General features: G+C 39.4%; 1 protein-coding gene, 1 non-coding gene and 2 pseudogenes across 9 annotated transcripts; 2 read left to right on the top strand and 2 right to left on the bottom strand.

Annotated features, from left to right (window-relative positions):
- Positions 1–146, bottom strand: part of LOC128583899 (39S ribosomal protein L1, mitochondrial-like) — a 1,386-nt pseudogene extending 1,240 nt beyond the window's left edge.
- A 9,299-nt stretch (positions 147–9,445) lies between these two features.
- On the top strand, positions 9,446–9,574 carry LOC128585264 (small Cajal body-specific RNA 20). Its single transcript, XR_008379984.1, has one exon. It is a non-coding gene; the product is annotated as a small Cajal body-specific RNA 20 (non-coding RNA).
- A 4,016-nt stretch (positions 9,575–13,590) lies between these two features.
- Positions 13,591–109,660, top strand: FOXN2 (forkhead box N2). 8 transcript variants are annotated; one of them, XM_053588543.1, is made up of 7 exons: positions 13,591–13,775; positions 59,256–59,556; positions 71,595–72,147; positions 88,982–89,106; positions 92,482–92,546; positions 103,314–103,382; positions 105,138–109,660. In XM_053588543.1, exons 3-7 carry the CDS (start codon positions 71,611–71,613, stop codon positions 105,671–105,673), a joined length of 1,332 nt encoding a protein of 443 aa, XP_053444518.1. In that variant the 5' UTR covers positions 13,591–13,775; positions 59,256–59,556; positions 71,595–71,610; the 3' UTR covers positions 105,674–109,660. The 8 variants fall into 8 exon arrangements, with proteins under 8 accessions (XP_053444518.1, XP_053444516.1, XP_053444521.1 ...); XM_053588545.1 differs by lacking the exon at positions 13,591–13,775 and adding an exon at positions 29,657–29,814; XM_053588544.1 differs by lacking the exon at positions 13,591–13,775 and adding an exon at positions 29,942–30,109.
- A 6,759-nt stretch (positions 109,661–116,419) lies between these two features.
- Positions 116,420–120,160, bottom strand: LOC128584298 (TM2 domain-containing protein 1-like; annotated as a pseudogene).
- Positions 120,161–121,896: the final 1,736 nt, after the last annotated feature.

The following is a 121,896-nucleotide window of genomic DNA, read 5'->3' on the forward strand; positions in this document are numbered from 1 at the left end:
GATGTCTGACAAACCATCTTGGAAAAACAATGCCTTTGATAATGTATCAAAACCCTACTAAAGCACTTTATGTCAGCTGCCATCTTGACCACTCCCGAGGTTGGTTGATTGTTGATGGGCTGAACGCAGATTCCTTTCTCTCCCACATAGAGGTAAGGTCATTCTTGGAGCAACTTTGTAGGAATAGCTACCCTCGCCCACACTGGTAACACCTCTATACAGTTAGGTGTAGATCTGCACACCCTTTGTTCCAACAATTTCATTGCTCCGTGATATGATGGTTATCTGGAAAGTATCAAGCCATGTAATATGCAAAACAGCATTAACACTGGCTGGACACTTTGCAGACAGCCCTGGTATATCCTAAAGAAACTCCCTCACATGTACTCCTGCTTTTCTCTCATGCTGTCCTCTTAGTAAGTTCTCAAGGACAGCTATGTGCACGTAAGCTAATCTTGAAGCCACAGTGATAATAGTCTTTGAAACCACAGCCACCTAGGTCACCAAATACAGGCTCATGGTTCATCTTTGTTCAACTTAGAAGGAATCTATCCCTGACAGCCTTCACTCTGTTCAGTTACTCAAGTACGTTACCTTCTTAGTCCAGGGTCTCTGAAATGTCTGGATTCTCCTGTTTTCTATTTCTAGCTATCTTCTAAGTCTTCTCCAATATCCTGAGCAATATATCCTTTTTGGCATGTCGACTCCCAAACCTTATTGTGTTTTCCTCAACAGGACATCAAATATTCACATTTATTCTCTTCCCAGATTTCAATGAACTGACTTTCATTTTGACAGCAGCATGGTGTAGTGAAAAGAAAACAGGCCTCTGTCTGGGTGAGGTGGCTCACACCTGTAATCCTAACACTTGGTGGATTGCTTGAGCTCAGGAATTTGAGACCAGCCTACGCGAGAGCAAGATATTCCCCTACCATCTCTGTTAAAAATAGAAAAAAACTGGTCAGGTATTGTGACTTGTGCCTATAGTCCCAGATATTTGGGAGGCTGAGCCAAGAGGATTGCTCAAACCCAGGAGTTTGAGGTTACTGTGAGCTATGACACCATGGCACTCTACCTGGGGTGACAGGCTGAGTGAGATTCTGTATTGAAAAAAAAAAAAAAAGGGCGGTGCCTGTGGCTCAAGGAGTAGGCCGCCGGTCCCATATATGGGGGGGTGGCGGGTTCAAACTCGGCCCTGACCAACAAAACTACAAAAAAAAAAAAAAAGAAAAAGAAAAGAAAGCAGGCTTCGGAGTAGATAGAAGTGGGTTTAATTCTATATTTCTCACTCTTAGATAAGTTACTAAACCTTTGTTTGTCAGGTAGGGAAATCAGTGCTTCTGTCTTATGTTTGCTGAGAGATTTCAGTGACAGGGATAACGTAGGTTAAGTGTGTTTCTCATAGTGTCCTGTACTGCGTAGATGCTTGGTGATGGTTAGTGTCATTTCCTTCATTCTACCTCCTCCTCCTGACTTACCATCAGGTATTTATTTCTTAAGTAGAGATGGAGTAGGAAGTCACCTAAGTAACTGGAAAGCACTCTTTCACAGCCCACCCCAAATAATCTCAACTCCTGTTTGCATTCTAGAAATTCTACCACCGATTAATTATCCAGGGGTTTTAGCTGACAGGAACTTAAGTCCTTTCCCCACAACAGGTAAGTTTATGAGGCACTTTGTCCCAGGACAGAGAAATGCAGTGTGAATCTGTGGCCAAATTGTAAAATGGGGTGCTGGAAGGGATGTTTCATCCTTTGACCAAGATCATCTTAACCAGTTGAGCTAAGGGATCTGTTGAGTATCTGGTGTCTCTTTTTTTTTTTTTTTTTTGTAAAGACAGAGTCTCACCTTATCGCTCTCGGTAGAGTGTCGTGGCGTCACACAGCTCACAGCAACCTCTAACCTTTGGACTTAGGGCAATTCTCTTGCCTCAGCCTCCCGAGCAGCTGGGACTACAGGCGCCCGCCACAACGCCCGGCTATTTTTTGGTTGCAGTTTGGCCGGGGCTGGGTTTGAACCCGCCACCCTCGGCATATGGGGGCCGGCGCCCTACTCACTGAGCCACAGGCGCCGCCCTCGAGTATCTGGTGTCTCTTAAAGAAGGAAATGTTTCTCTTGGATAGTTATAGATATATCTTCATATGGTACACGTATAGAAGCCAATGGTATCCTTCCGTCAGAGATATCTGCCTCTATATTAAGTGAATGTGTTTTTTTACTACAGGCCTTCTAAAATATTTTTGGAGTATTTTAGAACAACATTATATAAGATATTTGTTTGTATGTTGATAATAAAAGTTTCAGTTATCTAGCCGGGCGTTATGGCGGGCGCCTGTAGTCCCAGCTGCTCGGGAGGCTGAGGCAAGAGAATCGCTTAAGCCCAGGAGTTGGAGGTTGCTGTGAGCCGTGTGATGCCACGGCACTCTACCGAGGGCGATAAGGTGAGACTCTGTCTCTACAAAAAAAAAAAAAAAAAGTTTCAGTTATCAATAAGATTTCAATCAATAAATACAGTACTAATTTCCTTCCTGTGTATATCCACATCACAGCTAGAAAGGAGCTGATTGATTTTGAACTACTTGCCTGGAAAAGCCATTAGAAGGCCTCAACCACACAGGCCTTATCTAAGTAGAGCTAACGTAGATTACCGTGGGACTTAGGTAACTTGAGACTAAGAAAAAAGGCATCATTCATTAGGAAGTGTGAGAAAAGTCTTAGGGTTGATTTTGCTTAAATGCCAATGTGAATTGATCATTAGCATTTTCAAGAGCTGTGCAAATAACACCACCTAAGGGGCTAAAGCAACATGGAATTGTTTCAGAGCAATTAATTCACTTCCAAGCTTTTTGTATTAACACCATCTTATTTCCCCAGTGTAGCTAGATGCTTTGTCTTTAGAAAAAAAAAACAAACTAAACTAAAACTGATATTCTGCCAACAAGATTACCAGGGTGAAAGAACAGCCCGCTAGTCGAATGCAAATTGTAGTCATATTAGCATGTTAATGAGCTAAGTGATAAACTGTGGGTCAAATTTCCCCTTCTTCAGCTTAAATAGCACTTGAAAAAGGCTTATTTCTTATTTCTAAATGTTTGGAAAGCCTAGGAATGGCAGCAGTTAAGGTTTATTTCGTGAACATTATCTGTTCAGCAATATGAAAAATAGATGGGACTAAACTGAAATGAGACATAATTCTTCCTAATGACTTACAAGTTAAAGAGCTTAGAGGAAATATTTAATTATTCTAAATTCAGAGTGAAGTCTTTTTGAAACTTCAAATACTGCAATGCTTAAATTTTAGGTCTGTTTTATCCAGCTGAAGGAAATTTAAGGAGGAGCCAAGTGGTAGAAAAAAGATTGATAGGAGATGGGTTTCCATGAGAAGGAAGCGAATGGCATCTTTAGAGATGTCACTTTCTCTTTCTTGACCACTTGTCAAAGAAAGGCTTTCCTGACTGAACTTACTCCTACCACCCGATTTCACCCCCACAGCTTTGTGATTTTACAGAATTTTTCATATTCACTAGCTTTTATGTGCTCGTGTTCATTTTATGTAAGTTTCTTAATATTCTGAAGCATGTCTGATTGTGTTTTGCAGCACCAACTCAGCTTCTTGCCTGCAGGTCAGGTGTGGTAGAGAGAGCCCCCAAATGGGGTCCCAAAGGCCCCCCCTGTCTGTGTGCCCATGTCCACCTCTACTCTTGCTGCTACTTCCACAGGCTTCACTATCATGGGCAAATTACTGATCTCCCTGGGCTTCAACTTTGACATTTGTAAGATGAGGGTGACAAAGCTTTAAGTCCGAGGCTATGGTCTCCAATGTAGTTGCACAGGAGAAGGACCTGAGCAACTTTAAGAAATCCTGGTGACTGGGTCTCATCCCAGAGCTTCTGAATTCATTAATGTAGTTATTGCCAGGGCAGAATTTTAAAGCTCTTCAGGTGATTATATCCCATAGCTGAGGCTGGGAACTGGTGTTCTAACGGGTGTTATGAGAATAAAACAAACAAAAAGAGCAGCTGGTAAGGAGGTCAAAACCATTTGTTTCCTTCTCTCTGCGTTTAGTTTTCCTATTTGTATAGGTACATGTGTTTGATCCTAGTTGGAAGCTATGGAACAGAGGGAGAATTTTGTTTCCATATTTTAAAACTTTCTGTTTTGAAATAATTTTAGACACGGGGTCACGCTCAGCGGCTCATGCCTGTAATCCTAGCACTCTGGGAGCCTGAGACAGGTGGATTGCTTGAGCTCAGAAGTTCAGGACCAGATTGAGCAAGAGTTCAGGACCAGCATGAGCAAGACCCCATCTCTACTAAAAAGAGAAAAATTAGCCAAGGATAGTGGCAGGCGCCTGTAGCTTCAGCTACTTGGGAGGCTGAGGCAAGAGGATCACTTGAGCCCAGGAGTTTCAGGGTGCCGTGAGCTGTGATGGTATCACAGCACTTAACCCAGGGTGACAAAGTGAGCCCAAAATAAAGAAAGAAAGAATTTTAGACGTAATAGAGTTGCCAAAACAGTACAAAGAATTCCCCTATACACTTCATCTACATTCACCAATTTTAACGATTTACACATTTACTTTATCACTCCTCCACTCTCTCTATATACATATGATTTTTTTTTCCAGAACTAGTTGAGATGTAGTTACTGAAAACATGCCCCTTTCCCCCTAAATAACATATGTTTACTAAAAACAAGGCATAACTGTAAAACAATTACTAAGAGAATTTTGTATCAATGCAATATTCTTATCTATTTTTTTGTAGAGATGGAGTCTTGCCACAAATATTTTGTCCAGTCTGGTCTCAAACTCTTAGCCTCAAGCAATCTTCCCACCCTGACCTCCCAAAGTACTAGAATGATAGGGATGAGCCACCATGCCTAGCCCTGTCCTCTAATCTACAGTCCATATGTACTTGTTACCAATTTTCCTAATAACGTCCTTATGGCATCCCTCCCACCCTGTTCATAATCCAATCCAGGATCCATGCATAGTAGGGTTGTCATGCTTCTTTAGTTTAATCTGGAATAATTCTTCTCCCTTTCATATCATTTTTTTGAAAAGTATAAGCCAGTTGCTCTATATTCCATTGTCATCTTTTCTGGTATGTGTACAAATTCATTCCTTTCAGTAAATTATTAGAGGTTTGCAACCTCCAGCACAATCCAGTTTTAGAACACATCTATGTGTTCTCCAATGTTCTCTTTTCCCCCAATTCTACCCTCAGCTCTAAACAACTCATCTGCTTTCTGTCTGTATAGTTTTGCCTTTTTTAAAGGAATGTTATAAACAAATGGAATTATACAATATACAGTCTTTTATGTCTGGCTTCTTTTATGTAGCCTAATGTTTTGGGGGTTCATCCATTTGTGGCATTTCTTTGTAGTTTGTTCCTTTTCATTGCTGATTAATATTCCATTGTATGTATATACCTCATTGGGGGGCAACTTCCAATGTAGCTGTTACTGATCCCCACTTCCTGTGTAGTTCTTGCCCTTGTGTAATTCCTTCACATTGAGTGTAGGCTGGACCTAGTGCCCTGTTTCCAATGAACAGAATGTGGCAGAAAAAATAGGATGTCATTTCTGAGATTAGGTTATAAAACCATAGATTAGATTATTTTTAGTAGGGACGGAGTCTTGTTTTTGCTCAGGCTTGTCTTGAACTCTTGAGCTCAATGATCCTCACATCTCAGCCTCCCAAAGTGCTAGGATTATAGTCGTGAGCCACCACACTTGGCTCACACCCTGATCTTTGTGGAAGAGATCCCTGGAATTATGTAGTGCTAGGCTGCCCGTAGGTCTTGTCTATTAATGCTCTCCATTTTACCTTACAGAGGTACATATAAATTAAGTATCTTGCCCAGACTTCCTAGATCAGGAAGATCACCATCATTTGGGAAGTTCTATCATGCCCTAACCCTATTCCAGATGGGCTGAATCAGAAACTCTGGGGTGGAGCCGGGTGTGGTGGTTCATGCCTGTAATCCCAGCACTTTGGGAGGCTGAAGTGGGCGGATTGCCTGAGCTCATGAGTTACAGTTCAAGACCAGCCTGAGCTACGGCGAGACCACATCTCTAAAAATAGCTGGGCATTATGATGGGTGCCTCTAGTCCCAGCTACTCAGGAGGCTGAGGCAAGAGAATCACTTGAGCCCAAGAGTTAGAGGTTGCCGTGAGCTATGACGCTAGAGCACTCTACTGAGGGGGCGACAAAGTGAGACTCTGTCTCAAAAAAAAAAAAAAGAAGAAGAAGAAGAAAGAAACTCTGGAGTGCAACCCAACAATCTTTGTTAATAAGTCCTCCTGCTGATTCTGATGCATGCTAAACTTTAAGAACTAATGTTAGTGGGTGGCGCCTGTGGCTCAAAGGGGTAGGGCACCAGCCCAACAAGCCGGAGGTGGTGGGTTCAAACCCAGCCCTGGCCAAAAACCACAAAAAAAAAAAAAAAGAAAGAAAGGAAGAAAAGCATATTTCAAAGATTCAATTATTTTAATGGTTATTTTATTCTTATATTTCTTCATTTCTACATTTTCTTCCCTGCTTATTAATTTTATTCTTCGTTTCTTCATTCTACATTTTCTTCCCTGCGTATTAATTTTAAATCATATGATAAAGTGAATTTAATAACATAGTAAGTCTTATGGGTATGAGAAAAATTGTTTCCCTTTTGCTAAACCCATCAAATGTAATTGAAGATTAATACTATGTGCTGTAAAAATTGGCTTATTTTCAGTATAATGGAAGATATATCATCACTTCTGATGTTATAGTCTGTTACCATGAAAGGAAAAAGAAGTAGAATGCTTACAAAAGGACTGGCTACATAATTTGGAGGGCCTACTGAAACATGAAGATGTGGGTGCCTTTTTCAGAAAGCGTGGGGGAAAGTGCTGTTAAAGCTACTAACATCCAAAAGGTTTTTGTTTCTTCTTTCTCTCAAGACTTCATTGTGTTTTTATTTGCCATTTATTTATTTATTTAGAAGTCTCACTTTGTGCCCCCTGGGTAGAGTTCTATGGCGTCACAGCTCACAGCAACCTCAAACTCTTGGGCTCAAGTGATCCTCTTGCCTCAGCCTCACAAGGAGCTGGGACTATAGGCAACCACCACAATGCCTGGCTATTTTTAGAGATGGGGGCTATTTTTAGAGATGGGGGTTTTGCTCTTACTCAGGCTGATCTTGAACCTGTGAGCTCAGGCAATCCGTCTGCCTTGGCCTCCCAGAGTGCTAGGATTACAGGCATGAGCCACTGCACCCAGGCTTTATTTGCTATTTAATGTCATGCTCCAGCGTACTGGGATATTTGCAGGGTGACTGCAGATGCTCAAGGCCTCCTTCCAGGACTTGCTCTGTACCCACTGTCCACCCCACTGTTACGTTCACCTACTTTCCAGCCACCTGAAGGACTGACACTCTGCCTTTCAAGGAGCAGGAAGTCAACCTCTTGTGGACATGGCCTGCTACCACAACCCATGGCAGACAGGCATCTCCCTCCACTCCCCAGGATTGCAACCTAGGCTCTGGTAGACACTTAGTAACCAGTGTAGAAGGGAAAGAAGCCATACTCTGTAAAATAATTTAAAGAGGTTTATTCTGAGCTAAACTTGAACATTGTGATATGAAGCCATGCCCAAGAAACCTTGAGCAAGTGGATTTGTTGTGGTAGGGGTTATAGTTTGGTTTTATACATTTCAGGGAGACAGGAATTACAGGTAAAGTCATAAATCAATACATACAAAGTATACATCAGTTTGGCCCAAAAGGTTTAGGTGAGTTTAAAGATTCTTTAGGTGACAACTGGCTGAGAAATTAGGCTCTAATAGATCAGGAGTCAGTGAAAAGGAATGCTGAGTTAAGATAAGGGTCTGTGAATCAGAGACAAACTATAGGGCACATGCTCAGACTCCAGTGGTTTGTTGTGTGTATTGACGACCTGCAGGTATGTTTTGCATGGCTTTAGGTCTGCTGGGGTTTTTTTGTTGTTGTTATTGTTGTTGTTGTTTGTTTGTTTGAGACAGAGTTTCACTTTGTTGCCCTTGGTAGAGTGTCAGTGGCCTCATAGCTCATAGCAACCTCAAACTCTTGGGCTTAAGTGATTCTCTTGCCTCAGCCTCCCAAGTAGCTGGGACTGCAGGCGCCCGCCACAACACCCAGCTATTTTTAGGGGGGGAAGGGGATCTCACTCTTGCTCAGGCTGGTCTCGAACCTGTGACTTCTGCCAATCCACCTGCCCTTGGTTTCCCAGAGTGCTAGGATTATAGGTGTGAGCCAACGCGCCAACCCCTTAGGCCTCTTAATGAGTTGAAAAGGACATCTCTAAGAAGGCCAGGGGACATGTATGGCATGTCAGATTGCCTTTCTCATGGCTAACAACTCAGTTTAGGGGATCCCATTGGCTAAGAAGAGGTCCAGTGAGTCATCCCCTGGGGGGAGCCAAAAGATTTTATTTTAGTTCACACCAGATCACAGGTGGGAGAGAGGTTCACCCTGCAAAGACTCACCAAATGCACCGTGGCACTACCTGCCCCAAGATGCAGCAAGGTGCATGTGTGTGACCTGGACCTTCCCCATACCATACCCACATCCTTGCTAAAAAGCAAAGAGTGCTGGCAGAATGTAACCTCATCCCCACCCACATTACCCAGTCACTACCCTGGGAAAAAGTGGTCAAAAGGGGAAGGTCAGGCAATAGTTGAGGTGCAGGGCATGGAGCTAGCAGCTGAGAACCCACCTGGGAGGCAGAGAGATGGCAAGAGAAGAAACCACATGTAAGCCAAAGTTCCAAGTCTCCATCATATGCTCCTTTGTTCCATCAAACTTCTCTTACAAAACACAAATTCAAAGACAAAATCATTAAGATTTCCTTTTTTTTTTCTTTTGACACAGACTCTCATTTTGTCGCCCTGGGTAGAGGCTGTGGCGTCATACCTTATAGCAACCTCAAACTCCCTGGGCTCAAGGGATCCTCTTGACTTAGCCTAACGAATAGCTACAGGTGCCCATTACCACATCTGGCTACTTTTTCCATTTTTAGGAAAGACAGGGTCTTGCTCTTGCTCAGAATAGTCTCAAACTCCTGCCTCAGCCTCCCAAAGTGCTGGGAGGTTACAGGGGTGAGCCACCATGCCCAATTTAATCATTAAGATTTCTAAGAGAAGCCTGCAGACATTAAACCCTAGAGGCAGGGAGGGCCCTTCTCAGCACCAGGCCCTGTGTGACTGTATGGGTCACACCCAGAGCAAGACTTTCATGGGTATGTGTTTTTAACTTTGTTGCAATGTCTTTTTAGATGAAAATACTATCATTGGCAGGATTCGACTCAAGTTATGATGCTAAGCAGTGAAAGTAATAAAGATAATTTTTCCATAAACTTTATACAGCTTTGAGAAAGAAGCAGATGGGAAAACATTAAGTGCAAAATACTTAAAACATTTTAGAAGGGCCTCTCTCTTGGGGCTGTGGAGGGTCCAGTTTCTCCTCAGCCAAGGATGGAGGCCAACATCAGCCGCTGGGCACCGTTGTCAGGACTGCCATGAGTGGCCAGCGTAGTTTTCCTGCCTCAGACATTTGAATAAAAAAATTTTTTCAGAGATTTTTAGCTACTATGCGAAACACAGACATTATACTGTCTGTCTAATTTTTAGAGCCTTTTATTATTTATTTAATTTTTATTTATTTAGTTTTTTGAAACAGAGTCTCAATTTGTTGCCCTCAGTAGAGTGCTGTAGTCTCACAGCTCACAGCAACCTCCAACTCCTGGGCTTAAGCAATTCTCTTGCCTCAGCCTCCCAAGTAGCTGGGACTACGGGCACCCACCACAATGCCCGGCCATTTTTGGCTGCAGGTGTCATTGTTGTTTGGCAGGCCAGAGCTGGATTCGAATCTGCCAGCTCCTGTGTATTTGGCTGGTGCCTTAGCCGTTTGAGCTACAGGCGCTGAGCCATGCCCAGCTATTTTTAAAGACATGGTCTCACTCTGGCTCAGGCTGGTCTTAAACCTGTGACCTCAGGGCAATCCACCCACCTGGACCTCCCAGAGTGCTAGGATTATAGACAAGAGCCACCGCGACCGGCCTTTTAGAGCCTTTTAGATTTATGAGGATTCATAAATTTCTTCCATTACCTGGAACATCATTTCTTCTTCTCTTCCACTCTCCATTAGTGACCCTTGCCAGTCTTTGTCATCCAATCATATTCCGCCTTTCCCTAAGGCCTTCCTCCACTATCCCAATTGCATCACATTTTTACCTAAAGTCACTTCTGTGGTTTGCTTGTCTCTTTCTCTTTGTCTCTCTCTCACACTTATTTATTTTTTTATTTTGATTTTGTTTTGAGACAGAGTCTCACTCAGTCACCCTGCGTAGAGTGCTATGGCATCATAATCACAGCAACCTCAAATTCTTGGGCTCAAGAGATCCTCTTGCCTCAACTTCCCGAGTAGCTGGGACTACAGGTGCCTGCCACAAGGCCGGCTAGTTTTTCTATTTTTAGTAGAGACAGGGTCTTGCTCTTGCTCAGGCTGGTCTCAAACTCTTGAGCTAAAGCAATTCACCTGCCTGCCTCAGCTTCCCAGTGTGCTAGGATCTTTTATTTTTTTTAAAGAACACTATTTATGTCTTGGTGCCAGTAGCACAGTGGTTACAGGGCCGGCCACATGTGCTGAGGCCAGCTAACAACGACAACTGCAACACACACAAAAAATAGCTGGGTGTTGTGGTGGGTGCCTATGGTCCCAGTTTCTTGGGAGGCTGAGGCAAGAGAATCGCTTAAGCCCAAGAGTTGGAGGTTGCTGTGAGCTGTGACGCCATGGCACTTTTCTGAGGGCGACGTAGTGAGACTCTGTCTCAAAGAAACAAGCAAAAAAACCCCACTATTTATTGTTCATTATCTTCAAAAAATATGTTTTATCTTTCTAAACCAGAAAGTTCCTTAAGCAGAAAGCTGAGATCCTCTAGTATTTTCTATGCTCCTTATGTCTTTCTTTCCCTACTCATAGGTTAATATTCTGTTTTATATTGTGTATACCTAATCAGAAAATTGGGGCTCCAAATTGTGTTTGTTAAGGACTTGCTTAAATGAGAGCTAAGTCTTCATTGGAAATAAGAAGTTAGCATTGGGCAGTGCCTGTGGCTCAGTCGGTAAGGCGCCGGCCCCATATACCGAGGGTGGTGGGTTCAAACCCGGCCCCGGCCAAACTGCAACCAAAAAATAGCCGGGCGTTGTGGCAGGTGCCTGTAGTCCCAGCTACTCGGGAGGCTGAGGCAAGAGAATTGCTTAAGCCCAGGAGTTGCAGGTTGCTGTGAGCTGTGTGAGGCCACGGCACTCTACCCAGGGCCATAAAGTGAGACTCTGTCTCTACAAAAAAAAAAAAAAAAGGAAGTTAGCATTGATGAAGATATCTGTGAATATAAAACCTTAGGCTAAAAGTGACTTCAGGTAAAAATTGGATGCAATTGAATAGAACCTGATCTAACCACACAAAGGATTAGCTTCAACTGTATCTTCTCCCCATTGCCTGGAGCACATCACACCACATGCTCTGGTGACAATACCTCTTTAACTCAGTAGGCAGTGTGCTTTGCTTCCAAGCTTCTCTTCTCTCCTCTCCTCTCTCCTCTTTTCTTTGCTTTCTCTGTCACCCTGGTTTGAGTGTTATGGCATCACAGCTCACAGCAACCTCAAACTCTTGGGTTCAAGTGATTTCCTTGCCTCAGCTCCCAAGTAGCTGGGACTTACAGGCACCTGCCACAATGCCGGCCTATTATTATTTTTTTTTTTTTCGAGCGCAAACAGGGTCTCTCTCCTGCTCAGGCTGGTCCCAAACTCCTGAGCTCAAGCAATCCACCTACCTCGGCCTCCCAGAATGGCCATAGCACCTGGCCACTTCCAAGCATTTCTGAAACTCCTCTTCCATCCTAAATATGAATTCTTTCCTTTTGCCTTTTTTTCCCAAAGCTTTGCTTACTCTTCATTAACCTCAAGTGAGTTAATGAAAGATGAAATGGACCCTACCAATTTCTCCCTTCTTAGGTGATATTTATACATTTTAAGAAGACGTTTTTGGGAGTCGGAGTCCTAATCCAAAAAAAGGACTCTATGTAAATTTTTGTCACTTCTGTGGTCCCTTTCCCACACTTCTCTGGGTTACTTGAATAGATCCTGTTGTTTTGCTAACTCTACCCCTCCCATGGGAAGCCTCGATTTTTACCCCATGATAACCTTGAAGTAAGAATCAAAATATGTTTGAATTCCTTCAAAAGAAAATCTACCCTTCAACTACTTACAAGCAATGTAGGTTTTACCGAAGATTTTATAGAGGACGCAAGGGAGGGTTTTATAAACTCTACCCTACAGCATACAATTTTATATTAATACCCTTCAAGTTTTCTTCTTTCTCCTGTCCCACCAGTGGGGCGGCATAGGTAGAAAGTTTTGCTGTTTTCCCATAGAGGTGCCAACTCTAGACCTTCCCCAATGTACCCCACTGCTCCTCTTCTTTCATTTCTTTACTGCAATAGTCCCAACCTAGACTACTGGCCTGAGGATGAGTGTCTCTCAGCCAATATACCAGACCAGGCGGTCCTAAAAATAATGGATATTCAGACATGAAAGTTCTGCCTGTGCACAGATTGGGGACTAGAAAGGGAGTCGAAATGATGTAAATATTATTAAACAACATGAGAATCATGGACTTTTAGTGAGTAACGGTGCACGTCAGCTTAGAGTTGTATTTAGAACATACAGAAGTTTTTGTAGGAGCATGAAGAAGACATTGAAAACCGAGAGGAGTAGAAAGACAATGAAAACCCCCCAGCTCTTGGAATTATTTGCTTTCTCAAGTGATTGTCAATTAGATTTAGTCTTTGTCCAAATAAGACACTGTAACAGTAACACACACAAAACTAGTAACCACAAAACTAATTAGTTGATTCCAAAAATATTTGTTGAGTAGGTATCATACACCAGTCAGTGTTGTAGATGCTTAGAATACACCCGGGAACAAAACACAGACTGCAGCCCCTGTGAAGCTTATGTTTCAGTAGGGGAGACAGATTTAAACACATACAATAAATAAGCGATGTAGTGTGTGGGAAGATGGTTGCTAAGGGAAAAATAAGGGCACAGGCAGTCCTTGCGTGATGAATGAAATAGGTACTGTAATATGTTCTTAAGTTGAATTTTATGTAAGTTGGAACAGGTACATTTACCTATACATGTAATAGTCGCTGTTCATAAGTATGAGTCGTACACCAGTCCAAGGTCTGTAGCTTGGGGACTTATGTAATAGCCTCCATTCGTAAGTGGGGGTTGTGGGTAAGTTGGATGTTTGTAACTCGGGGACTGCCTGAACAACGAAGAAAGGGAATTGGTATTCCTGGTTGGGGACAATTTACCATATTAAGGAAGAAGGGCAAGGCAGCCCTCGCCGAGAAAGTAAAATTTGAGCACAGACATGAAAGGAAGAGGGTTAGCTAAGCAGGTGTTTGGGGGAAGAGCACTCCTGCCAGAGAGCAAAGGTCACTGGGCAGGGTGTGCCTGGCATTGTCAAGAAATAGCAGGGAGGCCCATGGTGGGGGGAAGGGTAGTTAGCTCACTGAAGAGTTTGTGGGCTGTTGTCAGGATTTTGGCATTATTCTGAGGAAAATGGGGCGCCGCTGAGGAGTAACGTGAACTGACAAATTTTAAGAGGATCCTTCTTGCTGCTGTGTTGAGAAAATACTGGATGGGAACAAGAGAAGCAGGGAGTTAGAAGACTGTGCAAATCGTTCAGGTGAGAGACGACTGTGGCTTTGACAAGGGTGGTGACAGTGGAGGTGGGAAGAAGTGGCTAGATTCTAGATTTATTTTGAAAGAGTGAGAAGAACAAAGGAGCCAAGGCTAATACCAAAGTATGGAGATTACACAACCAAAAAGAGTTAAGCATTTGACCACTACCCTCAACACAAAGCTTCTGTGGAGCAAAAAGTCCCATACTGGGCGGCACCTGTGGCTCAAGGAGTAGGGCGCTGGTCCCATATGCTGGAGGTGGCGGGTTCAAACCCAGCCCCGGCCAAAAACCACAAAAAAAAAAAAAAAAAAGTCCCATACTATAATTTAATTTGAAATCTCTTTAATACTCACTGCCTTCCCTAAATGTTTACCTTATTTATTGAATGCTGTTTTCACAACTGCAATATTTAATTTTTTTTATTATTGTTGGGGAATCATTGAGGGTACAAAGAACCAGGTTATACTAATTGCATTCATTAGGTAAAGTCCCTCTTATAATTGTGTCCTGTCCCCAAGAGGTGTGTCACACACTGTTATTCCCCACCCCCCGCCCTCTTTCTCTCTCTCCACCCCCCCCATTCTCCTACTTCCCACCACATACTACCCTCCATTGTCCTCATATCAGAATTGAGTACATTGGATTCTTCCTTCTCCATCTTTGTGATGCTTTGCTAAGAAGAATGTGTTTCAACTCCATCCAGGTTAATACAAGAGATGTAAAGTCTCCATCTTTTTAAATGGCTGAATAGTATTCCATGGTATACATACACGATAGCTTTTTAATCCATTCCTGGATCAGTGGGCATTTAGGTTGTTTCCACAATTTGGCAATTATAAATTGAGCTGCAGTAAACAGTCTAGTGCAAATGTCCTCATGATAAAATGATTTTTTTGTCTTCTGGGCAGATGCCCAGTAACAGGATTGCAGGATCAAATGGTAGGTCTAATTTGAGTTCTTTGTGGATTCTCCATACTTCCATCCAAAAAGGCTGTATTTGTTTACAGTCCCGCCAGCAATGTCAAAGTGTTCCCTTCTCTCCACATCCATCTGCCAGCATCTGTAGCTTTGAGACTTTGTGATGTGGTGCAGTATTTAATTTTGAATAAACTCTATTTTCTACAGAGCCTATGGCTGTAGATATTATGTTTGACCTTTTTAGTAATGAGAAGCAGCAGTCTTATTTAGCTGCACACATGCAATTCCTTTAAGTGACTGCTAAAATTGAAGTCAGTTCTCTTTTTAGTGGTTGCTCATTTAATAGCAGCTAACATCTACTGAGCCCTTATTCACCAGGCTATCTGCTAAATGTTTCACATGCATTTGAATCATAGCACCCCTCTGAGCCTAAAATTATTATCTCCATTTTGGACATGGAGAGGTTTAGATAAAGTTTAAATATTGTGCCTGGGCTAATAAGTAGCAGAGCCAAAATTCAAAACCAAGTCTCTCTAGGTCAAGGGTTTTTAAAAAATGTGCACGTTCTCTCTCCCCCTTGACTGTTAAGTAAGGAGAGACCAGGGGATATGGAATATTAGCATTTTTAATTTTAATTTGTGTGTGTGTGTGTAGTTTTTGGCCAGGGCTGGGTTTGAATCTGCCACCTCTGGCATATGGGACCGGCACCCTACCCCTTTGAGCCACAGGCACCGCCCTGGAATATTAGCATTTTTTTGTTGTTGTTGCTAAGTGTTGAAGTATTAAGTTTGCCTCTGTTGTTAGTAATCAGTAGGGTTTTTTCTTTCTTTCTTTTTTTGGAGACAGAGTCTTACTTTGTCACTCTTAGTAGAGTGCCATGGTGGCATAGCTCACAGCAACCTCAGACTCCAGGGCTCAAGTGATTCTTTCGCCTCAGCCTCCAGAGTAGCTGGGACTATAGGCACTTGCCACAATGCCCGGCTATTTTTAGAGACAGTGTCTCGCTCTGGCTCAAGCCTGTCTCAAACCTGTGAGCTCAGGCAATCCACACACTCAGCCTCCCAGAGTGCTGGGAATATAGGCATGAGCCACCTCACCCGGCAATAATCAGTAGTTTTAACTGTAGCTGTGTTTCAGCGAAGTTTCATTGGGCACCTTTTGAGCTCTTGTTGCCCTAGTTTTAAGTTAAGAGTTGCCCTAGATCACAGATACCCAAGTTTTTATATAATAACTTCTATTCTTTTGAAGCAGGACATACCCCCATCACTAACAGGGGATTCATTATAGTAGAAATTCTCAATTCTCAATGAGTTGGAGATGAAAGAGGGAGGGGAAATTTGAAAGAGCGTGGGCCAAAAAATTCTGATATTACCTCTGTTCGTTCTGTTAGATCAGTGGTTTTCAAACTGCATTCCGGGGGGGAGTGCTGAATGGACATGCCTGAGCTTTTTCAGCTCTTCCTTGCCTTTCAGCATCTTCCCATTTTCAAGTACTCTAATCTGTTTATAGAGTTGGGCTCTGTGAAAGACTTCATTCAAACAAAATGAAACAAAGCAATAACTGTTTCATTTTAATATTTTTATTAAATATTATTATTATTTATTTTTAACTGTTCCATTTTAAACTGTCTGAAGGCTACTGTTCTAATTCAGTGCTTCACTTTTATGTGTATATGAACTGACAAACATTTTTGGCTTGACCAAACCTTTTCCCAGTTCATTTGTGTACTTCTTTGTAAAATCTATTTTATTTTTGTTTGTTTTTTGAGATGGAGTCTCTGTCACCCTGGGTAAAGTGCTGTGGCATCATAGCTCACAGCAACCTCAAACTCTTAGGCTCAAGTGATTCTCTTGCCTCAGCCTCTCGAGTAGCCAGGACTATTTGTGCCTATTACCACGCCTGGCTAGTTTTTTCTATTTTCGGTACAAACTGGCATCTCACTCTTGCTCAGGCTAGTCCCGAACTCCTGAGCTCAAGCAATCCTCCTGCCATGGCCTCCCAGAATGTTAGGATTACAGGCTTGAGCCACTGCTCCCGGCCATAAAACCCATTTTCAGAAAAGAACTCTGCTAAGTCAGTTTAGCAAGAAGTCCCTCCACTCTCCCTACCTTCAATATCTGATTGGGTTCCCTAGCCTCCACCATCCTGAAAGCACATGTAGTGAGAATAAGATGGAGTCATTCAGGATAGGGCCAACATGACACAGCTGGTCTGGTGGGTTTAGGTCCTAAGTGTCCCCCATTCTCCCATTTACCTCTTGTTTCCCATTCTTATTGTTTTGTAAATTTAGCTCCCACCCTAAAGTTGCCTATCTCTAGTAGTTTAGGTGGATAGATTTAGGAGATTAACTTTTTTTTTTTTTTTTGAAACAGAGTCTCACTATGTTGCCCTCGTTAGAGTACTATGGCGTCACAACTCACAGCAACTTTAAACTCTTGAGCTTAAGCAGTTCTCTTGCTTCAGCCTCCCAAGTAGTGGGACTACAGGCACCTGCCACAATGCCTGGCTATTTTTTTCATTGTTGCAGTTATCATTGTTGTTTAACTGGCCTGGGCTGGGTTCAAACCTGCCAGCCGGAGTGTATGTGGCCAGCACCATAACTACTGTGCTACAGGCGCCAAGCCAGGAGATCAATTTTTGAATTGGAAATGTAATAAGTCACTGAGTTAATGTTCATTATTATTTGGAATAGGGGTTGATGTGGTCTTTGCTTTGAATTTTTATGTATAAAATTGCAATTTTGAAAATGGAGGAACACAACAGTCTTGGAGAGGCTACTCACACTGTTCTCCAGAATTCTGGCCTTCTGACAAAGTCTGGTAGAACTAGCCCTGTCTTGGGCGGTGCCTGTGGCTCAGTGGGTAGGGTGCCGGCCCCATATTCCAAGGGTGGAGGGTTCAAACCCGGCCCTGGCCAAACTGCAACCAAAAAATAGCTGGGCAGTGTGGTGGGCACCTGTGGTCCCAGCTACTTGGGAGGCTGAGGCAAGAGAATTGCCTAAGCCCAGGAGTTGGAGGTTGCTGTGAGCAGTGTGATGCCATGGCACTTTACTGAGTGTGATAAAGTGAGACTCTGTCTCTACAAAAAAAAAAACTATCCCTATCTCTGCATATTTGCTGACAGTGACTGGTGGCTGGACCCCTTTCAACCGATAACAATCCCCCCAGTGATGTTTGATCACTCTGGCCTATCTGCACCAAGAATATGGTTAGGTCAGTGTAGTCAGACTCTCCCTTCCCCCTGAAGTTTCATCTTAGTAATTTTTCATGCACTGACCCCTACCAGCTCCTTCCCTGTGAAGTACCACATGCTGCATTTCAAGTTGGACCCTACCTCCCTCTCCTACTGCAGAATCCCACTGCAGAGGACCATGATGGTCCTGAAAACAGTCTGCCTTATCATGCTTTAACAAGTGCCATTGAATAATATTTCTTTAACAGAATCATCTAACTGATTTTTATTTTTATATTTTGAGACAGAGTCTCATGTGGTCACCCTTGGTAGAGTGCCATGACATCTTAGCTCACAGCAACCTCAAACTCTTGGGTTCAAGTGATCCTCTTGCCTCAGCCTCCCAAGTAGCTGGGAGTACAGATGCTCACCACAACTCCTGGCTATTTTTTAGAGATGGGATCTTGCTCTGGCTCAGGCTGGTCTCGAACCTGTGAGCTCAGGCAATCCACCCCACTTGGCCTCCCAAGTGCTGGGATTACAGGCGTGAGCCACTGCACCTGGACCCCATCTAAGGAATTTTTAGCAATGCAGATTTGTGTTCAGTGGGTCTGGGGTAGGGCCTGACATTGTACATTTCTAATAACCTCTCTGGTGATGCCAATGATGCTGTGTGTGTTCAGACTATACTTTCAGTAGCAAGGATCTGAACCTTAGGGTTTTTTTTTTTGCAGTTTTTTGGCTGGGGCTGGGTTTGAACCCACCACCTCCGGCATATGGGGCCAGTGCCCTACTCCTTTGAGCTACAGACGCTGCCCATGAACCTTAGGGTTTTTAAAGTATTTTTTCCTACTCACACCAAAAGACTTTGTTTTGGAAAGACTTTCCCCAATAAGGAGCTTACATTTATCAAAGTGGTAAATTCTAGATTTCATTGACCCCTGTCTACCAAGTCTTAGTCTATTTGGCTCTGTTTTTCCATCTGTCTCACTCTCTCGATGCCTTCTCTCCCTCCCTCTTCTCTGAAAGATAAATAATATTTAACCTCTAGACATGCATTTAAAAATCTTTGTACATTCCATGTTCACTGTGCCTCAGTCACTTTATCTCAGCAAGAGCTAACTAAGGAGGGTCTGGGAAATTTGCCACAAGTGAGTTATTTAAGGGTAGTTAAGTGACATGCTCTCCAAATTTAGCATCTTAATAAACTCTGGATTAAAGAATTACTGTCTTTTACTTTTTTTACCCTTTGTGTAAAAAATGTAGCATATACTTGAGACTGATGATTTTCTTACCTGTGTAAGAGCTTTCAAACGTTTCCTTTTTCAAAATATTTCCTCAGTTGTCTTTTCTCTACATTATTATTATTATTATTTTATTTATTTATTTATTTATTTGCAGAGATGGGGAGGAGTTATCCTTTCCTAGAGCTTCAATTACCAAAGCTGACTCCCTCTAAATCTTTGTACAGCCTCACACCTCCATATCGGATCGTCTTATGCAGGGTCATCAAACTTTTCCTGTAGAGGTCTAGATAGTAAATATTTCTAGTTTTGTTTGATCCATAGGTTCTTGGTCATGATTACTCAACTCATCTTTGTAATGCCAAAGCAACTACAGACAGTCTGTAAATGAATGTGTGTGGCTGTGTTCCATCAAAACTTGATTTACAAAAGTGGAAGGCAGGCTGTATGTGTCCCCCCCCCCAGGCCATAGTTTGCTGACCCCCTGATCTATGAGCACATAGAAACTGCATCAGTCTTATATTACAGCTCCTGGGAATTTGGAATTAAGACCTGAAAACTGAGTCATGTAACAACTGTGTGTTGCTAAACAGGAAAGTGGGGCAAAGTGGATGAATGGCAGAGATGGAGAGTCAAGACAGTGGAGAGAAGCCAGTCTGCAGAGAGTGAAACAGACACACAAAGAAAAGCCACAACTAGAGACTACGAGACAGAGAGAGAGAGAGAGAGGGAGAGAGAGAACTGGGAAACAAGAGTTCTTGTAATGTTGGCCACTCGTCCCACATTTGTGTCTCACATAATCCCTGCCTATTTATGTTCATTTCTCCTTTACTTTGGCCAGCTGGAATGAATTTGTTTCTTGCAACCAGAGAACCCCTAATTTCAGCAACTCAGCATATTGCAGACGGTCCAAATGGTTGGTAGTTCTCTCCTTTGACCAGTCATGCTCTCTCACTGCCAGGCTGGTTCCACACCTCGCCACCCTCCCCCACCCAATTTCCCATTTCTCCATATTCTTTTCTTTCTTCAACCTTTGCTCAGATATCATCTCCCATGGCTGTGTTAGGACTTGGTTCCCCTTGTTTCTTATGGAAAGTTCTATCATTGCACTGATAATACCACACATATTTTCTGACTTACTGGTCTGTAGTTTTAACTAAGGCCTTCACCTCTGTACTAAGTACAGGGCCTGAAACACAGTGGGAACTTACGTTTATTTAATGAATGAGGTAAAGGTACACAATGGTAATATGTAAAATAGGGATCAATTCTAACCAGCCTGAAAGTTCAGAATCTGCTGATGTCTTTTCTAGCTTTGTGAGCTAAAACAGAAATAATATGAACTTATGAACATTTTCACATGTGAAGGACTATAGAAATGTACTCTGTATGTTCTTACGCTCAACTTTGCTGACAGTATTGTTCAAACCTAAATATATATATGTATATGTAATTATAATACTCAACATATAGTAGTAGCTGGGATTACAGGTGTGTGCCTGCCACTGAGCATGGAGAACCTAGAATCTTACTGAATTTTTGTCTGCCTGTTTTATTAGTAAATGAATGTTAACATCTCCCCCTAAAATTATCAAGTATTTATTTATTTATTTATTTTTATTTATTTTGAGACAGAGTCTCATTTTGTCACTCTTGGTAGAGTGCCGTGGCATTTTAGCTCACAGCAACCTCAAACCCTTGGGCTTACGTGATTCTCTTGCCTCAGCCTCCCAAGTAGCTGGGACTACAGGCGTCTGCCACAACGCCCGGCTATTTGTTTTAGAGACGAGGTCTCACTCTGGCTCAGGCTGGTCTCAAACCTGTAAGCTCAGGCAATCCACCTGCCTTGGCCCCCTAAGTGCTGAGATTACAGGCGTGAGCCAGCATGCCTAGTCTATCAAGTTTTTTTTTTTTGTAGAGACAGAGTCTCACTTTATGGCCCTTGGTAGAGTGCCATGGCCTCACCCAGCTCACAGCAACCTCCAACTCCTGGGCCCAAGCGATTCTCTTGCCTCAGCCTCCAAGTAGCTGGGACTACAGGCATCTGCCACAACGCCCAGCTGTTTTTTGGTTGCAGTTTTGGCCGGGGCCGGGTTTGAACGCGCCACCCTCGGTATATGGGGCCGGCGCCCTACGGACGGAACCACAGGCGCCACCCTATTCCTCACAGTTTTATAACTTTAGCTTTACGTAGTTCAAGGTTATGTTATTAGGAGAAATACAAATTTAGAATTTTTTTATCTTTCTGGCAAATTAAATCATATAATTATGAAGAAACTCCTTTTATCTCTAGTGGCACTTTTTGTTTAGACTCTAAGACAAAATTAACTCTAAGACTCAGAGTTTATTCAATCTGATATTAGTACAGCTATTCCAGCTTCCTTTTGGTATTATTGCATGGTTTAGTTTTTTTCTATCTTTTTACTTTCAACTGTTCTATATTTTTTTATTTAGAACTAAAATAAAGCTCTAGATATGTCCCTTATAAATAGCATCTGGTTGGTGGTTGGATTTTGATTTTTTTGCCCAGTCTGACAATCTATGGTAGTTGGTTACACCCTTCTATAGTTCTCTTGATTCTGAGCCTGTAATTTGCTTTATCTCATAGAATGTGGCAGAAACAATAGTGTGCTGGTTCCAAGCCTATTCCTCTTGGAAGCCCTGAACTGTGTGTAAGAAGTTTGACTATCCTTCTGGAGATACTCTGTGGAGAAGCCACGTGGAGAGGAAGGAGTCCTAGAGTTATTTGTAGAAAAACCAAATAAGCAATCAATAGTGAGAACCAAGGCCTCACACACAAATGATCTCAGCCAAGCTGTTTCAGCTAATCCCTAGCCATTAGAGACATTCTAGCTAAGGTGCCAGACATATGAGTAAAAGAGCTATCTTGATCATTTTAGCCTCAGCAGACATCATCCAGAGAAGAGATGAGCCATCTCCATTGCGTCCTTTTCAAATTCTTCACTCCCTAAATCACAAAAAATAGTAAAATGGTTTTAGTTTTAAACTACTAAACTTTGGGATGGCTTGTTTCATAGCAATAGGTGACCAGAACAACCTTTGTCATTAAACTAAGATCTGTTTCCACTTAGTATTATTAGTGATACATTTGAGTTTAAATTTATCATCTTATAAATACTTCCTATTTGTCCTGGCTGTCATACATCTTCACTTTTCTTCTGTTTTGCACTTAGATTGATTATTTTTTATTACCCCATTTCCTCCCCCCTTCTTTTAGACTGGAAATTTCATAGTATGATGTTAATTATTATTTTTTTTTTTTAAGAAACAAAATCTTACTTTGTTATCCTCGGTAGAGTGCTGTGGCATCACAGCTCACAGCAACCTCCAACTCCTGGGCTTAGGCAGTTCTCTTGCCTCAGCCTCCTGAGTAGCTGGGACTACATGTGCAGGCCACACCGCCCAGCTATTTTTTTTGTTACAATGTGGCCGGGGTCAGCTTCGAACCCTCTACCCTCAGTATATGGGGCTGGGGCCCTACTCACTGAGCTACAGTGAGTGAGCCGCCCCATGATGTTAATTTTATTAATCAACTTGCTTGTGCTATGGTGCCTAGATATGTGAACAAATGCTATTTTAGATGTTTCTGTGAAAGTGTTTTTTGGAGAGTAACATTTACATCAGCAAGTTTTATTTTAATTATTTTTTCCTTTATTTTTTCATGTAGCTCAGAACTGTATAAATCGGTAGATTTTAATAAAGCAGATCACCCTCCATAAGGTGGGTGGATTTCATCCAGTCAGTTGAATGCCTTCATAAAACAAAGATTGACCTCTCATAAACAAGAAGGAACCTTCCAATAGACTGCTTTAACTCAAACTATTATCAGTCTTCAGTCTCTAGCTTGCTGGAGAATGTACCCTACAGATTTTGGACTTAACCAGGCCTCCATTTCTATTTCCCTGAATGCACTAATACACAGTCTTTTATTGTTTTTCTCAGTGATCGTTCAGAGATCATAAGATGCAGTCTTTTTTTTTTTTAATCTGCAGTCTATGAAGGTAGAATAAGATGTATTCTTGACTTATCAGAGTCTACTATTCATTATAGATTTTTCCATTCTCCTAGAAAATGCACTGGTTTTAGAGCACTTGATTTCATGTACCTTCTCCTGACACATACTGTTACTGTGTTTTTAAATACAGAAGACATTACTATTATAGTCTTATTAGTCAAAATCAATATTCATTTAGATTTACACACATATTTATCATTTTTATTGATATTCTTTTTTTTTTTTTTTTTTAGAGAGCCTCAAGCTGTCACCATGGGTAGAGTGCTGTGGCATCACAGTTCACAGCAACCTCCAACTCCTGGGCTCAAGCGATTCTCCTGCCTCAGCCTCCCACATAGCTGGGACTATAGGCACCTGCCACAACGCCTGGCTATTTTTTGGTTGCAGCCATCATTGTTATTTGGTGGGCCAGGCTGGATTCAAACCCTCCAGCTCAGGTGTATGTGGCTGGCGCCTTAGCTGCTTGAACCACAGGCGCCGAGCCTATTGATCTTTATTTCTTTTTTTTTTTTTTTTGTAGAGACAGAGTCTCACTGTACCGCCCTCAGATAGAGTGCCATGGCGTCACACGGCTCACAGCAACCTCTAACTCTTGGGTTTACGCGATTCTCTTGCCTCAGCCTCCAGAGCAGCTGGGACTACAGGCACCCGCCACAACGCCGGCTATTTTTTTGTTGCAGTTTGGCCGGGGCTGGGTTTGAACCCGCCACCCTTGGCATATGGGGCCGGCGCACTACCGACTGAGCCACAGGCGCCGCCCTGATCTTTATTTCTTTTTATTTTTATTTTTTATTAAATCATAGCTGTGTACGTTGATATGATCATGGGGCATCACTGATCTCTATTTCTTAATGTATCTTTGACCTCGTTAAGTGGGATCATTTTCCTTTTGCATATAGAATGCCATTGTGAATACTCTGTTTTGCTCTTTTGAAAATGTCTTAGAATCATAAAATTTTACTTGCGTTCTTAAAATATATTTTCTTTCAGTTCTTTAAAGTTAAAATCCCATCACTTTCTGGCTTCAGCTACTTTTGTTAAAAAGCCAGTTGTAAGTCTAAATTTTTAAAGATATGCCTTATTTTCTTTGGCTGCTAAGATTTTTCTCTTTGTCTTTGGATTTTAGCAATTATATATACATATATTTTGAGACAGAGTCCCACTGTGTTACCCTCAGTAGAGAGTCATGGTGTCACAGCTCACAGCAACCTCCAACTCTTGGGCTTAAGCTATTCTCTTGCCTCAGCTTCCCAAGTAGCTGGGACTACAGGTGCCCATCACAACGCCCGGCTATTTTTTGTTGCAGTTGTCATTGTTGTTTTTTAGCTGGCCTGGGCTGGGTTTGAACCGGCCAACTTCGGTGTATGTAGCTGGCACCATAACCACTGCGCCAGGCAGTATTTACTGAGCCAAGCAGTATTTTTTATGATGTGTCTGTAACATGATTCACACCTGTGTTGTGTGAATTTAAATATATATATACTGATGAAGATTCATTGGTTCAACTGTTATTTCTGCCAAATACTCTTTTCTTTCCTTCTGGATTTCCATTTATGTACATGTAAAGCTCACTATATTTTCCATGTGTTTTTCCTGTGTTCTACATATTCCATCTTTTTTCCTTTTTGTGCTTCATTCTGAATATTTTCTTTGAACTTATTTTCTAGTTCACTGATTCTCTATTCATCTGTGTCTAATATACTGTTCTACTCATCATTGGCTCTTTATTTTTAGTTAGTAAATTTTATGGTTCTAAAATTTTCATCTGGTTCTTTTTTCTTTCTTTCTTTTTTTTTGCAGTTTTTGGCCAGGGCTGGGTTTGAACCTGCCACCTCTGGCATATGGGGATGGTGCCCTACCCCTTTGAGCCAAGGCGCCGCCCATCTGGTTCTTTTTTCAAGTCTCTATTTGTATTCTTAAATGTGTAATCTTGTGGTTATTTACTTGAACATACTAGCTTTGTTATTTTTAAATTTCTGTCTGATAATTTCACTATCTGAATCCCTTTAGAGTCAATTTTTGTTTATCATTGTTTCTCTTATATTTTTCTTGTTTCCTTGTGTGACTAATTTTTTTTTTTTTGAGACAGAGTCTCATTTTGTTGCCCTCAGTAGAGTGCCATGGCATCATAACTCACAGAAACCTCAAACTCTTGGGCTCAAGTGATTTTCTTGTTTCAGCCTCCTGAGTAGCTGGGACTATAGGCACCCACCACAACACCCGGCTATTTGTAGAGACAAGGTCTCACTCTAGCTCAGACAGGTCTCAAACCTGTGAGTTCAGGCGATCCACCCACCTCAGCCTCCTGGAATGCTAGGATTACAGGCCTGAGCCACTGCACCCAGCCCATGTGTTACTAATTTTTAAAAAATTGTGTATTAGGCATTACATTTGCAATATAGTCTGTAGAAATTATTTGAGGATTTCAATGATACTATTTTACTTAAGGAAGGATTTTAGTTTGCTTCTGCCAAGTGTTTGCAAACATTAGTTCAAAGAAATTACTTGAATCCAGTTTTAGGGTTGAGGTGATTTGAAACTGAGCTGCAGCCCCCTTACTTCTAGGATATAGCCATTTGAATTCCTAGGGTAAAGCAAGCGGGCTTCAGCAGAGTTCACTTCCTTCTCTCTTAGCATACCCTGGACTCTACTTTCTGTCCCCTATCCTCTCAGCAGTTCACTATGGAATGGACAAACGGACATTCCCAGGCCTTTTCATAGTTCCCCCAGATCATGGCCTGGTCACTCCTCATTATCTTGTTAGCTCTCTTATGCCTTCAGACTGATAACTTTTATATTTTGTTGAGCTTTTCTGGTGTCCTCAGCAGGAGGACTGGTTCAAATTACTGTCAATGCCAGGGTTTATAGAAATACAGATATTATTAAATACAGGTAGTTGCTTTTAAGGAGTGCATTGAAAAAATTCCTTCAGGGAAAAAAATTAGACTTTTAGTCATAATTCAGTTATGACTTAAAGTCATAAATTTTAACCTAAGCGACAGAACAGTAATTAGGAAAGTTATATTCTAGTCCTGGTATCATATAATTTGAAGAAAGTTACTTATTTTATTGACAATATTATTGAACGTTACCTCTGTATCAGAGCTGTTCTTTCTTTCTTTCTTTTTTTTTTTTTCTTTTTTAATTTGAGACAGTCTCACTCTGTTGGCCTGAGTAGAGTGCTGTGGCATCAGCGTACCTCATGGCAACCTTAAACTCTTGGGCTTGAGCAATACCATTGCCTCAGTCTCCAGAGTAGCTGGGACTATAGGTGTGCACCACCACACTTGGCTAGTTTCTCTATTTTTAGTAGAGACAGGGTCTTGCTTTGGGTCAGGCTGGTCTCAAACTCCTTAGCACTGGAGATACACTCACCTTGGCCTCTCAGAGAGCTAGGGTTACAAGTTTGAGCCACCTCGGCAGGCCCAGAGCTGTTCTAAGAAATTAGATTATAAAGATGAAAAAAATATGATCTTTAACTTTAAGGGGCTTGAAGTCTAGATTTCTTATTGACAAAATGATTATTTTTACAATCATCAATTCATGATCACAAAGTCTTTTGTTAAATATATGTAACGTTATATAAAGATACATTGAAAACATAAATATGAACATTCAGTTCCCATCATTTTTAGCCTAAACATGAGGGCATTTTATTTATGTAATTATTTTTTCTCATTTTACCTGGCTTCGAAGAACAAAGAGAACATTTTAAACAATTTATTTGCTAATACATTTGTCTTTCCAGTAAAGTTTATCATTTAATATGGTCCTTTGAAATATTTTGGAGAAAGAATCTAGGCTTTACAAGAGATCTTAAATACTAGTATCTTCTTTTTCCTAAAGAGTTAAGTTTCCTACTTGTTTTACTCTTGTAAACTCCTGGGAAAAGCTACTTACTCTGAATCACAATTATCTTTAATCAGAACTTTTCCTGGGTAGATGTTCAAAGTCCTCTAAAATAGCTTCTAGGCATACAAGTATCCCTGGACTCTAAGACTGTAACAGATCTGCGGAGAGATGCAAGCCTTACCCACAGAGATTATTTAAGTGCTCTCAGCTTCTCTGGGTTGGATCAGTCCATAGAGTATCAGCAGAGAGAATTTAGTGGATGAGGGTGCAGTAGGTTCAGTATTTGACTTTGGACGAGTTATATAAGGTTTCTGGATTTGTTTTCCCATGGTAGATTGAGTTCCTGGATGGTATATCTTTAGTGTATCTTCCAGCTTTCAAATTCTGTGATTCTTTCAGAGTTGAGGAGGACTGTTTAATCACTTGGCTTTTAAGTAGATGGACTAAGAGTAATGAGGGAAAAATAAAGATTGATATACCAAATAAGATATTAATACAATAATCTGTGAAGAGATGAAGACTTATATTACATTAGTGGCCACCATGACAATGGCCCACAGAGATAAAACAAACTCAGTTTTGAGTAGGCTGGGTTCCTTAGAAACTATTTCTCCGCTAGCCCTGCCAGGGCATGATGGCTCACCCCTATAATCATAGCACTCTGGGAGGACAAGGCAAGGGGATTGCTTGGGCTTAGGAGTTCCAAATCAGCCTAAGCAAGAGTGAAACCCCCATCTCTTCAAAAAAAAAAAAAGAAAGAAAAATTAGCTGGGCATGGTGGTACATGCCTATAGTCCCAGCTACTTGGGAGGCTGAAGCAAGGAAATTGATTGCTTGAGACCAGGAGTTTGAGGTTTCTGCGAGCTATGACACTAGGACACTCTAGTCTGGGGCAACAGAGTGAGCCAGTGCAGGTTTGGGGCTGGGCAGGGGCAAAAAACAAAACAAACAAAAAAACAAAGAAAAAAAGGAAAGAAAGAAAACTACTTTCTTCCAATCTTTTCATCTTTATTTCCTCTGTTCTCTTTTTACTATACTCTTCTTCCAGGACCTTCTTTCAATTTATCCACATGAAGGGGCAATAGGGATTGCTCTGAAGGGAGAAAACTGAAGCAACTCTTGTTCCCAATTTAAGTGTCTTGTATGTTTGCCTAGTGGCTTCTGAATGCAGCTGTGAGGCCCTCCAGGACAGTGTAAGGAAATACAAATGGAACTAGCAGTTGTCTTTGGACAAATCATATAAATGCAGGGGAGAAAATGCTTCCATTTTTGTTTTTATCTGTTCTGATGCCCATAATTCTTCTGGATCTGTCATCCTCACAGCTTGACTTGTTTTATTGTCAGCAGGCAGCCTGTTTTATACTCAACTCACTTTATATGCAGAGCCTGGCACATAGTGAATATCTAGTTAACATTCATTGTTCAGGAAGGAAGTGAACTTCTATTGAGCATGTACTCAGTGTCTGGGGTTCATATAACTTTTCTTTTAGTCCACTCAACACCTTTGTGAGAAGATGTCACTACTCTAGTTTTTGAAGATGTTGATATAGAAATCCAGCGATTTAATTATCAGGATCAGAATGATAGCAAACTGGAGCCTTAGTTCTGCCAATTACATATATTTGATGTGTTATTTTTCTTAGCTTCAGATTCTTTATCTGTAAACTGAGAATTCATAGGAGTTAGGATAGGGGTGGCAGATTTAGCAAAAACACAACAACCGGGAAGTATATCTCAAATGAACTATTCGTATATTAAAAAATTATGCATGTCAGGAGGCTCCTGTGGCTCAAAGGAGTAGGGCGCCGCCCCATATGCTGGAGGTGGCGGGTTCAAACCCAACCCCGGCCAAAAACTGCAAAAAAAAAAAGATTCATGTCATCTGGTAAGGTTATGTTAATATTGTTGATAGAACAATGCATGTTAAGTCCTCAGCACTGTCTTTAGCACTTGGTGAGCGCTCAGCAAATGCTGTTCATTAAACTTTGGATCTCCCTCCAAAGTCCTTTCCCCTCCCCTACCACAAACACGATGAGCTCAGTTTCCATAGAAAATCTCGGGCAAGCTAGGGTAAATCTACCTTAAGCTATAGTAACGATGTATTATTCCCAAAGTGCTTTCAGAGGCTGGGCAGCGGTGGAAAGCTCTTGGGGAAACCCACAGAACTTAGAGCTGGTGAAGGAGGTCCCTGCAGTTACAGCACAGGCACCGCCGGGCACCGCCGAAGTGCCCGGCCGCCACCCTCGCCCCGCCCCACGCCACCCCGGCCACTCAGCGACCGCGCGGCGCCTCCGACGCTCTCCTATAGGTCCTCCCAGGGACAAGCGAGGTCTTTCCATTTTCCCGCCTTCCCTTGCCCCTACCCCTGCCCAGCCCCAAACCCGCACTGGCCCACAACGTCTCCGCCCTGCCTTCCGTGCGAGCCCCGCCCTTCCGGACCCTGCATTTCACCTCGCCCCACCCGCCGTTCTGGTCAGCTCGCCGATCCAGGCCCAGTCCCTTCGGTAGGAGGTGCGAGAGGGAGGGGCGGGCCGAGCCCCTCCCGAGGGGTCGCAGGAGGTGGGACCGCGAGCGGGGGGCGGGGCTAATCTCCTAGGCGCCGCGTTGCCATGGCAGTGGGGCCGGGGACGGAGGGGGAGGAAGTGAGAGGGAGGGGGATGTGGTGCTGCCGCGGCCGCCACCGCAGCTGCCGCTGCCTGCTTCTTGCCGCGTCCTCCCGGAGGCGGCTGCTGGAAGCCGCAGGGAGCAGCTGCGGTGCTCTGCCATATTGTGTCTTCCCTGGCCCGTCCCTCGCCTCCCTGCTGCCGCGGCCGAGCTGACGGTGAGTCCCGGGCGGAGCGGCGCCCTCCGGGGCAGGCGCCGCCCGGCGTCCGCGCTCCCCGCCCCGGCCCGCGGCGCCGCTCCCAGGCGAACAGGCAGCGCGTGCGGCGGGCGCCGGGCGTGGGGCGCGGAGGCGGCTGTCCCGTGAGGCACCCGGACATTTTTGTCCTGTGAAGAATTAGCGCTGACGTGGGGGGGTGTCCCCGAGCACTCGGCTTGGGTCCTGTGTGAGCTCCTGGGGGTGTCGAACGGAGGGAAGTGTGGCCCCGTGAGGAGTTAGGAGTTTTTCCTGAGAGGTAATGACCGCCCGGGAGCGGCTGTCGCGCGGCGGAAACCGCGGGGAGGAGTGTCGGCTCTCCTGCAGGCTGGGAGGTGACCCCGAGGACGATTAGGGCTCGATCCGGGGATATCTGCTGTTAGGGGTAGTGCCTAAGTCCCTCGGGAGTCTTTGCAACGCCCTTTCCCTGGCTGGAAGTGGAGCGAGACTTGCCGGGCGTGGAGTCCATGTCCGGCCCCGGGTGGGGTCCGGGCCTTGGGGTGGACTGGGATGGGTCCCGGATGTGGGGGCAGCCCCGCCACCTCCTTGCCTCTCGGCGGGCCGGCGTCTTGGAGGACCTCCGAGGATGGCCGTGTCGGTGGGTTGGGAGCTAGTGTTTCAGCGCTGCAATATGGACACTTCCTTGTTCGCTGCCTCCTTTGAGGCCGTGGTTACCTCTCCCCTCAAGACCCTTGTTTTCTGGCAAAGTTGGGTCTGCGATGGGAGCGGCCCTTCAGCCTTTTGAGTTGGCCCCAGGGCGGGAGCAGCGGGTCTGGAACCCGACGGTGGGAGTTACGGGAAGGCAGCCCATGTGCTCAGTACTCCATCCTCCACTCTTTCTTCACTCCACCCCCTTTCACCCCTTTGCAAAAATGCCTCGGTTCCCACTGCGGCTCTTGGGAGTTGGGGTATGTAATGCATTGGGGAGTCACACTCGGGCTATTCTTGTAATAGACTTCTGCTTCGAAGTCTGTTTAAACCAGTGCTTGTACTTCCTTTTTTCCTTACGGGGAAAAGTCTTAGCGTACAAAGAAATGACACAGACTTTATTTTAGATTAACTCTGTGCTGAAGGGAGGAGGGCAGCTATTTATTTCCAGGTTAGTTGAAGCGGTTTCTCCCGTCTTTCTTCTGATGGTGACAGCCACGTGGCCAGCTGAGTGCAATAGAGTGCGCTAGCGACCCCAGGGGCTGAGGTTTCTCTGGTAGCCAGGGGCTTTGTAATCGTGCGTAGTTTCGCTTGCTCATTTATCTTGTTGCTTTCTGAGGGGGAAAGTGGAAAAAGCTCAACCATACTGTAAGCAACAGAATCTTAAAACTTATTTCTGTTCACCTTGCACTTTTTCCAAGGTGTATATTAACATTTGCCATCCTCTGCTGTTTTGATGATGATTCTTTACAATCTCAGCAGTATTAGGTATTCCTCATTGAAGAGTGATGGGGAATCATAGAATAGCAAAAAAATTTTTGAATTTCAATTCCATTAACGAGAGATCCTGATGTAATAATAATCGCACTCTGAAAGATTTCTTTTAGGTAGTTAAAAAAAAAAATCTCAGTTTTTTCTTTTTGCCTAAAAATTTTAGTTGAAAATACATAAGTGATCAGTGAAAATAGTTTAAGGATGAAATAAATGCTATTTTGATTTGTGTATGTTCCCCTTTAAACGCTTTTTTGGGTGGGAAAGATTAAGTTAATATGAATGTTACGTGAAAAGATTTTAAGAAAATGAAATTTACATTTTAGAATTTGTAAAAGTTAAAGATAAAGAAATACACTTTTGGAGAGTTTGGAGAATTTTAGAATTTAAGTACAATCTTTGGTTATTAATGCATTGTGTTTCATTTTGTGAAGGCTTTGGTAGATTTGACGTATTTTTGTAACATGTTTTTATTTGAATTAGTTTACTTGAAGAATGTTAAACCTCAGGAAACATTTAAAATCTGCAGAAAAGTTGTGTAGAGAAGTTACACCAGCACCATTTATTGGAATTCTAATTACTCCATAACAAGGTGTTTAATCAGGGAAATTAATAGATAAAGATATTTATATAAAGCAGGAAGTACTGAAAACATGCTAAAAGATAACTTACATTCTTAGTTATGGGATCTGTTAAAAATGAAACTTTAAAAAGTTGCCCGAACAGAACTTAATCTTGATCTATGGCAGCTTATTACTTAGCTACTCCTTATATATGTATGTTTTTTTTAATGTTTCTTTTGTTGCTTTTAGATTATGATTTTAGTAACAGGAGTTTACATAAATAAAGTTTTGAGAACCTAATGGTTTACTCATTTCTTAGGGAAGGAAAAAGTGTCAAAAATTTTATCCCTGATTTTAGGTTGAAGAGATTAACACAAATGGGAAAAAAAAAGTTTATAGATTCATTGAGAAGCTATAATTAGGAGTTAAATTGTATGTTGCCTGTAGGTGCTGTAAGAGTTGAGAGGGAGACAAGAGGATTTGAGTAGAGAGGGGAGGCTTCTTGGAGAAACTAAGGCCTTTGCTTTCTGAAGTCTAACTCCCACTAATCTTCCTGAAATTATTAATGTATCACCCTAATGATGAGCACCTCTTGTATCAAAAATGAATACCAAATTTCTTCTCAATACCTTTCACATTTTGGTTCTCGTTTCCTATCTGTCTCTCACTAACAAATAGAAAACTGTTTATTATTCACTGCTTCCATGTGGTATAGCAATTTTACTTCTTTATAGTGTCATTGAGTCTATGTCACCCTTGGTAGAGTGCTGTGGAGTCACAGCTCACAGCAACCTCAAATGCTTGGGCTTAAGCTATTCTTTTGCCTCAGCCTCTCAAGTAACTGGGACCACAGGTGCCTTCCACAACACCCAGCTATTTTTTTGTTGCAGTTGTCATTGTTGTTTAGCTGGCCCAGGCTGGGTTCAAACCTGCCAGCCTGGGTGTATGTGGCTGGTGCCGTAACCACTGAGCTATGGGCACCGCGTGGTGATATAACTTTTGTTGTAGCTGGAAATGCACCTGTACTCATCTTCTTACTACTGAAGATTTACTCAAGCTTGAGACCTGCCTGAAATCTTGATTGCCCTGAGAGCCACAGAATCATAGAATTTGAGACCCACTTTCTCCTCTACAAGTGAAAATTCTTTTCCTTGTCTAATAGCATATAATTCTTTTGGGCTATAGCATTTGATAGTGTCTTGTTTTCATTTAGGAAATATTTTTTGAGCCCTTATCATGTGCCAGGCACTGTTAGAGTAACTGAGGATACAGCTTTGAACAGGACAAATTCCTATAGTCTTTGTTATCTTTTAAGATTTTATCACCCAACTACTTATAAGGTGTTTGTCCACTTAGAGGCGTGGGAAACACCAGAATAGGCTCTAAATGACTAGAAATAAAGGTATACAGTAATGTAGAGGTGACAGCTAGTGCTACAAATTTGTATTATGAAGTTAATAGTGGAAGTGTTTAGAAAATGATGCTTTGGGAAACTAAATTTTAAGGAGCATTTGCATATGTGACTTTAGAATTAATATTACAGACTTGACAATGCCTGTGGTATTGTTTTATTAGTAACTTTATTTTATTTACTTCTTTAAGACAGAGTCTCACTTTGTCACCCTTGGTAGAGTGTCATAGCTCACAGCAACCTCAAACTTTTTGGGCTCAAGCGATTCTCATGCCTCAACCCCCTAAGTAGCTGTGACTACAGGTGCCCTCCACAATGCCTAGCTATTTTTAGAGACAAGGTCTTGTTCTGGCCAGGCTGGTCTTGAACCTGTGAGCTCAGGCAATCCACCCGCCTTAGCCTCGCAGAGTGCTAGGATTACAGGTGTGAGCCACTGTGCCTGGCTGTGATAGTAGTAACTTTATTTACACTATATGAGAATATTATCTCTATGTCTTGCCACTAAATAGAAAAGGACAAAAGAGTGTTTTATCATCATTTGCTTCCAAAGGATTTTTATTCACATATCCCCCATTTCCTTTATCTTAACTTTTTATGTAAATAAACTTTTATTTTAGAAAAGTGTTATGATTACTGAAAAATTGCAAGTTAGTACACAGAGTATACCTCACCTAGTTTCCCTTAACTTCTTGTTAACTTCTTACATTACTGTGGTACATTTGTCACCACTAAGGAAACAAAATTACTGCATTACTATTAAACACGTGCTTTATTTAGATTTTACTAGTTTTCCCCTAATGTCCTTTATTGTGCTCTAAAATTCCAGTTTCTCAAAGTTTGGTTTTGATGACAGCGATAATTTTAACAAACGTGTCAGAAATTTTATAGAATATCCTTCATTTGAGATTTTTCTGATGATTAGATTGGGATTATGTGTTTAAGGGAGGAAGGCAAGAGAAGTGAAGTGCTATTCTCATTACATATCAAGGGCACAGGCTAACAGCATGATAAAACTGATAATGTTGGGGTTTTTTTGGGTTTTTTTTTGTAGAGACAGAATCTCACTTTGTCACCCTTGGTAGAGTGCTGTGGTGTCACACAGCTCACAGCAACCTCCAACTCCTGGGTTAGGCAGTTCTCTTGCCTCAGGTACCCACCACAATGCCCAGCTATTTTTTTGTTGCAGTTTGGCTGGGGCTGGGTTTGAACCCGCCACCCTGGGTATATGGAGTTCGCGCCCTACCCACTGAGCCACAAGCGCCACCCTTGTTTTTCTTTTTTGAGACAAGAGTTTCACTATGTCACCCTTGGTAGAGTGCTGTGGCATCACAGCTCACAGCGACCTCAAACTCTAGGGCTTAAGCGATTCTCTTGTCCCCACCTCCCAAGTAGCTGGGACTACAGGCGCCCTCTACAACGTCTGGCTACTTTTTTTTTTTTTAGTGGGCCTGGGCTGTGTTCAGACCCACCTGCCCCCGTGTGTGTGGCTGGCATCCTGAACACTAAGCTGGGGGTGCCGAGCCTGATACTGTTAATTTAATCTTGATCATGTAATTGAGGTCTTGCTTGCTGGGTTTTACCCACTTTCCTCTTATTTCTTTTTTTTTTTTTTTTTGGTAGAGACAGAGTCTCACTGTACCGCCCTCGGGTAGAGTGCCGTGGCGTCACACGGCTCACAGCAACCTCTTAACTCTTGGGCTTACGCGATTCTCTTGCCTCAGCCTCCCGAGCAGCTGGGACTGCAGGCGCCCGCCACAACGCCCGGCTATTTTTTGGTTGCAGTTTGGCTGGGGCTGGGTTTGAACCCGCCACCCTCGGCATATGGGACTGGCGCCCTACTCACTGAGGCACAGGCGCCGCCCCTTTCCTCTTATTTCTTACTCTTGAGAAGCAAGTCACCAAAGCACAGCCCAGGCTCAAGGCCTTAACCTAGTTTTGATTCACGTATTTTTACTTTCCTTTCTATAACAAACATTTAAACTTGGGTAGATATTTAATGGGCATCTTCTGTATTTACATGGGAAGGATTCAGTGGTGAGCAAGAGAGACATCATTTCTATTCTTCTGGAGTCCATCTAATTTAAATATAAAATAGGATTTGTCCCCTTGCAATAGGATTTGTACCCTCACTATAGGTCTTGATTTCACTGAGATTTATAAACATAAAATTATTGAAGCCCTAAAAGGCTAAATGAAGCTCTTATGTAGCCATTTGGAAGATACACTGTTGTCATACAGGTAACATATATGAACCATAAAAATAGCCATCTTTTTGCTACCAATACAGATAATGGAAAATTACTTTGATTCTTTCCAAGCAGGTATAGTACTATTATTCAATTACCAGGATAATTTAATTACCAATAATTGTCTTTGTATCTTAAAAAGTTTTCAGGCATTGTAAGAAAATTCTTGCCGCTCGATAATATTTTCATAGGTATTTCTTGCTTCTACCATTCAAAAGCCTTTTTTTTTTCTGAGAATGGTGCATTGGGTAAAACATTGGGAATAGAACAGGGACCCTAGCCTCTCTTCTTCCTTTTTTTTTTTTGAGACAGAGTCTCACTATGTCGCTCTTGGTAGTGTGCTGTGGCGTCACAGCTCACAGCAATCTCAGACTCTTGGGCTTAAGTGATTCTCTTGCCTCAGCCTCCCAAGTAGCTGGGACTATAGGCACCTATCACAACGCCTGGCTATTTTTTTGGTTGTAGCTGTCATTGGTGTTTAGCAGGCCTGGGTCAGGCTCGAAACCGCCACCCTCAGCGTATGTGGCCGGCACCCTACTCACTGAGCCATGGGTGCCGAGTCAGCCTTTCTTCTTTTTTATAACTTTTTTTTTTGTAGAGACAGAGTGTCACTCTACCACCCTCGGGTAGAGTGCTGTGGCGTCACACGGCTCACAGCAAGCTCTAACTCTTGGGCTTACGCGATTCTCTTGCCTCAGCCTCCCGAGCAGCTGGGACTACAGGCGCCCACTACAACACCTGGCTATTTCAGCCTTTCTTCTTTATAAGAAGTTATGATGGGGCGGTGCCTGTGGCTCAGTCGGTAAGGCACCAGCCCCATATGCCGAGGGTGGCGGGTTCAAACCCGGCCCCAGCCAAACTGTAACCAAAAAATAGCCGGGCGTTGTGGCGGGCGCCTGTAGTCCCAGCTACTTGGGAGGCTGAGGCAAGAGGATTGCTTAAGCCCAGGAGTCGGAGGTTGCTGTAAGCTGTGTGAGGCCACGGCGCTCTACTGAGGGCCATAAAGTGAGACTTTGTCTCTACAAAAAAAAAAAAAAAAAAAAGTTATGATTATTGTGGAAAAGAAAATGAGGTTGAGGAAATAAAGAACATTAATTGAGTTTTGACAGTGAATATAAAACCTTTATTGGAGAGAATTTACTATATACTTAATAGAAGAGTGCTATCATTCTAACATTGAGAATGTTATTAAAACTATACCAATTTTATTGGAAAATGAAATTTGATTAAACACTTGTTGAATAAAGGTTCCAGTTAACCTTTTTCTAGTAAATTGTGTTAACCATAAAGCACCCTTACTTTAAACTCTTACTGAAATTATTTCTAAAATGTAATGCATTTTATATTATATAGCCAAATGGTTAGTATTTAGTATTTAAATTTAAATTTTGCAGTGATAAGGGTTAGTGAAGTTATTTTCAGTTTTACATATAACCTTGGAGATTGAGAATTGAGGAAACTAGTACATTTATGTTCTTTTTTTTTCTGAGACAGCATCACTATGTCACCCTCGGTAGAGAACCATGGCATCAGAGCTCACAGCAACCTCATACTCTTGGGCTTAAGTGATTCTCTTGCTTTAGCCTCCCAAGTAGCTGGGACTACAGGTGCTTGCCACAGTGCTGGCTATTTTTTTTGTTATAGTTGTCGTTGTTTAGCAGGCCCAGGCCCAGGCCAAGTTTGAATCTGCCAGCCCTAGTATACATGGCCAGCAGCACCCTAACCACTGAGCTATGGGCGCCAAGCCAAACTTCTGGACTCTTGCCTCAGCCTCCCAAGTAGGTGGGACTTTAGGCATGTACCACCACACCTGGCTAGATTTTGAGTAGAGACAGAATCTCCCTCGTGGTCCTCTGCCTTCGCTTCCTGGAGTGCAAGGCTAACATTTCTTAAAAAGCAGACGATTTAGGCAGGAGTGATTTAGGTAGCAACACCAACATTCATTATTCAATTCTGAAGACAGCTAGGGGTCAGCTATTGTAACATAAGTATCAGACCGCTTGCAGTAAGCCAGTTTGCAAACTCTACAGCTGCAGTTTGTTTGATTTGTGATGTTTTTTTCCCCTCAAGTTTTGTACAAGAATCTCTAGTTCTGTTGTCTCTTGGAAAAATTTGACACTGTGGCAATATTGGTTTTGTGGAATCATTGGCTAAAGCTTACTATAAGTAGCTGCCCTCTTTTTAGACTGCCCTACATTGTTTTACAACACCATAACTTCACTCATTTCTTTTCTATTTGGGCCCTTGTAGGCATTTGAATTACCTGGTTTGTACTGTACTTTGTGTAAGGTATCTTTAAAGTGGGGTTTTGGTCTTTATTATTATTTTTTAAAATTGAGACAGAATCTCAAGCTGTCTCCCTGGGTAAGTCCAGAGGCGTCACAGCTCACAGTTCTGAACTACAGGTGCTCGCTACATCGCCCGGCTATTTTTTTTGTGTTGTAGTAGTCATTGTTTGGCAGACCTGGGCTTGATTTGAACTTGCCAGCTCTAGTGTATGTAGCTGACGTCTTAGCTGCTAAGGAACAGGTGCCGAGCCTGGGGGTGGGGGACAGGAGGTCGAAGCGGGGGGGGGGGGGGGGGTTGGTCTTGGAAGGATAATTCTACCAGTATTGGGGAGAATGCACTGGAGGAATGAGTAGAGCCTGATTAAAATATTAATCCAATAGAATTGGTGACATGACCTTTTCTTCTGAATGCATAGTACTTTCTACCCTTCTCAAAGCAGTTACTGTACAGGGTGGTGATTGCAGTTGCACACGAACTTTATGTCTGCCTTGTATACAGCTTTCTATTATAGTTAAGTGTGTTATTTATTTCTTAAACTAAATTGTAAATATTTCATGCATAATGTATGCTGGATAAGTGTTGAATTTATATAAATTTTGAGACTACCATGTTTGTAACAAAAATGGATTTTCTTATCTCTTAATTGAAAAAATCTTTTACACATTTTAAATATTATTTACGATTCTAAGAATGGGTACTGTCAAATGTTTTTTAAGCATATATTACATGTAAGAAACAGAACAGGTAGGTACTATGTAATGAAATAGTAGACTTTTAATTTATTATCTCATTTGCTGAACATCAGGATGAAACGTAGGAAAATGGTCTCATGTTTTTCAGTGTGATTTTATTAAACTATTAAACTATTTTAAAGATTATTTCAAAAGGTATTTCTTATTGTTTTCTGCTGATACCTGGAAGTAGTTTTAGTTAATATCAGTAGCAGGATTTTTTTATTTTTTTTTTGAGACAGCTTCTCACTTTGTCCTCCTTGGTTAGAGTGCTATAGCGTCATAGCTCATAGCAACCTCAAACTCTTGGGCTTAAGATCCTCTTGCTTCTACCTCCCAAGGAGCTAAGACTGCAGGTGACCATCACATGCCCTGCTATTTTTAAGACAGGGTCTCCCTCTGGCTCAGGCTGGTCTCGAACTTGTGAGCTCAGGTAATCCACCTGCCTTGGCTTCCCCAAGTGTTAGGATTACAGGAGTGAGCCACTGCACCTGGCTTAGCAATTTTTTATTTTCCTAAGTTTTTAAAATCCTTTTTATTGTAAAACGAAGTATAGATGCAGAAAACCACACAAAACAAATGTATAGCTTAGTGCATTATTGTAAGGCCAGCATCCATGTGACCATCTTCCAGGTTAAAGAAGAGAATTTGCCAGCCACCTTGGAAGTGCTTTTTTCAAATAATAATCCCCTTCCTTCAAAAGTAACCACCCTGACTTTTTTGAAAATCAGTTAAATTTTTGGTTTTATTACTCAAGTATGTATCCCTAGGCACTATAGATAAGCCTGTTTTCTTGCTATGTTCACGCTCATAGTCTTGAGTTTTTATATTCCACCCTACCTTTTTTCTTTTTAATTATTAAATTTTCTTCTTTTTCTTTCTTTTTTTTTTTTTTTTTGTAGAGACAGAGTCTCACTTTATGGCCCTCGGTAGAGTGCCATGGCATCACACAGTTCACAGCAACCTCCAACTCCTGGGCTTAAGCAATTCTCTTGCCTCAGCCTCCCGAGTAGCTGGGACTACAGGCGCCCGTCACAACGCCCAGCTATTTTTTGGTTGCAGTTCAGCCGGGGCCGGGTTTGAACCTGCCACCCTCACTATATGGGGCCGGCGCCTTACCAACTGAGCCACAGGCGCCACCCAATTTTCTTCTTTTTCATCTTCTGTTTCTTGTAAGGCTTTATCTGATATGCTTATTTTTTCTTGTGATCCTTTAACATAAGTCTTCATTTCTAATTTTTTTTTTTAAACAGTTTCACTATGTCACCCTTGGTAGAGTGCTATTGCGTCACAGCTCACAGCAACCTTAAACTCTTGGGCTTAAGTGATTCTCTTGCCTCAGCCTCCCAAGTAGCTGGTATTACAGGCGCCTGCCACAATGCCCGGCTATTTTGTCACAGTTGTCATTGTTGTTTAGCTGGCCCGGGGCTGGGATCGAGCCTACCACCTTTGGTGTATGTGGCTGGTGCTGTAACCACTGTGTGCTACGGGTGCCGAGCCTTCATTTCTAATTTAAAAAAAAATAATTTTTTTAAAAGATGAGCTTTCTCTCTGTTTCATAGGGTAGAGTGCTGTGGTATCATCGTAGCTCACTGCAGCCTCAAACTCCTGGGCTCAAGCTATCCTCTTGTTTCAGCCTCCTGAGTAGCTGGGACTACATAAAGGTCTGCCACCACACCTGGCTAATTTTTTTTAGTTCTTTTGTAGAGACAGGATCTTACTATGGCCTACCCTGGTCTCAAACTCTTGGCCTTAAGTGGTCCTGCTGCCTTGGTCTTCCAAGCCTTGGGATTATAGCTATGAGCCGCAGTGCCCAGCCTTGAAATGTTTTCTTTCCCCTTTTATTTCACATTCTTTCTTGAGCTTTGTCACCTCATTTCTGAACTTTTCTAATTCTAATATATATTTTTCTTTCATGTCTTGTGTATTTTCTTTAAAGTTCATTTTCAAATGGGAATTCATTTTTATCTCTTCTATGAACATTTCTTTCAGTCATGCTTTCATTGTTTGTAGGGATGTCATTCTGTTCTTTATTTTTTTCTTTTTTAAAATTGTAACATTGTATGGGATTCAACTTCAATACTTTCACTCACTTTTTATATGGAATTGGTTTTCCTGAACTTCTAGGAAGAGGCTTGTTTCAGATAGCTCTTCTGTCTTCAGGGATTTCTTTTCTATTGTTTTTGTGCATCATGAAAAATTACGGGCGATAGCTTTCAGAGATTTCCTGGCTCTGGTCTACCTTGGCATGTCTATCTGGACCTTTTGTTGCTTTCATCTTGTCTGTATCCTGTTCCATTTTGTTTTCATTCCCACCCCTTTATCCTAAGTGTAAGTGTGGGGCTTTGTCTTGGGAAGGATTTCAGGATTTCAAGTCTAGACCTTGCTGGGAACCTCTTGTACTTATCCATTACTGGAGTAGTTTCAGCTTCAGCAAATTGTCTCTCAGTGCAATGCAGTGAATACCAGCTGGCTGTTCTGTGCCTCTGTTCTCAAGTCCTTAGGACACTCTACTGCTTTCCTCTGATTTTTCTCACTTGAGCATGTTGGGAGAAAACAAGCCTGCTGCTATTGGTGATTTGTTTCAGTCCTTTGTAGTTTGGATTTTGTGGAGAGATTTGTCAAATAGTTTTGTTGTAAATGCTACCTGTGAGTATTGAGGTTCGTTCTCTGGTTGCTCTGTTTTTATGAAAGGATTCACAAAGAATCAAAATTTGCTGCTGCAACAGCTGCTGTCTTCCCATATTCTACTCTAGGATAATTTTAATTTGGGGAGTATCTTTTTTCCCTAAAATCTTGGCAAACCCTTAACTTTTTCATTTTGTCTGAAATCATTACCTCTTAATGTTGTCTGCTGATTTTGCATGTCAGAAAGCTCTGAACTTAACATTTTCACCTATAATTTTTTCTTAGTTGCCATAGCATTTAAAAATGTATTAAGATCCTTTGGGAGGGCAGCGCCTGTGGCTCAAAGGGGTAGGGCGCTGGCCCCATATGCTGGAGGTGGTAGGTTCAAACCCAGCCCCCACCAAAAACTGGAAAAAAAAAAAAAAGATCCTTTGGGAAACATTTGAAAGGGTCATGGGATCATCTTTCTGTGTTAGTGCTATGACATCTAATGCTCTAGTTTATTCCAATATTTAAAAGCTAACATTCACTCTGTACACCTTGGGCTGTTTTTCAATTATGAAGTTCTGGGTTTAATAGCTTAATATTGATTGGTTAGAATTTTGGCAACTTCTTTGTTGATTTTCCCTTATTTTAAGATAATTTGAGAAGTATGATTTAAGTAAGCAAAATGCTTAATGTGTAATTCTCTTGATGTCTAGAACAAAAAGATGTAAATGATTTGTCTGGGATTGGTGGCTCACACCTGTAATCCTAGCGCTCTGGGAGACTGAAGCAGGTGGGTAGCTTGAGCTAGGAGTTTGAGACCAGCCTGAGCCAGAGCAAGACCCTGTCCCTACTAAAAATAGAAAAAAACTAGCAGGCAATGTGGCAAATGCCCGTAGTCTACCCTGGAGGCTGAGGCAGGAGGATTGGTTGAACCCAGGAATTTGAGGTTGCTGTGAGCTAGACAGATGAATGCCATGGCACCCCAGCCTGGGGCAAGAGAATGAGATTGTGTCTCAAAAAATAAAAAAAAAAGTGATTTGTACAAGGTAAAAATATTCATTTTACCTCAAAATATTCATTGGTCTCAAACTCCTAGCTCATTCATATCAAATGCTTGTTATATGTTAGGAATCAGATGCACATAAGTAGGTAATTGCAGTGTGAGACATAACCTTGTAGACATAGATTCAAGGGTATTGTAGGAACACAGAGGGACTAGGAACTAACTTTTCCCAATAGGTGGGGATCGAGTGAGGTAGATTTATAGTCATAATGGAGGTTTATTAATGGTGTATCAATACCTTTAATAAATTCATTCTATTTGTTCCTTTTTATTGATATAGTTGTGCATATTTTAGGGGTACATAAGATATTTTGATACATGTGTATATACAATGTGTAGTGATCAAATCATGGTAATTGGGATATCTGTCACCTCAAATCTTGGTGTTGGAACATTTAAAATAGCTAACTCTTGTAGCTATTTTAAAAGACAATTGATTATTGTTAACTATATTTTCCTTATTGTACTATTGAATACTAGATCTTATTCTGTCTCTGTAACTGTATTTTTATTTTATTTATTTATTTTGAGACAGAGTTTCACTATGCCACCCTAGGTAGAGTGCTGTGGCATCATAACTTACAGCAACTTCAAATTCTTGGGCTCAAGCAATTTTCTTGCTTCAGCCTCCCAAATAGCTGGTACTACAGGCACCCACCACAACGCCTGGCTATTTTTTTTTTTTTTTTTGCAGTTTTTGGCCAGGGCTGGGTTTGAACCCACCACCTCTGGCATATGGGACTGGCACCCTACCCCTTTGAGCCACAGGTACTGCCCAAATAATAATTCATTCTTTTTTTTTTTTTTTTTTGTAGAGGCCAGGTTTGAACCCTACCACTTCTGGTATATGGGGCTGGCGTCCTACTCCTTGAGCCACAGGCACCGCCCTGATGCCTGGCTATTTTTTTGTTGCAGTTGTCATTGGTTGGCTGGCCCGGGCCGGGTTTGAACCCTTCCACTGTGGTATATGTGGTTGGTGCCGTAACCACTGTGTTACAGGCGCCGAGTCTGTAACTGTATTTTTGTTTCAGTTGTCATTGTTTGGCTGGCCCAGGCCAGGTTTGAACCCACCAACTTTGGTATATGTGGCTGGCACCATAACCACTGCGCTACAGGCACTGAGTCTGTAACTGTATTTTTGTTGCAGTTGTCATTGTTTGGCCGGCCCGGGCCCGGTTTGAACCTACCAACTTTGATATATTTGGCTGGCGCCGTAACCACGGTGCTTCAGGCGCTGAGTCTGTAACTGTATTTTTTATACCCCTTAACCAACTTGTCTTCATCCCTCCTCTACCCACTTTCCTTCCCAGCTTCTGGTGACCACTGTTTTACTCTCTACCCCCATGAGAGCCACTTTATTTGAGCTTCCACATATGAGTGAGAACATGTGATAATTTGTCTTTTTTTGTTAGCATAATGACCTCCAGTTTCATTCACATTGCTGCAGATGACAAGATTTCATTCTTTTTTATGGCTGAATAATATTCCATTTTTTGTGTGCACGTATATATGTGCCACATTTTCTTTATTCATTTATCTGTTGATGGATACTTACATTGATTCTATATTTTGGCTATTGTGAGTAGTGGTACAGTGAAGATGGGTGTGCAGGTATCTCTTCAGTATACTGATATCCTTTATTTTGGATATATATCATCATATATGGTAGTTCTATTTTTAGTTTTCTGAGGAAGCTGCATACTGTTTCTCATAATTGCTAGCCTACATTTTCACCAACAGAGTACAAATGTTCCTATTTCTCTGCATTCTTGCTGGGGTTTGTTGTTTTTGATAAAAATTATTCTAACTGGGATGAGATGATATCTCATTTTGGTGTTGATTTGCATGTCCCTGATGATTAATAATGTTAAGCATTTTTTTCACACACCTATTGGCAATTTATATGTCCTTTCTTGAGAAATATCTATTCAGGGCTTTTGCCTATTTTAAAATAAGATTTTTAGAAGTTTTTTTTTTTATTTTTTGTTAATTGGGTTGAGTTAACATATGTATTCTGGTTATTAATCCTATGTTAGATGGATAGTTTACAGATATTTTCTCCCACTATAGGTTGTCTCTTAATTGTTTTCTTTGCTGTGCAAAAGCTTTATGCTTGATATAATCTCATTTGTTTATTTTTGCTTTTGTTTGCCTGTGTTTTTGAGGTCTTATCCAAAGAATCTTTGCCCAGACCAATGTTCTGTAACATTTTTCCAATGCTTGCTTTTAGTGGTTTCATAGTTTCAGGGCTTACACTTAAGTTTTTAGTTCATTTTGTGTTATTTTGATGTATGATGAGAAGGGTCTAGTTTCATTTTTCTGAATATGGATAGCCAATTTTCCTCGAACTGTTTATGAAAGAGACTGTTCTATCCCTGGTGTATGTTCTGAGCACCTTTAGCAGAAATCATTTAGCTGTAAACATGAAGACTTATGCTGGGTTCTCTGTTCTGTTCCATTTGTCTATGTGCTTGATTTTATGCCAGTATCACGCTATTTTGGTTACTATAGCTTTGTTGTTTAATTTGAAATGAAGTAGGGTGACCCTTCCACGTTGTTCTTTTTTGCTCAGAATTTGCTTTAACTTTGTGGAGACTTTTGTGGTTCCATATAAAATTTAAGATTGTTTTCTGTGAAGAATGTCATTGGTGTTTTGGTAATGATTGCATTGAATCTTTGGGATAGTGTAGACATTTAAAGAATATTCTTCCAGTCTATGAGCATGGGATGTCTTTCTGCTTTTTTTGTGTCCTCATCAATTTCTTCAATGATTTACAGTTTTCCTTATAGAGATCTTTCACTTCTTTGGTTAAATTTATTCCTAGGTATCTTACATTTTTTGTAGGTATTGTAAATGGGATTACTTTCTTGATTTCTTTTTCAGATCAAGCAAGTTAGCATATAGAAACACTAACCATTTTTGTATGTTGATTTTTGTGTCAGCTTTGCTAAATTCATTTGTTAAGTTCTAAGTTTTTTTGTGGAGTCTTTAGATTTTTATAAACAGAAGATGATTTTTTCTGTAAACAATGGTAATTTTACTCATTCCTTTCCAATTTGGATGCCCTTTATTTCTTTCTCTTGCCTAAATACATTGACTAGGACTTACTCCATTTATTTTTATAAACTTTTTCAATAATAGTACTTCTTACAAATGGGTTTACTGTAGGCTTCTTTCAGTTTCTACTTTAAAATGGCTTATGCATATAGGATTAAATCTCGTTTTCTTTTGCAATCATAGTATTTTCCAAATATCTCTTTAGTAGAGAACTGAAATTTAGGAAGTGAAAAGATCACAAACTAGAGTGGAAATCATATTATCAAGTATAATATTATGTACTTGAATGGTAAATTGCTCAATATGGTTTTTTTTTTTTTGTGTGTGTGTGTGTCTGTGTGACAGAGTCTCACTATGTCACCCTTGATAGAGTGCAGTGGCATCACAACTCACAGCAACTTCAAACTCCTGGGCTCAAGTGATGCTCTTGCCTCAGCTTCCCAAGTAGCTGGGATTACAGGCGCCCACCACAATGCCTGGCTATTTTTTGTTGCAGTTGTCATTGTTGTTTAGCTGGCCCGGGCTGGGTTTGAACCCGGCAGCCTCGGTGTGTATGGCTGGCACCGTAACCACTATGCTATGGGCCCTGAGCCTCAATATGTATTTTAATGAGAATCGTATTTTATCCTTCAACTTTTTGTTTCACATGGTCTTATTAAAATGTCTTCTTTGTTTAGTTGGAACCAAAGTTAATAATGGTTTGGGCATAATTTTCCCTTTGTACTTTTTTTTTTTTAAGAGACAGAGTCTTACTTTATCGCCCCTGGTAGAGTGCTGTGGCATCACAGCTCACAGCAACCTCCCTAACCTCCTGGGCTTAGGCAATTCTCTTGCCTCAGCCTCCCGAGTAGCTAGGACTACAGGTGCCTGCTTTAACGCCTGGCCATTTTTTTTGTTGCAGTTTGGCCGGGGTCAGGTTCGAACCTGCCACCCTTGGTATATGGGGCCAGCACCCTACCCACTGAGCCACAGGTGCTGCCCTCCCTTTGTACTTCTTTTTTTTTTTTTTGGCCGGGGCTGGGTTTGAACCTGCCACCTCCGGCATATGGGACCGGTGCCCTACTCCTTAAGCCACAGGCGCCACCCCCCTTTGTACTTCTAATCTTTTGGGCAGCAAGTTAAAGCCAAATTGTACTCTTTTTGTACAATAATGAGTCCATTATTTTCTTTTTCTTTTCTTCATTTTTTTTTTTTTTTTATTGTTGGGGATTCATTGAGGGTACAATAAGCCAGGTTACACTGATTATTCTTCATTTTTTTTTTGAGACAGAGTCTCACTTTGCCCTTGATAGAGTGTTGTGGCCTCATAGCTCATAGCAACCTCAAACTCCTGGGTTCAAGTGATCATCTTGCCTCAGCCTCCCAAGTAGCTGGGACAGGTGCCTGGCCACAACGCCTGGCTATTTTTAGAGATGGGGGTCTCACTCTTGCTCAGACTGGTCTCAAACTCCTGAGCTTAAGCAATCAATCCATCCGACTTGGCCTCCCAAAGTGCTAGGATTATAGGTGTGAGCCCCGTGCTGGGCCTGAGTCCATTGTTTTCTGTTCTCTTTCTCTAGTTAACACTACTTTTGACTTGGTCTTGATTAAGTACCTTTTAAGGTTTAGAACTTTAGTGTTTATGAAGTGATCTCATGTCTGTTGTTTCTTCTGAGCTTTTAACACAAATAGTTACAGTCAAAAGAGGATATACAAATGCAACCAGAGCATAGTGGGAGAGATTAAAAAAGCCTAGTAGAAGTAGTTGTATTGGAAATTACAAGGAGGAATTGTCATTAAATTCGGTCTTAAATATTAGGATTTTGACTGAATGATGGTAGGGAAGGTAGACAGTTGATAGAGTAGCAGAAACAAGCATGTTGAGAAAGTATTTGAAAGATTAGTATAGTTGGGACTAACTTTAAGTAGAGGAGCATGAAGGATGTAGATGCTGAGTCATACTTCTAGTTTGGGGCTTGCCATTTAATCCCACTGTACCTGTTTCCACATATAAAATGGACACTAAATGATAGGAACTACGTGACAGGGTCGTTAGGAAGATTAAAAGAGTTAATACATGTAAGACAATTTAAAACAATGTTTATTGGTATCAAAAAACATCTGTGAGTTTTTTTCAAAATATAAAAAACTACTAGCTCTTTAATTCTCAGTGTATGTCTGAAATATATACACACGCGTGAGAGTGTCATGTAGTGTATACACATGTAGGAATTGTACATAGAGATAATATGGATATATAAAAGAAAGCTAGCAAGATTTGAATTTCAGTTTCATTTATTTAGATTACTGCAGTAAAGTTCAATCATCTCAATTTACAGATGGCAAAGTTATATAGTAGCAGAGCTAGAACCAAGATTTGACAGACAACAGATACATAGTATTTGAATAGTATACAAAACTGACAACCAGCTCTGCCACTTATGGAGCTTTCAGTCAGGAAAGATACCTATTAAACCATCTCAGGTGTTGTAAATGTTATCAAAAGTATAGGGTACCATGGAAGATTAGAACTGGGGCTCCTGTATAGTCTCACGATTTTTTTTTTCCTTTTTTGAGACAGAGCCTCAAGCTGTCACCCTGGTAGAGTGCCGTGGCATCCTAGCTCACAGCAACCTCCAACTCCTGGGCTCAAGCGATTCTCCTGCCTTGGCCTCCCAAGTAGCTGGGACTATAGGTGTCCACCACAACACTCAGCTGTTTTTTTTTTTTTTTGATTGCAGCTGTCATTGTTGTTTGGCGGGCCTGGGCTGGATTCGAACCCGCCAGCTCAGGTGTATGTGGCTGGCGCCGTAGCCACTTGAGCCACAGGCGCCGAGCCTAGCCTTAAGATTTTAAAGCTGAGGGTGGTGCCTGTGGCTCAAGGAGTAGGGCACCGGTCCCATATGCCGGAGGTGGCAGGTTCAAACCCAGCCCCGGCCAAAAAGCACAAAAAAAAAAAAAAAGATTTTAAAGCTGAGATGTGAATATTAAGTAGCGGTTAGCCAGGGTTAAAGGAACTGAAGCATGTTCCAGATAGAGGGAGTAGTAACATTTGTAAAGGCTGTGGGGGAGGAGAAAGCATGACCTGTTCATGCATCTGAAGTGGAGAGAACAAGGGAAAGGGTGTCCAAAGATGTGATCAGAGAGGTTAGACAGTGGCCAAAAATATGCAGGGTCTTGTACATCATTTTAAGAATTTTGACCTAAGGGTCCCCTTGATCGATTAAACAGGAAAGGGACATTGACAGATTTATACTGTATCTTACTGTAATGTAAGGTCACATTAGCTATGTTACAGAGGACAGATTAAGAGGTCAGGCAAACATGTAGGGAGACTTAGTTTTAGGAGATAATGTAGTAACTTCTGTGTATGGTTGTATAGAATATAACATAGGGGTTTCCATTCATATATACGGGTTGAGCATCCCTAATGTGAAAATCCCAAATCTAAAATGCTCCAAAATCTGAGGCTTTTTGAGCACTGACGTGATGCCCCAAATGGAAAATTTCATACTTGACCTCCTGTGACAGGTTGCAGTTAAAGTGTAGGTGCCCCATATGCAGTTTATTCAGCCTCCCCAAGGAGGAGAAATTACCTTCAGGTTATGATGTGTATAAATTATATGCAAAACAAATGATTTCATTTTTAGACTTTAGGTCCCATCCCCAAGGTATCTCATTATGTATAAACAGACATTCCAAAATTCAAGGCTTTTGGATAAGGGATACCTTTGTAGTTCACCTGGACTATAGATATGATAGTGAAAATGGAGAGAAGTGGGCAGATTTCAGAGATACTTCAGATTTAACTACTCTACTCCCTGAACTTTTGATAATGTGTATCTCAAATGTCTGTTCTACTTGGATGTATCACAAGCATCTCAAACTCAAAAAAGCAGAAAAGTCCCACAAAAAAATACTGCAATCATTGATATATGTAAAAAAAAAAAATCATTTTCTCTTCCAGTTTTCTTTGTATTATGAAGTAAAACTCACATCCACTCAGTTGCTGACCATGGCTACTAGCAGTGACCACTATACTACTTAGCTGTATATAGCTACAGTTGATGTAGCTGCTTAGAATTTAGGCTATGTTCTATGTACGTTTATTTAAAAACTTAAATGCTTATTGGGTGCTATTTCCTGAAATGGCTTTGGAAATAGTCTTTTTTTTTTTTTTTTTTTTTAAAGACAGAGTCTCACTATGTGGCCCTTGGTAGAGTGCTGTGGCATCACAGCTCACAGCAACCTAGAGCTCTTGGGCTTAAGCGGTTCTCTTGCCTCAGCCTCCCAAGTAGCTGGGACTATAGGCGCCTGCCACAACACCCTGCTATTTTTTGTTGTTGTAGTGGTCATTGTTGTTTAGTATGCCCATGTCTGGTTTGAACCTTCCAGCCCCCATGTATGTGGCCAGCACCCTAACCACTGAGTTACGGGCACTAAGCCAGAGATAGTCTATTTAAAAATGTAAATATATTCAGTAATTTTTTTAGCATAAATACATTTTTCTTAAGTGTATATATAAAGTAGCTCTATTTAAAATCAGCTTAATTCTGTATTAAATTTTTTTTTGCTTTTTTTTTAACATATCCTAAGTTTTTTTTCTTCCTTTCAGTGTTACTTTTCTTTCTTTTTTCTTTTCTCTTTTTTTTTTTTTTTTTTTTTGAGACAGAGTCTCACTTTCTTGCCCTTGGTAAAGTGCTGTAATGTCACAGCTCACAGCAACCTTCAGCTCTTGGGCTTAGGCGATCCTCTTGCCTCAGCCTCCCAAGTAGCCTCCAAGTAGTATTACAGGCGCCTGCCATAACGCCTGGCTATTTTTTTTTTTGTTGTTGTTGTTGCAGTTTGGCCGGGGCCAGGCTCAAACCCACCACCCTTGGTATATGGGGCCAGTGCCCTACTCACTTGCCACAGGCACTGCCCTTGGTGTTACTTTTCAAAGGCAGTGCAGTTGTGCCTCAGTGTCCATGGGGAATTGATTGTAGGACTACCTGCAGATACCAAAATCCACAGATGCTCGAGTCCTTTATATATGAAAATATATTTTTTTCTTTTTTTGAGAAAAGAGTTTCACTCTATTGCCCTGGGTAGAGTGCCCTGTTGTCATTATCTTACAGCATCCTCAAACTCTTGGGTTCAAGTGATCCTCTTGCATCAGCCTCCCGAGTAGCTAGGACTACAGGCGTCCAGCTCAACACCCAGCTTTCCTTTCTTCCCTTCCCTTCCCTTCCCTTCCCTTCCCTTCCCTTCCCTTCCCTTCCTTCCTTCCCCTCTCTTCCCCTCCCCTCCCTTCCCCTCCTTCTTTTCCTCCCCTCTCCTCCCATCCCTTCCCTCCCTTCCCCAGTCACCCTCAGTAGGGTGCTATGGCATCACAGCTCACAGCAACCTCCAACTCCTGGGCTTAAGCGATTCTCTTGTCTCAGCCTCCCAAGTAGCTGGGACTACAGGCGCCTGCCACAATGCCCTGCTATTTTTTTGTTGCAGTTGCTATTGTTGTTTAGCTGGCCTGGGCTGGGTTTGAATCTGCCAGCCTGGGTGTATGTGGCCGGCACTGTAACCACTGTGCTACAGGCACCAAGCCAGTTTTTCTAATTGAGGTAGAGACAAAGTCTTGCTCTTGCTCAGGCTTGTCTTGAACTCCTGAGCTCAGGCAATCTACCCACCTTGGCCTCCAGAGTGCTAGGATTATTGGTGTGAGCGGCTGCACCCTGTTGAGAACACGGATTTTCTAAGTTAGATTTACTCTGAGAGCTAGTAGTGCCTCTTATCTATTGTATTTAATAATATTTGGGGTAAGTTAATGCTGTGTTTTAGATAATAGAAGTTTACAGATTATTTAGACATAAACTTTTTAGTGGTACTGCTTTTGAAATCGGTGTTCGTGTGACAGGCAGGATTACATGCTAGGGATTCATTGTGAAGAATAGTATTTGGGCTTTATGCAGAAAATATTATGTTTAATGGTTACTGCTTAGAAAGAAGCAAATGTGTTTCAGTTTTTAATTTGTAAAGATATGGCTTCATTTTAATTTCCCCAAGAAACTGATGAACTGTAACATTTTTTTGGAGACAAATACTGCAGTAATGTGTAGATGAACTCTATATGCAGTATACAAACTACATAAAATTACTTAGATAGAACTGTCATCTAAACACAGTTTACAGAGTGTGTCTGGGCAAGCTGGGCAAGTTAGTGTAGGAGAAAAGTAGATTCAGTGGAAGGTTACCACACAGAATTTTTTTGTTTTTTGTTTTCCTGTTTTAGTGGTTTCTGCTTTTAGCATGAGTTGAAGAAAGGGTTCTTCCCCCTCGCAATTTTATTTCCTTTTTTATCCCCATTTGAGCAGTTTCTGTATGAGACAAATCTTTGACCCTTTTTGTATTCTGTCCTATATTCCCTCTTGCCTTGACTAGAAAATGCAGCTGCACACATTTTTTTTGTTTATTAGACAATAGATCACATGCTGTGTCACCTAAATCTATGACCAAGAGGCAGTTTTATCCCTAAGAGACCATAATGCTTCAGTTGTCCTGGATACATGACATCATGTAGCATTATAATCAAATGTATGTCTTTTTGCAGTGCATTTGGGATTTTAATCTGCCCTCTAATCTCAGTATTGGATTTTATGGGATGGAAGGATTTGTAATGGAGAATCTTAAAGAATATATTGTTAAATAAATAGGACAGATAGTGAGTTCCTTTTATGTATCTTTTTTTCTTACTTGAGGGTTAACAAGGTTTCTACATATTCTGAGATGATAGAACATCTGTAAAGCTCTAGTAGTTGCTAGATTTGTTACACTTGCAAATAGTGTGTGCTCAGCAAATGTTAGATTTTATTCTTGCAATTTGCAGGATGCAAATTGTTTTCCTTTTTAAAAATGAAGGAATCTTTACATTTAGAAAATAATTACATACACTATCATCTTGAGGACTCATCCCCCTGCCCTGTGGGAGTCTGGTTCCCCCAGACTTTGCCACTGCTCCTCTGGACTCTCCCCAAGGCAGACAGCTGCTGCTTTGGTTCACCTTTCTTGGGCAAGCCTTCCCAGGGCCTGGCCTGCTTGATTCCCCTGTGGATCCTTGAGTGACAGGGCCTCAGGAGGAGCAAGGCCCTCAGGAGGGAGGGCAGCTGTGGATAGCTGATGGCACATGCAAGTGCGGTCCTTGTCTAGTCTGCCCTGGCTCCTGGGCAGGGGGACTTGGGGTCTATGTCTTCTGCCTGGCCTATCAGGGGCTTGGGCTGGATCTTGGGCTTGTGTGTGTGGGCTGCACCTCCACTAAGCCTTGGCTTACACCCATGAGTTCTCTAAATTCAGTAAGGTTCAAGATTACAATTCATTTGGAGTTTTCAGTTGCCATAGGATGTTGGTTACTTCCACACTTTAAAGACATTTTGAGTAAATAAATTTGCTTGTTTCACACACACACAAAAAAGAAAACAATTACATATAAATTGCTAAAATATTTTCTGTCAAGCTTATTATAATAAGCTTATACTGTTGAATGGTACCTTATTAAAATTAATTCATAAATATGAGTCATTCCTAAGGAGATTGGAGGTAAGGAAAGGGAAATTAAATGAAAATTTATTACTTTATTTTATTTAATTTTATTTATTTTTTATTTATATTTATTTTTGGAAACAGAGTCTTACTATGTCACTCGGCAGAGTGCCAGGCGCCACAGCTCACAGCAACCTCAAACTCTTGGGCTTAAGTGATTCTCTTGCCTCAGCCTCCCATGTACCTGGGATTATAGGCGCTCACCACAATGCCCGGCTATTTTTTTGTTGCAGTTGTCATTGTTGTTTAGCTGACCCGGGCCAGGTTTGAACCTACCAGCCTCGGAGCCCTACTCACTGACCTACAGGTGCCGAGCCAATTATTATTGTATTTTAAGTCTTAGTGGTAAGGCTTAAAAATTACAGTGAAGAAATTGATATAATTGCCAGGCTATTCTAATAAAATTCACAAACATTGGTATTTCTTGATTTGCCCTAGCTCTATAGTAGGTATTTTTCTCTATGAAAATCATTGTTTAGTAATCTGAATTAAGTTAAGGACTGCTTATTTCCCTTTGCTAGGGTTATCTTAGCCTAAGTAAAAAGAATTTTTTTAACCTTAATATTGGTTACTTTAACATGATTGGATGGTAAAGGTCTGACATGGTACCTTACTCTTCAGTTGCTCTTTTGACATTTGTGAAATTGCTTGATTTGCTGATGACATTAAGTTCTTGGTGGTGGAAAACAGCAATCAATAAAAATGAAGTTTTCAAACTTCTTAAGAGCACCTAAAAAAGAATTGGTAATTGTAAACATTTAAATTGTAATAAAAAATTTCATTTATTACATGCTTCAGATATTCAGATATTTGAGTATTTAATGACACTGATTTTAAGTAGCAGGCTAAAAACAGCAGAGTCAGAATGGTGAGAAAACTTTGTAGGTCACATGCTGCCATATAGTTTGAGGTTAATCATCCCTGGCTTTAAGCATAGTACCGAATGCAGTCTTTCTCAGGCCTCTTGGTTGTTCCAATGTTGGTTTCAACTTCTTCCCGGTTCTAGTAGAACATAATATCCTTCTTTTTCAGTCTAGTATAGTAAGAGCTTAGTAGAAACAGCAAAATTGATTTCCCTCATTACGCTTTTTGGATAATGAGGGAAGAAATATTGAGTGAGCAGTTTGAGGTTATCAGGGAAAAAATAAATTGAAATAAGTTTGTTTGGGGGTTTCAAGAATCGACTGTCATATTTTATTTTGATCTGAGTCTTTTCAATACTATACTTTATTTCCTAACAAGAATACTTAGACATTATATGTTTGAAATGTAAATTTTTTTTTTTTGTAGAGACAGAGTCTCACTTTATCGCCCTCAGTAGAGTGCTGTGGCGTCACACAGCTCACAGCAACCTCCAACTCCTGGGCTTAGGTGATTCTCTGGCCTCAGTCTCCCGAGTAGATGGGACTATAGGCGCTACAACACCTGGCTTCTGTTGTTGTTGTTGTTGCAGTTTGGCTGGGGCCAGGTTTGAACCCGCTACCCTTAGTATATGGGGCCAGTGCCCTACCCACTGAGCCACAGATGCCGCCCCTTAAATGTAAATTTTTAACGATTACAAATTATTTAGGGCTGGGCACAGCTGTTCACGCCTATAATCCTAGCACTTTGGGAGGCCAAGGTGGGTGGATTGCCTGAGCTCACTGGTTCAAGACCAGACTGAGCCAAGACCCCATCCCTAAAAAAATAGCTGGGCATTGTGGCAGGTGCCTGTAGTCCCAGCTGCTTGGGAGACTGAGGCAAGAGAATCACTTAAGCCCAAGAGTTTGAGATTGCTGTGAACTATGACGCCATGATACTCTACAGAGGGTGACAAAGTGAGACTCTGTCTGAAAAAAAAAAAAATTATTCAGAAGTGAATAGTTTTAGAGCTCTAAGAACTATAACATAAGTATAATAGAAAATTAAAATAAAAAATGTGGCATGAAGATATTCAGTAGTATAATTTTATTTATTTATTTATTTATTTATTTTTTGGTTTTTGGCCAGGGCTAGGTTTGAACCCTCCACCTCTGGCATATGGGACCCGCGCCCTACTCCTTCAGCCACAGGCGCTGCCCTCAATAGTATAATTTTAAAAGCACTTTTAAAAAGTATTGAACACATTAATTAAACTGAGTTAACTGCAATTATTCCTTATTTGGTATGGATTTATGTAACTTAATTATACACTAAAAAACCTTAATGATCATGAGAAATGTAGGACTGAGCCTGTTTTTCTTGGCCATTAAATTTTATATTTATGAATCCATATTTTGAATGTGCTATAGATACTATGCAATTCAATAAGTAATGTCTTGAAAGTAGAGAGAGAATTCTTGTTTTGAGTATTTTAACATGGTAAGAATTCTGAAACAGGATATTAGATTCTAAATGAGTTGGATACAAATGAATATAATTATTATATATATGTAGATATTTATATTCCTGTCCTATTTTGATGATACCATTATATTTTGTTAAAGTGTCTTTGTTGCTGAGAATGGCAATAATAGTGAAAACTCAACAATTTTTTATTTCAGAGGTAGTATGGGGATTTTTTTTTTTTTTTTTTGAGACAGCGTCTCACTTTGTCGCTTTCTGTAGAGTATGCAGTCACAGCTCACAGCAACCTGAAACTCTTGGGCTTAAGTGATTTTTCTTGCCTCAGTCTCCAAAGTAGCTGGGACTACAGGGGCCTGCCATAACACCTGTCTATTTTTAGAGGCAAGGTCTTGCTCTGGCTAAGGCTGGTCTTGAACTCATGAGCTGAGGCTAACCACCCTTCTTGGCCTCCCAAGTGCTAGGATTCCAGGTGTGAGCCACTGCACCTTGCCAGTTAGGGGATTTTTTAAAAAATAAATTCTTGTATGTATATGTGGGAATGTTGGCATCAGGTAGAGCTAATAAAGGAATTGAGACCTTTTGGGGGACATTAATAAAAAGCACTGAAAGTTTTCATGTTTTAAGTTCTTTTAGATTATTTGACTACAAAGATTTGAAGAAGAGTTCTTTCATATAGCGTGATTGGCAAAATATCAACAAAGGGCACAGAAACGGAATAAGGAAGTGAAAGTCTCATCATAAAGAAAATGATGAAATAGCTATTGCTGCACTCTTCTGAGAATCCTAATTTCAGTGGTTGCCTCGCCAGTGAGTGTCACTGGGTGTGAGGGAGATCCATCCTTAGTGCTAGAAATTTTAAAAAAATTTAAAACCCAAAACATAAAGGATTGTTACTGATTTTTGCACCCTTATTTTTGTATTTGAAGGCCATCACACTTAGTCATCTACTACTTTAGGAAGAAAGCTAGTAACTTTAAAAATTAGTAACAGTAGTAACCATCATTAGCATCTCTGCAGCTAGTATGCATTTTGTACTTTCTCTTTATGTCTTATTAATTAATTTATTTATTTTTGTGACAGAGTCTTACTCTGTCACTCTCGGTATAGTGCCGTGTTATCACAGCTCACAGCAACCTCCAACTCTTGTGCTTAAATGATTCTCTTGCCCCAACCTCCCGAGTAGCTGGGAGTACAGGCACCCACCCACAATGACTGGCTATTTTTGTTGCAGTTTGGTCAGGGGCCAGGTTCGAACCTGCTATCCTTGGTAGATGGGGCAGGTGCCCGACTCACTGAGTTAAAAAAAATTTAAAAAATTTTTTTGAAACAGACTCTTCATTATGTTGCCCTCGGTAGAGTGCTGTGGCATCATAGCTCACAGCAACGTCAAACTCTTGAGCTTACACGATTCTCTTGCCTCAGCCTCCCAAGTAGCTAGGACTACAGGCGGCCGTCACAACACCCAGCTATTTTTGTTGTTGTTGTTGCTGTCATTGTTGTTTTGCAGGCCCTGGCCGGGTTCAAACCCACCCGCCCCAGTGCATGTGGCCTGTGCCCTAACCACTGAGCTACGGGCATCAAACCTATATGTCTCTTCTAAGTGCTTTATTTTTATTTTCATTTAGTTTGTACTAAGAATCCTATGAAAGTGGGTACCATTATAATTTTAAGTTGGTAGGTCTCAACAGCCTAGTGAGTGACAAAACTGGGGTGTGAACCCAAGCAATATCTCTTCACAGCTCATGCTCATAACCACCTGCTTCATTATCTCCAGAAGTGATTATTATGATTAATGATTTAGATTTTACTTATATGAATTTGTAAAATATCTAAATTGCTCATCCTTCACATTTTTTACTTCAAATTACTTTTTCAAGTTTTTGCTCAATATATCTTATGTGTCTTAATTCCTTTCCTTTCCTAAGGAAGAAGCCTTTTTTATAGTTGTATGCTATTTACCATAAAATGTAACAACTATGACAACAACCACGAGTGTAGTAGAAGCAAGAGATTTCTTCTTGAAGATTTTTTCTTTTTTTTTTTTTTTTTCTGTTGTATAGGCTAGAGTGTCATGGTGTCAGCCTAGCTCACAGCAACCTCAAACTCCTCAAACTCTTGGGTTAAAACAATCCTCCTGCCTCAGCCTCCCAAGTAGCTGAGACTACCAGTGCCTGCCACCACACTTGGCTGATTTTTCTATGATTATTATTATTATTTTTTTTTTTTTTTAGTAGAGACAGGGTCTTGTTCTTGTTCAGGCTGATTTCAAGCTCCTGAGCTCAAGCGATCCTCCTGCCTTGGCCTCCCATAGTGCTGAGATTACAGGCATGAGCCACCATGCCCAGCCTTGAAACTTTTTTTTTTAAGAGACAGAGTCTCACTATGACGCCCTAGGTAGAGTGTTGTGGCATCACAGCTCCTGGGCTTAGGCAATTCTCTTGCCTCAGCCTCCAGAGTAGCTGGGACTACAGATACCTGCCACAATGGCCAGCTATTTTTTTGTTGCAGTTTGGCTGGGGCTGGGTTTGAACCTGCCACCCTCGGTATATGGGGCTGGTGCCCTACTCACTGAGCCACAGGTGCTGCTCACCGTGAAGATTCTTACAAAAGAACCAGGGAAGGTTCTGAATAGTGTGTCTCTTATATTTATCTTTCTCTACCTTTTACCCACATTGCTAAATGTAGAGATACTATGATCATAGTCCCATATAGTGTCATTAATAATTTAGCTTTAGAATGTTTACAATTTCTATTACATTTTGGTACTTCTGTCATTTCAGTAATTTGTAATTTTTTTAAATCAGATTACTCAGTCTATGTCCTCAACTATTAAACTGCAGATAAAAAGAAACTCCTAAGTTTTGGGGCAAAACAATCACAAAGTTTATGCATTGAATTCCTGTTCCTTAAGGTGAATTCTTTATGCTTATTCAGCTCTTACTCAGATATGTGATGTTACATGAAATTCTAATGACATTTATATGGCTTTTCATTCTATAGCAGATACTCTATAATTCCATTTCCACCATTTACAAATTCAAAATACTCTAGAAACCAAGTTTTCTCAACCCCTTTCATGGCCAAACATTATCTAAGCTGATGTCAGGCTATTGATGGTTCTATATTTATCTGTCCCGCTTAGTATGAATATACATTTTGCCACAGAAATATTAACTTTTTTATTGTGGGGTGTTGCTTCAGACTTCACTGAGATATGACATGTACATTTTATTACCTTTCTAAAATTCAAAATACTCTGAATTTTTAAATATATCTGACCCTAAGGATTTTAGATAAAGAGATCACAGACATGTATAATTAAATATATTGACTACAGTCTAAATGAGGACTAAAGATATAGAATTAAGGGATTAATCCAGTAAGTCAAACATAGCAGTGAGAGTCCTTTTAGTGTAGAGGAATATTTTGCAAATAATGTATGGATCTCCTTTAAAGAAAAAAATTACAGATCTCTTTTGAGAATTGCCAACTTTAGTTCTTAAAGTAGGGTTGTTTTTTTTTTTTAAGCATGTCTTTCACTTTTTTTGGAAAATGGTAAAATATACATTTTTTATAGTTACGGAAATGAAAATTTGGGCCAGGCCTTGTGACTCACACCTCTAATCCTAACACATAGGAGTCAGAGGAGTCTGAGCTCAGGAATTCAAGACCAGCCTGTTCAAGAGTAAGACCCACCCAGTCTCTACTAAAAAAAAAAAAAAAAGAAAAAACTAGCTGGGTGTAGTGACACACACGTGTAGTCCCAGCTTCTTGGGAGGCTGAGGCAAGAGGATTGTTCAAGCCTAAGAGTTTGAGGTTGCTGTGAGCTAGGATGCCACAGCACTCTACCCAGGGTCACAGAGTGAAACTGTTTCAAAAAACAAACAAAAAAAAATTGGAACACTTGGCCTACAGGATGTATTCATGGGACACACTGATAAAGCGGTAAATAATCCCCTGTACTTTAGGAGTCCCTGTAGACATTATGCTTTTGCAAGACTTATTTATAATGGCAAACTCCAATCATAGCTAACAGGTTAAAATATGTTTAAAATTGTGTGTTTAAAGAGGATTTTTTTTTTTAAAGGATGTGAAGAGGGTTGTCTTTCTTTTTATTTCTTTTTTTTTTTTTGTAGAGACAGAGTCTCACTTGACCGCCCTCGGTAGAGTGCCATGACGTCACAGGACTCACAGCAACCTCCAGCTCTTGGGCTTCCGCGATTCTCCTGCCTCAGCCTCCCGAGCAGCTGGGACTACAGACGCCCACCACAACGCCCAGCTATTTTTTTGTTGCAGTTTGGCCGGGGCTGGGTTTGAACCCACTACCCTCGGTATATGGGGCTGGCGCCCTACTCACTGAGCCACAGGCGCCACCCGAGGGTTGTCTTTCAAAAAAATTTGCACAGAGTTTTTGATATTTACCTTCTACCTCCAGGGGTATGTCCTCTACTTAGTTTTATTTGGGAATCATTATCATAATGAACAACTCTTACTGATTGAATTTCTTAATTGTGCTGACGCCCCCCGCCAAAAAAAAAAGCACTTTAAGTGATGTACTAAAATAGAACTATAATGTATCTTAGTGGCATTACCATTGTCAGAAACTAAACATTTGTTTTTAGTGGTGTGGTGAATAAATAGGCACTTAGACCAGGCTTTCTGCCTGGCAAGAACCTAAAATCTGACATACATCAGTGCTCTGGCACAAAAGTATAGAATACTTAGGCCAAACATTAATTGTAAACTCATTGAGACTTGAGTTCTAAAGCTGGCTATTGCCTCGAGGATATTTACCAAATCAGATGAGCTTCTATTTTTATAGCCCTATGGGGCTCAGGAATTGGGAAGCAAAGCCCAGACCCAGTCAAGGTAGTCTCTAGTATTTAGTTGGAAATAATCTTCCCTATTAACTTGGATCCCCATAGATAGGGCTGTACCTTCTCAGTATAAGAGTGATGTAGAAATTCTTCCACTTCATGTACCCAGAGACTGGAGTGAATTTTTTTTTTTTTTTTTTTTTTAGAATTTGCTGCAAAATAAAATCTCACTGAAAAGTTACTACTACAAACCAGCCCTCTTACTGGTTTACAGCATAAATTCACACTGAACCTCAAGCTTAAGAATTTTAAATGATCCTGGGCTGTCATTACTTCCAAGGGCCTGAGAAAACCCAACACAGCCATTATTTTATCATAGAATTCTCATTGGCAAGGTTGTAATGAAAATGAATGGCTTATAATAAAAATTATGCGTGAAGGCTGGGTTAACCAGTTTGATGAAAACATTTCAAATTGTATAGAAAACCAGCACATTGTACCCCATGATTGCATTAATGTACACAGCTATGATTTAATAAGAAAAAAAGAAAGACATAAAAAAGAAATTACAGACCAAGGAAAACAAGCCATAATATAAAAAAAAATCAGTGGAATCAGACCTGCAAATAGTTTGTTTTGTAATTATCAGATATAAAATGTAAATGTGAATATATTTAATATGTTCAATAAGAGACTTGAAAAAGAGCAAATGTTTTGAAGAGGAATCAGAAGTTCTGGAAATAGTAATTGAAATTAAAATTCAGTGGATAGGTATAAAAGCAAATAGACTATTGAAGAAAAATTAACACAATGAAAGGTAAATCTGAAGAAATCCAAAATGTAACATAGGTAAGAAAGTGGGAAATATGAAAGGAAGAAATTTAAGAGAAGACCAATTACTTTCAAAGGAATATCAGGTGTCAATAACAATAATGGAAATAGAAGACCATGTAATGAAATACAAGACAGAACAGTAGTCAATGTAGAATTATATAGCTAGCAAAAATCTCTCAATAACGATGGCAAAACAAAGACATGATCGGGGGCAGCCCCTGTGGCTCAGTAAGTAGGGCGCCAGCCCCATATACCGAGGGTGGTGCGTTCAAACCCAACCCCAGCCAAACTGCAACAAAAAAATAGCTGGGCCTTGTGGCCAGCTCCTATAGTCCCAGCTACTCAGGAGACTGAGGCAAGAGAATCACCTAAGCCCAAGAGCTGGAGGTTGCTGTGAGCTGTGATGCCACAGCACTCTACCGAGGGTGACATACTGAGACTCTGTCTCTAAAAAGAAAAAAAAAAAAAAAAGACATGATCAGGGTTCGGCCCCTGTGGTTCAGGCAGCTAAGGCGTCAGCCACATACACCTGAGCTGGAGGGTTCGAATCCAGCCCGGGCCCACCAAACAACTATGATGGCTGCAACCAAAAAATAGCTGGGTGTTATGGCTGACACCTGTAGTCCCAGCTACTTGGGAGGCGAAGGTAGGAGAATCGCTTGAGCCCAGGACTTGGAGGTTGCTATGAGCCATGATTGCACGGTACAACGCAGGGCAACAGCTTGAGGCTCTTTCTCAAAAAAAAAAAAAAGGATATGATTAGGCCTGGTATGGTGGTTCACACCTGTAATCCTAGAACTCTGGGAGGCCAAGGCAGGTGGATTGCTTGAGCTCTGGAGTTCCAGACCAGCCTAAGCAAGAGGAAGATCCATCTCTACTAAAAATAGAAAGCTAGCTGGGCTTGTAGTCCCAGCTACTCAGGAGCCTGAGGCAAGAGGATTGCTTAAGCCCAAGAGTTTGAGATTTCTGTGAGCTGTGATGATGCCACGGTACTCTACCCAGGGTGACAAAGTGAGACTCTGTCTCAAAAAAAAAACAAAAACCATGATCAAACAAAATCTGAAAGTCACCAGCAGACTGCTTTTTAAGTAGGAAAATAAATAGTGATAGGTAGAAACTCTGAGATTCAAGAAGAAATGATCAAAGAGAATGGCAAGTGTGTGGATAAATTAATTAAAAATAGACTATATAAACAATAATAGCATCTTATAAGATTGAAAAAAGAAAAAACTAAACTAACATACCAGTTAATATTTTATATACTAAGCAGAGGTAATTGGAGCTAGCCTAGCTAGCATTCAAAAGATCTTTTTTATTTAGAAGAATAAAGATAACTTTGGATTTTAATGAGTATCTATCAGAAATTTCAGTGATAGAAATACAAGTATAGAAATACTTGTATATATTTAATGAGTATGTATCAGAAATTTCAGTGATAGAAATACAAGTATAACTTGATGAAAAATGGAATGAGAAAAAAAAAACCCAAAGAAGGTAAGAAAAGAGAAAAGTTACATGGGTGGAGTGGGACATCATATAAGGTAGTGGAAATAAATCTGAATATACACATGCCTTATTTTTATTTTATTTTTTTTTAAGACAGAGTCTTACTTTGTCACCCTCTGTAGAGTTTGTGGCATCATAGTCCACAGAAACCTCCAACTCTTGGGCTCAAGTGATCTTTTGCCTCAGCCTCCCAAGTAGCTGGGGCTATAGGCACCTGCCACAATGCGTGGCTATTTTTAGAGACGGGGTCTTGCTCTTGCTCAGGCTGGTCTCACAAATGTGAGTTATTTTTTAAAATATTCAGTTATTGGTGTTTAGGACAGAGACTGCAAGGAAACAAGGGAAAAAAATGTTCAAAGTGAAATAATGGAAAAGATGCATCTGGCATATACTAATGAGAAGAAAGCTAGCATACCATTTGAAATAAACTTTAAGACAAAGTTATTAGAGATAAAAAGAGGGTGGTGCCTGTGGCTCAAAGGGGTAGGGCACTGGCCCCATATGCCAGAGGTGGAGGGTTCAAACCCAGCCCCTGCCAAAAACCGCAAAAAAAAAAAAAAAAAACCTGAAGCGATAAAAAGAATTGATACATATAAACAGCATAATTAACAAGCAGGACCCAATGAACATATTTTATCCAATCACCATGAACTGAATTATTATGAAAGTCAATCACATAGTGGATCATGAAACAAATTTCAACAAATTTTAAAGAAGTGATGTCCTATACACCATTACAGCCAATTCCGTTAAGTTAGAAATCAGTAACATAAGTTTCTTAAGAAAAAATCTGCACAGATAGCCGGGCGTTGTGGCAGGTGCCTGCAGTCCCAGCTGCTCGGGAGGCTGAGGCAGGAGAATCGTGGAAGCCCAAGAGATGGAGGTTGCTGTGAGTCCTGTGACGTCATAGCACTCTACCGAGGGCAGTAAAGTGAGACTCTGTCTCTACAAAAAAAAAAAAAAAAAAAAACCAGAAAAGAAAAAAATCCACACAGAAATTAAGAAATATTTTTCTAGATAACTCATGAATGAAAGAAGGAATGCTGATAGAGGTTGACCTATTTGTTTGGGAGGAGATGTTAGGTCATCTTCCAAGTTTGCTTGAAACAAATACAAAACTGAGAAATGGCCTTGCATTCTTGGCATATCTGGTGATGATGTCAGGGACACTAAAGACTAATGGTGAATTGCTTCTCCCAACAAGAAGGATATAATTTTTAATAAATGGTATTGGAATAATTGTACATTTATATATAAAAAATGAAGTTGGATAGAACATACATACATCTGTTTTTAGTGAATTGAAGACTTAACTGAACATCAACAACTGTAAAACAGCAGACCATAAAGGAAGGATTAATAATCTTTACTATATGAAGGTTAAATACATCATTAAGAGACAACTAATAAAGAGACTGAAAAGACATTCATCTACTGGGGAAAGATATGTGCATCACATATAAAGATTAGTATATCCAAACATTACAAGTCGTTAAGAAAAACTGTAGAAAAACAGACGCAAGACTTCAATAGACAATTTATAGAAGAGGAAACCTAAATAGCATATTGTGTGTATACACACATGAATGGAAAAACATTTGGCCCCATTACTAATCTGGAAAATGCAAATTAAAACTATAAGGAGATATAATTTCATAGTCATCAGATTGTAAAAAATTAATTTTGATGAGTATAGGGAGCCACTGAAATATACTGTATATACATTCTTTTTTAGTGTAAATTGATTCAGCCATTTTGGAAAACAGTTGTCATCAGTTAAAGTTGAAGAGAAGAAGATTCTGTGGGGCAGCACCTGTGGCCCAAGGAGTAGGGTGCCAGCCCCATATACCAGAGGTGGTGGGTTCAAACCTGGCCCTGGCCAAAAACTGCAAAAAAAAAAAGAATATTTTGTGGCCCAATAATTCTACTTGATGTATATTCTGCTCTTAGATGTATACCTGAGAAAACTTCCATTGCTGTTGCAGGTGTTTTGAACAAAAATCTTTGTAACAGTATTACAAATTATGTAATAATTACCAACAATTAAATTTTCCTTAAGAATATGTAATAAATTATTGAATATTCAGAAAGTGGAATACTAGTTTTTGTAAAATGAATTACTGCTACAATCATGTTAATGAATTTTGGGAGAAAACAAGTTCCAGAAAGGATTCCATATAATTAAAACTTTTATATGCTATTTACATGGAAGGCCAAATAACATGTCAAAAAATCTGTGTGGTTAAACCAAAATTTTGTCTTTAATAGGTTTCTTAGTTATAAAATCAATATATAACCACCTACGCACTCATACGAATGGCAAAACATAACTATAGTCCAGAAAGTAGAAGGGAAGAGGAGAGAGGGGGGAGGAGAGAGGGGATATGAGAGGAAGGAGGGTATTTGGGGGGACCTCACCTAATGTGCATGATGCAATGGTACATTTCAAAACTATTAAGAAATGAGTATAATTGTGATGGATGTGTTACTTAGTTCAATGTAAACATTTCACATTGTATATTGAAGCAGTACCCTGAACCCCATAAATGCATCAATGTAGAAAGTTATGATTTAATAAAAAATAATTTTAAAAAATAGGTTCCTTAGTTATTTTGGACAAAAAGGCTATCATTGTAATTTAATCCCATTCTCTGCAAAAGGCAGCATGTTAAGTTTTGGATAATACTAAAAATTCTGTGGCTTAGTTTCCGTTCTCTTTTTCAGTCTCTGTAAAGCGTTCCTCTCATACCAGTATTTATACCAACTTGGGCAAATATGTTCTCCTCTGACATTTTGGGAAATGATCAGAGAATTTTAGGGTGTACTTTTCTTTTTTGAGACAGAGTCTCACTTTGTCACCCTCAGTAGAGTGCTATGGCGTCATGGCTCACAGCAACCTTAGACTCTTAGTTCAAGTGATTCTCTTGCCTCAGCCTCCCAAGTAGCTGAGACTACAGGCTCCCGCCACAATGCCTAACTTTTTTTTTTTTTTTTTTTTTTAAGTTTTGGCCGGGGCCAGGCTCGAACCCACCACCCCTGATATCTGAGGCCGGCGCCCTACTCCTTGAGCCACAGGCGCCGCCCATGCCTGTCTTTTTTTTTTTTAAGAGATGGGGGTCTCGCTTTTGCTCAGGCTGGTTTTGAACCTGTGAGCTCACACACTCCATCTGCCTTGGCCTCCCAGAGTGCTGGGATTACAGGCATCAGCCACTGTGCCCGGCCCAGTACTTTTATTTTTCTTGTCTTAGAATAGAGTATTGCTATAATGTTGAATATACAGAGTACCTATCTTTGTTAGACACCTTTGTTATATGAGATGCTTGAACTGCATAACTGAAAAAAAAAAATGGTACATTTAAATCCCAAGCAAGCCCCTCTCCTCAAGATAACTGCTATGACAGTGAAGCTCTAGAGAGGGGTTCCAGAGTGATTGTCCTGTGTTTGAGTTCTCCCTGTGAGAATAAATTTTTTTTCTTCATAAAATATAGAAGATTCTGAATCTTAACATAAAGGTGTACTTTGCTAAATTGTCTAGTGCATTCATCTACTTTTTAGGGTAGTAATTGTCTTGGCCTTAGAGATCGCTTTGTTAGTAGTTATTAATTGCTTGGGTTAAACTAGTTATATTCCTAAAAAATTACAGTATATTTTTCAAATCCCACATCATATTCTCTTGGCCTTATATGCTTATTTCAAGTGATAATTATGCATAATAATTGTATGTAATTTGTTGAAATATTGTTCTTAAAAGTTCAATAAAAAGAAATGTTACAGTATTAGCCCAGGTTCTTTTATGCATTTTGTTTTATGAAGCAAATTGACCATATATATTATTAATGCTCTGCTAATGAAAGATTTTAGTTTGTTTTAAGGCAGTTTCCCATAGAACTAGAATTTTTCAAATAAAGAAAACTGAAAGCTTTCTTATTTTGTTGTGAATATACAAATCCTTCTATAGTAATATTACATATACTGAAAACACTAAAATCGTGCATAGTTGATGAGTGAGCTCACCCAAAACAAACAGCTTTGTAACCAGAATACTAAGAAAAATAAATCTTAATGAGAATACTAAAATATTTAGAAACATCTTAAATTTATCAAATACTGCCGTCAATTTGGGGTTAAAAAAAAAATGAAGGATATCAAAGAAGAGTTGAAGCTACAAGATTATGGATTCCAGAATAAAAGATAAAGATTTATAGAGATGAGCTCATTAAGCACTTCCAAGAAAGAACATGTGGCCAAACTGTGCCAAAGAGAAAGAACATGGGTTGAATGAAAATTATGTATAGTACTGTATTCTCAGCAGCTTTCTGCTTTCTACTCTGTTAGCCTATTTTGGGTTCAGCTGTTGTTATTTAATAGTGCAAAAACATAGGCTGGGAAAAATCATGTATAAACCAATGTGATTTTTTACATTATACTAAAATCATTTCTCTATTTACCAGTAAGTTAATTCATGTTAAGGAAAAACTTAGTAACAGAACAGGCTGTACTAAGAATGTATGCTCTCTGTTTTTGACTTGAGCTCTCTGATAAGTCCACGACTGCTTTCTGATTCGAATTTTTTGTGAAATGGAAATAGTATAACTAAAAATAATCTAGCACAGCCTTTTCACCTTTGGGTTTATTGTTTTAATTTTAAACTATAAAAATAAGAAACACATTAAAGAAAAATTGTAAACTAGAACAACAAAGAAAATATTTCTAAGTAATCTGTTCTTTTTTGGTATGTTTTACTTTTTCATTTTCACCAGCTTTTATATGCTTCTTTATTTTTTCAGTCTTCAAGACAGTGATTTTTAATGGCTACTAATTATTAGATTGAATAGATGTTTTAGTTTACCATTTTTCTATGATAGGATGTGATTTGTAACTTGTTTATAGTTTTCCATTATCTTTAATAATTCTTGGATGAACATCTGTGTGTAGGGGAAAGAAGAATGGATTGGGAGGGGGAAGGAAATATCTTTTTCCCTACATAGGATTATTTTACCATAATGACTCATGTAATTATTAGGTCAAAGAGTATGAAAATTTTAAGTTATTTTTGTTATATTTTGCCAGTTAGCTTTCTAGAATGGCCCCAGGTCCTTGGCCAAAATTATATACCCCCCTTTTTTTGAGACACAGACTCATTCTGTCTCCCTAGGTAGAGTGCCATGGCATCATCACAGCTCACAGCAACCTCAAACTCCTGGGCTCAAGCGATCTTCTTGCCTCAGCCTCCCAAATAGCTGGGACAACAGGTGTACCCTCACACTTGGCTAATTTTTCTATTTTTAGTAGAGATGGGTTCTTGCGCTTGGTCAGGCTGGCCCTGAACTCCTGAACTCAAGCAGTCCTCCCACCTCGGCCTCCCAAGATAATGTTTTTATTGCTAATTTGTGCTTACTATATACAAGGTACTGTGCTAACTACATTGTATTTTTTTTTTGAGACAAAGTTTCACTTTGTAACCCTCAGTAGAGTTCTATGGCTCACAGTTCACAGCAACCTCAAATTCTTGGACTTAAGTGATTCTCTTGCCTCAGCCTCCCAAGTAGCTGCGTCTACAGGCGCCTGCCACAACGCCCAGCTATTTTTTGGTTGTAGTTGTCATTGTTGTTTGGCAGGCTCAGCTGGATTCGAACCTGCCAGCTCCAGCGTATGTGGCTGGCGCCCTAGCCGCTGAGCTGCAGGGGCTGAGCCCATAACTATATTGTATTTAGTATCCTATTTTTTGTTTTGATTTTCATATCTTTGGTTATTAGTGAAATTGAATTCCAACCCACTCCCAGGCAAGGTCTTGCTCTGTTGTCAAGACTAGAGTACAATGGTGTCATATAGCTCAATGTAACCTCAAACTCCTGGGCTCAAGCAATCCTTTTAACTCAGCCTCCTAAGTAGTTGGTACTAAAAGTTCATACCACTATGCCTGGCCAATTTTTCTATTTTTTGTAGAGATGGGGTCTCTTTGGCATGTTTGCTACATAATATTGCTTTACATCTTAATGGGATTTTACTCTAAACTTGTAATTCGGGGTATAACATTTGCAACCCATTTAAATTAGTTTTTGATGAGAGAATGTAGTCAGTAGTTATCAAGAGACTGATTTTTGAGTGTTTGTTACATTAGGAATTCATTACTTCTTAGGTTCCTTAAGTTCCTTAAGAGATTAACTACTGGCCCCAAATTTGAATATTGAACTCAGTCTGGTTTGTAATTTTGGCTTTCCTTTTTTTCTTCCTTTTCTTTTTCTTTCTTTCTTTCTTTTTTTTTTTTTTTTAGATAGGATATGAGCAGGCACTTAAATCGTAAGTATTTCAGACCAAAATGAACTTAAAATCCATGCAGTTGCCCACTCTGTTGCCCAGGCTGGAACGCAGTGATGTTATCGTAGCTCACTACAACTTCCAGACTCCTAGGCTCAAGCAGTCCTCTTGCCTCGGCTTCCCAAGTAGCTGGGACTAAAAGCGCATACCACCATGCCTGGCTTTTTATTTTTTGTAAGGGGCTAATTCTAGGGGTTCTGGAATTAGGGAATTCTAATTCCAGGGCTGAAGTGATACTCCCAAGTTCTGCTTCCCAAAGTGCTAGCATTGCAGGCAGGGGATACCATGCTAGGCCCCTACTTTTTTTTAGCTTTAGAACCTTGGACAAGTGGCTTACCTCACTTCTATTGCCTTATTCACAGTAATGAATTCTAGTTTACCATTAAAGATTCATTTCCAGTGTAAAATAACTCTTAAAGGTAGTTAATACAGCGTTTGGTACAGAATAGACACATAAATTGTGTGAATTATAAGTTCATTTCAGTCTGAAATACTTACGATTCGAGTGCCAGCTCATAGCCAATATTTTGGTAAGAGTCATTAGGAATACCAAAGTAAAAGACCTTTACCCCCCATAGAATTCACTATCAGAAAGAAAAGATGTATGTAGACCTAAATAGTAGTTTCAGAGTAAGTAGAGATGATACATTTGAAAGTGTATAACAGAGTCTGTAATGTAAAATCTCAGTAAATGTTATCCACTGCTCTTTGGTAGTGTCTAACTTCTATATGTAATTGAAAATTAATGGAAATTTAAGTGAAAAGGCAAAAGTTAAACATTAGACATTTATCACTCACTTCCTCAATTGGAAAGCACTCCTGTAACTGGTGTTTCTGCTTACTAGACAAGCAACCTTAAACAGATTGTTTAACCTCTCCGAATCATTTTCTTCATTTATAAATTTGAGTCATTGCCTACTTCAAGGGTTTAATTGATGGTTAATTGAGATGTTGTATGTTAAGTGTTTTTAGCACAAATGCTAGCTCCCAAAATATTAGCTAATGCCATTGCTAGTTGGGTGCTCTGATACAGACCAGGTCTAATCATCGCTATCAAAATCCAGATCAACTATTCTCATTTAAAAGTGACCAATTTTCAGAATTCTTGGAGTACCTGCCAGCTGTATCCTAGAATCTAGAGGTATCTCCCCTTATTTCAGTGACACAAACATAAATAGATCAAATAGAATAAAGGAATATTTTCACTGAATACAGAGTGAGGTATCTTTATGAGCCATTGAAAATGAATTAATTAACACATTAATTATCATTTTCCTCTCTGGGGCTCATTCTCCCATGATAAGGCTTTTGAATTGAATATGTTTAACAAGAAAAAAAGTTATTTGCGAAAATAGAAATAAAAAAGGGTAGTTTAGAAACAGCTTTATTTCCCTTTGTTTGAAAATACAGTGACAGTTCAAACTTCACTAAGAGAATGTCAGCCTTGAAATGTCTGTACTTGATAAGATGATATAGAATAAGAGTTGAAAATACTGGGCAGCACCTGTGGCTCAAGGAGTAGGGTGCTGGCCCCATATACCAGAGGTGGCAGGTTCAAACCCGGCCCCAGCCAAAAAAACTGGAAAAAAAAAAAGTTGAAAATACTGATGTTTATAAAAGAAATAATAGTTATAGTAAATTTAGCTGATAATGAATTTAACAAATAAGAAATGTTATCTTGTCAGACTCATGGAAGTAGAGACTTAGAATGGTGGTTACCAGATACTGACAGTCGGGGGGAGGTGGACAGGGAAAGGAGAGAGATGTTAGTCAAAGGCTATAAAATTTCATCCACACAGGGAGAATGAGTTCTAGTGATCTGTTGGATAGCATGGTGATAATAGTTAATAATGTATTATATATTTTAAAATTTCTAAAAAAGTAAATTTTAAATGTTCTCACAAAGTAAAATAAATATGTAAGGTGACAGATATGTTAATTAAACTGATTTAATCCTTTCACAATACACATACTGTGTAATGTATTAAAATATCACTTGTACCCCATATATAATTGTTACGTCTCAAAAATAAAAAAATATATTATTTCTTTTTAATATGATATGCCATACAATTATTAGAAATGGTTTATCACTTATATTAAATATTTCATATGTGAGGAAAGGCTTTATATGGAATATTGCTTAAATATTTCAAATTTGTTTTTAGGATGGAGCCATATGTATGATTATTATAGCAAAATTATAGATTCTTAAGTTGTATAGATTATAAAGTCTTATAATTCAAAGTCTTTTCATTTTATTTTATTTATTTATTTTATTATTATCATTTTTTTTTTTTTTCAGTTTTTGGCCGGGGCTGGGTTTGAACCCGCCACCTCCAACATATGGGGCCAGCGCTCTACTCCTTTGAGCCACAGGGGCTGCCCTATTTATTTTATTTTTGTAGAGACAGAGTCTCACTTTGTCGTCCTCAGTAGAGTGCCATGGCATCACACAGCTCACAGTAATCTCCAATTCCTGGGCTTAGGCGATTCTCTTGCCGCAGCCTCCTGAGTAGCTGGGACTACAGGTACCGGCCACAACACCTGGCTGTATTTTTGTTGCAGTTTGCCTGGGGCCAGGTTTGAACCCATCACCCTCGATATATGAGGCTGGCGCCCTGCCCCCCTGGGCCACAGGTGCCATCCAGTCTTTTCATTTTAAATAATAATAGTCACTGCTTCTTAGGTGATTACCATGGGGCTAGGTATTTACTAATTTAAATTTAAATTATATTATCAATTTTGTTAGTATCACCCATACGTATGGTACTAGAAAGCTGCGTTTTATTTACAGCCATTTCAAATAATAGGAAATAAGTTATGTTCCCAGTATTATGACCAGTAGTATTTTCATTATACATATATTGTACTTAAATATTATGTGGGATAATTGATTGTAAAATTTCTTTCATTTGAGAATTTTTAAATTCATATTTTCTTTTTCCCAGAGTTTAAGAATTTTTAGAATTACATTAATTATTGTTTCCTTTATTGCAGACTTTAAGAAGAGTAAATGGGTCCAGTAATTGGAATGACTCCAGATAAGAGAGCTGAAACCCCAGGAGCCGAAAAGGTTGCAGGATTAAGCCAGATTTACAAAATGGGAAGTCTGCCTGAAGCTGTTGATGCTGCCAGGCCAAAGGCCACTGTAGTGGACAGTGAGTCAGCAGATGATGAACTTACAAACTTGAACTGGCTTCATGAAAGTACTAATCTTCTAACAAACTTCAGCCTTGGAAGTGAGGATCTTCCAAATGTTAGTCCGTTGTATGACATAGAGGGAGATGATGTGCCATCCTTTGGATCATCTTGCTACCAGAACCCAGAAAAAAAATCAGCAACTTCAAAGCCCCCATACTCCTTTAGTCTTCTCATTTACATGGCTATTGAACATTCACCAAATAAATGTTTGCCTGTCAAAGAAATTTACAGCTGGATTCTGAACCGTTTCCCATATTTTGCTACTGCACCAACAGGCTGGAAGAATTCTGTTCGACATAATCTGTCCCTGAATAAATGTTTTCAGAAAGTGGAAAGAAGCCATGGAAAGGTCAGTGTTTATGAACATTGCTATATTTGCTGAGGTGGGGGAACAAACTAATTTGGAGCCTTTAAAATATGGGGAAATGAAGGAAAACAAAAAAAAGTTAGATTACTTAATGTCCTTAAGTCAGTGTATTTTACTAATTTTACTTATATGAGTTCATTTGCTTACATTGATATAAATCTAGCAGAATTATGTTCAGTCTACTCTAGGTATATAGATTAGTCTTTAATGTTCCAATTTTCTATTCCTAGTTTCTGTAGTATTCCTATATTAGTACATAATATTTATTTATTCAGTGTGGTAACCTCTGCCTTATAATCAAAGTGTAAACTATCATTTACGTTAATGTAATTGATGTGATTGGATTTAAATCTGTTATGTTGCTATTTGTTTTCTTTTTTTTTTTTTTTTGAGACAAAGTCTCACTTTGCTGCCCTTGGTAGAGTGCTGTGGTGTCACAGCTCATAATTACCAACCTCACAAACTCTTGGGCTTAAGCTGTTCTCTTGCCTCAGCCTCCCAAGGAGCTGGGACTATAGGCTCTGATCACAACACCTGGCTATTTTTAGAGATGAGGTCTCTGTCTGGCTCAGGCTGCTCGGGGCAATCCATCCACCTCTGCCAACCAGAGTGCTAGGATTACAGGCATGAGCCACCTCGCTCAGCCCTTTCTATTCGTCTATCTGTTCTTTTTCCTGCTTTCCCTGTCTCCTTTTGGGTTGATTAATTTTATCTTTACTATTGGCTTATTATTTATTCATTTATTTTTTGGTGTTTTTTATTGGTTGCTATATGGTTTTTAGTATACATCTTTAATTTATCATAGTCTACCTTCAAATAATATTATAACATTTTATTTGTTAACTGCCTCTTACAGAAATTGTCTAAGATTAGTTTATTTAACATTTGTTGTTCAAGGCTGCTGTAATGGTTTGTTTGTTTTTACTTTTTTTATTGGGGGGTGAGTATAAAATTCTTCTCCCCTCTTCTCCCTTCCTCTGCCCTCCCTCCTTCTCTCCTCTGGAGGCAGAGTCTCACTTTGTTGTCCTCGGGGACTATAGACAACGGGGTCTCACTCTTGCTCAGGCTGGTCTCAAACTCCTCAGCTCAAGCAATCTGCCTGCCTGGGCCTCTCAGATTAAGTGCTGGGATTATAGGTGTAAGCCACCATGCCAGGCCATAATTTTTTCTTTTAAAGATGTTGCTATATTTGTTGTCTTTTGGCTTCCATGGTGTCTGAAGAGAAGTCTATTATCATTCTTTTTTACTGTATATGTAATATTTCTTTTTTTACTGGATGTCCTCTTGATCACTACTTTTCAGAAGTTTGACCATAATGGACCTACATGTGTTTCTTTATTTTTATCCTATTTTGATTTTATGGAGGTTCTTAAATATATGGTTTATTGTCTTCATCAAATTTAGGACATTTTTGTTCATTCTCTCTTTAAAATTTCTTCTGCCTTATTTCTACTTTTAGGACTCCGAGTAAAATTATATTACACCATTTGCTATTGTCTTTTCTCGTGGTTGCTGTGCTTCTCTCTCCAGTCTTTTCTTTCTCTCTTTCTTTTAATTTGGGTAATTTTTATTGATCTTTCTGTAAGGTCACTCTTTCCTCTGTTATGTTCATTCATTCATTTTTGTTTTTGCAGTTTTTGGCCGGGGCTGGGTTTGAACCTGCCACCTCCAGCATATGGGGCCAGCGGCCATTCTTCTGATAAACTTGATGAAGGATTTCTTTTTTTTTTTTTTTGTAGAGACAGAGTTTCACTTTATTGCCCTCGGTAGAGTGCCGTGGCATCACACAGCTCACAGCAACCTCCAACTCCTGGGCTTAGGTGATTCTCCTGCCTCAGCCTCCTGAGCAGCTGGGACTACAGGCACCTGCCACAACGCCCGGCTATTTTTTTGTTGCAGTTTGGCCAGGGCTGGGTTTGAACCCGCCACCCTCCGTATATGGGGCCGGCGCCCTGCTCACTGAGCCACAGACACCGCCCGGATTTCTTTGTATTTTTAATTTCTAGTATTTTTTTATTTGACTTTTTAGTAAGTTTCCCTGTCTCTGCTAAAATTCCCCATAGATGCATAAACATATCAATCATATATCTGTATGATGATTTCACTATCTAGTCTATCTCTGGATCTGGTTTTATTGAGTGTTTTCTCTTATTTTTGTGTGTTTAATAATTATGGATCGAATGTCAGGCTTTTTTGGTGAAAGAATGTGAGACACTGAGGTAAATAATATTTCTACTCAGAAATAAATATGTTTCTACTCTGTCAGGTTAGTGTTAACCAGCACTGGTTAGTCTAATTAGTAATTGAGCAGTTTGGTGCTGAGTTGCCATAGTTCCTTCAGTACACCTGTCTTCAGATTCCTACAGAGATGAGCTGATTGATACTTTGTGCTTAGTGTTAGGCCTAGAGTATCAGGTGATTTTTTTTCTCTGTACTCCTGGTACAGCGCCATCTTTTCGCTTGTGCCACATTTGGGAACAGGACAGAAGTAGGATACCTCTCTCTGTGCTCTTTCCTCTCTCCCAGCAATAGATTGCTGTTTTTTATTATCTGGAATAAGGCTCTTGAAAGGGTCAGGGTGGGTTTCTTGGTTCTCCTCCAGTTTTAGTCTTTTATTAATTAAAAAAGTTATATGTATGATATTTATACATATGGCGTGCATGTGAATTGGTATCATACATAGAATGTATGATGATCAAATCAGGATATTTAGGGTGTCTATCTTGAGTATTTATCATTTCTGTGTGTTGAGTACATTTCAAGTTTTTTGGATATTTTTTAAAAATACAATACACTGTCTTGTTATACATCCTCCTCTGCCAGCTATGAAACATTAGAACTTATTCCTTCTGCCTGACTATATGTTGGTACTCATTGAACAACCTCTCTTCGGCTCAGCACCTGTGGCTCAAGCGGCTAAGGCGCCAGCCACATATACCTGAGCTGGTGGGTTCGAATCCAGCCTGGGCCCACCAAACTACAATGATGGCTGCAACTGAAAATAGCCGGGTGTTGTGGTGGGTGCCTATAGTCCCAGCTACTTGGGAGGTGGAGGCAGGAGAATCGCTTGAGCCCAGGAGTTGGAGGTTGCTGTGAGTTGTGATGCCACAGCACCAACCTCTCTTCATCCCCACCCTGTCCCACCCATATACCCTTTCCAGTCTCTGTTATCTGTCATTCTTCTCTTTATCTCTGTGTGGGTCAACTTTTTTTTAGCTCTGTCATGAGTTATTTGTCTTTGTGTCTAGCATAGTCTTAAACTGTCTCTGCTGGCCTGTGCTTCAGGGGTGAAGCATTCTCTGCCTGGAGCAATTTCTCCATCTACTCAATAGATGGAGTCTAGAGCTGTACTCTTTGATAACTATCCATTTCAGCTAGTGGCTGATAGATTGATGTAAGATATTCCTATCACTGTAGAAAGTTTAATTGGGCAGTCCTGTACTAGAGTTCAGGTGAACATCCTGTTTATTCCCATCATGGTAGGTAAACTGCTTAGCCTGAGTTGGATGTCTTGGGCATAAGTGAGTGCCACTCCCTGTCCTAGTGGCAACAAATCTTTGTATCACCTGAGGATCAGGGTATGAGCAGATTTCCTGCCTTTCTCCCAGTGGCACATATCACATTGCCTAGTATCAGTGAAGTGTGAAGAGAGCTAGTAGGTTTTGTACTTTATTCTCAGCAGCAGCCATCCTTTCCCTGCAGCTGAAGTAGGGAAGGTATTTTGCCTCTCCATCAGTGGCAAACTACTTTTGCTTTGCTTTGTGTTGGAGAAGAGTCCAGGGTGTAGGCAGATTTGTGCCTTTCCTACTCAATAGCTGATCTCCATGTTGTGTTCCTTCAGGTCCAAAGCATGGATGAGCTTTGCCTGATATTCTTGCTCTCGCCTCAGACCTTGGCGGGTTCTGCACATCTGTCTTCACCTATGAGGTCTCTCATCGGTCTTGTGACCTGCCTACAGTCTTACTCTGGAGCATCAGATGGAGGCCCATGGGAAAGGGCTGGCTAGTGGATGCAGACTTTCTTCCTGTTGGGAATGCCAGGGATTCTAAACTGTTATGCTGTAGCTCATGCTTGGCTTTTAAGAATTTATTAAAATTTGGGTAGTTTTTTTCTTACCTTCTTTTGTGGCTGTTACTTCTTACATGCTCTCCCAAAGGTAAAACAGTTCATATATGTTGCATCTCTCCTCCAGGGCCCCATTCATACTTTAGAATTCAGTTCATTTAGTTGCCATGCAGCCTTAGCTCTTAGATGGGCTTATAAAAGAAAAATGATGTATAAAATCATTTTTAGCTCTTTTTAGCTTAAGAGTGATGTTTTCTTGTGGCTTTCTGTATCCTGAGTGTAACAGAACTTTCTTTTTTCTTTCTTTCTATTTTTCTTTTTTTTTTTGAGACAGAATGTCACTACGTCACCCTTGGTAGAGTGCTCTGGCGTCACAGTTCACAGCAACCTCCAACTCTTGGGCTTAAGCCATTCTCTTGCCTTAGCCTCCCAAGTAATTGGGACTACAGGCATCCACCACAACACCGGCTATTTGTTTGTTTGTTGTTATCATTGTTGTTTAGCAGGCTCAGGCTGGGCTCCAACCCACCAGCCCCCGTTTATGTGGCCAGCACCCTAACCACTGAGCTACAGACGCTGAGCCAACAGAACTTTCCTATTCTTATTTAGAATAAAACTTATAAAAGCAAGTAATTTTATTTTTAGGTAACTAATGGATTTTCTAGGTGAGTACTGTTCAAACTTGAATATATATACTGATTACCCGAAAATCTTGTTAAAATGTAGGTTCTGATTCCGTAAATCTATGGTGGGGAGTGAGGTTCTCATTTTTTTTTTTTTGTTTAAAATGCCTGATTTCATTTATTTATTTAATATATGTATTTTTTTCTTTTTTTTTTTTATTGTTGGGGATTCATCGAAGGTACAATACGCCAGGTTACACTGATTGCATTTGTTAGGTAAAGTCCCTTTTGCAATGGTGTCTTGTCCCCGAAAGGTGTGGCACACACCAAGGCCCCACCCCCTTCCTCCTTCCCTCTCTCTGCTCTTCCTTTCCCCACCCCTCCCTCTCATTTCTAACAGACTTCCAGATGATCCTAATGCTGCTGATCCATGGACACCTTGAACAGCAAAACTGTAGAACACATCATCATGTTAAAGCTAACTTCAAGGAAATTGTATTGTCTATTGATCTATTGCTATATAAAAAAATTACCCCTAAATTGCATGTCTTAAAGCAATAATGTTTATTTATTTATTTTTTTTATAAATCATAGCTCACAGCAACCTCTAACTCTTGGGCTTAAGTGATTCTCTTGCCTCAACCTCCCAAGTAGCTGGGACTACAGGCACCCACCACAACGCCTGGCTATTTTTAGAGATGGGGGTCTCACTCTGGCTCAGGCTGGACTCAAACTTGCGAGCTCAGGGCAGTCCAGAGGGCTAGGGTTATAGGCATGAGCCAGTGTGCCTGGCTTAGCAATAGCATTATCTGCCTTCTCTGTGGGTTAACAACGTAGCATGACTTAGCAAAATTCTCTGCTTTGGGCCAGGTGCGGCAGCTCCTGCCTGTAATCCTAATACTCTGGGAGGCCAAGGAGGGTAGATCACTTGAACTCACTAGTTCAAGACCAGCCTGAGCAAGAGTGAGACCCCATCTGTACTAAAAACGAAAAACTGAGGCAAGAGTATCACTTGAGCTCTGACACCACGGCACTCTACCAAGGGCGACAAAGTGAGATTCTGTCTCAAAAAAAAAAAATTATTCTCTACTCTGGGTCTCTTATAAGGCTGCAGTCAAGATTTTGGCTGGGGCAGTAGTCAAAAGTTTCAAATAGGAAAGGATATGCTTCTAAGCTCCCTCATGTGGTTATTTTCAGGATTCAATTTCTCTAGGTTGTTACATCAAAGGCCTCAGTTCTTTGCTATGTTTAATGGAATCCTGCTCAGTTCTTTGCCACATGGAGCTCTGCATCAGACATCTAACAAGGAGGCATCTGAGGTCATCAGATCAAGCAAGTGAGAAGATCCAGAGAGAGAATCCAGAACAGAAGTCCCAGTATTTTGTAATCCAATCTGGGAAGCAACATTCCCCTATCATTTTTTGCCCTGTTTGGTTCAGTAGAAGGAAGTGACTTGATCCAGCCCTGCACCTAAGTGGAAGAGATTACAGAAGGATATAAATACCAGGAAGTAGGGGCCGTAGGGTGGAGGGAGCTGCTTGCCATAGTAGTACAAAATTTTTTTTAATGTGAAATGGGGTTAGGGTTCACTTTACTATATACGCTATTTTAAACATTAAGTCCTGTTGAGTAAAATAAAATTTTTTCATCACTTGTCAAAAATGGGAATTACCATGAACAGTGAACGAGCAACTTAAAACTTACAAATTAGGAATTTATTATATTGGCTTTTTGAGCTCAGTATACCTCCTTTCTTAATATATCAGCTGATAGGATCACCTGATCATTGGTGTAAAGACTGTGTAAAGGTGTTTCTCTAAAGAAAGAACTTTTAAGTGATAAATCACTCAACAAAATTATAGTAGTTATCTTGTGGTTCTACTGTGATAATACGTGTGAAATTCTAATATTGCTGAAAGTTGTACTGAGGAAAAGTGTATACATTTTGGAACCAGACTTTAGATCGAGGCATATGGAATTTGGAAAAATATTACATGTATGTGGGGGTGAGAGATTCAGCCAAATAAGAGATATAATATGTAAATAAAGTAAGTGAATTTATTGCAAGTCCAATGTAGGTGAAGTATAGTGGGCATTCTGAGATGGTTCCCAACTTGGAGTTTTAACTTTTAGTAAGTAAGTAAGAAGGTAAATAGTTAACTATAGTACAAAACAGAAAGAAATATAATAATGGCAGCATGAGCAAAAAGCTTACTGATCACAGAGGAGATAAGTGTTACCTTATAGATTTGGGAAAATTTTATGGAAAAGTTGGCTTTTGAAGGGCACTTTGAAGAAAAGAACAAGTTTTCTGCAGGTGGAGATGTATGAAGGGGCATCATAAACCAAAGGGCATTAATACAAGAGCCGTCTGGAAAGTATCCAGCCGTATACTATGAAAAATAGTATTAACAATGGCAGGATACTTTCCAGACAGCCTGCATATATTCTGCATGGAGTTTGGGGCAGTAGTATGTTCCCTATGGATGATGAATATAGGAAAACAGGGTAGAAAAGTAGAGCAATCTAAAATATAAAGGATGGTGACAGCATGCTAAGTTGTTTGGACTTATATTTTGAGGGCAAATCAGTGAAAGTTTTTAAGCCAGTGATGTGAGGGGGTTTTTCTGTATTTGGCTTGTAACAGTGTGAATCATAAGCAATAGTAGAATTTATTTACTAAAGCAGTGTTACAGTCAATAGTACCGCGTAAACAGAGATAGTGTCAATGAAGATGTGGGATTTAAATAGTTGGTAATCACTGCCCTCCTTATGTCTAAATTCATTGAATCCTGTCTTATTCAACCTAAAACTGCATCATGTGATACGATTTGCTCTAGAAATTCATCTTTTCATTGACTTGTACAACATTATACTTAGTTCTCTATTTATTTGCCTGGACTCCATCTTCTACCACTCATTTAAACTTCCGTAGTCACTATTTTGTCTTTGTTGATTCAGTGTTTTCCTGGGTAATGTTATCTATTCTCATAACTTCATATACCATCTTTTATATATTCTAATGACTCTCAGATCTTTCTCCTAAAGTCTAGACCTAAATTTACAACTAATTATTAGATCTAGCTCAGTGGGTAGGATGCCGGCCACATACACTGAGGCTGGCGGGTTCGAACCTGGCCCTGGTCAGCTAAAATAACTATGACAACTGCGACAACAACAACAAAAATAGCCGGGCGTTGTGGCAGGTTCCTGTAGTCCCAGCTGCTTGGGAGGCTGAGGCAAGAGAATTGCTTAAGCCCAAGAGTTTGAGGTTGCTGTGAGCTGTAGTGCCACAGCACTCTACCCAGGGTGACAGCTTGACCCTCTGTCTCAATAATTATTAGATCTAGAACCATCTCAACTTCATTGTATCCAGAACTGGGCTTTATTCTCTTTTCTTCTAGGTTCTGTCTAGGATTCTAAGCTAGAAATCTGAGTCACCTAGAATACTTGCACTTGCACTTGGCAATGCATAATTATTTGAATGTTAAATCTGACAGGAATTTAGATTAGGTATGTGTACTATCCTAATGAACTTCCTTATTTTGTAACTTGAACATTGAGACTTAGAAAGACTTTCTAAGGTTCAAAGTCTTATATAGGTGCAAAGACTTCCACAGCCATGGGTTAGAATCTAGAAAAAACAGTATCCAGGAGCACCTATGAATTCTTAGGAATTGCTTTTTGATTCTGGCTGTTTCTTTCAGTGTCTATCAGAACTTTTGGCCTAGTTCCAGTCTGCCTCCTTTGTCACCAAATTGAAGTATTATATAAATTGAGAAGTCAGCATGGAGGATTGAAATCAGATGTTCCTAGACCCAGTTAGATACATGACTTGGTGAAGTTAGCCCTGCATGCCTCATTGTTGTCCAGTTTTTGAAAAATGAAAACTTTGGCAAATTATATGACATACTAAATAAAATCCAGACTTCTTTGTATACTTATCCTGGCCCTCTCCTATTTGGCCTTTACCTGTCTTTGCAGCTTTTTTTTCTTCTTTACCCCCTGTTACACCCCTACCAGACTACTTGCTATTCCTGTATACTATAAATAGTCTTTGCTTATATTCTTCCTTCTTTCTACTTGACATTTTCCTAATTCTCTGTCTGTGGCAATACCATGTCCTCAAAGCCAGCTCAGAAGCCACCTCTCAAGTATTTCTTGCTTTTGTATTCTATTGCATTTTGTCTATTACTTTTGTATGGTATAGGGAGCCATTGGGTTATGAAAGAGATAGGTTCTGTAGGGTGTTCTTAAGTTGAACTTATGTAAGTTGAAAAGGTACATTTACCTATAATCTGTAATAGCCTCCATTAAGTGAGTCGTATGTCAGTTGGATGTTTGTAACTTATCGTACTGGACTATGTAGAAGCTTTCATTTATAAGTGCAAGTTGTATGTAAGTTGGATGTTTGTAACTTGGGGGCTGCCTGTACATATCACAGTTAGGTACAGGTTTGTGTCTCCCACTAGGGAGGATGTGAACTCCCTGAGGTCACTTACTGAGTTGTCTACCTACTCACCCCCTTCCCTTCAACATAATTATAGCTGGAAGCAAGGTTCATTCTACCTCTCCAACCACATTTTAATGGACCAGGGTAGATCTTCCTCTGAAATATGTGTGTGTGTGAGAGAGAAAAGGAGAGGAGAGATTGTTTTACAACCTTTTTAAAAGCTCAACTTTTTTTAAACTTTAATATATTTTATTTCATTCTCTTTAATAGCTACATGTAAGTGGACATTTCTAATTTTTTGTTATAAACACTGCTACAGTGAAAATCATTGTATTGCTTGTCTGATTTCTTCTAGTCAAATTGTTGCATATTAAAATTTTTAATATACATTTGTATTGTCAGTTTGCCTTTCAGAAGGGCTGAAACAATATATTCTACCCACTAAAAGCTTTTTCCACATCACTTTTTCCATTCTTTGAATAACACTGGGCAGTATCTTTTTTAATTTTCTTCAATCTGATGAAAAGCTATATATCATCATAATTGTATTTCTTTGTTTATTTCAAGTTGGAGATCATTTCTATTGGATTCTAATTCTTTTTTTTTTTTTTTTTTTTTTTTTTTTGGTTTTTGGCCGGGGCTGGGTTTGAACCCACCACCTCCGGCATATGGGACCGGCGCCCTACTCCTTGAGCCACAGGCGCCACCTGGATTCTAATTCTTTTGTCATATAAATTAAGACTTATTATTTGTAGTATATATTTGTTAGATAAGTAAATTTGCTACATAATAACGGTAACATTATGAAGTGTGTTAATACTCCATTTAATCATTTTACTATACTCTCCTAACTAAACATCTGTTGAAGCATTCTGTACTAGATGCAATTTAGTAATTGACTTTAAGAAATAGCACTACTATTGCTATGCTTTTTTTATTCTCTTCCCTTCCTCCCTTCCTTCCTTTTGAAAGAGTCCCCCTCTGTTACCCTGGGCAGAATGCTGTGGTGTTGTCATAACTCACAGTAACCTCAGTCTCTTTGGGTTCCTGTGATCCTCTTGCCTCAGCCTCCAGAATAGCTGCTGGGAATACAGGTGCCCTCCACAATACTGGGCTAATTTTTCTATTTTTAGTAGAGACAGAGACTCCCTCTTGCTGGTCTCAATCTCATGAGCTCAGAAATCCACCTGCCTCAGCCTCCCAGAGTGCTGGGATTACAGGTCTGAGCCACCACACCTGGCTTACTGCTCTGCTCATAATATAGCAAATGCTCATATAATTTACTCTGTACTGTGTATTGTTTGAAGTATAGTTGACCCTTGAACAACACAGGATTGAACTGTATGGGGCAACTTATACATGGATTTTTGTTTCAATCAAATTCAGGTAAAAAATCAGTATTCATGGAATACAAAATTGTGTGGGTTCTACAGGGTCACCTATAGGAATGAGTGTGCATAGATTTTGGTATGCTTAGGGGTTCTGGGACCAATTTCCCACCTATACTAAGGGAAGACTACATTTTATATTTATGAACACATTTAATACTAACTGCATGAGCTGTAAGTACTGTTACAACCATTCTTCTTCAATAGGTGAGGGCATTTAGATAGAACTTATGTATCTTCCCTAAGCTCACACAGCTAGTAAATAAACAGTTGGAATTTAAACCAGTAGTCTGGTTCCATAGTCTATGCTCTTGACCATTACACTAATGTAAAATAGAATAAACACAGAGAAAAAGATGTTTTTTAAAAATTCTAATAGAATCGACAGACCTCTATTAAATTGGTTAAGAACAAAACAGAAAGGCATAGATAGATAATATTAGGAATGTAAAGGGGGTGGCAAGTTTATATGCTGTAAAAAGGGTGATATGAACAATTTTATGAAGGTGTATTTGAAAATTTTGATTACATTAACAATACCTAGGAAAATACAACTTTGCAAAACTAAAGGAAAAGTAGAAAATCAAATAATCCTGTAATTGAAAAAATTGAATTACTAGTAAAGCAAACACACAAAACTCCTCCCTACCCCCAAGAAAGCATCAAAGCCAAAGGCTTTATAACTAAATTTTGCCCAGCAATGACAGAATAAACAGTTCTAGTCTTAAATTCTCCAGATTATTTAATGTGTTGATTTTGACACCAAAATTTGACTAATGACTGTGTGAGAAATGGAAGATCAAAAGGCATTCTTATTCATGAATATAGATGCAAAAATCCAAATAAAATACTACAAAGCAGAAGCCAGCACTATATATTCAGAGTAAGATACATGTACATATATATAGTTCCCAGGCTATATTATTCCAGAAATGTGAGGCTGATTTAATAATAGGATGGGAATTAATATAATCTGTCATTACATATTAAAGTAAAAAATTCGTATTATCATCTGTATGGATGCAGAAAAGGCAGTGTTCAAATTCAACTTCCATTCACAGTAGATTAGTAACCTAGGGATAGAAAGAAATTTTCTTAATCTGATAAAGGATCTCTACAAAGAACCCTACAGCATGCATTGCACATAAAGCGAGTGTTGTACCCACTATTACAGCTAACTCTTCCCTCCCTCTCTTCCTTTCTTTTCTTTTGTTCACCTTTCCTTTTTTTTTTCTTTTTTTCTTTTTGTCCCCAAGAGTGAAATAAAGTTTACTGAGAAAGAGAAAGATAGCTTTACAGAGTCAGAGGAAGGTGTAGGCTTACAGAGCGGGGCCACTTTCTTTCTCCTTTGCTTTCCTTTCCTTCCCTCCCACCCTTCATCTCCTTCTCCTCCCCTCTCTTTTCTTCCTTTCCCCTCCTCTTTTCTCCCCTTTTCTCTCCTTTTCTCCTCTTCCATCCCCTCATCATGTCATTAAATGTGGAGTTGAGAAGATATGTTTATAATCAGAAATATACCACTGTATATAAGAAACTCACGTATCCAATATGAAAATGAAAACCTAATAGAAAAATAGGCAAGAACATGAACAGGCAGGTCCCAGAGGAGGAAACACAAATGGCCAATAAGCATGCAAAGATGTTCATCTTACTGGTAATCAGGTACAAGCAAATTAAAAAGAAAACCTGGTTTTTATCCATTAGAATGCAAAAATATTTGGGTATCAAATTAGGCGAGACATGAGAACATATTGATAGTATTACATCAAATCATTAGTAGGAATGTAAATTAGTGTAACTATTCTTGAGGGCACACTGTAAATAGTTGTTAGAATTTAAATGTACATGTCCTTTGACCTAGCAGGATTCTTATTTCTCATACTTGCACACTAGAAGATGTGTTTAAAAATATTCACTGTGCGGCTCGGTGCCCATAGCTCAGTGAGTGGGGCGCCAACCACATACACCAAAGCTGGCGAATTCGAGCCTGGCCCAGGCCTGCTAAACAACAATGACAACTGTTGCAACCAAAAAATAGCTGGGTGTGGCGGGTGCCTATAGTCTTAGCTACTCGGGAGGCTAAGGCAAGAGACTCGCTTAAGCCCAAGAGTTTGAGGTTGCTGTGGGCTGTGATACCACGGTACTCTACCAAGGGCAACACAGTAAGACTCTTGTCTCAAAAAAAAAAAAGAATATTCACTGTAGTATTGTTTATAATAAAAGTTAAAGAATAATATGTCCAGTGTGGTGCAGTTTGTGATAGTCCTCAAAAGGGATTTGGTCTCGTTCATAATTTTTTTTTTTTTTTTTTTTTGTAGAGACAGAGTTTCACTTTATTGCCCTCCGGTAGAGTGCCGTGGCGTCACACAGCTCACAGCAACCTCCAACTCCTGGGCTTAGGCGATTCTCCTGCCTCAGCCTCCCAAGTAGCTGGGACCACAGGCGCCCGCCACAACGCCCGGCTATTTTTTCGTTCATAATTTTTAAAGGTGTACATATTTATATAATTAACCTGAGCATTTTTGAACGTTCAAAGAAAGGAATTAAGCAAGTAAGAGCTAGAGGATGCAAAAGGATACAGTCTACAACAGTGGTTCTCAACCTTCCTAACGCCGCAGCCCTTTAATACAGTTCTTGTGGGTTGCAACCCTCACAGGTTGAGAACCACTGGTCTAGAATTTGATAAAAAGAGAAACCATCTTATAATAAAAAATACAAGGGTATTTGTAAAAATCGTAATATATTGGGACAAATATTAGCAAGCTATCACCACAAGTGAGGGTGGGAGGGATGGAACTAGTAGGCGATGGTCTATATAAAAAGCAATGGATCATTTTGCTTAAGTGTTTGAGATTTAGAAAGAAGTGCATTGAATACATACGGTTTTTGTTTTTTTTTTTAATTTTTGATACCCTTCTTGAGTCAGTGATAAAATGACAGTATTTTTCTTCCACTTTGTGGAAAGGAAGTAAGTTATTCTTCCATTAAATGTTGGAATTGAATTTGGCAACCTTGACAGCGTTTTTCTCGTGAATAGCTGTAATCCAGAGATGATAACCCCCAAAAGAAAATGCGATGGCAAAGTCCAGATCAAACTGTAAAGTGGTAATGATACCCAAGCAATTGATGCAGCTGCTGGTTAGATTTTCTTCTCCCTATCATCCATACCATTTTTACTTTTCTCAAAAGACAGGTCTAAAAATCTGTTTATTTGTCTCAGGATTTTAAAATTACAAAAGTTAGATGTGGTGTTTTGTTTTGGTTCAGTTTGGTTTGGTTCTGGCTTTGTTTTCAGTGTTAACATCTAAGTCTTACGTCCACTTTTCTAAATTTTTATAAAGCTCAGCTAAAACATTATAAATGAGATTTTAGCTGAGAAACATGGAATTAAAACGTTGCCTAGTTTATGACAATTGTAATCAGTTAACTCTTGTTAATTCAGAGGTTCTAAAAGCCACTGAAAAGGTAGATAGACCGGGTAGGAGACTCTAACAGAGCAAAGACAAAACATTTCAGGAATAATGAACATGGTTTTTTCCAGTTTAGCCTTTACAACTTACATTAAGATAACTCTCTTTAAAGTTCACCTCTTAATATATTCCCTATTTCTTCAAAATCTTCAGTAGTTTTCTACCAAATAAGTCTAGAAGCCTTAGAGTTCCAAAATGCAAAATAGTAAATGAGAGAATACACATTTCCTGTTTCCATTACACAAAAGATTTATTTTGTTACAAGCAGATTTAGTTTAACACAATACTTAATTCTAAAACTATTATTTGTGTTCTGTCATCTAAGCACAATAGCGTAGAGACAGAGTTTTTAATTTCTTAAGTGAGAATTGAAAATAAGTTCCTTTTTGCTGTAAACTCTTAAGCATAGATTAGCAAATAACATAATTTTATCTCTTGTTCATGATAGTTCACGAATAGACTCAGTGAAAGGAAATGCTGCCATGGTAACATGAACCAGACTGTTATTTGAAACCATACTCAAGATACTTAACTGCCCTGAAACTGCAAGTTTTCCATACTTGTTCTTTTAATTTTCTATTTCAAGGAAATAACAATTCTACTGTGATCAAAACAATTTGCAATCCTCTCACAGTAGAATTTGAAAAGTAGACTTGAACTAAATACTTTATGGGAGCATAATCTCAGGAATACCAAAGTAGACCATGGCAAGAATTGTTAAAATAATTGTCGAGTGTATGAAAAAAATTCATGTGTATCTTTTCCTTATAAAACTGAATTAGCTTGTGCATACCAGCAAAGTATATTGTGCATACCAGCATTTTAAAGTTTTATTTCCCTGCCTTCAAAAGACAGTTATCATTTGGGCCAGGTGACTGAACATATATACCTACGTATCCAAAAATACAATTGTAAGACTTAATCTTTTTTGAAAAAAATCAAAATGTCAAATACTTGTTTAGTGTAGGTTATGTGGTATCTTGCTGCTGAACTCCAGCAGAATGTTTCACCTGATAATCTGGTGCGTTTTTCTCTGCATGGCAGTGTAATATGACACCCATGTTTTTTCCCCTATATATTTAAATTGTTAGGAATTAATCTGCCTTATACTCAATTGCTATACTTGAGGTTTTTTTATCATCTAAATTTATTTTATTCGTTGTTATTTACTACCTAGCTTTTATACTTTATTCAGAATTAATTGATTTTTGTTCTTGTTGATTTTTTAAATAAATTCTCTCTGGGAAGTAAAGGGATAGGAATATACTGGTCTTTAACCAACATGTAGTAAAACCTTTTACTATATTCCAGTTTTAGAATAACCTCTCAGTATTCACTTATTTTGCAGCTCTGTGTCACTCGCATATAAATGGCCTTATTTGAATCTCATTACAAGTCAGTAAAATGGCCTGCAATGGAGTTTTATTTTGTGGGTAAAATGTGAATGAGAGGACTGACTCTCGAAGATTAAATGATTTTCCCAATGTATTACATAGCCAATCAATAAACATTGATTAGGATTCCTGTTTTTGAGAATCCATGGAACCAGAGGGTTCTTTCATTATGCCATTCTACTATAAAAATTATGATACAGTATTCAGAGATAAAAGAGCCTCAGTAATAGTAAAAGAGTTTGGGAAATGAAAGGGCCCTGGAGATCAGCACACTAAACTTTTATAATAGAATTTCATACAAGCAAAAAGGAGTAAGGAAACAGGAAAAAAGAAAATTTTATTGTCTAAATAATTGCTAATGTAGTTGTAAAGTGTAACTCAAAAGACAGATTTTTAAAACAGAAACAGCATTATATAAAACCAGAAATTAGTAACAGTTTGAACCTTGCTAATCTTGTTGGAGGAAATTTTGTATATCACATGGTAACTTTTTTTTTTTTTTTACTATTTTTTTCCCTATTAATATGAGGGTACAATTAGGTTACGTTGTTTGTGTTTGTTAAAGTCCAAGTTATAGTTGAGCCCTTCACTCGGGAGGTGTGCCGCATACCCCCAACATTGTGCCCATTAAGTGAGAGCACATCAATCTCCCTCTCTTCCCCTTCTGCCCCACTTGAATTTAATTGTATTTTTCTCTTGGGTGGGCATGTAGTTATTCATCTACTGGTTTCATATTAGTATTGAGTACATTGGATAGTTGTTTTTCTATTCTTCTGATACTTTACAGAGGAGAATGTTCTTCACCTCCATCCAGGGTAATACAAAAGATGTAACGTCTCCCATCTTTTTAATGGCTGCATAGTATTTTGTGTTATGCATATAACATATTTTATGAATCCATTCATGGGTTGATGGACACTTAAGTCGATTTCACATCTTGGCAATCGTAAATTGACCTGTGATAAGCATTCTAGTACAAATGTCCTTATGGTAAAATTATTTTTTTTCTTCTGGGTAGATACCTCGTAATGGGATTGTGGGATCAAATGGAAGGTCTACTTTTAGCTTTTTGAGGATTCTCCATACTTCTTTCTAAAGAGGCTATATTAGTTTGCAGTCCCATCCAACAGTGTAAAATTGTTCCCTTCTCTCCACAATCACGCCAGATCTGCAGCTTTGGAACTTTATGGGTTATTCTTACTGGGGTTAGGTGATATCTGAAGGTGGTTTTGATTTGCATTTCTCTGATGATTAGGGACAATTAGCATTTTGCCCCTACAATGCAAGCAGCCAGCTCCCATGAACATTTGTGTATGTTTTAAAAAGTAGTAGAGGATTTTTCCCCTTACAACTTTATTAAAAGCATTCAGACACTGTTTATGTGTGTAGGTTTCATGTAATTTCATTTTTATGTATTTTATTCTAGGTTAATGGGAAAGGTTCCTTATGGTGTGTCGATCCAGAATATAAACCCAATCTTATGCAGGCACTGAAGAAGCAACCTTTCCCCTCAGCATCAAAGTCTCACAGCCCTCCTGCATCTCCACAAAGGTAAACTGTCAGTGGTGATTTGTAAGATGTCATTGTGTGAAAGAAATTTAAAGTTTTAAGTATCTAAAATTACCTTTAAGCCTAAATTTTTTTTTTTTTTATTTTGAGACAGAGTGTTACTATGTCGCCCTCGGTAGAGTGCTATGGCTTCACAGCTCACAGCAACTTCAAACTCTTGGGCTTAAGCAATTCTCTTGTCTCAGCCTCCAAAGTAGCTGGGAATACAGGTGCCTGCCACAGTACCCGGCTATTTTTTTGTGCAGTTGTCAGTGTTGTTTACCTGGCTAGGCTGGGTTCAAACCTACTATCCTTGGTGCATGTGGCCACCGCTGTAACCGCTGTGCTACAGGCGCCAAGCCTAAGCCTAAAATTTTGAATGTTTGGCAAATTAAAAAATGCTTTGAAGTTTGTTTATTTGTAATGATAGTGCTTTTCCTTACAACTTTCCTTGGCTTTTGTTTTCAATCCACTGACTATTTTAATCACTACCACACTAGAAAAAATATTTTTTTTTCATTGGGGCCATGGTATTTTAGTAGGTCAAGAAAGAGACATAAGGGTTATATATGTTTCATAAGGCCCTGGGCTCAAAACTGCCACAACTCACATGGCAGTTCATGTGGTAATCTTCTAGCTTTCTCATTTTAAATCAAATCTGAAAATTATATGACCTCCTTAAATCTGATTATTTCATTTTCCTTAAAGAAGACTTCAGAATCTTTAAAAATTTTATTGTATACATTCAATTGAGTTGAAAGTGACAGATATTTTAAAGAGTAGTTTGTAATAAATAGATAACTTGATTTTTGAAAAATTTAAAAAGTTTTTAATAAAGTAATTAATGAAAATTTTAAAATGTGTACCAAAAAGTAGAGAGGCAGTTATAAGGAATTCTCAGCTGCAACAAATATCAATGTTTCATAAAATTGTTAACTTGAATTCTTAAAGTATTATTAAATAACTTATAGAGGAGTGGTTGAAACTGAAATGCAGTAAAAAAAACTAGTAAGGCTAAAGTTGAAATGTCAGTAATACATACACTCATCGAGATTTTAATGTTGTTTACTATATTCAAAGATTAGGTGGATCAGTGTAAAAAGAGCTACTGAGTGATTTATCCTTATGAAATGAAACCTGGAAAATAAATTATTTTTATATCCTCATTTGGGAGATGATATTTTCTTTGTTAATGTTGGTGCTTCTGAGTTGTTCTAGTTAATAACACATGTAAGGAACTATGCATTTCTTAAAGATTAAATGGGATAGTTAGCATCATTTTTAAAATGTGAATATATTAGCATCATTTTAAAAATAGAGAATATTTTACTCAGTCTTTGATATGTTGCATTTTCATGTATATAAATATATATTTTTTTCTTTTTTTAAGAGATAGAGTCTCACTTTGTCACCCGTGGTAGAGTGCTGTGGCATCACACCTCACAGCAACCTCCAGCTCTTGGGCTTAGGCAATTCTCTTGCCAGCCTCCCGAGTAGCTCTGACCACAGGCACCCACCACAATGCTCAGCTATTTTTTGTTGCAGTTTGGCTGGGGCCAGGTTTGAACCCGCCACCCTCGGTATATGGGGCCGGCCTTGAAAGTTTAGATGTTAAATAAAGGTGATTTTGCAAAAGCGGGCGGTGCCTGTGGTTCAAAGGAGTAGGGCACTGGCCCCATATACTGGAGGTGGCGGGTTCAAACCCAGCCCCAGCCAAAAACTGCAAAAAAAAAAGATAAAAATGGTTTTATGACCCATTAAAGTTATAATCTTTTATTTTAAAACCTAATTTAAAATGAAACATTTTCTCCTTTGCCAAAAAGAACAGTCCATCTCACATGCTTTTGTGTAGTCCCTTCATATTACATTATGTAAGTCTGAGGAAAAGATTGAAACAGTGTATGTAAAATTGAATAGAAATAAACTTACAATTTGGTTAATAAAACTTTTTTTGCTATTACAAATTCAAAAAAAACAGAATTCTTGGCTCGGCGCCTGTGGCTCCAGCAGCTAAGGCGCCAGCCACATACATCTGAGCTGGGTGGGTTCGAATCTAGCCTGGGCCTGCGAAACAACAATGATGGCTGCAACAAAAAAATAGCTGGGCCTTGTGGTGGGCACCTGTAGTCCTAGTTACTTGGGAGGTGGAGGCAGGAGAATCGCTTAAGCCCAGAAGTTGGAGGTTGTTATGAGCTGTGATGCTACAGCACTCCACCAGTGCTGCAGCTTGAGGCTCTGTATCAAAAACAAAACAAAACAAAACAGAATTCTTCCCCAGAATGTTTTAGTTTCTGGAATTTAAAAAAAATTAAAAACTGTTGTATCTTTCCATGAACCTAGAAAGTTTAATTTTATATTATTATTATCATCTTTTTTTTTGGAGAGAGAGTCTCAAGTTGTTGCCTTGGGTAGAGTGCGGTGGCATCACAGCTCACAACAACCTCAAACTCTTGGGCTTAAGCGATTCTCTTGCCTCAGCCTCCCAAGTAGCTGGGACTATAGGCACCCACCACATGCCTGGCTATTTTTTGTTACAGTTGTCATTGTTGTTTAGCTGGCCCAGGCTGGATTTGAACCCACCAGCCTCAGTGTATGTGGCTGGCGCCATACCCGCTAAGCTACGGGTGCTACCTATATTAATGTTTATTAATAAAGTCGGGGACTTATATGTTTGGTATCATTACCATGTAGTCTCCCTTAAATATTTGTTTTCATTAAATGCTTTCATTTTTTGTGGTAATACCTATATTAATATTATATCAAACATAATCATCTAGTACAAAAGCAAATAGTAACTATTATGTATTATCTATTGTTCCAGAAATTTTAAATGCATTGTTGTTTTTTACCTATTTATTTTTTATTTGTATATTCACGGAGTACACGTTCAGTTTTGCTGTATTATGTTGCATTGTGATGAAGTTCGGGGCTTCAGCTGAATACACTAAAGCAATACACATTGTACCCATGAAACACCTTCCCACGATCCACCCTCCTTAACCACCCCCAGCCCTCTGAGTCCCCATTTTCTATTACTCTACACTCTGCTTCTATGTGTACACATTATTAAATGCATTATTCTTATTTAATTATCACAACAACGCTATGTGGAAGATTTATTTATTCCTAACTTATGGATGAAAGAAACTAAGATTATTTATTTTGTTCAAGAACATCTAAATAGCCATGATTTAGTCTTGGCTCTTTTGCTCTTTCTGCTTTGGCATACTCTTTGTCAACTGAGTAGTGTTAGCAAAGAAAATAAGGTAAAAATAATTTGTTTTTTTAATGATACAAATTAGCTGTATTTGTGCCTAAGTTGTATAAAAACAAACAAAATGTTTATAAGTCCATTTGTCTTTTTTCTTTATTTTTCAGTGGTTCTTTATCACCTCACTACTTAAGCTCTGTACTTAAACAGAACCAGTTGCGAACCCTCAAAGGTATGTGTGAAGATGAGTACAGTTACATGCCATGTAACAACATTTCAGTTAGCAATGGACTCAGCGTGTGATGATGGTCCCCTAAGGTTATAATAGAGCTGAAAAATTCCTATCATTTCAGTGACATCTTAGCTATTATAATGTCGTAGCCTTACTCAGATGTTTGTGGTGATGCTGGTATAAACAAACCTACAGTGCCTACAGTTATATAAAAATATAGTATATACAGTGATATATAGTACTTGATACTAACCAATGACTATGTTACTGGGCGGCGCCTGTGGCTCAAGGAGTAGGGCGCCGGTCCCATATGCCAGAGGTGGTGGGTTCAAACCTAGCCCTGGCCAAAATCCAAAAAAAAAAAGACTATGTTACTGATTTATGGATTTATTTCTTACTGTTATTTTAGAATGCACTCCTTCTGCTATTAAGGAGTTTAACTGTGCCCCAGGCAGGTTCTTCAGGAGGTATTCCAGATGATAGTGTTGTTATCATAGGGGGTGCTAGTTCTGTGGGTGTTATTGTCCCTAAAGACCTTCCAATGGGACAAGAAGACAGTTACAGGATATAAAGAAAAAAAATATTTTTGTATAGTCATACAGTGAGTTTGTGTTTTAAGCTAAGTAATACTACAAACAAGTCAAAAGGTTACAGTAAGCTAAGGTGAATTTATTACTGAAGAAAGAAATTTTTTTCGTAAATTTAGTGTCACCTAAGGGTATAGTATTATAATGTATACAAGAATAATGTCGTAGGCCTTCACATTCACTCACCCCTCACTCACTCACCCAAGGCAGCTTCTAGTCCTACAGGCTCCATTCGTGGTTAGTTGCCCTATACAGCAGTGAAATTTTTGATCTTTTTTTTTTTTTTTTTTTTGAGACAGAGTCTCACTACGTTGCCCTTGGTAGAGTGTTGTGGTATCACAGCTCACAGCAACCTCAAACTCTTGGACTTAAGCGATTCTCTTGCCTCAGCCTCCCAAGTAACTGGGACTACTGGTGCCCACCACAACGTCCAGCAAATTTTTGTTGTTGTTGTTGCAGTTGTCATTGTTGTTTAGCTGGCCCAGGCTGGGTTCAAATCCACCAGCCTGGGTGTATGTAGTTGCCACCTTAACCACTGAGCTACGGGCGCCAAGTCCATTTTTAATCTTTTTTACTATACCTTTTCTATGTTTAGATACACAGATGCTTCACACTGTCATGATTACCTATAGTATTCAGTATAGTCACATGTTGCACAAGCTTGTGGCCTAGGAGCAAATGGGTCATACACACACTACAGCCTAGACATATTATAGGCTATGCCATCTAGGTTTGTGTAGCACACCTTATGATATTCACACAATGACAAGATCATCTGACAGCACATTTCTCAGAATGTATACCTATCGTTGGACAAGCTTGGTGGCTCACGCCTGTAATCCTAGCATGCTGAAAGGCCGAGGAGGGTGGATTGCTTGAGCTCACGAGTTCAAGACCAGCCTGAGCAAAATCCTGACCCCGTCTCTACTAAAATAGAAAAATTGAGGGAAAAGAATCACTTGAGCCCCAGTTTGAGGTTACTGTGAGCTATGACACCACAGCACTCTACCCAGGGCAACAGCTTGAGACTCTTGTCTCAAAAAAAAAAGAATGTATACCCATTGTTAAGTGATGAATGACTACACTTTAAATCACAAAAACTCAGCTTAAAAGTCAGGATTTTTTTGTTTTATTCTCTCTAATTATGAAAGTATTATATGTTTATTGTAGAAGCTTTGGGCAATATAAACATTTATAAAAAAATAAAAATTACCCTCTACTATTAACATTTTGATATGATTCCTTTTGTTATGACATACAGGTAAGTAGATAAATTTGAATACATATATATATATATACATACACACACATATATATAAATTATATATATGTACACTTTTTCTCCATATACTAGACTACTATGCATACTGTTTTGTATCTCTGTTTCCATTTACGTTTCTATGTATTTTAACTTGAAAGTAGGATTTAATTTCTCAGTAATATCAGTGAAGTTGTCTTTTCTTTTTCTTTTTTTTTTTTTTTTTTTTTTTTGGCCGGGGCTGGGTTTGAACCTGCCACCTCTGGCATGTGGGACCGGCGCCCTACTCCTTGAGCCACAGGCGCCGCCCTTCTTTTTCTTTTTTTTTTGAGACAGAGCCTCAAGCTGTTGCCCTGGGTAGAGTGCTGTGGCATCACAGCTCACAGTGATCTCCAACTCCTCCGGGTCCTGGCTCCGCCTCCCAAGTAGCTGGGACTACAGGTGCCTGCCACAACACCCCGCTATTTTTTGGTTGCAGCCGTCATTGTTGTTTGGCGGGCTCGGGCTGGATTCGAACCTGCCAGCTCAGGTGCATGTGGCTGGTGCCTTAGCCGCTTGAGTGGCAGGCGCCAAGCCAAAGTTGTCTTTTCAAGTTCTACCATAAACTAGAATAAGAATAAGTCAACTATGGCCCATGGCCATTTCTGGCCAGCCATCTGTTTTGGGGCAACTGGTAAGCTAAAGGTAGTTTTACATTTGTAAAATGGCCAAGCAAAAAATAAAAATATTAATATTTCAAGACCTGAAAATTCATTAGAACAGCAGAGTTAAGTAGTTGCAACAGAGACCTGTGTATTATATTATTATATGTTTGATTTTGTCTCTTAGTGTGCAAAGCCTAAAATATTTACCTTCTGACCTTTTACTAAAAAAATTTGCCATCCTTTGAATTAGAATATGGTTCAAAATATTTCTTTTATAGGTTATTTAGGTATGAAGAACTTTTAAAAAGGCAATAAGTTGACTTTTAAAAAACATATCAGGCTCGACGCCTGTGGCTCAAGCCACTAAGGTGTCAGCCACATACAACTGAGCTGGTGGGTTCGAATCCAGCCCAGGCCCACCAAACAACAATGACGGCTGCAACCAAAAAATAGCCAGGTGTTGTGGCGGGCGCCTGTAGTCCCAGCTACTTGGGAGTCAGAGGCAGGAGAATCACTTGAACCCAGGAGTTGGAGGTTGCTGTAAGCTGTGATGCCATGGCACTCTACCCAGGGTGACAGCTTGAGGCTCTGTGTCAAAAAAAAAAAAAGTATGGAAATTCTGAATTCACTGGTCTTTTCCTTTTCATAGTTAATATTATGGGTTGGTAGCACATTAAAATAAATTTTTCTAGCGTTGCTTGGGAGTCTAGAGATGTTTCTATGGCTTTTAAAAATAGAAATTTCAGTCTCAAGCCTTTCTGTGAATCAGAAATATTTTGGGTCTTTGGAACCACAGTGTGCTAAGCCTCAGAAGCAGTCGCTAATGTCTATAAAAACAAAGGCAAAGAGTGTGAAAAGTCTTTAGAAAATTGCAAAGAAATTAAGTGGATAGAAAATCCATTTCATGTTTCAGATAACCTTCTAATATAAGACAGGTATCTGTGTTCCTCTTACATGCATGGGTAAATGTAGTTTCTCTTTATATTTCAGTAGTGATGAAATTCCTTTATCTTTTTATTGTCCCAATAAATTATGACGCTTTTTCTCTAGAGCTCATTTCACATTTTAAGAGCAGTAATTTGTGAATTCTGGGGTTTGCTTTAAATTTTGGCCTTCTTTGAAGCAGGTTAGAGAAAAGAAAATGTTTTTAAATGAAAATAAATTTTAAATAGTTTTTAAAAAGGTGGCGCCTGTGGCTCAGTGAGTAGGGCGCCGGCCCCATATGCCGAAGGTGGCGGGTTCAAACCCAGCCCCAGCCAAACTGCAACAAAAAAAATAGCCGGGTGTTGTGGCGGGCGCCTGTAGTCCCAGCTGCTTGGGAGGCTGAGGCAAGAGAATCGCGTAAGCCTAAGAGTTAGAGGTTGCTGTGAGCCATGTGACCTCATGGCCCTCCACCTGAGGGCGGTACAGTGAGACTCTGTCTCTACCAAAAAAAAAAAAAAATAGTTTTTAAAAAAATCTCTTCTCCTATTATTTTATTCCATCAACATTTTGCTTCTTCCTTTAGGGAATTTTCTCCTCTTAGTTTTAGCCGTAGTTTTACATAACTAGAGCATAGGTACTTCTCCTTCATCTGCTGACTTATATTATGCATCAACTCTCTGGTGCTCCTATCCTGAACTCATCACTAGGCCTATTCTCCTAGTAATAATTAACTTGGTGGGAAGGGTGGTTGGTATTCTAGGTTAAAACAACTCAGATCTGTCCTGGAATAGAATACAAAATTCTCATAAGTTAAGGGAAAAGAATATGACTTCTCAAATATTTAAAAAAAATTTGCCTTTGAATCTTTAGGTTGTATTCATAGACTTCTGAAGAAATTTGTTCTCTTTATATTATTTTTAGGGATAAGTTTGAAAAAACCAAGTGGATTAAACTTTCATCACAATTACTATTGAGTCACCTACATTGTGCTAGGCATGTAGTAGGTGTGTTGGGATATGCAGAGAAGAGACACCAGGCCCTGCTCTCAAAAACATGTAGTTTAACTGAAGAAAGTTGACTAGAATTATGCAGAGTACACTCAGGAAAAAGGTAGTAGGTGGCAAATTAAGCATAGAGGTAGGGCAGGAAAGGCTTCTTAGAAAAGAGAGCGGGATGGTTGAGCTGGGCCTTAAAAGTTGGGGAAATACTTAACCTCTAAGTACAGTTTGGTGGAGCCAGGGAGACCTGGCAGAGAAAACCATAACAATGGAGAAAGGTGACTGGCACTTCTTGGGAGTCTGCCTTGCAAGTTGATGGTGTGACTGATACCTAGAGGTATAAAAGAGGACCAGGTAGGTGTGGGCAAGGCAAATGAAGCAGTTTTAGGAGAGCTGATAAGGACTTTGAACTACTACTTCTGTCTATAACATTATTAAGTCTTGAGTTGCTTACTATTCTGCCTTGCATTATTTCATCTAATCCTCACAACAACCCTTTTAGTTATCAGTAGTCCCTTTTACAAATAAGGAAACTGAAGTTTGGAGAGATTAAGTAATTTTCTTAGGTTACACAACTTGTAAGTGGCATGGAAAGATTCAGATTGATGAATTCTAATTTCAGAGCCTGCACTCTTACCAGATTAGAGACATTGGGGAAGCTCCTGAAGACCTTTAAATCATGAGATTGTTGAGTTCCAGTATTAAAGCTTATTAATATATTCATCTAATACTTTGCAGACTCATCTTTACTAATCATTCCATTAGAGCTACCTTTAGACATATAAGATTTAAAGGAGAGCTGGGCTCAGTGGCTCATGCCTGTAATCCTAGCACTCTGGGAGGCCAAAGCAGGTGGATTGCTTGAGCTCAGGAGTTTGAGACCAGCCTAAGCAAGAACAAGACCCAGTCTTTACTAAAAATTAGAAACTGAGGCAAGTGGATCACTTGAGAACAGGAGTTCAGGGTTGCTGTGAGCTATGATGCTATAGCACTCTATCCAGGGCAACAGAGTGAGACTGAGGGAAAAAAAAAGATGAATAGTAGAGATTAGGCTTAGGAACTCTAGAAATTGCTATCAGCCAAAACAGGCATGGCAGTTTGTTTAAAGTATAGTTTATCTTGTTCAACTTAAAATGACTAATTTTATGTGTCAGTATCTATGGTATAGCAATTGTATAATAGATTGCAGGAGATTTGGGACTCTTATGCTGAGATAGCAAAAAAAACAAACAAACCCCTTTTTGGGTTAATATTTCGGTTTTGTGTAGGTTTGAAGTAAATGTATCTGTTTAAAAATAGTAGCTGTGCTAGGTACTGTTCTAGGCATCAGGATACATCAGTGAACAAATCATACGAAAAAATGGAACTCACATTCCAGTTAGTAAATTTTATTATTTATACTAAAACACTTGATAAACTAAAAATAAATACAAAATTTAGGCAGTTGATGGTGATGTTAGGGCCTAAGTGTATATCTAAGTTCAAGTTTAAGGTTACAAATTAACATAGTTTATATCTTCTTAAAGGGGAAGTAAACCAGTAGTAAACTTAAAGTCTTGATAGTTCATTGAAATCGCTATCCTACTTAAACAATTACAAGAGACAGCATCTCTGGATGCTGTGTATGTTAGTTTTGATAGAGGCAGTAAATCCTTTTATAGTTATGGTACTACTGAGATTATACCATTTGAATTCTGCTTCCATGGTTCTCATATCATTTTTTAAGCAAATGGTCTAAAGCTCAGATAACAGAAACATTATTTATCTTATGACAACCCTCACTCTCACATAGCTAAAAATGGTGTCTTTAAAATTTTTCCCAATTATTGTTAATAATTTCCCAGCATTCAAGGCTGGGACAATTTGGGTACAGCTGTAGTTGAACCAGTTAGGAAATCAGTAGCATGTTTTGAACCCTCAAATTCTGGTTTGTTATGAATTGGATATGGGTATGTTAGATAATATAGCAGAAATACTTTAAAAGTAGTAGAAAGTGTTTTACCAATGAAAAAACATGAAATGTTTTCTTTTTTTTTTGTTTTTGTTTTGTGAAATGTTTTCAAATATGACAATAAGCAAATGAGTCTTTCGGTTTAAATTTGATGCCAGAACTGATTGGATTTTATAAATGAAAATTCCTTGTAAGTTCTACCCAGAGAATTTTTGTTGCTTTTGTTCCAAATATTTCAAGATCCTGGCCGCGCATGGTGGCTCACTCCTGTAATCCTAGTACTCTGGGAGGAGTTGGAGACCAGCCTGAGCTAGAGCAAGACCTCCTCTCAAAAAAAGCCCGGGTGTTGTGGCAGGCACCTGTAGTCCCAGCTACTTGGGAGGCTGAGGCAAGAGAATCACTTGAGCCCAAGAGTTTGAAGTTGCTGTAAGCTATGACACAACAGCACTCTTGACAAAGTAAAACTGTGTCTCAAAAAAAAAAAAAAAAAAATAGTTCAAGATCGTTACCTTGCACAAATCATTGATACTGGTAATCAGGTGTTCTTGATTACAATATGTTTAGGATCATTCTCTATTGCTTATTTTTCATGTTAAATTTTTTTTCAGAATTAATTGGCAAGGCATGGAAGGAAGCATACTTATAAATGTTTTAAACAAATCAGATATAGGTAAAATTGTTTTGCAAAGAAGCGGTTGTTTTATAGTTAATTTCGTATAGCAGAATATAAGAAATCAATTTGGCTATAATTTATAAGAAATCTATTTAAGGAGCATTTTTCCTATCATCTTACTGTTAAAGAGACAGTATCTAATTTTGTTACCACTTTAAAAAATTCAGAAACCAAGGGGGAAAAAATGATGTTCATTTAGCTTTCTTATGTTGTCCAGATAAGCTTCTAATCAATTTTAGGTGTTATTTTTCAGAAATATGTTCCTTGAATTCCAATTGAAGTTTATTATGAGAAGTCAAGAGATAAGCTGCTTTTTTATTTTATTTTGTTTTTTGAGGCAGAGTCTCACTATGTTGCCCTGGGTAGAGTACTATGGTATCATAGCTCACAGCAACCTCAAACTCTTGGGCTTAAGCAATTCTCTTGCCTCAGCCTCCCAGGTAGTTGGAACTACAGGCGCCCGCCACAGTGCCCAGCTATTTTTTGGTTGTAGTTGTCATTGTTTGGCAGGTCTGGGCTGGATTTGAACCCGCCAGCTCTGGTGTATGCGGCTGGCGCTGTAGCTGCTGAGCTACAGGCGCTGAGCCAAGATGCACTACTTTTTTAATAACAAGGTTTTATCTCTTTTATCCCCACCTCCCTTATAAAATTGGAAACAAGATAGATCTACATTTATTAAAAGAAAAATTATTTCATGGAGCAGGAAAGCTCTGTTGGAGCTTTTGCGTATTCCTGTGCAAGTTGTGCCCTGTGCAGGGACACCTGGCTGAGGTAGAGAGTGGGATCTGAAATCCAGCCCACACTCCATTCTTCTAGCTGTGTGCCTTGAATAAGGAAGCATTCACCTGGAGGAAAAGTTGCCTTTTTTCCAGTTCCCACAGAGATACAATATGGGCTAGTGGCTGTACCTTTTTTCTTCAAAAACATGTGAAAATACTGAACTTTATCAAATTGTCTCAGATCTCATTCTAAAATATAGAAATTGGAGAGGTCTTTGTTTTGATAGCCTTTGGCTGCGGTGGGGATCATTAATTCAAATCCTTGGTATTTTCACCTCCCTGAGGTCTTTGCCCAGCTATAACTTTCTCTTGAGGCTTTCCCAACCTCTGTATTTAAAATTGCAACCACATTCTGCAGCGTTCTTTATCTTCCTTCCCTTATAATTTTCCTCCCTCATGTTTATCACCATTTGACATGCTGTGCTTTAATTAATTCTCTGTGTTCTGATGAACAGTTAGGGATTTTCCTGTTTTGTTTTCTGCTGTATTTCCACTTCCTGTAATGATGTCAGGCTCATGGTAGGACACCCAATTTATTGCATGAATAACAGACAGTTTCCAGTACCTTCTGTAATTTTCTGCACAATTTCCCACTCTAATCATGGATGCTTTGCTAGGTATTAAGTGATGATAGAGGAACCATTGAGTTCATGGGCTCTGGGGATAGACTGCTGAGGTTCACATCCTTCCACTATTTCTAGAGACTCCTCTTTGTTTTTTCACCTTTAAAATGGAAATATTAATAGTAGCCACAGCATAAAGTTGTGAGGTTTAGATAAGCTAATAAGTACTTTGAACATGCAAAGGCCACGGACAGTGCTCAGTGCTATTAATTTGGTGATCAATTTAAAGAAAGGTAGGCAAAGGTGTATTATACTCAATCTGTACATGTTTATCAAGAGCCGACCATTGTTCCAGACATTATGATGACACAGAAGATAAGACATGGTTACTACTTAAGGAAGCTGATAGTCTAATCTGGACAACAGTAATGTAGACAACATGTTTCATTAGGTCACTTTTTATTTGAGGGAAGGAAAAATAGAGTTATGTGTGTCTCATAGCAGCCGTCTTCTGATTTACTCATTAAGTCTATTAATGTTATTGTTATCAACAACAGTATTGAGTTCATGCTTTAACTGGGGGAGAAAACAATTCAGTATCATCATGGCTTTATTATTCACAATAACTTTATACTTAGATGTTGCAAGTAAATTAGAAAACTTCCTGATAATAAAAATTTCAAGTTTTGGGCTGTAGCTCGAGCGGCTAAGGTGCTAGCCACATACACCAGAGCTGGTAGTTTCAAATCCAGCTTGGGCCCGCTAAACAACAATGACAACTACAACCAAAAATTAGCCAGGTGTTGTGGCAGGCGCCTGTAGTCCCAGCTACTTGGGAGGCTGAGGCAAGAGACTCGCTTAAGCCCAGGAGTTGGAGGTTGCTGTGAGCTGTGAGCTGTGACGCCATGGCACGGCTCTGTCTCAAAAAAAAAAAAAGAAAGAAAAATTTCAAGTTTTGAGATATAGAGGGGAGACTTTCATATCTGAGTCTGATTTTAAATTTGCTCTTTATAAGCTAAAATTTATAAACACTTTCTAACTTTTCCCTCACACTTTGATTTTACTTTTCTTCAGTTAGTTACTCAGGTTCTAAAACAACATCACCAAGATAGAAGAAGACCTTACAGTAGTAGGATATAAGTAGATATGAAAACAATGACTTTATAGTAGAATCTGCTAATTTTACTAGCCTTTTTGCAGTTTTTGGCTGGGGCTGGGTTTGAACCCACCACCTCTGGTATATGGGGCTGGTGCCCTACTCCTTTGAGCCACAGGCACCGCCCACTAGACTTTTTTTTTTTAACCAGCCTTTCAAAGCCCTATTTTTCTTTTTATTTTGTAGAGACAGAGTCTCACTTTATCGCCCTCGGTAGAGTGCTGCGGCGTCTCAGCTCACAGCAACCTCCAACTCCAGGGCTTAGGCAATTCTCTTGCCTCAGCCTCCTGAGTAGCTGGGACTACAGGCACCTGCCACAATGCCCAGCTGTTTTTTGTTGCAGTTTGGCCGGGGCCGGGTTTGAACCCGCTACCCTCAGTATATGGGGCCGGCACCCTACCCACTGAGCCACAGGCACTGCCCTCAAAGCCCATTTTTTAAATCCATAATTATATTTGATCTTATGAATATTGTCTAAATCTGTAGTCTTGTGTATAATTATGGCTAAAAACATTAGTGATATTTTTGTTCCTACAATAATTGCTCATTTAGCATTGGTAGATTCATATGACCTAGACTGACCAATTACATATGTTTTTGTCCTTTGCAACTGGCATGTAATTAATGCAGTACAATACTTCATAACTGCAGATATGCATAAGTAGAGATATTGCTCAAGGTAAAAAGGCCAAAAAGTAGTCATGCTGTATATAGCCTTTTGGCTAGTTTAGTCTATTTAAGGGCAAATCTTATTAAAATGCGGTTAAATTTTTCATTTTCATTGTGAATAAAGAAAACTTTTATCATCATCTCTAGTACCTTTCCATTCTCTCTTATATAAGACTGTTTACAAACCTGGCCCATAATTTAAGTGAACAAAAGCAGATTGCAAAATAATATGTATAATAACTTCCCATTTTTGTTTAATATGTTTATGCCTTTTGAAGTAGAAGAATTTATGTGGTTCACTACAAAAGTTTTGAGACAGAACATGTTATGGTCTATTATTTCACTTCCAGTAAACACAGCCGACAGCGTCCTTTCTGATTCACTTATGCTGGGATGGGTTCACTTGTTTCTGTCCACACAGATTGTACGTTTCTCAATTTTAGCATATCTCTTAACTTTCATACACCCAGTCTTAACACTGGTTATCTTTGAATGCATGAAAACATTTTTCAATCACCTCTCTTTTATAAAGAACATTAATATTACCACCTTTTTCCCTTTTTAGATTCTGATATTGATGCTGCCACTGCAATGATGCTTTTAAATACTTCCATAAAACAAGGAATTTTAGAATGTAAGCAATTGTGCTTTTCTTTTTAAAATACATTTTTGTGAGTGCTTCTTTAAATTTATTTTGGAATATAAAATGCTTAAGTGTTACAGACAAAATTACTTCTTTTCAGCCAAATTGTGTTTTAATTTCAATAATTTCTGTTTCATATTTCTATTAATTTCTATGAGTAATTGAGAGATTGAAATTAATGTTGTAACAGATTTTTTTTACATTAACCAAGAAATGGAGGGGAAAAAAATAACATATTAAGAAAACAAGTATAGCTCGGCACCCTTAGCTCAGCGGTTAGGGTGCCGGCCACATACACCCGGTCTAGCAGATTCAAACCCAGACCTGGCCTACTAACAGTTAACAATGACAACTACAACAACAACAAAAAATAGCCCGGTGTTATGGTGGGTGCCTATAGTCCCAGCTACTTGGGAGGCTAAGGCAAGAGAATCGCTTAAACCCAGGAGTTGGAGGTTGCTGTGAGCTGTGATGTCACAGCACTCTACCCAGGGCAACATAGTGACACTCTGTCTCAAGAAAAAAAAAAAAAGTAATCTGAAATTTTAAGAAAGGTTAAAAAAAAAGAAAAGAAGCTTAAAGAGCTAAAAGTAAAATGGAAACTATAAGAAAATACAGTGAATGAAAGGATATTTATAACTTTAGAATAGGAAAAGTTTTTTTAAGATACAGAATGAAAAATCTATAAAGGAAAAGATGGGTAAATTTGATAAAACACAAGAATGTTAGAGTTCTGACAATAAAAGATGTCTATAAGAAAGGTAATGTAAAATACTGGGAGAGCATATTACATACATTTTTTTTTTACCATATATAACCACAGACTAATACTGAGTCTGTATATAAAAGGATCCTACAAGTAAGAAACAAGAAAGTAATTCAACAGAAGAATCAGCAACGTATATATACAAACAGGCACATCTCAGAAGAAGAAATATATATGAGCAATGAAAGAACTTCTTGGCCGGGCATGGTGGCTCAAACCTGTAATCCTAGCACTCTTGGAAGCTGAGGCAGGAGGATCGTTTGAGCTGAAGAGTTTGAGGTTACTGTGAATTAGGCTGATGCAGTGGCACTCTGGCCTGGGCAACAGAGTGAGAATGTCTCAAAAAGAAAAAAAAATTGAAAAAATATGTATAAAAGATGCTCAGCTTCTCTAGAAAATGGGGAAACAATATTGATAAATTTTTTTGTTCACAAAATTATCAAAAATTAAGATGATATGATAAATATGGGAATAGGTTTTGTCATACAGTGTTGGATGTAAATTGGTGCAACCATTTTGGAGGGCAGTTTGGGGACACCAGATATAACTTAAAGTGCTCCCTTTACTGAACAATGCTGTTTTTTCATGTCTCTCTTAGAAAATTATTTGCACGCATTTGAGAAAAGATATCTAGAAGGATTGTTGCAGCATTATTTGTACTAAGGAAAAATTAGAAAGTACCTAAATACCAACAAGGAAATGCTTAGCTAACAGTGGTATATTCATATTGAGGTATTCTGAATAAGCATTTCAAAATAGTTATTTGTTGCATGGAAAAGTCAAGGCCTACTATTAAATGTTTTTTTAACTTTTCAGACTGATGTCTGCAGAATGATATCATCTGGGTAAAAAAGTAAAAACCTCCAAAACATTACTAATCTAAAGCACTTACTGCTTAGGAGTAATAAGAGTAGTTTTAAATGGTCTGTTTTTGCAATCAAATGGATTTGACCTATTAATGGAAATTTTATTTTCCACAGGTGAGAAGCCTCTTCCTCTTAAAACAGCATTGCAAAAAAAGAGGAGTTATGGCAATGCATTTAATCATCCCAGTGTTGTACAATTACAAGAGAGTGATTCTTTACCCACCAGCATTGATCCAAAAGAAGATCACAATTATAGTGCAAGTAGCATGGCAGCACAGCGCTGTGCATCCAGGTCTAGTGTGTCTTCTCTGTCTTCTGTGGATGAGGTCTATGAATTTATCCCAAAGACTGGCCATGTGGGAAGTGATGGCAGTGAAGGATTTCACAGTGAAGAAGACACAGACGTTGATTATGAAGATGATCCTCTTGGAGACAGTGGCTATGCATCACAGGCTTGTGCAAATACCTCTGAAAAAGGGCAGTCAGGCAAAAAGATGCGTAAGCAGTCATGTCAAGAAATTGATGAGGAGCTCAAAGAGGCAGCTGGATCTCTGCTGCACCTTGCTGGAATCCGTACATGTCTAGGTTCCCTAATAAGTACTGCAAAGACACAAAATCAAAAGCAACGAAGAAAAGAGAAATACTATTAGTGTAAAATTATTTTAAAGTGTGGCAATACTTTTTCTTAATCCTTTACAAGGGATATCAAAGCCATAATGGACTTACTTAATTTTAGGATGGGGCATGGGTATTAAATTAATACTTGTTTCTTTGAAAATATTTTTGCTTTTTGTTTCTTAAAATTTTTATTCTACAATTGCTGTTAGGATCATGCCTGATCGTAAACACATGATATGAAGTCCTAAAAGCATAATTTTTGTGATAAGTGTCTCTAAGATTTGGAAATTTTTGTATAAGAAAAACCCTAGCCTCTGTCTTAAACTTGTAGGAAAACTGTTTTCGTCTGTTTATATGTCAAAATGTAAGATTTGGAAATTCTATAACTTTTTAAAAATGTTCTTTTCCAATTTGTAATTAACTATAGTTATTGATCCTGCTATAAATTTTGCTGATGTCTTTTTCATATACTCCTCTCCTGATACACAATCCAGTGAGATAAGATTGTTTTTTTTATTTTGTTCTAATTTTTTTTTTTTTTTAATTTTTTTTGTTGTAGCATGAGCAAAGTCAGATATAAATTGGAAGAGATTCTGGATGTCTAGAAAATTCCTTTTGACTACACAGGTAGAGAAGACAACAAAGAGTTCTAAGATTTAGAAAAGGCAACTTTGTGATGTGATTTCATGTAAGAACACTCCCAATTCCTATTACAACGGTATCTTTGAAATGTTTTTACTTCATAAATATCGCATAGCATTTAGTAGGGCCTTTGTTCTTTCCGAAACTGCTTTGTAGACATTAAGTTTTAGCCACTAGCTGCCTTTGTTGAGTAGAAGTTGTCCAATGAAAGGATATAGCCATAGAGCGTGTTATGGAATAACACCCATTTTGACACACTTTTGCAATAAGAGAATCTTTCATTTGCTTGCCAAATGTGTACTGCATTCTGAGAATCTTGTAATAGGAATGGAGTGTAATAAAACTTTTTTTTTTTTTTTGTGGTTTTTGGCCGTGGCTGGGTTTGAACCCACCACCTCCGGCATATGGGACAGGCGCCCTACTCCTTGAGCCACAGGCGCCACCCAACATTTTGAATACTGATTACCTCTGTTATAAATAAAGGTAGGTCATCTAGGAACAAACTTCTTTCCAAGCTTTGAATCAATTAAATTCATTTGAATACCAAATTAAATTTTTAAAAACTTAATGTACCCATAGAGACAAAATACCTTCAGGGATTTCAAAATCTGGATAAAATTAGGTCTTATACAATACAACCTTTTTAACGAAACAGTGTAATACTCATGTGCCATTAATTCATGCTAAAAGATTTTTATATTACTGTTCCAAAAGTGCATTGACTAGGTGTTTTAAATATTTGAGTAAATCCGCTTATATGAGATAATTTTACACAATATCATTTGTATAGTTTGACTAGATTATTCAGAAAGAAAAGGGATAACTAATAAGCTAAGCTTGCTCATTATATATTTTTTACAATGGTGGAAGCAACTTTCCCAAAGTTAAATCTTATGTTATATGTGTATCCTATGTCATAAGACAATGACCTTGTTTTCATTTTTCTGATAAATATGTACGTGTGCACAGATAGACTCACATATGCCTGGTATGCACGGTCAAGCTCATGATGTTGATCTGCTGCTTTCAACTGTTCTGTGACTATAAAAGCATTTTCTTGGATTTTTTAAAGAGACAGATATTTATATTTTACCTCTAAATTTTATTTGGGCAAAACTGTCAAATGAGAATGATAACAAAAACATCTTTTTCAGTTGACAAGACTGTAAGCCAGGGATAACAGTATTAATGTTCTCTGTCCTGTTTCCATGTCAATTTAAATTTAACCTGGATAGCCACATTGATAGAATTGGTGCTGTTGAAATATAGTAATGTTAAAATCTGATAATGAAAAAGTGGCCCTTAAATATGCAGAATGAATAAAGCACCAGAAAAAAATGCTTTTACCACAGTATAAATAATAGAGATTACACAAATCATTTTAATAATAATATTTTTAAGTTACTACCATAGCTTTCTGGATAGATCTTGGTAACAATGTTTGAGTGATCTGGTTCCAGTTTATATCATTCTACTGAAATTCTGTACCACAGATGTTCAACATAGTTCCTGTCCATTAGATAATTACTCTTTAGAAGTAAAGGAAAATGACCAATGATGAAAAGGAACGGATTTATTTCTAGCTCTAACAAGGGATCTTCAAAGTTATTTTTGTCTTGACATACCTAGTAATTCTTCGAACCCTTTGATTTTTTTTTCTCTCCTTCATGTACTCTTCTCTCAAATTTATATGCTTAAGTTACACTCATCAATGGAAGGATAACAAACACTTGTGCACTGAAAGCTAGCAAGGAGAAGTTACACAACATTTATACTTATTATACAGAATGTAGTGCATCTGTGTAAGTTTCCAATTGCTACCGTACCAAGGCAGTTATTTTCAAGGGGAAGAATCTTTTTCATTAGGGTCCCCCTATTATTGTTATTTCCAGAGAAATTATGATTTCATTCCTCAGGTATGTTGAAATAGAAACATGGCTGATAACCACCAGTAAGGAAAGTCACTCCAGGTCCTATGGACTGGAAATTGCATTCTCAACACTAGATTTTACTATAATAAAAATAACTTGGAAACCCCAGAGAGGTTACATATTTTCCCACATTACTTAAAACTGTGATTTCAGCTAATTGCCTTATGTCAAAATAATACAAATTTTGTTGCAACAGATTCCTGTTTATAATAGATCTTAGTAAAAGTTTGGATTCAGCATAGCATAATTGATCTTCATCTTTCACACCTCAAATAAAATCAGTGTTTCTTGAATATGTATTTTTGAAATTTGTGCAATATATTACTAAATTAGTTAGTATTGTATTTTACTTTTCAAATTCAGAGAAAGAGAACAGATTACTTGTAATTCATGGAAAAGCTAATTGTCGGTGGATCACCTCCCTTTTTCCACCTTTGAGCCTTTCTTGTCTTGATAGCCAGCATGACTTCTCTTAAATTAGGTTCATTTGTATATAGTAAAGTTTAGTATATATTTTTTTCTTTTGCTATTTTCTGAGGCATTATTGTAAAGAGTTCATATTAGTTAAATCTACTTCAGCATAAATGCAAAGCTAGAGCAAGTGTTAAGGAGGGAATATATATATATATATATATATATATATATATATATATATATATGTATACATACATATATAATATATATAGTGGTAGACCAGGAAGCCTTTCCCGGCAATTAAATCAACAGATGTGAATACTTCACAAAGCTGTATGGACTAATGTCTTAAATACTACAGTAACTTAACACCTTTTTGTGAAGACCACAGCATTTATTTAAGAAATTTTGAGGCTTTCTGAATTACATATATTTTATAGTTTGTTAGTTTGAAATGTGTCTAAGCTTTGACTTAAAGTTTATTTCATTATGTTAATGATGTAGTCAAAATATTTATTGAAAGACAAATTAGGGTATTTTAATGTTACACCTGCCATTTTTTCTTAAAGCACATTCTTTGTATCTAACTGCCAGTGCCATTATCAAAACTTATTTTTAAAATTGTTGTACATTTCTTAATTAAACAAGTGCTTAGTTTTAAAGTATTATGTTGCCATCATATAGTGTATAAAAAATGTATAATTGCCAATTCATTATAACTATTATTTATTTTTAAATGAAAGTGTGAGAATGCTTTCTGATTCAAAAAATTTGTTATTAAAGTGTTTGCTCATCCTCTTTTCTGATGTAGCATAAAATTTGTTCTGAGTCTGAGTTATAACTGCCAGTACATGACCAGTCACGAGTGAACCACTTCTCGGTTGCCAGTCTTTGCTCATATTAAAAACAACTTACAGATGTTTAGTTTTTGTATCTAATCCCTGATTATTAAAATGTTTATAAAGTTTATTTTTACCAAAGAGATGCAATTCATTATGATAAAGTATTGCAGAATAAACTTTGTTTTGTAACATGTTTGTGCTTTTTCTGTTCTTCTGTGGAGAAGATTGGCGGTGGGGGGAGAAGTTAGTGTGGGTGGCTCATAACTTCTACACAAACACACTTTCCATTGTAGCATTACACGGTTGGAATCATAGAGACAGATGAAAAATACAGTATCAATTTAAGAATTCTTCAAAATCTGGATTAATTATTGTTCTACCTGTTTTTTTTGTTGTTGTTTTTTAATTGAGACATTCTCACTTTGTCACCCTCAGAGTGGTAGAGTGCCATGGTGTCCACAGCTCACAGCAACCTCAAACTCTTGGGCTTAAGTGATTCTCTTGCCTCAGCCTCCCAAGTAGCTGGGACTATAGGCGCCCGCCACAACGCCTGGCAATTTTTTTGTTTTTAGCAAGCCGGGCCTGGGTTTGAACCCACCAGCCCTGGTGCATGAGGCCGGCACTCTACCCACTGAGTTATGGGTGCTGCCCTTCTTGTTTGATTTTTGGAGGGTTTTTTTTTTTTTTTTTTTGAGACAGTCTCAGTTTGTTGCCCTTGGTTGAATGCTGTGGCGTCATAGCTCACAACGACCTCAAACTCCTGAGCTCAAAACAATTCTCTTGCCTCACCCTCCCAAGTAGCTGGGACTACAGGCACTTGCCACAACACCTGGCTATTTTTTAGAGGCGGGAGGGTCTCACTGTTGCTCAGGCTGGTCTCGAACCTGTGAGCTCAGGCCAACAACCCACCTCAGCATCCCAGAGAGCTAGGATTACAGGGATGAGCCACTGTGCCCAGCTTTCTACCTAGTTTTTAGAAGTAATTTTACTCATCAAAAGCTAAAACAGTATTATTCTATTTGTCAAGTCAAACATCTTTTCCTATTCATTTGCATGTATCTGAGATATTTTGAAATATATCTGGGAAAAGTGGAGTAGAAGATGAAAATGAAATTAGTAAGATTTCAAGTATAGTGGTATTACTTTAAAAATACCAATAATATCATCTGTTTAAAAACTGCAGCATTATAAAATGAAATAGTATAAAAGCAACATTTTAGTCTTAAATCACCAACTCCCTAGAAGTTCTGTACTGGCAATTTAAATAGTATTTTTTACACTGTTTATTTAAAATGAGTCAAATGAGACAGCCATATTGTTTGTTTATTTTTATTTATTTTTTAAGACAAGAATCTCACTTTATTGCTCTGGGTAGAGTGCTATGGCATCATAGCTCACAGCAACCCCAAACTTTTGGTCCTGCCTCAGCCTCTCAAGTAGCTAGGATTACAGGCACCCACCACAACACCCAGCTAGTTTTTCTATTTTTAGTAGAGAGGGGTCTTGCTCTTACTCAGGCTGGTCTTGAACTCCTGAGCTCAAGCAATCTGTCTGCCTCAGCCTTCCAGAGTGCTGGGATTACAGGCATGAGCCAGTGTGGCCGGCCAGCCATATTGATTTTTAACTACCACCCCTGTTCTGCCCTCTGCCTTCCAAGGCATTCCTTTGGAATGCAGTCATTTAAAAATCATAAGCATTTAGAAGCCATGTACTTGTTCAAGAATTGTATTCTCCCTGGTGCATTCACCATTAACTAGTTGCAAAAGGCAAAGAAATACATAATATTTGTAGTGAAATAGCTATTATTAAACTATTGGTCTAGAATACACTTTTCCTTAAGAATTTCAGGACAAAGTTATCATAAACTGTACAAAGACTTAGACTGTAATAATAGATTTGTTGAAAATTGCTGGGTGACTGACGCCTGTAATTCTAGCAACTCAGGAGGCTGAGGCAGAAGGATTGCTTGAGGCCAGGAGTTTCAGACCAGCCTGGGCAACATAGCAAGACCCTGTCTATAAAAAAATAGCAAAAAATGTTAAAATTTTTCATTCTTTTTTTGAGATAGATTATCACTTAATTGCCCTGGCTAGATGTGCAGTGGCATCATCGTAGCTCACTGCAACCTAAAACTATCTAGACTCAAGCAAACCTGGGTCACCCTCCCAAGTAGCTGAGACTAAATGTGCGGGCCACCATGTGTGGCTACTTTTTCTATTTTTTATAGAGATGGGGTCTTGCTTAGGCTGCCACCAACACCTGTCAAATTGAAACAGAAAGTAGAAGAATGCTTGCCCCTGGGGGACGAAGGGAATGGAGAGTTATTTAGTGACCATGGAGTTCGAGAGATTGGTCACACAGCATTGTGAATGTATGTGCTGAACTGCACACTTAAAAATAGGTTAGGAAGTTTTATGCTATGTGTGTTTTATCACCATTTAAAAACAAAAAGAAAATAAAAAGAAATGAACTCTCAAGACATGGAAGAAACTTAAGTGGAAAGAAGCCGTTCTTCAAAGGCTACATACTGTAACTCCAACTTCAGTCATGCATTGCTTAGCAAGGGGCATGTGTTCTCAGAAATGCACCTTTAGATGAATTTGTCATTGTGTGAACATCCTGGAGTGTACTTAACACAAACCTAGGTATAGCCTACTGCATGCCTTCTCTGTGGCTACAAACCTATACAGTGCACTACTGTACTGAAGACTATAGGGGACTATAACACAATGGTACAGATTTCTAAATATAGAAAAGGTACAGTAAAAATACGGTATAAAAGATAAAAAATGGGGCAGTGCCTGTGATTCAGTGAGTGGGGCGCTGGCTCCATATACTGAGGGCGGAGGGTTCGAGCCCGGCCCTTGCCGAACTGCAACAAAAAAATAGCTGGGCATTGCAGCGGGCGCCTGTAGTCCCAGCTACTCGGGAGGCTGAGGCAAGAGAATCGCCTAAGCCCAAGAGCTGGAGATTGCTGTGAGCTGTGACATTACAGCACTCTAACGAGGGCAACAAAGTGAGACTCTGTCTCTTAAGAAAAAAAAAGATAGAAAATGGTACATCTACACAGGGCAAAGCCATGAATGGAGCTTTTAGGACTGGAAGTTGCTCTGGGTGAGTGAGTGAATGTGAAGGCCTAGGACATTACTGCACACGACTGTAGACCTTATAAACGCTGTACATTTAGGCTACAATACATTTATGAAAAGAAATTGTTACCAGGTGTAGTGGCTCTCGCCTGTGATCCTAGCACTCTGGGAGGCCGAGGCAGGTTGATTGCTTGAGCTCACAAGTTCGAGACCAGCCTGAACAAAGACCCTGTCTCTACTAAAAACAGAAAAACTGAGGCAAGAGGATCACTTGAGCCCAAGTTGGAAGTTGCTGTAGCCATGATGCCAAGGCACTCTATCCAGAGTGACAGCTTGAGTCTCTGTCTCAAAAAAAAAAAAAAAGGAAAAAAGAAATTGTCTTCAACGATAAATTAACCTCAGTTTACTATAACCTTTTTACTTTAGCTTTTTCATTTTTTTAAAACTTTTTGACTCTTTTGTAGTAACACTTACTTTAAAAACAAACTCATTGTACAACTGCACAAAAAGATTTTCTTTCCATATTTTCTGTAAGCTTTCTTTTTTTTTTTTTAACTTTTTAAATGTTTTGTTTAAAAGTAAAATACAACACACACATTAGCCTAGGCATGCACGGGCTCGAATCATCAATATCACCACTGTCTTGCACCTCTACATCTGGTCCCACTGGAAAGTCTTTAGGGGGAATAACACACATGGAGCTGTCACCTCCTGTGATAACAACGGCTTCATCTGGAATACCTCCTGAAGGACCTCTCTGAGGCTATCACACAGTTAACTGGTTAATAAGTAGGAGTACACGCTAAAGTAAATGTACAGAATAGAAAATACATTAACCAGGCCAGCACAGTGGCTCACACTTGTAATCCTAGTACTCTGGGAAGCCCAGGTGGGTGGATCCCCTGAGCTCACAGGTTCAAGACCACCCTGAGCAAGAGTGAGAACCCATCTCTAAAAATAGCCAGGCATGGGCGGCCCCTGTGGCTCAGTGAGTAGGGCGCCGGCCCCAGATATCAAGGGTGGCGGATTCAAAGCCGGCCCTGGCCAAACTGCAACAAAAAAATAGGCAGGTGTTGTGTTGGGGGCCTGTAATCCCAGCTACTTGGGAGGCTGAGGCAAGAGAATCACGCAAGAGCTGGAGGTTGCTGTGAGCTGTGACACTAGAGCACTCTACCAAGGGCAACAAAGTGAGACTCTGTCTCTAAAAAAATAGCCGGCGTTATGGCAGTGCTTGTAGCCCCAGCTATTTGGGAAGCTGAGACAAGAGAATTGCTTAAGCCCAATGGTCTGAGGTTGCTGTGAGCTATGATGCCACAGCACTGTACCAGGGGTAACACAGTGAGACTCTGTTTAAAAAAAAAAAAAAAGAAGGGTCGGCGCCTGTGGCTCAGTGAGTAGGGCGCCGGCCCCATGTGCTGAGGGTGGCGGGTTCAAACCCGGCCCCGATCAAACTGCAACAAAAAAAAAATAGCTGGGTGTTGTGGCGGGCGCCTGTAGTCCCAGCTGCTCAGGAGGCTGAGGCAAGAGAATCGCGTAAGCCCAAGAGTTAGAGGTTGCTGTGAGCTGTGTGACGCCATGGCACTCTACCCGAGGGCGGTACAGTGAGACTCTGTCTCTACAAAAAAGAAAAAAAAGAAAAGACACTAACCAGTATCATAGTCATGTATTATCATTGTTAAGTATTGTGTCCTGTACATAATTATAAGTGCTGTATTTTCATATGATTGACAGTGCAGGTTTGTTTAAACCAGTATCGCCCAAAACACGTGAGTAGGGCAGCGCCTGTGGCACAAAGGAGTAGGGCGCTGGCCCCAGATACCGGAGGTGCTGGGTTCAAATCTGGCCCCGGCCAAAAAATAAATAAATAAATAAATAAAACACATGAGTAATTCATTGTGTTATGATGACATAATGGCTAACATGAAATTTTTCAGCTCAATCATAATCTTACTCGACTATGTATGAGGTCTGACAATTAAGTTTGGGAACTCATCCTAGAAAAAGTGCCACGTACCTCATTCCTGAATACTGCTAAGGTCTTCTTCAAGGTCCTCCCCTTGGGAAGCCGTGCACTGACGCCAGCACCTAGTCCACCCGTCAAAGCAATTTTGGAACTCTTTTTCTGGAATGGTCCTTAGAGCTGTTGTTGTTTTATCCTTGATGTCCTGAAAATCAAAATGTCTTCCTAGCAATCAATATTTCATTTATCTTCACATTAAAAAAAGTCACTGGTGGCCATTAAGGTGAGTAGGGAAGGTGTTCCAATGTGGTATTTTGTTTACTAGCCAAAATCTCCCTCACAATGCCATGTGAGCTGGGGCATTGTCATGATGCAAAAGCCATGAGTTGTTGGCCAAGATTTTCAGGTAAGATTTTCTTAACTGTTTCTCTATTGTTGATTACTTGGTCTGCTATGCTTCTCGCAGTCACCTGAGCATTTTTTGCAGTGTTTTCATCCATTCTGCTCCTTACTGGCCACCCTGATTTCTCTTCATTAGTGATGCTTTCTCTCCCCTCAGAAACAACTTTCAATCCATTTGTACGCTGCTGTTTTCTTCATGGCATTATCCCCATAAACAAATATGTGCCTGATTTCACTTCCACTCTTGCCAAGTTTAACAAGGAATTTACGAATGTTTGTTCATTGCCCTGATTTAAGCTCTGACATTCTCCAGACAGCACACAAAACACTCAGCAATAATGAATGCCATTCAGTAAGACACCACCAAACATCGACACAAACACAACTGTGGGACACTGATATACCAAGGTTATGAAACCTTACTGAGCTGTTTGCCAAGGGAAGTGCACAGTGGCAAGTTTGCAAACTTGTCAGACCTTGGCTATGTGGCCTATCTTTGACCAATACATCATTATTCAGTGTGTGACTTATATGACACTCTGAGAAAAGTGTAACTATGAGGACAGTAGAGAGATCAGTTGTAGCCAGGTGCTTCAGGGGGTTGGGGGGCTGAATAGGTGGAGCACAGGAGATTTTCAGAGCAGTGATGCTATTCTGCGTGATACCGTACTGGCGGATACAAGTCATTATGCATTTTCAAAGCCTATAGAAATTAAAACCAGAATGATACCCTAGTGCATACTATGGATTTTAGTTAATAGTAAGTGTTCATATTGGCCCATCAATTGTAACAAATGTAGTATACTAATACAGTATAATAATAGGAGAAACTGTGGTATGGTGACGGCAGGAACTGGACATCTGGGAACTCTGAACTTTTCCCTCAATTTTTCTGTAACCTAAAACACCTCCAAAAATCTATTAATTAGAAAACAAAACAAAACTACCTCCCAATTACCACCCGACGTAGCCTCCAATGGCCAAAGCTGAAGCAAGATGAGCACCAAAATAATGAAGTAGTATTGCGTTTTATTTTAGTGTATAAAATAAATGTCCATGAATCCATTCTGATGTGAATGATTGAATAAATTAATACATGGTGGAGAATCTCCCATGCAGAAGAATTTCAAATAAATTACTCAGCTACTCCACCCCAAGGAGGGAAGCCTAACTTCTTACTTTTTTGTGTAAGTTATACTTTTATTTTTCAGAAGCAAAAATGATACATGGCAACTTACCTTTGTAAAAGACATGAAAGACTATCAGAGTAATAAGCTATCTACCTCACAGAGACAGCAGCCTGAGAAAGACTATTTTATAGGTCTGAAAGAAAGTCCTATTAAATAAATCTCAGAATTATGTACCTTTGACTAAGTCAACAAAATAAAAATAGCCATGACAAAATTATCTAAAACCCAATGAAGAGGTGCGCGAAGAAGGAAAAAAAAAAAAATCAAGGAGGCTCAAATCTGTTTCTTTTTGAAAATATTTACAGATATAACTGTGTTTTTCTAAATGTTTCCATTAGTAATACTCAGTCTGGTAAGTCTGGTTCTATAATAATCTATCATGTAACTATGTCCATCTGAAGGTCCAAAAATCTGCTTTGAAATAAGAATAAAATCAATTAGGATCCCAATTCCAAAAAACCCTACAGTGGAAAACTTCAACAACCCCGAGAAAGGTTATCCAAGGTAAAATCGACCTGCTCCCAACCATCCAAGAAAAAGAGACAATACAACTGCCACTTTGTGTGAGTAGCCATTTACACGTGGACAAGATAGGGGCTTGAATAAACCACCTTCACTTCCAGTAAAACGTGTTTCATTGCCGCTGAAATCCTCACAGGTTATGTTGGGTGCTGGAAAACATTGAACGTGAGCTGTATAGTCTGCACAGCATTATTTATTTTTGGATCTTTGTATATTGAGGTCCTCACACTTAAGCAACTCCTCGCCCCCCAGTGGCGGCTATGGCGACAGCCCCCAAGGTCCTATGGTGACTGAAATGAGCCACAGGACATGGAGGAACTGGGCGGTCACAGCTCCCAAAAGAACCAGCTGGAAGCCTCAGGAAGCTGCCATGTTGGAGACTGGAGGATGCCCCTAACTTATTTCTTAAGTGTAGGCTATTCATAATGACTTCCTTCTTTGGAAGGGATGAGGAGGCAGTGCCCTTACACTGCAGAAACCTGACGAACGAACTTCGTCAGGTGGCCTAGGTCAATACCAGCAGTCATGAATCATGTGGATAGTACCCTTGATATAATAAAACAGCAGACTTTACCTCTGTGATTTTTTCCTCCCCAAATCCATAGTCTAATCATGAAAAAAAAATCAGATAAATTCCAGTAGTTTGGTATGCTACAATATCCCTGACAACTATTTCTCAAAATTGCCAAGGTCATCACAAAAAATGAAAACCTCAGAAACTTTCGGGGCCGCGCCTGTGGCTCAGTCGGTAAGGTGCCAGCCCCATATACCGAGGGTGATGGGTTCAAACTCGGCCCCGGCCAAACTGCAACCAAAAAATAGCCGGGCGTTGTGGCGGGCGTCTGTAGTCCCAGCTACTTGGGAGGCTGAGGCAAGAGAATCGCTTAAGCCCAGGAGTTGGAGGTTGCTGTGAGCTGTGTGAGGCCATGGCATTTCTACAGAGGGCCACAAAGTGAGACTCTGTCTCTACAAAAAAAAAAAAAAATTGCTTTTAAAAACCTGAGAAACTTTCACAGTCAAGGGGAGCCTGACTAAATGTGATATATCCTGGATGGGGCCTAGGAACAGAAAAAGGGTGTTAGGTAAAGAAATAAGAATATCTGAATAAAGTATGGCCTTGTGTTAATAATAATGTATCAATAGCAGTTCATTAATTGTAACAAATGTAGCACACAAATGTAAGAGGCTAATATACATGACAGCGCAAAGCTTGCAGGGCAGAGAGTATTTGCAAAGTATTTACTCAAATTTTTTGTAACTCGGGGCAGTGCCTGTGGCTCAGTGAGTAGGGTGCATGCCCCATATACCAAGGGTGGCATGTTTGAACCCCGGCCAAACTGCAACCAAAAAAATAAAATAGCGAGGCCTTGTGGGGGTTGCCTATGGTCCCAGCTACTGGGGAGGCTGAGGCAAGAGAATCACTTAAGCCCAGGAGTTGGAGATTACTGTAAGCTGTGAGGCCACGGCACTCTACTGAGGGCAGCATAGTGAGACTCTGTCTCAAAAAAAAAAAAATTTATAACTCTAAAACTGCTCTAAAAAAATAAAGTCTATTAAAAGAAATCTTCAAACAAAGAAAACTCTAAGCCCAGATGGCTACACTGGGGAATTATATTAATTATTTAAGGAAGAAATAATGCTATTTATAACTAAACTCCTTAAAAACAAAAAGGAGAACAAGGAAAAATTTTGCAACTTACTTTATGAGGCTATCATTAACCTAATACCAAAACCAAGTAAAAACATTGTTTAAAACAACTACAGGCCCCCAGTACAGGATCTGACACCTGTAATCCTAGCACTCTGGGAGGCCAATGTGGGTGGATTGCTTGAGCTCAGGAGTTCACGCACAGCCTAAGCAAGAGCAAGACTTGTCTCTACTGAAAATACAAAAATTAGCTGAGCATTGTGGCTGGTGCCTATAGTCCTAGCTTCTTGGGAATTTGAGGTAGAAGGATTGCTTGAGCCCAAGAGTTTGAGGTTGCTGTGAGCTATAATGATGCCAGGGCATGCTACCCAGGTCAACAGAGTGAGACTTTGTTTTAAAAAAGAAAGAAAAACCTACAGATAATATCCCTCATGAATGTAGATACAAAAATTCTTTGCAAAATCTAATGAAATTCAGTAATACACAAAAGGCAGGATACCTCATGACCAATGGAACTTATCCCAGGAGTGCAAGTTGGTTCAACAGTGAAAATCATTATGTAATTCTCATATCAGGGTGGTGCCTGTGGCTCAAAGGAGTAGGGCGCCAGCCCCATATGCCGGAGGTGGCAGGTTCAAACCCAGCACCGGCCAGAAACTGCAAAAAAAAAAAAAAAAAAAATTCTCATATCAACACATACAAGAAGAAAAAAATGACCATTTCAACAGATGCAGAAAAGTTTTTAACAAAATTCAATGCTATTCATGATAAAAATTTTAAGCAAACTAGGAACTCCTACAATAGAAAACTCAGAAATAAAGAGAAACAAATTGCTGATACAATGTGCATGAAATCAATCTAAAAGAATATATATGTGATTCCATTTGCATGGAAAAAAGACAAATCTAATCCTCTCTATAGTGACAGAGAGCAGATTGGGGATTACCTAGGACCAGGGCTAGGGGGTTGGTGGGCAGGGTTTAGAATCATACACATTGTACAAAAGAGAGAAAAGCTTCTTGGTATTCCAATTTATTTCTCAATAATTTGTCTGCAAATTATTGGCATTCCAAATTATTTTTCAATAATTTGTCTCATTTGAACTGTAGACTCAAAGAAATAATGCAAATGTGTTGTCAAGCAACAAATGATAAATTGAAATAAATCAAACAGCTCTATTAGAACTGATAGTTGAATAAAAACCTTCAACTCAAACTGATGGCTTCCACATAGAATATGAGATGGATTGTAGAGAAAAATATTTAAAAGGTTTCTAAGAAGAGCTGGGTGGATGTAGGAGACTAGTTACTAGAAACTCAAAAACTTTTTTTGAAACTTAAGAACTACCTAACTCTGATTTAGTGATCTGTGATCAGTGTTACCCCAAATGTTATAATAACCAATCATTGAGTGTCTTCTACTAGCCAGGCTTGGGAAGTACAAAGCCAAGTATTTATATATTGTTTATTCTTTTATTGAAGCCTCACATCACCTCTGTGAATTTAATGAGGTAAATGCTATAAATGAAGAAACCCAGATTCAAGAAGCTTAAGTTCCCCATGGTCACACTTGCTAGTAAACAATTAAAAACCTGAGTCTAATTGCTAAATGTGTGCCTTCCTTACCAGGTTTTGTTGTCTGTAGGTTCTAGGAATATACAGGCACAAAACATGCTTGATCATTTATTCATTTGTTTAACAAATCTCCATTAAGCACTTTTTAATGTGTTGGGCCTTGGCAGTCTGGCAGTATTAGGCAGGGACCAAATCTGCAGGTGGCAGATACAGGCCAGGATGGCAGATGCTAGGGACGGAGAAGTCAGAAGACCAATCAGGGGAAGGGACTGCAGGAAAAATGCAGATTGTTACCTGTCAATCATCCGGTAATATCCTACACTGTAACCCCACTCCTGAGTATACCAATAAAAGGAAACCACCTGGGGGCGGTGCCTGTGGCTCAAAGGGGTAGGGCGCCAGCCCCATATGCCGGAGGTGGTGGGTTCAAACCCAGCCCCCGTCAAAAACTGCAAAAAAAAGAAAAAAAAGAAAAAAAAAGGAAACCACCTGGGAGTCCTTAAGTCAGTCCACTTGGCAGCCTGACTGCTGCCTCTGTCTGGAATGTATTTTAACTTTGTATAGCTTCCTAATTTTCTTGGGGGGAGGGGGGGAGCCTGTTTGTATGGAATTGCTTCCTGTCTGCGATCACACTGTTCCACAGGCCTTGCTTGTGATTCTTCCAAGCGAGGAGCAAAGAGTCTACCAAGAACCAGACCTGGCAGCAGTGAACAAAACAGATAGATCTCTGCCCTCCTGCAGCGTGCATTCTAGTGAGAGGAGAAAGACAAAATAAGAGAGTGACATACAATATCAGAAGTGACAAATGACACGAAGAAAAAGGCGAGGAAGAGAAAGTCCAGGGGTGACAGTTGCTGTGTTAGGTAGAGAGGACAAAGGAAGACGGAGCAAGCGGCCTCTGGGCAGAGCAGGACCCGAACGGTGCGGGAAGGCGATAAACAAGCAACTTGAGCAGGGGCCTTCTCCTCACGGACCAGGGAAGGGCCAAGAAACAGAAAGGCAGGGGTAGAGGCTGCCTCCCTGGGATATTTTTACAAAACAGCCTAGAGGAATAGCTATTGTGCCCTGAGCAGACTGCAAAGGAAAGACTGGTAGGGGGTGAGACCAGAGGTATACTCAGGTTCCAGGGGCCATGGCGTGTCCTGCAGAGCTCTGCAGATGCCAATGGAAGAACTTGGAACCCAAGATCAGGGGAATCACATGTACACTTTCAAAGGGTCACAACTGCATCCCGAGATTTGGAGATTGCTCATGGAAAATCTTTTTTTTTTGAGACAGACTCTCACTTTGTCACCCTCAGTAAAGTGCCTTGGTGTCACAGCTCACAGCAACCTCAATCTCTAGGACTTAAGCGATTCCCCTGTCTCAGCCTCCCAAGTAGCTGTAACTACAGGCACTTGCCACAACGCTGGGCTACTTTGTTGTTGCTGCAGTTGTCATTGTTGTTTAGCAGGCCTGGGCCAGATTTGAACCCACCAGCCTGGGTGTATGTGGCCGGCGCCCTACCCACTGAGCAATGGGCACCACCTGCTCATGGAAAATCTTAAATATAAATTCTTAATCAAATGCCTTCTGACAAAATAATATATCCTGTTTGCTATAACCTGTTACAATTACCCTTCAAGCCAAAATAAACCCTCAACCGAAAAATGTATAATCTAGGAAGAAAGTAGTTGTTTCTCTAAACTGGTATCCATGTTACTCAATCTTATTTACAAGTTGTTTTACAGGGTAAAATCTTACCTATTCTCATTTGTATTAACGTCAGCCTACATTATCAAAAAGTCAATTAAAATACGTACTTGCCACATTTAGTACTACTTCTAAATGTAATTGGAACTAAGCCATTTTTTAGAGCATGAAGGGAATAGAGAAGAATAATTTTATAATTAGCTTATCTGACAGATTTCATTAAGTTAATTCAAGCATTCTCCAAAGATCTTGCTTACAGTATCGAATCTCTTAATAAGTAGAGTGAAAGTAAATAAGAAACTGAACCTTGATTGAATGATAGTGAAGGAACTAAGGAAGTTTTGCCCCA

This window comes from Nycticebus coucang, chromosome 4, assembly GCF_027406575.1.
Source record: "Nycticebus coucang isolate mNycCou1 chromosome 4, mNycCou1.pri, whole genome shotgun sequence".
Taxonomy (NCBI): Eukaryota; Metazoa; Chordata; class Mammalia; order Primates; family Lorisidae; genus Nycticebus; species Nycticebus coucang.

Coding starts and splice junctions, on each gene's coding strand:
- FOXN2 (XM_053588543.1), top strand. CDS start 71,611: ATGGGTCCAGTAATTGGAATGACTCCAGATAAGAGAGCTGAAACCCCA. Junction 72,148..88,981: donor TGGAAAGAAGCCATGGAAAG/GTCAGTGTTTAT, acceptor ATTTTATTCTAG/GTTAATGGGAAAGGTTCCTT. Junction 89,107..92,481: donor CCTCCTGCATCTCCACAAAG/GTAAACTGTCAG, acceptor TTTATTTTTCAG/TGGTTCTTTATCACCTCACT.